This window comes from Rhinatrema bivittatum, chromosome 1 (genome assembly GCF_901001135.1).
Source record: "Rhinatrema bivittatum chromosome 1, aRhiBiv1.1, whole genome shotgun sequence".
In the NCBI taxonomy this organism is placed as follows: Eukaryota; Metazoa; Chordata; class Amphibia; order Gymnophiona; family Rhinatrematidae; genus Rhinatrema; species Rhinatrema bivittatum.
This window is the reverse complement of record NC_042615.1, coordinates 730,250,336-730,394,514: the sequence shown is the minus strand read 5'-3', so window position 1 is coordinate 730,394,514 and position 144,179 is coordinate 730,250,336.

Below are 144,179 nucleotides of genomic sequence, written 5' to 3'. Positions count from 1 at the left end.
GTAATGTTGCTCGCGCAGGTCCACTTACACGCACAAATACCGCTATACAAAATTCGGGTTGTGCGCGCCACTCCCGTTTACGCGCTTAAGTGCTCGTTTTTGCGCGCATACAGCTTTGAAAATCTACCCGTATGTACAGTCTGGATCAATACAATGGTGGTAACAAATAAAATTATTATAATGATAGCAAAAATAGCAACATAGATCTGTATAATAATGATACAAATAATGAAATAGGATTGCACTGATCTGGTTAGGAGGGTAGTGGGGGCAGGATAAGTAATTTCAATGCTCAGAGTAATTGTATCTTGGTTAGTTTCAGTACCTTCTGGGGTATTGAGTTAGGATTGGTCCAAGGCACTTTCCGGGTAAAGATCTTTAAGCTGATTAGGAAAAGTGTGAGTCACTAGAAGGTAGACTTAAATAGCCAAGCCTTTCAGTGTTGCCTGTATCTAAGTTTATCCTTGATGGCTATTTCTTCTTTTGGGACCACATTCCACAATTTGGATCTTAGACAGAATAATGTTTTGTTATTGCTTCCAAACAATTTGGCCTTGGCCATAGATGTAATGCAGATGTGAATCTCGTTAGGTGTAGAGCATTTTGGTTGGAGGTATATATTCAACCAATCTCTGGAGTATGATAGGCCTTGCCATTAAGTGCCTCTTATTAAAAGTACTTTGAATTCCGCCTTGCTGGTAATGGATAACCAGTGTAGATTGTGTAGGCCAGGGGTAATGTGATATGATAGTTTCATCTATTTATTTATTTAAACAATTTATATTGATCACCAAATCTCAGCAGATTTCAAGTACCAAACACAAATATTTGCGACAGCAATAATACATCATTAAACAACAATTTATTACAAAACAAAGGTGCGTCACCGCGTGCATGTTATAAAATTCGATACCCGCAGGCACATGACATGAATGGCCCTTTCCCAGTTCCCTAACCCCCTACATACTCTGCCTCCATTTTCCACTCTCCTCCTTGACCCCTAAAACCTACCTTTTTTTTTTTTTACTTTGGAACTTACTTCATCTTAAGAGATATAAGTTCTGTGCGCCTGCCGGCTGCCAGGCGCCAGCATGCGCTTCCATGGAACAGGGCCTAATAGCTACTATCCCAGCCGGCCCCCACCCTGCCCAGACTCTGCCCCTTATGACCAGCCCAGCACTTCTGCACTTACCAGGAAATACGTGCATGACCAAGCTGTTTTTAAAATGCACTAGGCGTACGCGTGGCCTGGCCACGCGCACATCTCCCAGTATTTGCATACACAGGGCTTTTAAAATTTAGCTGATGGTGAAAAACAATAAACAAAGTTATGAGAAGAAAGACAAATATTCATTAACCAGTGAACCTAAGTTACATCAAGAAAAGCTAGAGAGAAAAAATATGTTTTTAGATACTTTCTGAACCATAACTGGTCATTTCAAACCAAGCAGCAGGCATGCTGCAGTGTATTAATAAGCTGAACGTGGCAGGCTTGTGCATATTGTAAGCCTGTATATAGCAAGTCTAATCTTGTGATGACCAAAGCATGTTCTGTTGTTTGCCAGATCCTCTCTTGTTAAGTACTGTTTCAGATTTCAAATGATGCAAAACTGTAGGAAAGAAGGTTTGACTACTGTGGATATTTGGTGTGCATAGATGGGAGTCTACATCACACCTAGTATTTTGAGCTCTTTGCAGGTAGTTAGTGTCTTGCTGTCAACAATTAATTCAGGGTTGGGGAAGTAGGGAATTCAATAGTTGGTTTAGTAATCCATAGCAATTCTGTTTTGGTTGGGTTGAGATGCAGCTTGTTCTCAGTCATCCAGTTATTGACTGTTCATAGACATGTTGTTGGTTTGGGGCATATTGTGGACTCTTGGTTAAAGTGGTGATGACTCCTCCCATGGGGAGGGGCCCCGTGGGGAACCACAATGATTGGCTAGACTCTAGTAAGCAGACACTGAGGAAAGAAAGCTTTATTATACTGCAGTTGATAAGTAGAATCTTGCCCAAGGAACGGACAGTAATATAGTCCAGTGATTGTTGCGGAGCGCTCGGAGAGCGATCCCACTTCCTGAGAGAGAGGTGTGTCCATGGGCCGCGGCTCGACCCCAGAGGATTCCGAAGAGGGCCGTGGGAGGCGTGGCATGCCCGAGCATGGGTAGGATGGAAGCAAGACTGGAGTGATGACCAGGCGACAGGCCCTCCTCCGGACCTGCACGCTTCGGAAGACCCAACAACGCAATGTTGGTCTTGTGAACAGTCCTCTGACCGTTCCCAGCCCTTTCGGACCTGCCGCAGGGTACGGCACGAAGCGGCAGGCCGGATGGAGGCCAGGACAGCAAAGGCTGGAACATAGATTCAGACGAGACTCAGGAGCAGGGTACTGGAAGTGCAGACGTAGACTCTGAAGCAGTGTACTGGGAGTGCAGACGTAGACTCAGAAGCAAGGTACTGGGAGTGCATACGTAGACTCAGAAGCAAGGTACTGGGCGTGCAGACGTAGACTCAGAAGCAAGATACTGGAAGTGCAGACGAAGACTCAGAGACAAGATACTGGGCGTGCTGACGTAGACTTAGGAGCAAGGTACTGAAGGTGCTGAGGTAGATTCAGAAGCGAGGTACTGTAGATGCAGAGGTAGATTCAGAAGCGAGGTTCTGTAGATGCAGAGGTAGATTCAGAAGCGAGGTACTGTAGATGCAGAGGTAGGTTCTGAAGCGAGATACTGAAGATGCAGAGGTAGGTTCTGAAGCGAGATATTGAAGGTGCAGATGTAGACTCAGGAACAAGGACTGAAGGGAGACTTGAGCACAGTCCCTCAGGGTACCCTGCTCAGACCACTCCTGGGACTGAGTCAAGGGCCACCCTGTCCCACGCGTCCCCAACACTGCCTTGGAGGGCAGGTCATGGACCACGTAGAGAACGGGATAATGCAGGAGAGAACCAGGCGATGCGAACTCCGATGCTGGGATACTGACATCCGAAGCCCCGACGGCTGGCAGGACAGAAGCTCCAAAGCACAGGGACGAAACCACTCCTGTTGGCCACTCCAGGGCCCAACAGGCCAGAAGGCTCAGGAGCCAGACAGAGACGAAGGGCAGCACATATAGGACTGGATCAGGAACTGGATCTGGCACCGACATCAAGGAAACAGGATCAGGAACAAGGACTACTCAGGGATTTAGAAATGAGGTACATGGCTTGCATCACAGATGGCCCTAACCAGCCCGCCCCGAGGGTTGGTCACGGACCACGGCGTGGCTTGCCGCGAGGTACCAGGACATTGGAGAACACAGGATCAAGGTGCTAGCTTTAAGGAGATTCAAGACAAGGTATTTAGCTTTCAGGCAAGTTTCAGGATCAAGGTACAAGGACTTCTCAGAGACTTAGAAACGAGGTACATGGCTTGCATCACAGATGGCCCTAACCAGCCCGCCCCGAGGGTTGGTCACGGACCACGGCGTGGCTTGCCGCGAGGTACCAGGACATTGGAGAACACAGGATCAAGGTGCTAGCTTTCAGGAGATTCAAGGCAAGGTACTTAGCTTTCAGGCGGATTTCAGGAACAGGTGCAAGGCTTGAAATATCTGGACTGGATCATGGATACCGGATTAGGAATCGGACCTCAAGACAGGAACAGGAACAAGCGAACATCAGGACTGGAACAACTGAAGACATCAGGACTGGAACCACTAGAAACATCAGGACTGGAACACAGGACAGGAAGCTTCAACGGAAAACATGGAACACTTAGACCTTGCAGAAGGCTGGAACACAAGGCAGTTCCTGGAACGAGGATCTCAGGAGTGACCAACTCCTTGCGAAGGCAATGACAGACTGGACGCGGAATCCTTTTGAAGAGCTGAGGTGGACACCTCCCAGGGAGGAGCCAGCAGGGGCCACACCTGGCTGGCCCTTGAAGAATAGACGGGACACGCGCTCGCGCCCTAGGAAGCTGGAGAGAGCTGGGTCGTTGGTGGCGTTCCCAGCCACATGGAGGAGCCGTGGAGAACCAGAGGCAGGCCTGCCCTGCAGCTGGAGAATGGCAGGCTGCTGGGACGGCTCCCGGCCACAACAACTGAAGCAGGTAAGCAGAAACGGTGAGCTGGCTGCAGGCACTGGCAAGGACGGCCTCCCTGCCGGCCAAGGACCCGGACTGTGCAACGGGCACCGGCAGGGACGCCCTCCCTGCCGACTAAGGACCCCGGGAGCGGCTGAGCACGCCGGGGACGGCCTGGAGAGACAGCGGGGGTCCTGACCACGAGGGAGCGCTCGTGGCGGGTCGGCCCCGCTGCAAGCGGCAGAAGACAGCCGGAGAGGAGCCCAGACTGCAGCGAAGGACTGCCGCGGCAGCGTCAGCGTCAGCGGCCCGGCTGGCCGCGAAAAGGTGAGGGCCTGCCCGCGCTCCTCGCGGGCAGGACCGTAACAGTGATATCACAGTAGCTCAGACAGTCTCTGTAGATGATGGTCTCACCCAGATGTAGCAAAGGTCCGGTAGTGTTCCGCAGGGTGGGATAGGCCGTGAACCTGAAGAGTGGTATGAGGAGAACTGGATCATAGTGATACTCACAGAGTAGCAGTGCTGATAACTTCCTTCGGTAGTTGAAAGAAGAGAGATACCCGAGGTCTGAGGTGCAGGATACCCTGAGCAGAATAGGCCCTCGAGGAGCGAGTACCTAGGAGTGCCGAGGTTTCCTGAAAGAAAGCAGACAGGACCCCCGAGGGGCGGGTGTCATTTAGGTTAGGCAGATTAACCCCGGAGGTCGAATGGAAGTGAGAGCCCCCGAGGAGCAGGTATCTAGAGCTTCCGTAGTAGCAAGATACCCCAGAAGGTAGTGAGGAATCCAAGCGAGCAGCTTGGAAGCGGTCAAAGTAGAAAAACCGAAGTCCTTGCTAACTCGTTCAATTGGAGCGGAGCAGAGGTTTAAATACCCAAAGGTACTGATGTCAAGTGGTGGGATTGCCCCTGAGGTTCCCGCCATGACTTATTCAAAAACTTAGGCAGTATGTGCGCACATGCCCTAGGAGGCCTCAGGAAGAAGCATGGTGGACAGGGACGCCCATGCTGGCTCGGAGACACCAACGGTTTCGGCAACAGCAGCGGAGACAGCCATGCTTCCAATGGAGGAGGAAAAAGGTAAAAGAGAGGTGAGGCAGAGCGGTCGCAGCCATCTGCGACCGACAGACGCAACAGTACCCCCCTTCAAAGAGCCCCCTCCAGGACCTCTTCCTGGTGGTCTGGGTTTTCGTGGGTGTGTGAGATGAAATTGATGTACCATGTCTTTATCCATGATGTTGGCCAGAGGCTCCCATGAGTTTTCTTCTGGTCCATAACCCTCCCAGGAGATGAGGTATTCCCACGTCTTGCCTCTCTTACGGATATCCAAGATGTCATCTACAGCATTCTCAATATCATCCTCCGTGTCCAGGTTAGTGGGTTCTGGGGTCTTCTTAGAGAACTCTGAGAGCATCAAGGGTTTTAACAGTTAGACATGGAAGGCATTATGTATTCTCATTGATGGGGGTAATTTCAAACTGTATATTATACTCTGTTATACTGTGGACCCTTAACCCGGAGAAAGAGAGACACCCACCTGAGGAACCAGGTGCCTCACGACTCCGGAAGGTGGAAGTTTCGGTACTGCAACCCCTCAGTACCCTTCGCTGGGCCTTGGCAGAGCTGGGTACAGGCCGGAGATTATCAGAGGAATGTTCAAGTTCCAGGCAAGGGTTAGGTGCAGTATTCCGAGAGTGCAGTGCAACGTCCAATCCGAGGTCCGGGCAGGCAGCAGGCAAGGCAAAGTAAAGTCCAAATCCGAAGTCTGGGCAGGCAGCAGGCAAAGCAGGGTCAAAGGCAGTCCAAGGTTCAGGCAGGCGGCAGGCAAAGCAGGGTCAAAGGCAGTCCAAGGTTCAGGCAGGCAAAGCAGGGTCAAAGGCAGTCCAAGGTTCAGGCAGGCGGCAGGCAAAGCAGAACAGGAACAAGGCAGGAGTCAGCAGGGAAATCAGATGCAGCAACACACAAGACCTGTTGTGAAGGTGTCTGGTTCTTCGCGGAAGGAGTTTAAATCTCCCTCCTATTTGACGTCATCTCCGGGGCCGACCTCGTTTCCGCGGCCCGGCCCCTTTAAGGGCGGAGCCAGCCGCGGCTCTCCCGATGCTGTCCTCTGATGGCAGGACGCCATCACGCCGCAGCCCGTGCTCTGCCGACCCCCGGCAGAGGAGTACCGACTGGTCCGTGGGGAAAAGGTAGGGAGACCCGATCGCATGCGATCGCGATCGGGTCTCACAACACTATATGTCAGATTTCTCAAGCGCCGAAGGATAGCAAAGGGTCCTACATAGTGAGGTGCAAAATGTGCTGAAGGTAGTTTAAGACAAAGGAACTTGGTACTCAACCAGACTTTGTCTCCAGGCTGAAACTGAGGCGGCTCTCGATGGTGAGCATCGTAGATCTTTTATGCTTTCTGTCCTGTTTTAAGGAGTAGATCCTTCATTTGCTTCCAAAGCTGAGATAACTCTGCTGCAGTGGCCTGTGCAGCAGGAGAAGCCACTGATAAGGGAATTGGCAGAGGAGGAAGCGGTTGTTGTTCATAGATGAAGGGAGAAGACCCCATAGATGTAGCAGGATGCGAGTTGATAGCAAATTCTGCCCAAGGCAGCAGTTCCGCCCGGTCACTCTGTCTTGAATTCACGTAGGACCTTAGAAACGGTTTAAGTGTTCTGTTCATTCTTTCAGTCTGTCCATTAGACTGAGGGTGGTAAACGGAGGTCAAGTCCAATGAGATGTCAAACTTTTGACATAGGGCTCTCCAGAACTTAGCAGTGAATTGTACTCCTCTGTTGGACAGAATATGCTTAGGCGTTCCATGAAGGCAGAATATATGTTTGATGAAGAGTCTCGCTAACTCCACGACTGAAGGTAATCCTGGTAAGGCTACAAAATGTGCCATCTTGGAGAAGCAATCAATGGTGACCCAAATGGTATTGTTCCCATTGGAGAGTGGTAAGTCTACCACAAAATCGGTTGCTATATGTGTCCAGGGTTCATCCGGCGCTGGCAGGGGTTGAAGCAGACCCCAAGGATGTCCGGCTGGCGGCTTGTGCTTGGCCCAGACAGCGCAGGAACCCACATAAGCTTATACATCCTTTTTCATGGTTGGCCACCAGTAATACTACTGTAACATGGCCAAAGTTCGACTCTGTCCAGGATGGCCAGCCAGGAGGGAATCGTGCATCCACTTCAACAGTTTCTTCCTTTGATTTCTAGCCACAACCATCTTCCCAGTGGGTACAACATGAGTGGCTGCAAGAACTACTTTCCCAGGATCAATAATGTGATAGGGTTCATCAGGCACATCCAACGGGGAGAAGGATCATGACAGGGCATCAGCCCGGGTGTTCTTCTCTCCCGGACGGTATTTTAAAAAGAAATTGAATCTGTTAAAGAACAGTGACCATCTTGCTTGACGGTGATTGAGTCATTGTGCATGTCTGAGGTACTCTAAGTTCTTGTGCTCGGTGTACATTATTATCTGATGTTGTGCGCCTTCCAGCCATGGATGCCACTCCTCAAAGGCCAGCTTAATTGCGAGTAACTCTTTGTCTCTGATCCCATAATTTCTTCGGCAGGCGAGAGTCGCCTTGAGAAGAAGGAGCAGGGATGGAGCACATTGGATTCACTGTACTGGCTCAAAACTGCTCCCATGCCGACGTCCAATGCATCGACCTCGACGATGAGTGGGTGATGCGGGTCTGGATTTCAGAAGCACGGCTTCTTTTGAAAAGCCTCTTTGAGAGACAGGAAGGCTGATATTGCTTCAGGAGACCAGTTGGCAGGGTTGGCTCCCTTTCTGGTCATTGCAGTGAGAGGGACCATCAATGATGAATAGTTCTTGATAAAGGAACAGTAGTAGTTTGTGAAGCCCAAGAAGCGGCGCAGTGCCTTCAGGCCTGTAGGTTGGGGCCAATTTCAGATGCTTTCTAATTTCTTGGGGTCCATCTGAAACCCATTTCTTGAAACAATGTATCCCAATAAGGATACAGATTCCTTGTGGAAGTCACACTTCTCAAGTTTCGCATATAAGCAGTACTCCCATAGGCATATTAAAATCTTCTTGACATCCTCTTGATGTGTTTGTAGATCCTGGGAGAAGATCAGGATGTCATCAAGATACACTACTACACATTGATATAGTAAGTCCCGTAAGATGTCGTTCATCATATTTTGAAAGACTGCAGGTGCATTACTTAGTCCGGAGGGCATGACGAGATATTCGAAGTGTCCATCGCAGGTGTTAAAAGCTATCTTCCATTCGTCACCTTCACGAATGCGCACCAAGTTGTAAGCTCTTTTGAGATCCAGTTTAGAAAATATCTTGGCTCCCTGGAGTCTGTCAGATAGTTCAGAAATTAAGGGCAGGGGATACTGGTCCTTGATGGTAATTTCATTCAGACTCCTATAGTCGATGCAGGGACGTAAGGTGCCATCTTTTTTTCCCACAAAAAAGAATCCTGCACCAGCCGGGGATTTGGAGGGTTCCTGAAAGAAATCAGACAGGACCCCCGAGGGGCGGGAGTCCTTAAGGTTAGGCAGATTAAGTCCAGAGGGCGAGTAGAAGCGAGAGGCCCCCGAGGACGTATACCCAGAGCTTCTGTAGTAGCGAAATACCCCGGAGGGTAGTGAGGAATCCAAGCGAGCAGCTTAGAAGTGGTCAGAATAGCAAAACCGAAGTCCTTGCTATCTCGTTCAATTGGAGCGGAGCTGAGGTTTAAATACCCGGAGGTACTGACGTCATGCGGTGGGGACGCCCCCGAGGTTACCACCATGATGTATTCAAAAACGTTGGCAGCGTGCGCGCACGTGCCCTAGGAGGCCTCGAGAAGAAGTGTGGCGGATGGGGACTCCCATGCTGGCTCGGAGACGCCGAGGGTTTTGGCAAACAGCAGCGGAGGCAGCCATCCTTCCAATGGAGGAGAAAAACATAAGAACATAAGAAATTGCCATGCTGGGTCAGACCAAGGGTCCAACAAGCCCAGCATCCTGTTTCCAACAGAGGCCAAACTAGGCCACAAGAACCTAGCAATTACCCAAGCACTAAGAAGATCCCATGCTACTGATGCAATTAATAGCAGTGGCTATTCCATAGGGATGTGCAGAGGGACCGCATACATTACATTCGGTATTCGTATTCGTGGGGGGGGGGCAGATACTTTGCATTCGGCAAGGGGGGGCCCCATCCATCCATGCGTTCCATTCTTATTCATTTCCCGGTTAAAATTTAATTAACTATATCCCCCACCCTCCTGACCCCCGCAAGACTTGCAAAAACGCCCTGGTGGTCCAGCAGGGGTCCGGGAGCCATCTACTGTACTCACACCATCGGCTGCCGGTATTCAAAATGGCGCCGATAGCCCCTGTGACATAGTAAGGGCAAAGGCTATCGGCGCCATTTTGATTACTGGCAGCCAACGGCCCAAATGCAGGAGATTGCCCCCGGACCCCCGCTGGACCACCAGGGACTTTTGGCAAGTCTTGGGGGACCCTCCTGACCCACACAAGACTTGGGAAGACATTGTGAAGTTTTTGCTGTGAAATCTGAGAACATGTTAGCAGGTAGTTTTCTGGGTTCTCAGTAACTGAGGATGTGTGTATATTTGCCTAGTTTGTTCACTTTTTCAAAAGGGCCTTAGGTTTATTTGGGCTATTTTGTGTGAGGTTGTTTTTTTTTTTTTTTTTTTTTTTGGGGGGGGGAGGGTTGCAGTCTCTAATTGCATTGTTGTTTTAAGTGTTCCCTATAGGTTAAACTTTCTTCTTCACGAAGAGAGTGATGCCATTTCTTTTTTAGTTCCCTGCCATTTGTTTTAGTACAATAAATGTGAATTAAATTGCACATTATATTTTATAGATTTGAGAACTTTTACAAGAAAAGATCATTCTTAAGTTAAAACTGAATATATAAATTATTTCCCAGATAGATATGGAGAGGATGCGTCATTTCCACAGTTTTAAGCCTCCGTTTCTCAAACAGCAGCAGGTATTCTGGTTTTCCTTCCTGGACAATTTTGTAAAAGGGTCTATCTGGGAGCTATTCAGAGTTGACAGAAAGATATGCACCATGGCTTCAATAAAGATATTACATTTGTAAAAGATGTGCTGCCCCCATACAGATACCACCATACTCCATTAACCCTTTCTTGCTTTGTCTTGAACCATCTCATAAGGAATTATTCATCCATGCATCAATGCTGGTTTATTTAGCTCCAACCAAAATAAATGTATCCTCAAGACAGAAGTAAGTTTGCTTAGACATACCTTCTGCCTTCCATCTTCCATTGTATTATATGAAAGTTTGTAAAGATGATTTTCTTTTTCTGCCACAGAAAATTATGCCAGGTATCAGAACAGAGATTCCAAAAAGTCTCATTTCAATAGCTTTTTTCTGCACTTTTACGGAGTTAATACTGCTTTCTTTACTGGTAATTACAGCACTTGTCTTTTTAAAAGTGATTTAGTAGACTCTACCTACAACTATATCTCCAGTTGTACATGCTCCTCCCTTCTGGGCCCTGCGCTATTTTGTGGGGGGAGGGTTCCAGATTCCAAGGTTTCTGTTGGGGCATGAGTGGAATTGGAAGCCAATTTTTTTTTTTTTTGGGGGGGGGGGTGTTATTTTGTTTTAATTTTTTTCCATTCATTAAAAAAGCCCCAAACCAACAAAAAACATTAAACGACTCAAAAAAAAAAAAAAAAAAAAGGAAACAAAGAGATGAACCTTAATGAAACTCTTAGGCCTGCACATCTCTAATATCTATATCTATATCTCTATTTCTATCTATCTAAATACTGGACATGGAATTATATATTTAAAATAAGGGGAGTGTGATTTTCAAAGCAATGTACATGCTTAAATCTATTGTCTGAGATTGTTCTTCCTCAGTACTGCTGTCAGTATGAGCATTGCTCCACAGCACATTAAGGGGATGTGTTTCTTGAGGCATGTTGGACACTATTAGAAAATAACACACATAAATGGTAATGAAAATTCTATGCATTATTTTCCATACCAAACCCATGCAAAGAGCAGGAGGAAAAATCCACAGGTATGTTGTACCTGCAGGACGTTTCAAAGTGAAAATGTGTACATACTTTCTTTATGAAAACTGGTGCAAAGTCCTCGGCAGAAATTATCTGAAGACTTTGTCCTAAAGCAGGCAGTCTGAAAATTGTCCCTAAAAAGTTAGTCAATTCTAATTTCAATTTTCCCCTTTTTATACTTAAAACTGGTTCTGAATTACATAATGTATATAAGCTGTTGGAAATGATTTTGATTTCTTTGTACTTCATAGTCTCCTGTAGTAAATTTGACCCCAAGCATCCAATAACATTTGCAGTTTAAGTGCACGACACAAATATGAGACACAAAAACACCATTTTGAAACTTGCTATGACATTTGCTTAGTTACAGAACAGAAAAAATATAATTAGAAAACCAAAGTGCAGGGGTATAATTAAGAAGCCCAAATGACAGTAGGCATAACTGCTCTGTGTTAAAGAATTAAAGGAAAATACCAACTAAATACAACCATCAATGATTTTCCTCATAGGTCCACAAAAGAAATTTTAGTTTAAGGAATATATTAAAATTATACTGAAAATTGTTTCCATTACTTATAGAACACCCAGTACTTTCCCTATAACTAAGATAAATGCAGTTTAATTCATAACATCTTGCATCTCTAATTAAAATCACCTTTAATTATGCACTTCCTGCAGTCAACAGTAACTATGAATGTTTTATTTTGTAAAAACTATTCTTGATATGTTAGAGCTTGGTGAAGCTCAAATTAATTCTCCTTTGGCAAAGATGGCTTGCAGACTTTCATGACCTGGCATTCGCAGAGTGTAAACATGATTCAGAAATCATAAATGTGTCCTCTCCCCAGCTATAAACAGTGTCTCTGATCATCCAACTGCCCTGTAATCATGGAGCACCCAGAAGAACTGCTGGGCCACTGCTTACATGGGGTAAAATCCTTAACGTCTGTAGACTACACGGAATGCTTGAACACAGTAACAAAGTCTATTTTAGGAAGGAAGGTAGCAACTATTTGCAAATGTAAAAGATACTGCACATTAAAGCAAGTTGGGCTCAGTTTTCAAAAGGATTTCTGCATGTAAAACCTGGCTTTATTCACGCAAATGGTTTTGGAAAACTGCCGGTGGGTGGTGGGGTTGAGCACATAAAAGTGTGCATAGGACTGATTTTGCGCACACTTATACACCCTAGAAAAAGACATTTTAGAGCCTGAGTAGGGACACAGAGATCATTTACATGAAGGAAGGGTAATTTTCAAACAATTCCATGCAGCCCTATATGGACCCACAGAGATTTAATATTACAATTTTAGAATCTGTGCAGAATCATCCACGCAGTTTCTAAAATATGCATATCCATGCTCACAAACATATGCACGTAAATTACAGTATGCACAAATGTTCGCCCATATGGGAATTGCTGTACACGCATATGTTTTAATATGCACATGCTTGCATGCACTTCCAGCTATACTGGGGCGGGCTCTTTCTAGGATGGATCCTAGGGATATAGCCAGGCTGATATCCCTAGTAGTGAGGAATGAAGTGTGCCTCTAAACCATCTGGGGAGTCAGGAAGACATGCAGGCTTGGCAGGCCTTCCATTGGCAATTCGACCATGCAGTCTCAAACTCTCATGGGGGAAGTACTTACTGGGAAATATGATGGTGGATGAGTGAAAGGAAGGGTACAGTAGGGTCAAGGGTGGGGGGCGTACGGGATAGGGGATTGGAGATAGGGGATAGAGGTGGAGGTATAGGGAATAGGGAATAGGGTTGGGGGATGAGATAGGTTGAGGGTTCATAGGGGTTAGGGGGTGGGGGAGTAGGGGGTAGGCGGGGATGAGTGTTTAGGAGGCTGAAAAGCCAAATAACATATATTGATGCATAGATGGACATCATAGAGGCAAGAAAACAGTCAAGGTTTTTTATGGTTAAAAATTATAACAGCAATGAGAAGGTTACAGAATGGGCAATATTGAACCAATAGCATTTTATTCCACTTTGCATAGGGTAACCTGCACAGAGTGTCATTTACTACCCTTAACAGAAGGCATGGGAGTTATTTGCATGGAGTGGCAGTTACTACCCTTAACTACTTGCTGGGCAGACTGGATGGACCAGTCTTTTTCTACTACTTTAATTATAATAAAAAGCACTTTACTCATAATCAAAAATGTAACGCATCCTGGTTCACTTTGTATCTAAAAAAGTTAAAATGAGAACTAAGGCACAAATATTCATTACCTGAACATAAAAATGCTTATTTTGCTTGCCTAAGCAATTATAGGAAACAAATTGATACTACAAAAAAAAATCATTTTATTCAGATAAAATTCATTGCAAATAGTAACCATGTGATCCTATTTAACATCGTTAAATTCTTAACCTCTTTAAAACAGGACACCCTTAATAATGTGGATAACTCTTTTTGTAACAATATTGCTCAACACTTCAAGGAAAAAGTTACTAATATCTCAGCTGAATTCTCTCATCTCCCCAATTCTAAATCCAATCTACCTACAACTGCTAGTACTTGGTCTTCTTTTGAAGATACTGACTCTTCAACAATTACACATATAGGGCAGGATTTTAATATCTACGCGCGGGCATAGATTTGGGCGAACAACCCAGCGCACACAAATCTATGCCTGATTTTATAACATGCGTGTGCAGCTGCATGCATGTTATAAAATCCAGGGTCGGCGCACGGAATGGGGTGCACACTTGTGCACCTTGCACACGCCGAGCCCTAGGGGAGCCCTGATGGCTTTCCCTGTTCTCTCCGAGGCTGCTCTGAAACTTTCCTTCTGCCCCCCCCCACCTTCCCCTCCCTTCCCCTACCTAACCCACCCCCCAGCCCTACTTAAACCCCCCTAACCTTTATTTAGCAAGTTGTGCCTGCCTCCGGGCAGGTGTAGGTTGCGCACGCCGGCTGAGTGCCGGCACGCGATCCCTCGACCTAGTGGCCCTAAGGAGGCCTCTGGCCACACCCCCACCCCGTACCGCCCACGCCCCACCCCTTTTTTTCAAGCTCCGGGACATATGCACGTCCCGGGCCTTGCGCACGTTGCCGGGCCTATGCAAAATAGGCTTGGCGCACGTAACCCCCCTGTACGCTGGATTTCCGCATGTAGGGCTTTTAAAATTTGCCCCATACTATCCAAGATAAGAGTATCATCCAGTCCACTCAATCTATGTCCATGTTACCTCCTACAGGCCACACATGACCATATTTCTTTACCATTAGCTCTACTGGATAACCTTTCCCTCAATTCTGGTGTCTTTCCAGATATGTTAAAACAAGCATCTGTATTACACATTCCAAAAAGGAAAAATACAGATTTAACCTATTTCAACAGCTTCTGGCCTATAGCCTCTCTAACAACATTAGCAAAGATTGTTGAATCAGTGGTGTTGAATCAGTTGCCATTCTGTACCCGAACTAGCATGGTTTCAGAAAAAGTCATAGTATGGAGACACTGCTACTGTCATCATTTGACATGATAATTCAAGGGTTTGATTCAAACATTGATTACATTCTAATCTCACTAGATATATCTGCAGCATCTGACACTCTGGATCACAATATTCTACTCTCATGCTTACAATCTATTGGTATTACTGATATAGTTCTTAAATGGTTCACCCCATTCCTGTTCAATCAGCCCCAGCAAGTAAATATTGGTACATATAACTTTGAATGGTACACTATTCCATCAGGTGTATCTCAGGATCATCGCTTTCTGTTCAATATTTATTTACTTCCTCTCTGCCACCTCCTGGCAGACCTAGGTGTAGATTTTAAAATCGACGCCAATGATATTCAATTTTTTATTCATCGTGGTCCAATACATTGGGGTAGATTTTAAAAGGAGTGCGCACGGTGAACATGTGCGCACGCTACCCGGCGCATGCACATGTACACCTGATGTTATAACTTGCGTGTGCAGGCGCGCACAAGTTATAAAATCAGGGGTCGGCTCATCAAGGGGGTGCACAATTGTGCAACTTGTGTGCACCGAGCCGCGCTGCCTTCCCCTGTTCCCCCTAATTTGATCTTCCCACCCCTTCCCCTAACCTTTCCTCCCCCTAGCCTTACTCTAACCCCCCAAAATTTTTATTTTACCTTTTGCGCCTGCCTCTGGGCAGGCGCAAGTTGCGTGCACCGGCAGCCTGCCGGCACGCGATCCTCTGACCCAGTGGCAATGGCCGCTCTGTCAGAGGCCTCTGGCCCCTCCCCCTCCCCGCCCACAGACAGTCCCTTTTGTAAAGCCCTGGGACTTACATGTGTCCTGGGGCTTTACCTGCGTCACCGGGCCTTTTTAAAATAGGCCCAGTGCATGTAACCTTTTAAAAATCCGGCCCATTATCTATTGTCTCTCTCTGTATTAGAACAGTCAATACTTGGTTATCCCATAACCATTTAAAATTAAACACCTCCAAAACTGATATCCTATACCTATCCAGTAATCCAAATTCTTCACACTGTCCACCGAGTAACCTTATACTCGACAGTCATTCCATTCCCATAAAGTCCGTAATCTTCATGTCATATTGGACGCTGAATTATCTATGTCACAAAACATATAAACAGTAGTTAAAACCTCTTTTTACAAGATTGACTTGTTAAAATGACTAAAATCTCTTATATCCAAATGATTTTCATTTAGTCTTGCAGGCCTTAATTCTGACAAGTGTAGACTATTGCAACGCATTATATCTGGTTCTTCCAGCTAATTCCACACGTCCATTACAATTAATCTAAAATGCAGCGGCATGTATTTTTGTGAACATGAGTCATTGAGAACACATAACACCCATCCTCTGTTTTTTTAAATTTTTTATTTATTGAATTTTACCAATTACATTCAAGAAAAAAATACTTGAGTTGTAATCTCAGAGACAAAATTTACATAATTAGTTATAAAAGAAGGAAAAAAAGAAAAAGGAAATTATATAAAACATTTGACTCAAATCCAAGTCCACAAAGGGCGGGATCTTTTCACAACCTCAGGAAATTCAAATAGCATCCAATTGGCTAAACAGGGATCTTTCACATTTTCAGCAGAACCTATACCAGACCCTTTGCTCATTCCTTGGCAATAAGAGAGGAAGATAAAGTAATTGGTAATGTGACCTTGTCAGACAAAAATGCTGTAAATTGAGAAGCTAAGAAGAAAATATATGAGGTATTCTGGAACTTAATTAAACATTTACAGGGAAACTTTAGGAAAAATAATGCTCCTAATTCCAGCACCTGCAGCCTCAGAATCAAAAACTGTTTCCTTCTCTTTTGTGTCTGTCTTGCTAAATCTGGGTAGATACTTATCTTGAAATCAAGGAAGGTATCCAAACGATGGTGAAAAAATAATTTTAATATCCAGACCCGATCAGATTCCAATAAAAAAAAAGAACAATAAGTGTTGCCGGGGTAATCAATTCTTTCTGGGTTGTCTCCAATAGATTAGTAAGATCCATCAATGGTAACTCCACTGGGGATATAATGTCAAATCCCTTTTGGTCTGAAAAAACTCTTTTGGACTGTGGGATATAATGGACTCTGGACATTAAAGGCAGAGTTGGATCTGGAAACTTGAGAACCTCTAATAAATATTTTTTCTATATGTCTTTTGGAGTTGTTGTAGGATCTTTTGGAAAATTAATAACTCGAAGATATTTCCCTCACATCTGATTCTCCAGCTGTTCAAGTCTGTTAGTTAAAACTTGATTTCCTTTAACAATCATTTGCTGGGATTCAGAAAATTTCCCAATCTCCAATTTGAGATTTAAACAGTCATTTTTATTAATGGATATCCCACTTTCAGCCAACTTTAAACGGTGGTCTATCAGACCTAAAGAGGTAATTACAGGACTTATTTGCTTGCAGATATTTTATTCAGTTCCTGAATAGCTTCCCAGATCGATTCCAAGGTAAATAGCGCAGGCCTTACCAGTTCAGGAGTCTGTTCTGATATTTCCTAAAAGATTCCTCTCAAGTTGCCCCACTGCAGCGATACTGGCACATTCCCCGGGATCTCTAAGGGCTTTGTGGACCTCCACCTCTCCTCCCGAAGCCTCCCAAGCTGAGACTGCCGGTATTGAGTTTCCAAAGCGTTCAATGACGCCAGATCTCGAGTCATCGAGGCAGCTCCGGTCTCAGCGGAATTTCCCAGAGCGATCCGCTGTACTAGGGAAAAAGTTGTCATTAGCTCAGGGAGGATGCCGAGTTCCTCTTCCTCTTGGTGTTCCTCCAGTGAGCCTCCTCCCGGTGCCAAATATCCCTGCAGCACATGTGCGTCCATCAGGCCTGTAATCAATGGTTCCAAGGAGTCAGGTACTGAAGCAAGTTCCCTTGCCTGGCGTTTCCTGCCGAAATGGGGCATATTGAATCAGGGAAACATGCCCGATGAGAGCGTCTCAGCGCTGTCTGGTAAGTCAGCCATCTTGGTCCTGCCCACCCATCCTCTGTTCATTACATTGGCTCCCAGTGCCTCCTCGTATACAGTACAAAGTTCTTAATATTATTCATAATTTACTATATACAAATCTTCAGTCTGGTTATACTCTAGCCTGCACATTTACTAACTCGGTAGATACCTTTGTTCAATAAGCACAAATCTCCTTGAGGTTTGAATATTCAAATTAGCTAGGTTTGATCTTACTTGAAGGTACGCCTTTTCTGTCGCTGGACCTAGCCTCTGTAACGCCCTTTCTGACTCACATTAAGAAGTTCAAGAAAAACGTGAAAACTCATCTCTTTACCCTAGCTTTTTGATGATGCAGATCTGGCTTATGGTCATCTGTACAAAACATATGCTCACCTCTTATGAGGTAATGATTTTGCCTTATGTACTGTTTTTATTTTTGTACTGTGCTCTGTGTAGTATGTCTTATTTTTATGCATGTGATACTGTAAACCGCCTCGATCAAATCCCTTTGTAGAGTACGGTATATAAAACTTTTTAAATAAGTAAATGAATAAATACCATGATTTACTATCTTACTACGTTTCTGAGTAACCTGGTCAGTCCATTTCCTGCTCCCTCACAGATCCCACTATTGCTTATCACTCATCAAGTCCCTGTCTTTACCAGTACCTGCTAGAATCTCTCATAGAAACATAGAAACATAGAAATGACGGCAGAAGAAGACCAAATGGCCCATCGAGTCTGCCCAGCAAGCTATGCACTTAATCCATTTTTTTTCCCTTTTTCTCTCTCCCACCTGTTACTATTGGCTTCCAGTACCCTCCAGCCCTAATTCCCCTCCACCCAATTTAGAGAGCAGCTTTGAATCTGCATCCAAGTGACATCCAGCTCAATTGGGGGTAGCAACCGCTGCAACAAGCAGGCCACCCCCTTGCCCCATACTCTTACCCACCCCTGTTTTTATTTTTTGTTTTGTTTTTTTTTTTTGGAAATAGCAGCCCTCCATCCTTCCGCTCCGTGAAGGTGGAACACCAACTACTGGCCACTGGCATCCCGCTCCATGAACGCCTCTGTGGCTACTGCCGCTCCATGCAGTGTTTGAATGCCGCTGTGGCTACTGCCGCTCCGTGCAATGTTTGAATGTCTTCACTTTATTCACGCCCTCTAGACTTGATGGATCCACAGTGTTTATCCCACGCCCCTTTGAAGTCGTTCACAGTTTTAGACTTCACCACTTCCTCCGGAAGGGCATTCCAGGCATCCACCACCCTTTCCGTGAAGAAATACTTCCTGATATTGGTTCTTAGTCTTCCTCCCTGGAGCCTCAGCTCGTGACCTCTGGTTCTGCTGATTTTTTTCTGATGGAAAAGGTTTGTCGATGTTTTTGGATCACCTTCCTTATAAAATTCTTGGGTCATGCACTGTCCCGAAGCACTCCCTTGGGTCATGCTCTGTCCCGAAGCACACTTTTTAATGCACTCACAGGCATACTAACAAAGTAAGAAAAGTGTTAGAACCTACTTATTATACCCTTACTAGGGATTATCATTGCCTCCCTTCTAAAAGTGACCCATTGAGGCTGCATCATGGCCATTGATGGATTGGTATCCAAAGAACACTCCAACACATACCTCCCAGCCACTGGGGCTACCTCAGAACCTTTATCACTAACTAGGCAACATGTTGTAAAAGACCGCTGTTCAAAAAACAATGTATCTCAGAGAATCTATATATAGCCTTGCAATCCCCTTTAGCAAATGGATGTCCCACAGATAGGATCACTTCCCATTGCCTCCACCTCTTCCATATATGTAATGCACTCTAACAGCTTCTATGCACCAACAGTGTTTATGCTGAGTGTACCAACAGATGGTTTGACTTTGTTCATAGAGACCACCAGCTCAGAGGAGGAGGAGGAGAAAGAAAAAGAGGAATAGCACCCAGCCCCTCCTGCTAAAGCACCAGGTGTACCTTGTGCAAAAGTCTATTGACCATCAACACTAGCAGAGCCAGCATCAGCACAGCAGCCACATTCCCCCTAACTTTCAGTCATGGCCTCATCCCGAGGAAGTGGCACTTCCTTTCCCTTACCAGATAGGGTCTCTTCCCCTTTTGCCCTGGGATCTCTGGGCCATGGCCCTGAGGCTGCTCAGCCATTGCTGGGTGAGGGAAGCAAGCAACTCACTGGGCAGCTTCCCCCGGATAGAGGCCTGCACCCCATGGCTGAAAAGGTAGGCTCTGTGGCTGGAGCATCTGCTTGTTGTCCAGAGGCCTGAAGGTTAACAGCTATAGTGGAAACAATCCTGAAGATTGGGAGGATGTCAGTGGGCTGTATGCCTACTTTGGGAGGCTGGTAGAAGAGTAAAGCACCTTGCCCAGGCTCAAGAGGGCTTCACGACTGCTCTTTAGCTGGTAGGCATAATGTGACCACCACCACAACCCCCAGCTCCCTAGGCCAATTGGGACTGTGTCTCCAGAGATTCCTGAAGAGGGTTGTTTATACAGAGGTCAGTTGCAGAGAGTATAGTAGCAACAGCTGTAGAAGGAAAGTAGGTGGAAAGATTATTCAAACGTGAGAAGAGGTCAGCAGGACCTGTGATGCAGCAGAATCCAGTTCCGGGAAAGGTTGAAGGAACAGAGGAGATGGCGGTTGTTGGGTGGAGTGAATATAATGCAGGAAATGTGCTTGCCAAAGGGAGAAAGAGGTGGAGGGAGAGTCAATAGATGCTGAAATCAAGGGGTGTACAGCTGGTAAAAGGAGGAAGCAAAGAACTCATTTGTCCTCGACATCTGGCAGTAAAAGCCACTCTTTGGACTAGGATTTTTCTGTTCTTTCAAAGGGGAGAGGTACCTTGCATTATGGTTGTTGGGATAAGGACCTCACATCTAGTGACATTATTTGAACTTTGTGACAGAGTCCATAAGAAAAAAATATGCCAAAGGAAGTTCATAGCTATATTTCTCCTATTAGAAGAGAACAGAGAGGCTGGTAAAGACAAAAAAAAAAGAAGAAAAGTAATGAGGAAAGAGCAAGGAAGGTGCTCAACACAATCATCAATTGGATAAGGGATTTTCTGCATCTTGTAAATGTGGTAGGTCTTTATGATCCTTTTTAGTATGGTGTTCTCTTAGGAGTAAATTTTCATAAGAGTTTATTTATTTATTTATTTTAAAATATTAGTTATCTGCCCTTCCTTTATTCAGGGTGGGCTACAACCTTACATACACAATCAATGAGAACAAAATAACAATGTGACATAAAACACACAGTGTAAAAAAATAAATTATAGACCATCTGCCAGAAATAACTGAGTTAAAGGATAACACGGAGGATCAAACCATTTGATTAGGTTAATTAAAAAATGCCTCCTGGAAATGATGCGTTTTAAGACTTTTAAAAAAAAATGTGTTTCATGGAGTGTTCTCAATTCTTTCGGGAGGATGTTCCAGAGAGAAGGGCCAGTGGAGAAAAATGCATGCTTCCTTGTTTCATCTAGATGGATGGCTTTTGGGGACGGAGTATCCAGAAAAGCCTGATTGGAGGATCTTAGTGATCTTGAGGGGGTATGAATTTTAGTATTAAGGCAATCCAGGGGGATTGAGTATTGTGAATGACATTGTTGATGATTTTAACTAACATATTGTAAAGGATATGAAACTGGAAGCAAATGAAGAGATTCTAGAACCGAAATGATATGATTACGGATGGGGGTTCCTGTAAGGAGCCTGGCTGCGTAGATCTGAATGATTTGATGGGGGTGGATGGCATAAGCTGGCAGGCCAATGAAAAGAGAATTGCAATAGTCGATACCTAAAAAGAGGAGGGATTGCAAGACAGACTGAAAATCAATAGGGTCTAATAGGGGTTTAAGATGATGTAGTAAGCATAATGTTGCGGGAGCGCTAGGGAGCAATCCCGATTCCGGGGAGAGTTGTGTGCCCTTGGACAATGGTGCGACTGCAGAGAGCTCTTTAGAAGCATCGAGGCAGGTGAGACGTGTCCAAGCACAGGCGGACAGGCTGAAGACCTGGGACTCTGACCTCCGCCGAACCTAACGCATCAGTAGATACCCAACAACACAATGCTGGTCTCTGGCAGGCGTAACTTTTACAACAAAGGTACAGGCGGGGTTTCTTTAGGGCTGAGGGGTGGAACGGGTAGGGGAAGGGAGGGGAAGGTGGGGGGGGGGGGAACAGGGAAAGCCAGTTGGTCTCCCCTAAGGCTCGGCGCGTGCAAGTTGGCCTAGTGTGCACCCCGTTGCGCGCGCCGACCCCCAATTTTATAACGTGCATGGCTGCACGCGCATGTTATAAAATTGGGCGTACATTTGTGCACCCTGGGTAGCCTGCACAAATGTAGGCCGCACGCGTAGGTTTTAAAATCTGCCCCATGTCTCTCAAGTAAGCAGAAATCAAGACGTGTGTGGATGTAAAATGATAGTCTACTCAACAACAAGGGGCAGATTTTAAAAGCCCTACGCTCGCTGGGCCTATATTCAAAAGGCCCCAGGACTCGCATAAAGCCCCAGGACGCGCATATGTCCTGGGGCTTTTCTGAATGGGCAAGCATGGGGCAGGATGGGGTGGGACAAGGGTGGGACAGATGGTCCAGGGGCCTGTGTGGGGTGGTCCGGTGGTGGTCCAGAAGGCGTGGCCGAGGACTCCGGCACAATGGCCAAATGAACGCCCACGTGTATGTTATAAAATCTGCCCCTATAGATTTTGTGAGTCAATGCCAAGATGATATTAAAGAATCCTTACAACTTAATGATACTGGGGAAGTGTCCTCTCCTCTTTATGGAAATGCTTAAAAGTGGTAGTCAGGAGAAAGATTATATCTCAAGCTTCTTTTGTTAATCATGAAAAATAGAAGAATCGTTTAAGGGTCCTTTAGCAGATAGAGAGGTAAGATGTAAAAGAGCACTGGATTCAGGTGTGTTGGAGAAACTTTTATCTCTAAGATATGAATTGAATATGGTGGAACCAGAGACCATATCCTATCAAAGGAACTTGGTAATGTAAGAGTATTACGGATTTGGTACTAAAGCTAGTAGGCTTCTGACTGGAGGGCTGAAAGATAGAATAACACAAAATCATATTTTGAGGATTAAGGACCAACAAGGTAAAATGATTAGTGCAAACCAAAAATTAGCAACCTCTTTACACAATTTTATGAGGAACTTTACGAGACTGACATGCCTATCATAGAGGTGCAAATCACAGAGTATCTGGATTCTATTACTTTATCATCATGAAAAGTGAAGACTAGCAATTTTTAGATAAAGAATTTAAGAAATCACAGTGTTGCAAGTAGAGCAAGTGATAAAAGAACTTAAAGGGAGGAAGGCACCTGGGTTTAGATGGATTCACAAAACATTGTGACCATTTTATAACATGCGCGCATATATATGTGCATAGTACATAAGAACATGCCATGCTGGGTCAGACCAAGGGTCCATCAAGCACAGCATCCTGTTTCCAACAGAGGCCAAACCAGGTCACGAGAACCTGGCAATTACCCAAACACTAAGAAGATCCCATGCTACTGATGCAATTAATAGTAGTGACTATTCCCTAAGTAAACTTGATTAATAGCAGTTAATGGACTTCTCCAAGAACTTATCCAAACCTTTTTTGAACCCAGCTACACTAATTGCACTAACCACATCCTCTGGCAACAAATTCCAGAGCTTTATTGTGCATTGAGTGAAAAAGAATTTTCTCCAATTAGTCTTAAATGTGCTACTTGCTAGCTTCATGGAATGCCCCCTAGTCCTTCTATTATCCGAAAGTGTAAATAACCGAGCCACATCCACTCGTTCAAAATCTCTCATGATCTTACAGACCTCTATCATATCCCCCCCTCAGCCGTCTCTTCTCCAAGCTGAACAGCCCTAACCTCTTCAGCCTTTCCTCATAGGGGAGCTGTTTCATCCTCTTTATCATTTTGGTTGCCCTCCTCTGTACCTTCTCCATCGCAATTATATCTTTTTTGAGATGCGGCGACCAGAATTTTACACAGTATTCAAGGTGCGGTCTCACCATGGAGCGATATAGAGGCATTATGACATTTTCTGTTTTATTAACCATCCCCTTCCTAATAATTCTTAACATTCTGTTTGCTTTTTTGACTGCTGCAACACACTGAGCCGACAATTTTAAAGTATTATCCGCTATGATGTCTAGATCTTTTTCCTGGGTGGTAGCTCCTAATATGGAACCTAACATCGTGTAACTACAGCAAGGGGTTTTTTTCCCCTATATGCAGCACCTTGCACTTGTCCACATTAAGTTTCAATCAGCAGTACACATGTATATTTATGCACAATTTTAAATGGGAGTGCCTATGTGCATTCAAATGCCAGTTCTACCACATATGTGGGGGGATCTTATTGCATACATGCGCTGACACAATTACCAATTTCCCTAGTTCATTCCTAGTTCATCCAGGTAAAGTCTAGAACTTTCTAACTCCCCTAACAGATCTGCCTCCCATTTACCATTTTAACCCTAACCCTTTAATCCTCACTGACTTGTGTGATGAGTTGAGCCAGAGCGGAGTCTCTGTGCTGTAAAACTTTGAGGTGTTTTCCTCAATAGTATGGTTACTTTGCAGGAAGGAAACTACATTTCCCAGATGCCCTGGGAGTCAGCCTCAGGAAGGGTTGGGGGCAGGGAAACACAGGGGCGGTTTCTTCCTAGGGAGGGGCACTCTATCTGGACATAAAGAGAGTAGCCCTCCAAAGAGAGGAGAGAGGAGAGCTGGAGGGAAGGCAAGTAAGATCCAAAGCCTGAGGCTGGGGGATGGTGCCCAGGCAGACCTTTTCCACTAAAAAGCTAAGTCAGATCTAATAGAAAATGGTTTTTAGAACTGCACAGCAAGGGGAGCTTGTGGCAGTGAAAAGAGTTGTTTTACTTAATTAAGGCAGCTGGGGGAAAAGAGGTAATTAGGACCTGGCAGCTGGCCTAGGGAAACGTTCCTGCAGTGGGGGAGGTTTCAGTGCTATGTTATACTTGGGGGAAGTAGAATGTTCTGGGGGAAAAACCTACTTGGCCCACATGTTGTGCAGGGGAACGTATACTAGAAACTCAGAGGGGCGGATTTTAAAAAGCATTTACATGCGTAAATCTGGGTTTTACGCATGTAAATGCACTTTACTCGAGTAAGTGGGCTTTTGAAAATTGCTACAATATATGCCATTGAATCGTCCATAGGATTTATTCGCATAAGTGCACTTTATGTGAGTAAATGGCTTTTGAAAATTGCTACAATAGTAGTTACATTTATGCACATAACTCCTTTGAAAATTACCCCCAGAGTGAGAAGCTTGGTGCTTTGGGATTAATGAATCATGCAGGTCTGGTAATACTTGTTATGTTGAGTGTTTTTCCTTTCTGTGGAGTTTGGTTTAATTAATAAACTTCAATACATAAGAAGCTTCTGCCTGGATGTAATATGTTGTTTTAAAGGGCTGCCAGGGAGGTGACCCTTACTCTAGTGGAGAATGGGGGAAGTTTGGTCTCAGGGGCCTAGTTGTAAGAGGACCTTCCTTTACAAGTGGTGCTGACCCATAGCCTCCTTGTCTTATGGTTATCCTCTACTCCTGTCTCGCTGGAGAAACTTCAGGAAGGGATCTGCTATAAAGGACTTTGTGGAAGTAGTCCTTGATAATTAGCCCCAAGCTCGAAGTCACCGCTGAGGACCTGCCACTAGGGGCATCATCATCGCCACACTTGCCTCATATTTTTATTATACTAGTTACATGCCATCCATAGCAGAAGTAGAAATATGCAGATAGGGACCCCGGCAGGCACTTGTACGCATGGTTATGCACTATTTTAATACTAAAATCCGGGAATGTCCATGCCTCACCCAGATCATGCCCAAGCCCTGCCCCTTTTTTCCCAAAAAAATGTTTATGTGCATATTGGGAGATATGTGCATACTTATGTGTTTTAAAAAATCTATGTGGTGTGTACCAGTTCAAGAGACAAGCATATCTCCCAGATTTGGTGCGCATTGCACACCAAGCACTTGAAATTTACCCCAAAGGTTTTAGAAATATGCCTGGAGAATGTAGCGCCATGTTTGATTTTCTTTGATCAAACTGGATTAGTACCAAAGAGGTTAGCCTCCAATAATGTGTGAAGACTGCTGAATATGATATAGTGGGCTAGGTATATTCATAATCCCTCTGTTCTACTGGTGATTGATGCTGAAAAGGCAATTGATAGGGTTCACTGGGCATATTTATTTAGATAAGCAAATTTTTTGACCTGGACAAGAAAATTATATGAGAACCCTAAGGCATGCATTAAAATTAATGGGGAGTATTCTGTTTCTCAGTAGGTAGAGGCACCAGGAAAGGCTGTCCTTTGTCACCCCTGCTATTTGCCTTATCGCTGGAACCTTTGGCAGTTAAGATTAGGAATATTGAGGTGATACAGGGATTACTAATTGGACAGGAAACATATAAATTGTCACTATTCTGTTCTATTCACGCTGTCATATCCAATACCAACTTTGAGGAAATTAATGCAAGTGATGGGAAACTTTAGTATGATGTCTGGTTTCAAAATAAATGCTGATAAAACTGAACTCAGTATTAAGGTACCTGTGGAGACTGTGGGAGAGATGAAACATCTTTTTCCAATTAAATGGGCAAAGAAGAAGTCAAGTAACTGGGAGTCCAGATTGGGGCCTTAGGAGATCAATTTTTTAAGATTAATTATATACCACTGGAGTGGGCAATATCACATAATCGTAGATGCTAGAAAAGGCTTCATATATCTTGGTTGAGTAGGATTGCAGTGGTAAAAATGAATCTACTTATTTATTATTTATTTATTTAGCATTTTTCTATACCGACTTTCCAATAACAAAATTATTGATCAATTCGGTTTACATTTTAAACAATAACAACAATGACAAGTAAATGTCTTACAATGAACAGGTCGAATTAACTTGGATTAAGATATATGGGGGTAATAACATAATTAACATGAGCGGTGCCTAATATAGGCTAGAGGCTGGGTTTTAATGATAGACTGCCAAAGATAATAGACTGCCAAAGATCATGTGATTTCTAGAGAAGATCTATATAGTTCTCTAGCGTGTTACCACTGAGGGGATATTGGCAGGGATATTTCGCAGGTTGATGTTATGGGAAAGCTTGGTTGAATAACCAAGTCTTGAGCCTTTTTTTAAATGTAGTGGAGCATTGCAGTGATCTGAGCTCTGATGGGAGAGAGTTCCAGAGTTTAGGCCCAGCTGTGGAGAAAGCTCTTTTACTTAATGCTGACTTCATCGGTGGAATTTGAAGGTTGTTTTTGTAGGCTTGTCTCACTGGTCTGGAAGATGTGTGGAGTTGGAGAGGAATGTGAGCTCGAGTGGTGCCAGGTTGTGTATTGCCTTGTGGGTTACTGAGAGCACTTTGAATAGTATTCTGAATTTGACGGGAAGCCAGTGTAGGCTTTTTAAGATGGGTGAGATGTGGTCTCTTTTGTTGGACTTGGTTAGGATCCTCGCTGCAGCGTTCTGCAGCATCTGTAGCGGTTTTATGGCGTTGGCAGGGAGACCCAGTAGAAGAGAGTTGCAGTAATCTATTTTCGTGAGAATGATTGCTTGTAGAACTAATCGGAAGTCTTTGAAATGTAGGAGTGGTCTCAGTCTTTTTAAGACTTGTAATTTGAAGAATCCATCCTTTACAATGTTATTTATGAGTGATCTGTAATTCATTTGGTTATCCAATATAACTCCTAGATTTCTGACTTGTGGGGTTATTGTTAATTGAGTTGACAAGATGGTACTTGGAAGTGTGTAGGTTCCGTTTTGGGAAATGAGGAGATATTCTGTTTTGTTTTGATTAAGGATCAAGTTGAGGTTAGTGAGTAAGTTGTTGATGGCTTGTTGGCAAGAGTTCCAGAAGTCCAGAGTTTTTTGGAGAGATTCGGTAATTGGAATCAGTATCTGAACATCGTCTGCATATAAGTAGTGGACGAGATTCAGGTTGATGAGGAGCTGGCAGAGTGGCAGAAGGTAAATATTGAATAAGGTTGGAGAGAGTGATGATCCTTGTGGGACTCCTAAGTTGCAGGTGACTGGTTGAGATTCTTCCTTGTTGATCTTGACCTTATACTGTCTGTTCTGTAGGAACGATTTGAACCAGTTGAGGGCCTCATCTCTGATGCCAATTTCTGCCAGGCGATCTATTAATGTGTTGTGATTGACCGTGTCAAAGGCTGCTGTTAGATCTAGGAGGATGAGAAGACACGGTTGTTTGTTTTCAAGTTTAAGTAATATTGTGTCCGTTAATGAGATTAGGAGGGTTTCAGTGCTTCGAGATTGGCGGAAACCGAACTGCGATGGGGAAAGAATTTTGTGGTCGTTTAGGTATTCTGTTAGTTGTTTGTTTGCAACTCGTTCTAAGATTTTTGCGATGAATGGTAGATTAGCTATTGGGCGAAAATTGGCTGGGTTTTCAGGAGAAAGATTAGGTTTTTTTAAGAGTGGTTTTATGATTGCCATTTTTAGTGGGTCAGGTACAATCCCTTGAGAGAAGGAGCAATTTATGATTTGTGCGATGGGTTTGGATATGATTTTAGCACAAGAGATGAGGAGATTGGTGGGTATGGTATCCTGAGGGTGAGAAGAGGGTTTGAGCTTTTTTAGTATATTTTCGATCTCTAAGGATGAGGTCGGTTCGAACTCCTTAAGGCTAGCCTTTTGTGATGAGACTGCCGCTCCAGGTATTACTGGCGTAGTGTAATTATTATTGTTATTATTAATTGACTGAGTTAGTAGATTTGGTATCTTGTTTTTGAAGTATGTTGCCAGTTCTTCTGCTTTGCTTGCTGCTTTATCATCTGGTATGGATGTTGGTAGGGGTTTAGTGAGGGATGAGACCAAAGAAAAAAGCGCTCTAGGGTCGAAAATGAAGTGGTGGATTTTTTTGTGAGTAAAAGTCTTTTTTTGCTTGGAGGATGGATATTCTGTAATGGTGCATCATGGTTTTGAATGCTGTGATGTTGGTGTATGTTGGGTTTTTACGCCAGTGTTGTTCTTTTTTTCTGAGATCCTGTTTTAAGGATTTTAGTTTTGGTGTGTCTACACTTTTGGTGTGTCTACACTTTTGGTGTGTCTACACTTTAGCTATCTTTTTCAAACTCTGCCTATCCTAATATCAGTGGAGATGATTAATCACTGGCAGTAGAAAGTGTTTAGATTTATACGGAAACAGAGGCCTCCCAGGGTAGCTAGGCAAATATTATAACATCCAAGAGTTTGAGGAGGATTGGAAGTCCAGAATCTGTAGTGAAATTATATTGTCTCTCAACTACATGTGGTGATAGATTGGCATAGGAAGGTAGAATCTAAAAGATGGCTTAAATAGGAAAAGGATCTGGGTGAGGATGATGCTATTGGAGATCTATTCTGGACACCCCGTAAAGTGAGACCATCCCTATCGGGGATTTCTATCATTTCTAGATTTACCTTTGATCTTTGGGACAAATGAAAACATCTCTTAATGGATGACAGGATGTATTTTTTTTTTTTTTAAATCATCATTTCATTATATCAAAGATTTCTCTTCTGGATATGAATCTTGAGCTCTGTGCAATTGGAAAGGGATGGGTTTAATAAACTGGAACAGATGTGGGAAGGTAGAGAGGTTATTTCATTTACAAGATTGCAACAGAAACTTCTCACTTTCATCTAGAGAAATTTTTCCATATTTTACAAGTGACACATTATATACAGGGCAAAGGAATCGTGAGGTTTCTTCTTAAGGGGAAAACAGTTTTTAAGGGTCATTGTGATCAGGCGGCTAGAACCATTGGTTGCCTATCCAAATTATATAAGATATTGAATGAAGAGCTAACGAGGAAACCTGTTCATATTATGGCATGGGAAAAAGTTTTTAAAATGCATGATAGAAGAAGAAGAAGGGTGGGAGGAGTGTTTTCTAAGGGTGGGCAAGGGGACAGTGTCATCATTTAATATAGAAAATGGATATAAGGTTTTATAAGGTTGGCATTTAACCCCATACGTACTCACAAAATGTACCCTATGGTAAATAAGTCTTGCTGGAAGAAATGTGGAAATGAAGATTCTTGCTTTCACATATGTGGGAATGTTAAGTCACAAGAAATTTACCCTACGTTAATACAATTCTTTAAGAAGATAACAGCTCATTTGTTCCTCCTGATGCAGCTTCGGCTAAACACGGTCCCATGTCGGTGGACAGAGCTGCACTTTAATCTTCATTGTTGATGTTTGTGCACCTAATGTGTTTTGGATCTAAATTTACTTACCCCTAAAAAAATAAAAAATACAACAATACCCGGACACTACTGAAATTTATCAGACCACTTCACTCTCGCAGCACACACATTTGCCTTTCTACTTGATATATAAGTATGCCTTGCACTTCACTCCACAATTTGTGTAATGTCCTGTTGTTGCCATATTGGGATATGGTTTTCAAATTAATACAGAAAATTACAGCTTTAACAATTCCAAATGATCCGAACTTCGTTCTACTGAGCTTGGGGGATAGGGAGGCAGATTTACATTTGAGGTTACTAGCACCTCAAATCATAATTGTGACTAAGTGTGAAGTGCTAAATACTGGAGGTCAGTCCATAGTTTGTGAGGAGCAAGTAGGTTTCCATATTGAGAGAATCCATGCTATGGAAAAGCTGACTGCTCTTAGACATGAGAATGTCAAGAAATATGAAAAAGTATGGCATCCATGGATGATGATCTGGAGAAATTCACCAAGCTGATGTTCAGTATGCATATTCTATTCTATCATGATATACATAAGTTCCTACATCATTTTATTATCTTCCATTTTATTTTGCCTTATTGCTGTACTCTCACAATCGTTTCTCATGAATCATGTGATTTCTTTATATACATTTGTGGGGAGGGGAAGTGAGAGAGGTAGGGATGATGTGAGATAATCGCAAAGGTGAGGGTGTTCACAACTTACAGCTTGCTGGCAGATAAGTATTTGTATTAGGATATATGACTATATTGTCTTATCTATATAAGGCATTCTTTTATTGCTACTGTTATGACACATTTTGTAAAAATTAATAACATTTCAATTATAAAAAAAAGAAAATTCCAACCTGCTGACCTCGATACTTTGGAAGGCTTGTAGATTTTTAATAATGAACATATGCATATCAATGTCCCTTCACTTAAAGCACGATGGATCAATGCTAGTATCTTAAAATGAATTCTACAAGCTATATGCAACCAGCATAGTAATTGCAAGACCAGTGTGATATGATCATAGCAACTAAATCCAGTCACCACTTTTGCAGCTGCATTCTGCACAGCTTGTAAACATTTCAAAACAACAGTTGGTAAACCAACATAAAGTGAATTACAATAATCCAGTTTTGATAATATCAGGGCTTGCAAAACTGTACAGAAGTTCTCAGAGGACAAGTACAGTTTCAATCCTCGTAGCATAAATAATTTAAAAACTGATTTTGCCACTGTTTTTATTTGTTACTTTAACAACAGTTTTGGCTCTAATAACACACCTAAATTCCTCATCTGTTGAGTGAGGGCAATAAATAACATAAATAAATAAATAATTGCCATTCTTCAACTAGGAAAGAAGTAGGGGGATCATTCAGAAGAAATCAACTCTGAATCATCAGTTCCATTTTATTAATGTTGAGCATCAACCTATTCAACATCATCCATGCCTTATTTGCATATATATTTGCATTAGTACATATTAATAACACAATAAAAGACGCTTATTTTAAATTACATACGCTAAAAAAACTAAAACCATTACTTTATCAATGTGACTTCCATACCGTCCTTCAAGCTCTCATCCTTACAAAAGTAGATTACTGTAACTCCCTCCTTCTTGGCCTCCCCAAAGCTATCATCTTCCCTTTACAAATGCTGCAGAATGCTGCAGCATGTATACTTACCAACAGCCATAGATCAGATCACATTACACCCATCCTGAAAGATTTACATTGGCTCCCCATTGCTCAACAGATAAAATACAAAACACTGTTTTTAATACTTAAAACCCTACACACTGAAAATATGCACTGGCTCAATAATACTTTACACTTCCGAACACACTCCAGACCACCCAGAACGCAACACGCTGCCACTCTACACACGCCTTCTCCCAAAGCCACCCTTCTCAACTCAACCAGAGCACATGCCATGTCTTTAGCCGGGCCGACTAACTGGAACAATATGCCCTCTGACCTCCGTCAGGAATCATGCCCAAAAAAGTTTAAACAAAAACTTAAAACATGTCTCTTTTCACAAGCATTTACCTAATGTGCCTTCAACCTCATAATTGCAGTAGTCTTTTCCATTTTCTACCTCTCTGCAGCTTTCCATTCTCTAGCAATGCCGTTTTCCTCTTCTCCTTTCCTTTTAGCTTTCATCTTATGCTGCTCTTGTGGCTTTCTTTATCATTTGTATTTTTGTCTTTGTAACTATTTCATTTGCTCATTTGCTCTTTTGCTCTTTTAGCTTATATTACCATCCCACACTGTTCCATGATGTATTTTGCCTATACAACTATTTCATTTTTTACCAGAAGTTGGAAACATATGCTTCCCAATTATTTATTTATTTCTTTATTTAAAATTTTTTATATTACGACATTAGTAGGGTGACATCACATCGGTTTACATGGAACTGTAAAATTAGCAACAGGCTTTACATCAAACTCGGAACTGAATAGGAATAGCTTAATAAATAATAAACAGCTTAATTATGCTAAAAAATAGCAGGGGATGACATGAAGAACAATAGGGTCAACAAAGGATTATGCTATACTATAACAACATTGGAAGAAATCAACTGATATCTTTAAAATAACATGGTAGTAATCCAATTATGCAATTTATTGCACTTGTATTTTATATTATGTTATTTAATTGTGTTTTGTTCTCCTTTTTAAGCTTTGTCCTATATAGCATGTATCTTCAATTCCTTCATTCATTCCATAGTTTTTACCTGTTTTGTTTTTTGCTACTGTTATTGCTAACTAGTTTAATCGTTCATTTGTAAAGCACTATTGCTAGACCTTATGTTAATTGTAAACCGATCTGATGTGTCTAAACGAATGTTGGTATATAAAAGCAACAAATAAATAAAATAAATAAATAAAATATAAGCAATTTTTAAGAGTTTCCATTGGTTTATATCCAGCAGTTATGCAGCAGATTGGGTGATGGATGTCTGGGATTTTTACGCTTTGTCTGCTTAAGCACCAATGCTTCAGGTGGCAGTAGGCAACTTTATTATTTCCTTTTTAGATTTGGAGGCACAGGGAACACAGTAGAGAATATTCTGGGTCATGGGTCATTCCTTTCTGTATTGGGCACATTGGTAAACTCTGTCACAGCCTTTGGAACTCGCTTGTATTGTTCCCTCATGGAATGGTGTTATTTTGGTTTTGACTGTGAGGCATGAGATGGAATCTGTTTCTGCCACTTGTCAAATCACTGCTGGCTTCATGAGCCAGACCATAAATTGAGGTCCTAAATCTGGCAGGTAATGATCTGGGCACTTCGATGGGAAAGCAGTTTATGAAGGTGGTGCCTAAAGATTTTTCGAAAGTTTTGACAAGGATGCCTAGAGTGGTGATTTATTGTTCTGACACTAATCCAAGACTTAAATTTAGGGGTGTGCGTTTATAGGGTAAAGTTGACTGTGTAAGGTATACAGGCAAAAATGTTCCTGGCTTCAAGCAAAGGGTGGCATCTGGCTGTGCCATGAATGGGTGGAAAGCCAGATGGATGGTTTGTTTGAGATCTGATGAAGTTCATTTATCAGACATCAGTACTGTGTTGTGATTCCTGCTTCAGCATGACCCTTGCAGCCACATCCCGTGGTGATGAGATGCTGCTGCTGCTGCCTCTGGTCTTGCAGCAGTGAGATGCCATTGATGCCTCCTCTTCCTCTCGTGTGGCAAGGGAACACACCCTGTTCCTGACTCTGATGTTGTGGCCTGGAGGAACACTGCTGCATTACCTGATGCCACCTCTGCTTCCTTCGCAGCCTAAGGGCTGCCGATTTCTGCCACACCATTGCTTCTGACCTGGGTCTCTCCCTAGGCATGCATTCTTGCCTTTGCTTAGAATTTAAAGGGCCTGTGGCAGGAAATGCCACAGCGCCTCCTGATGATGTCATCCCTGCCAGTCCTGTAAAAGGGCTATCCAGTCTTTTCTCCTGGCCTTTGCAATGGTTTGCTAGCACCTTCAAGGTCTTCATTGTTCCCTGATCCTTATTAGATGTTCCTAGACTCTCTTGGGTTCATGGTTTCTGTCTTCAGCACCTTCATTCATGAGCCCAAGTCTTCATTCCTGAATCCAATTCCTCTTTCCTGAATTCCTCATCTTGTTCCTGATTCCAAGACTTCTTCCTGTTTGGAGTATTAAGAGTTTTCATTGTTGGTTCAAGTCTCTGGAAGTCCTTTGGTTTTAAAGCCTTGTTCCTGAGTTCCAGGGTCTCATCCCTGGTCCTGAGTTCCTGATTCTGAGTCCAAGTTCCTGAGTCCTGTTCTTGGTCTTTGGAGATTTTGTTCCAGCTTACACCTTGTTCCTGATGTCAAGTCTTCATCTTGTTCCAAGTCCAGAGCCTGTGCCACATTAAGCGTGGTCCGCAGCCAACCCAAGGGCTATACAGGGCATGCTGTGGCGCAGGGCTCACTTAGTCTTCAATAAGTTTCTAAGTCCTAATACCAAGTCCTCATTAAGTTCCAAGCCCAGAGTCTGCACCGCTATCGGCTTAGTCCAGAGCCAGCCCATGGTCTGTGCAGGGTGCACTGTGGCACAGCACTCTACCAGAGTTCCATCATTTTTCTAAGTCTTAAGTGCTTTCGTCAGGTTCACATCTTCAGAGTCATCTTTAGTCCTCGCCTTTGCTCTCCCGATGCACAAGTCGTTCCCAAGTGGCAAATCTGAAAGAGCTTTCGGCCTGAGACCAGCACTGCATTGCTGGGTCTCAGCTCCTATTTCAAGCTATATTCCTCTTTCAAGCTATGCCTTAGTTTTCAAGCCTTGTCTCAGTCTTCAAGCCATGCCCCTGTCATTAGCTGATCCTCCTGTAGTCAAGCCATGCTTCAGTTTTCAGCTGCCCCTGTCAATGCCCAGTCTGTGCCAGAATATGCTCGTCTGCCAGCAGCATAGTCCATGGCCAGTCCCGGGTTGTCTCAGTCGCAGCGCGGCACAAGGGCTCATGCACACCCTTCATTCACAGTGAATTGCGAGGGTCCTCGTGATTCCCAACAAGTAATGAGGCCCTCATGGACTGCAACATACTGAAACTTGTAACAATGTAAAGGCCATGTAAAGAATGTTGGGACTATAGAGTAAGGTGGGTGGACATGGACTAGCATAGCTGTCTATGTCTGTGGCAAGTTATCCAACCTGACTGTAGTTCAAAAGTGGGATTCAATGCCAAGACGCCAACATTCCCACTGTGAGGAAGAACTGTTGGTGGGGAGAAGAAGTGTCACACCGGAAGATGGTGGATTGGGTGTGGTAAGGACAGTCACACCTAATGATGTTCCTTGTTGGTATGTGGTGGTAGAACCAGGTCCAAAGGAGAAATGCCATTCTGGGGGGGATTGTGGCCTTGGTTGGGAATTTGGTAGGCCCAGTGAGCTGGGACATGGTTGATGGATTTTGCCAGTCTTTAGGCTTGGGGTGCCTAAAGGTAAAACTGCAGCTTATATTTATGGTAATGAATCATGAAAAAAAGGCATAAGGGCTCCTAGCCAACCAAGGAAAGGTGCAATCAAACCAAACAAAAATAGTGGTATCCCCACTATCTATCTATCTATCTATCGTGGTTGTAGGACCACCAATCATACAGCCTATCAATATTATTCTATAGACTGGAAACAGGAACTAGATCCAAATTATTATATATTTTTAAATATTTTTTAAAGACACAGTTTAGTAATTCAGATCAACAAAAGTTAGAACACAGGAGATTGTGAGTGTGACCGACTATCTTGTATTTAAATGTCTAGAGAGGAATAGGTAATGTGGATATGAAGAACACTCATGTGGACAAAACAAAAGCTAGGGAAGACTCAAAGTCCCACCAGTCATTCTTCACCCCAATGCCAGCTCATCCCAACAATTTAATCCCTGCTTCTCCCAAATCCCATCCACACTACTATTTCTCACCCCCCCCCCAACCTTCACTTATGACCACCACTCTCTCTCAACCTCCCCCACCTCTTTTGTCTCACTTTCCTAATCTCCTTTTCATATCTCCTCTTTTCCCCATTCCCATCTTACTCTCTCTGCTCTTTTAATTCTCTTCCTCCTGCCTGGGCATACATTGAATTGTAAATTTGGGGAAGGGGGATTAACATCCCTCTTCCAGCTTTGTGCCCCATTTCCCATTGATCTCTTCTCTGTTCTCCTCCAAGTTCCTCTTCCCATCCCTCCACTCCCCAGCGGGTTATTATTCACCCCTCCTTAGCATGTTGGCCTCCTTTGCAGGCTTGATTCACCTACCCCTCATCAACATGTTTCGTTTCATTGGCAGGCTCAGCTCACATTTCAGTTTGTGATTCCCCCTTCCTTCATAGGCTTGGATCACTTCCCTGCTCTGAACTCCCTAAGCCCAAGCACTTTTGATATTCTGCATCTGCTCCTGCCTCCCCAACCCCTGCAGCACTTCTCCCAGCACTCACAGATTCTAGGCAAGCGCCAGTCCCATGCCTGCAGAGTCCACATAAGACACTACCACCTGCATGTCCTGATCTAGCAGCTTTGTATTTCCCCAGCTCTAGGGCCAAAGTTCTATTTAGTGCTTCCTGCGCTCGATTTGGAAACCAATGAGAACTGCTTCCTCCTGTGGGACATAACAGAGGAATGCTTTATTTATTTTATGAACAAGGGAAACAAAATTCACTTCCATTCCCCCTTATTTCAAACCATGACTACAGTCCCTCTTCATGCTGGAGCTGCCACCTTTTAAGAGAGATTTTGAACCTATGATATCTCATGCCATTGCAATGTACTTCCCTACCCCATTTTGCCAAGAAAATACCTTATACTTCTTTTCCCCCAGCCTGGATCCAGCAAAAAAACACTTTTCCAACCTTTGTGTCTGTAGTTTGAATCAATCCACCCAGGGGGAAATGGGTACTCTGAGTGTACAAACTGAACACTCAAAACCTTCCTCTGGGCCTATGCCAATGAATGCCAGGATAATTAGGCTTCCCTTATGCCTTGGGCAGAATTTTCTCACAATTCTCAGTGCTGTAGTCCTACCAGGTATTCAGCTTTCCAAGTAGTCTATGGAAGCAACCCTTGTTCCTTTGCCTCTCCCCATGGCAGTGCCATCACCAGTGGCTCAGCTATCTGCCCAGGAGCTCCAGAATCTCTTGATCCACATCAATGACATGATCCAAAAGTCAACCGAAAAGGCTGAAAAGACCACCAATGTGCACAGAAGGCCCGCACCTCAATTTAAAGTAGGCAAGAAGGAGTGGTTAAGCATGCATCACATATGCCTCAGGGTGCCATCCATGTGCCATGCTCCACGATACATCGGACCTTTTACCATCCTTCACCAAAGAGGACCCGTGACATACCAGTTGAGGCTGCCATCTATGCTGGATATACCCATTTTCCACATCTCCCTAATAAAGCCTCTAGTATTCTCCTGGCCCTCTAGAGCACCACCTAAACCACAAGAAGTGAGCAGTGGGGACAGCATAAGAACATAAGAAATTGCCATACTGGATCAGACCAAGGGTCCATCAAACCCAGCATCCTGTTTCCAACAGTGGCCCATCCAGGCTACAAGTACCTGGCTAGTACCCAAAAACTAAGTCTATCCCATGCTACTGATGCTAGTAATAACAGTGGCTATTATCTAAGTCAACTTGATTAATAGCAGTTAATGGACTTCTTCTCCAAGAACTTATCCAAACATTTTTTAAACCCAGCTACACTAACTGCACTAACCACATCCCCTGGCAACAAATTCCAGAGTTTAATTGTGCATTAAGTGAAAAATAATTTTCTTCAATTAGTTTTACATCTGCTACATGCTAACTTCATGAAGTGCCCTAGTCCTTCTATTATCCAAAAGAGTAACATAGAAACATAGAAATGATGGCAGAAGAAGACCAAACGGCCCATCCAGTCTGCCCAGCAAGTTTTGCACTTTTTTTTTCTCATACTTATCTGTTACTCTTGGCTCTTAGTAATCTTTTGATTCTATTTCCCTTCCACCCCTACCATTAATGTAGAGAGCTGTGTTGGAAGTGCCTCTAAGTGAAATATCTAGCTTAATTAGTTAGGGGTAGTAACTGCCGTAATAAGCAAGCTATACCCATGCTTATTTGTTTACCCAGACTAAATAAATCAGACCTTGTTGGTTGTTGTCTGTATATAGATCTACTTTTCTTCATTCCCCCTGCCGTTGAAGCAGAGAGCTATGCTAGATATGTGTGAAGTATCAGTCTTTCTCCCCTGCCATTGAAGTTGAGTAAATAATCGATTCACATTTACCTTTTCTAGGCCTCTCATGATTTTAAACACCTCTATCATATCCCCCCTCAGCTTTCTCTTTTTCAAGCTGAACAGCCCTAACCTCTTTAATCTTTCCTCATAGGGGAACATGATTTATAAAGTAAAATAAATCCAGGACCCACGGTGAAGAGGCAAGAGATGAGAGTATCTCATCTCCTGGAAGGGATATGTTCTCAAAGAAAATACATGGGAACCCTACACCAACATTCTGGACACCAACCTACTACGAAAAATTTATACCCTACATTCCGAGAAACCAGGACCCTCAGGGAGGGAGTTTAAGAGGGAAGATACAGTTGCATTTGGCGTCCGTGGGGGAATGCTGCGAATTTCCACACTTACCTCCAGTCCCGAGCTGGGTCCTCACTCGCTAGATGCTGTCCCAGATGCCGTGAGCCATGGCACGGTGGACCGGCACACTCAGCTTGATGCCATGTGGCAGGATGCCGCCATCTTTCCTGCCTGGCCCTAGATGCACACAAGCCAAACTTCCCCCAATTTAAACAGCCTGTGGCAGGAAATCCCCTGTGGTGCCCACTGATGACATCACAGCTCCTGCCCTTTGAAAGGACCTTCATCACTTCAATCTATGCCTCGGCAATAGGCCATCTACCATGTATATTGCTAGTTACCACTTTGAGTCCTGGTCTTTGTTCCGGTGTTCCTGGTCTTCATTCCTGCATCACTGATCTTAGTCTTTACTGTTCCTGGTCGTCTCCTCTGAGTTTCTTGTCTTCATCTTGTGGTCAGTCTTCAGTTCTTTGTTTTCATCCTTCAGTGTATCCTTTGCCCTTCTGTGCTGCTCCTCTTCTCCCAGCCTACTTATCCATCAAGTCATCCCTTGGACGGATCTCTGGTTCTGACCTTGGCCTGCTTGCACTCGACTATGACTGAACTCCGCCTGCCACTGACCACCGCCTGATTCTTGATTATGACTGAACTTCACCTGCCTCTGACCACTGCCTGACTCATGACCATGTCTGAATGCCACCAGCCCTGACTACACCTGTGTTTAACCTGCCCCAGATCCTGGCTTGTGACTCATCTATTTCCATGGATCTCTACCTCATCCACAGAGGCCCATGCCTAAGTCCTGCTGGCCCCGGCACCCGAGGGTTCAACCTAAGGGAACGAAGGCTGGTATAGATGAATCTCCAATTGGGCCTCTGCCACAGTCTGCTCCACCAGTCGAAAGTGGGGACCTGCAGGGCTCCTCCCTGCAGATTGCACCAACTCCACCTTGGCCCAAGGAACCTTGTCTGCAATAATTTAAGAGTCAGGCCTATTTTTATTTATTTTTTTATTTTTATTTTTTAAGGTGAGCGTGTTATGTTATGTTATTTTTATTTGATGATTGTTTTTACCTATGTATTTCTGTTTATAAGATACTTAGAATGGCAGATAATGCAGCATATACATATTTTAATAAATAAATACCTTACAATACAATGCAACAATGTCTAAAAAGAATATCACTACTAGCAAATAATGAAAACCAAAAATGAAGTTTGTACTGAAATATTAGCAAACAATTGGGAGAGCAATTTTCAAAGGCATTTACTTTGGTAGGTAGGTATTTGGGTAAAATGTCCTGACCGAAAACTGCCATTCTCAAATGCAACTAAAAGAAGGTGTAGGTGCCATAGTGCATGCACTTTTACATGCAGGAAAAAGAGACATTCCTATTGATATGTTAAGTCATTGGAGGACATAAACACATCAATAGGATATATGTATTAGTTATTTTGCCAACCCTTACCCCTCCCACCCACCCCCAACACTGGCAGAAATATCAGGTGCAAAGTACATGGATGATTTCAGTGCACACACTTTGTACTTGCAAATGTTTAAAGAGAATCAACGTAGGTAGTTTCTCTTTGATAGTTTGCATAAATTACTGTGCATGAATTTAAATTGCCCATATAGTTTGAAATTTATACAGACTATTTGAAATGTTCTCTCAGAGAGCTGATGTTGCGGAATATATTATTGTTAGATTTTGCAATATTTCATGTTTATTTCTTCGTAGGGTTAAACTTTATACGATGTGACCAGGAACTTTCTTTTATATCTCATCTCATCAGTAATTATGGCTGTTTAGTTTACATGGTTTTGGTGCTGGGAAGCAATCTGTAATACAGCTGATCTCTAAGTGAAGAGATGCAATTACACCTAGTTGACCTTGTCTACTTAGGAATCTTCTGATATGCTTTTAAGAGCACAGGCTCTAAAGGGTGAATGAATTAGAGGACTCTGACAGACAGAGCAATTGTATAGGTCATAATGAATGTACCACTGAAACGACTTTGAAAGTATAAACTCTTGAACTGAGTCTAGAAATTCTTTTAACTGGGGGTTGTATAAACATTTCACATCCTGCTTCATTGTAAACCTGTGCTCCTACCAAGCAGAGATAAGAATAACTCATGCAGTTTTGACACATGCAGACATTTAATACATAGCTTCACAAGTTTTTTTTTACTCTTTTGGAAGAGAACACTAATTGTAAATATATTTTATCAGAACAAATAGTAATACCGTGTAGTAATAACTATGAAGAATTGTTGGAAATATTAATATAGCAAATAGCATTAAAGTATAGTCTTTCTTTATATAAAAAAAGAGTCCAAAAGATTCCAAGGTGTTACTCTTGGAGTGGAAAAGTGATCCTTTGTTTTCATATTAGCATGCCAGGTCTTCTGTAGGGAGTATGCATACTTTGCTCACTCTAATATACAAGTCATATCACATCTCACCTACCAAATCTATATAATTAAAAAAAATGAGGTGCCTATGGTAGTGATATAGTAGGCTAAAGTGTAACAGGATAATCAGGGCCCCTTATGGCTTCAGATGCTCCTCTGTTCCTTCAAAACCTAGAGTAACATTCACATCTTCTCCAATCAGCTGGTCTCCTATTTGCACTAGAGTTTTACAAAACTGCAATTTAGTCATAAGGGGCTATATTTTCAAAAGTGAGCAAAAGAAAACTTGCATGTTTATGTTCACAAATTGTACACTTATAAATTGGGGTTATTTATGCTCAATGCCCTGTTCAATACTATTTGGACTTCTGGGACCAAATTGTCAACATAGTATTTGTATGTGTTATGTGCTAATGTATTCCTAGACCAGGTTAGTATTACGCATGCCGTCCGCAGCAGACCCGCGGCACGGCTTCCTCACTTTTCTACTGTAACTCCAGCCACTGGTTCCTCCTCGCTGGCGGTGGTGGACCGTCAGCTTCATCCTCGGGCTTCTCCTGGTGCCTCCAGCTCTGCCACAATCCCCGGCGTTCCTGATCCTGCTTCCACTTCTTGTCAGGCCTCTCCATGTGGCTCGTGGAGAGACGCTGCTACTCATGTCGTGCCCCTCCCTAGACTCGTGCATCATTGACTCTTAAGTAGGGACTGTGGCGGGAACCTAGCTGCAGCCCCGGATGATGACGTCAACCCAATCTCAGTATTTAAGCTCAGAATCCATTCCCTAGCATTGCCTTTGCAACAGGTCCCCTCGCTGGTCGAGTACTCGTTGCTTCTAGAGATTTGTCTCTACTCTACGTTCTTGATCCTCGTTGTTCCTGGTTCCTGTCTCTTAATTCCTACCCTGCTTATGCTTCGGATTGACTACACGTACTTTGACCTCGCTTTGTCTGACGTTGCCACTGTCTATCTCCAAGTCCAGACCTCTGCTTCACTTGACACTGGTACTGCCTGTCTCCAGACCCAGACCTCCGCTTCACTTGACTACGCTACTACCTATCTCCAGACACAGACCTCCGCTTTGCCTGACTATGCTATTGACTACCTCCGTGATCTATCCCTTGCCTGGGTAAACTGGGAATGAACTGGGAAAACTGGTAATTGCACCGGTGCATGTGTCTATTAAAATGCCCCTATTTACACGTAGAAGCAGAATTTGCACACACAGGCATATATCCACTTAAAATTGTGCGCCCATTTGCATGCATTCAGCTTATTTTATAACATGCACACATATACGAGTGCATGTTATAAAATGTTCACGTACCTCGGTGAGAGCTGGGAAAGTGCCCATGCACCTGTTTAAAAGTTGCTGTCTTGGTGTGCAATTTATGATAGTATTTTATAACCCACGTGTATTATAAAATACATATATATCTACTTATGCGTGAATGCATGCAATGTCTTGAAAGCAAGTACTTTTCTTACTTACTTAAAAAATATATGTGCTTATCAGAACGTCACGTACTTGATATATAGTTTCGTCCACTGCTCTATGGTGCACTACTTCGGGAGGTTTCCGGCTAGGCCACTTGAGGACCAACAGCTTCAGAAGGGACACATGGAATGAGTTGTGAATTCTCAATGTGGCACGTAATCGAAGTTGGTAGGTCACAGGACCTAATTGTCGCAGCACCGGGAATGGTCCAATGTAGCGAGGAGACAATCTCATAGAAGGAACTCTCAATCAGATGTGCTGGGTGCTGAGGCACACCTTTTCCTCTGGATGGAACTGGGGAGCTCGTCGTCTATGTTGGTCAGCAAATCTCTTTGGGGAGTGAGCTGCTTTATGTAACATCTGTTGAGTATGGACCCAAAGCTGTTTCAGCTGTGTAGTCATTAGCTGAGCTGCCGGTGACGGGACAGGCAATGGTACCGGCAAGGGTGACCTGAGCTGACGACCAAAGACAATCTGAAAAAGAGATGCCCCCGTAGAGGTGCCAGCATGTGAATTGTGGGAGAATTCAACCCAGGAAAGAAGTGACGCCCAATCATCCTGTCGTGAGTTGACGTAAAGCCGTAGAAACTGTTTCAACGTACGGTTTGTACGTTCCGCCTGACCATTAGCCTGAGGATGGAATGCCGTAGTAAAGTCCAGAGAAATCCAGAATTTCTTGCAGAGGTTGAGACAGTATGGAGCCGTGAATTGAGGGCCCCGATCAGAGGTGATGTGCTGAGGTAGTCTGAGAAGGCGGAAAATGTGAAGCATGAATAATTGAGCCAGCCATGGAGCAGACAGGAGGGAGGGGAGTGGGATGAAATGGGCCATTTTTGAAACGCGATCTACCATTACCCATATCATAGTGTTGCCTTCAGATGGTGGAAGTTCTACTATAAAGTCTGTGGAGATATGTGTCCATGGTTTTGTGTGAATTGGTAATGGTTGTAAAAGGCCCCAGGTTTTCCCTGTAGGAACCTTATGTTGTGCGCAAGTTGGGCATGAGTCTACATAAGCTTGTATATCCTTATGCATCTCGGGCCACCAATAGTATTGTTGGAGGAGAGTTTGAGTTTGTACTCGTCCGGTATGACCAGCTAACTGGGAATCATGACTCCAAGCCAATACTTTATTACAGAGTCTTTTAGGCACCACTGTTTTTCCCGGTGGAACCGTGAATGTAGCAGAAAGAATAATGCGGGCTGGGTCAATGATATGCTGTACTGGCTCCTCAGTATCGTCCGTGGAGAATGATCGGGATAAGGCATCAGCCTTAATGTTCTTATTGGCTGGTCGGTAGCGTAGTTCAAAATTAAAACGTGTGAAAAAGAGAGCCCAACGAGCCTGACGGGGGTTCAGATGTTGAGCTTGTTGAAGATATGTCAAATTTTTATGGTCTGTGAAGATGGTTATGCGGTGTTGCGCTCCCTCCAACCACTGCTGCCACTCCTCCAATGCCAACTTAATGGCGAGAAGCTCCTTATCCACAATGGAGTAATTGTGTTCTGCCGGAGAAAATTTCTTGGAGAAGTACGAGCAAGGATGAGATGCTACCGATGTATTGGTCTAACTTAGGACGGCTCCAACTCCCTCTGCCGATGCATCCACTTCAACAATAAATGGAAGTCTGGGATCGGGATGTCGAAGACATGGTTGCTGTAGGAAAGAGTTCTTAAGTGCCTGGAAAGCTTCTTCAGCCTCTATGGGCCAAGCCTTGATGTTTGCTCCCTTACGAGTCAGAGCAGTAAGAGGTGCCGCTAAGTTAAAGTTCTGAATAAAGCTACGATAATAATTCGCAAATCCAAGAAAGCGTTGAAGTGCATGTAATCCATTAGGCTGGGACCATTCTTTGAGGCATTTCAACTTGGAGGGGTCCATTTGAAAACCCTGCTTAGAGATAATATACCCCAGGAAGGGTAGTGATTCTTTTTCAAAAATGCATTTTTCAATCTTGGCATACAGTCTGTTTTCTCTTAGGCGTTGTAAAACCTGAATGACATGTTGCCGGTGGGACTGAAGATTGGAAGAAAATATTAGAATGTCGTCCAAATAGACCACTACACAGACATAAAGTAGATCTCGAAAGATTTCATTGATGAGGTGTTGAAAAACTGCAGGGGCATTGGTCAATCCGAATGGCATAACGAGATATTCATAATGACCATCTCTAGTATTAAAAGCCATTTTCCATTCATCACTTTCATGAATCCTGATTAGGTTATCTGCTCCTCTGAGATCTGATTTAGAAAATACCCAGGCTCCTTGTAAACGATCAAAGAGTTCAGCAATTAAGGGCAATGGGTAGCGGTCTTTTATGGTGATGGCATTGAGGTACGGAAATCGATACATGGACGCAGAGTCCCATCTTTTTTCCCCATGAAGAAGAAACCGGCTCCGGCTGGAGACGTAGATCGTCGAATGAACCCCTTCTGTAGATTCTCTTGAATGTATTTTGTCATGGCTTGAGTCTCCGAGGCGGATAATGGGTAGACCCTACCTCGAGGAGGAAATACCCCCGGAACCAAATTAATGGCACAATCAAACTCCCGATGTGGAGGCAAGGTATCAGCAGCTGTTTTGGAGAAGATGTCAGCAAACTGACCATACTGAGCTGGTAAACCTTCAAGAAGAGTAGTACAGATATAACTGTCAGCTGGAGTAGTTCCTTTCAGGCAGGTTTCTTGACATGTGGAACTCCAGTGAAGATGTTTTAAAGACGTCCAGTTCAACTGAGGGTTATGACGTTGTAACCAGGGGATGCCCAAAACCACGGGATGTATGGCTCTCTGGATGACGTAAAATGATATCTGTTCTGAATGATTGGGAGCAACGTGACAAACCAGAGGGACAGTTTGATGAGTTATCCTCCCCGGCAGAGGATCTCCGTGCTTAGAAGATATGATCAATGGCCTAGGGCAAAGGCGAAGAGGAATGTGTAGCTGTTCCACTATATCTTGGAGGATGAAGCTCCCTCCTGCCCCTGAATCTACTAAAGCCAGTATAGAAAATCGGAGACCTCCAAGAACCAAGGAGACCTGTAAAGTGAGTGGGGGAGCTGAAGAAATGATGCCTAGGGTTACTCCCCTACAGGAGCCTAGGCTTGGGAGTTTCCCGGACGTGTTGGGCAACGAGCTATGAGATGACCCGCTCCTCCACAATACATACAGAGGCCCGCTCGGCAGCGTCTTTGCCGTTCCTCTGGAGAGAGGGGACCACATCCCAATTGCATAGGTTCTTCAACAGTTCCTTCAGTAGTGGTCATTGTTCGTGGAGTGGAAGCAACCGAACGAGAGGGGGTAACTGTCGTGGACCGTCTCGTGTTAGCTCCCTCGCGAGCTCTTTCTTGCAGTCGGTGATCGATCCAGGTTACCAAGTCCACAATAGAGTCCAATGATCGCGGTAACTCTCGGGCTGCCATCTCATCCTTTATTCTGGACTTTAGGCCCTCTAAATATATAGATCATAGACAATTCTCCTCCCAATGGAGTTTGGATGCCAGAGTTCTAAATTCAATGGTATAATCCGCCAGAGGTCGACTTCCTTGCCGAAGTTGCATAAACTTGGAGACAGTGACCACCTGTTCCCTGGGTTGTCAAATACGGCTTGGAACAATTCAAAAAATTTCTGAAGATCTTGTAAGACTGGATCCGACGTCGCCAAAAGGGAGAAGCCCAAGCCAGGGTTTTACCTTCTAACAGAGACAGGATATATGTAGTCTTAGTAAGGTCATCCGGGAACAGAGAGGCTTGCAGCTGAAAGTGCATGCTGCACTGGTCGAGGAATCCCTGGCACAGGCAAGGATCACCTGAGTAACGTGGAGGGATAGGAAGCGGAATAGTGGGCCGGATATTGCTCGGCATCACTAATGGCACTGGTGGGGAAATGGCCTGAGCAGCTGCCATCGAATCAAGACGTGCGTTGAGTCGTTCCAACAAAGATGCCATGGACTCCAGTATATGTTGTTGTTCCATGACCACCTGGGCTAGTCCTGGAATGGCTTGTCAAGCTGAGGCCTCCGCCGGGTCCATGGCCTTGGTATTCTGTTATGAACCTGAAGGTGGACCCCTGTTCTGAGGTAGAGTCAGTATCACCTGAAAGGGATGCTATCCCCTTAGGTCTCGACTGTCGAAGGGCGAGGCCGCAGGCTGTAGTTGTTGCTTGAAGACTTCACCCTGGAAGCTCGAGATCCCCCCCCCAGGAGAAGCCTGTAGGGATCCGGCCGCTGGGACTTTAGAAGACTCCTTTGAAGACTGAAGAAAGGTCTGGATGCAGGAGCCTCCTGCAGGTCGTGGGTTCCAGATGGCTGGCGCCTCCAGCAGGTCGTAGTAGTTTGAGGACTGAGTCACAGAATAGTCCGAAGCCGGTCTGAGGGTTCGGTACACAAGAGGGGTCGAAGTCCAGTCCAAGATCAAAACAGGAGAAGGGTCCGGAGCCAGTCCAGGAGCAACCAGGAGAAGGGTCCGAAGCCGTACCAGGGTCAAGCCAGGGAAACACGCACGCTGGTCAGAAATCAGAAGCCAAGAATCAATCCATGGAGCAGGGAAGCAGAGCAGGACGAAGAACCAAGAACAGGGAGCTCAGGAACCTTGATACCAAGGCAAGGTCTGAGTGTCAGACCTTGCCTTAAATACAGAATGTCCGGGGAGGAGACTCAGGAGGAGCCATGACTATTTCCTGTCATGGCTCCTTTAAGAATACAGCTCAGCCACGCGCGCGGCTTTAGAGCGACAGAGGGGGGAGGAGCCGACTTGACCGAGGAACCCAGCAGCCGAGCCCGACCGCAGAAGCCGTCGCCAGGAGAATCAAGGGACCGCCAGCAGTCCTCTGGAGGCTCGCACAACACCTGGCACCCCGGGTGAGTTATTTGCCCTGCAACCGCCAGGCTGACCCTGGTCTTGTCCCGCCGCGGCCAGCGGCCATGACACCCGGTCCCGGTCGTGGTGTGCAGCGGTCGACGGCGCTAACAAAGCTAATAAGATAATACTTGAAGAGTGTAAAGACTAGGTCTTTGATAAGCACTGCATAAGTTCCCCTGTGTGACTGTATGCCTTTTATAGAACATTGACTGAGAGCCCCTGTAAAGTGGGACCTCAAACTATAGGGATGATGTTCCATCACACTTATTTATTTATTTTATTTATTTAAAATTTTTATATACCGGCATTCATGTTGCAAACATATCATGCCGGTTTACATATAACAGGGGTGTACAGAGAACAGTTGAATAACCTAATAGTGAGGAAGGAAGCAGTTACATATAACAAGGTAATAGAACTGGGAGAAGAGAAGAGAAGGGAGAGGATAACATTAGATAGAGGTATTTACATTAGTAACAACATTTTTATATTTTTCTTTTGCTTGCTATCGTTAACCTTTTCAGAGATGCTCTTCTTTTAGTGGAAAAGTATGTTTTGCATTTCACTACATCTGATTGCTAAGGCTGCACATGTATTTGATGTATAGGAAGGACTCTTTGCGCTTTGTATTAGAGCCTGTGGTGGTAAATAGCCTTGATGTTCTATATGAAGGGGTATCACAGGCAATAAGAAATATTACGTTATTCTATTTTCGTTCTCAGGTAAACAATTAAAGACCTGTGATGGACCTAAACTGACATGATATACTTTTTTCTTGTTTACTGCATACTGTGGCCCTGGTCCATTCATGATAGCACAGGCTTGGATTCCATGCAATGTTAGTAGCTTCAGCGTTCTGTATGTGTGCATACGTCATACAAGGAAAAGGACTCACCTGACAACAGGTCTGAGACCATCATGAAAGGAACATTTTCTCTGCAGGTATATGGAGGAGCAGAAGGATTGTATAAAATGGTGAGGCTATATATACAATGCATAATATACTTGGCAGGTTATTTGAGCAGTTTATGGAAAGCAAGGTAATGTACATCTAAGTAATCTGTACATCTTTATGCCAGATATCGGTAATAATAGACAATGTGCTATATGTATTATAAGAGAAAAGATCATAAAATGCTGGCAATTGTATGAAGATAAGATGTATATGCTTGTAATGCACAGACAACATTTTCCAATAAAGAGATCAAACCACATACTATAGAAAAGGCTAGAATATTTTTATTTTCAATAGAAAAATTCAACTTCTATACTTCAGCTCCCGCCCCCTAAAAAAACCAACTACAATCCACCTATAACTGAGCCCACACTATAAAACAAGAACATGTCATGTCCCCTCCTCCCCCCCCAACACACATACACATAAGCACGCATATACCTTAACATATTTGGTCCTTTTTATAAAATCACCCAGCTACACAAACAATATATACAAATAAGCCCTGCTCCCCTCCTACCACACACACAAAAGACAACATAAGACTTGAAAAGGGATGGCCAGTATAGCACCCAATTTGTGTAGTCCAGCTGATATATCAGCTGTTACAAAGAGCCTAATCACTCAATGGTCCATTTCAGCATCTTTATATGAGCCTTCATTTCCTGCATTTATTTTATTTATTCGTTGATTAAAACATTTTTATACTGCCTATCAATTTATTCTAAGTTGTTTACCAATAAAACATTCATAATTTATAACAGGTAATCAAACAATAATGAGTATAAAATAATAAAAATGCATGAATAAAAGAATGACATTTAAAACAAATACAAAAAAATATAATAAAACAACAAAAAGTAAAATAATGAAATAACATATTGATTCCCCTGATAGCTTTCCTGTTGCTAATAATACTGTAAGATACCATAAGTTTATCTAGGCATGCAAGTATTAAGATATTCCCAGAATAAAACACAGAACAGTAAATGATGGTTCCATTATAGATAGCTTCTGTATGCAGTGTGAAGAAAAAAATGTCATAACATAAAAGATAGTAGGAATATGTACAAAAACTGAAAGTCAATTCTAAAAGGCCTATGCATGCCAAAGCTGGGAGATATGTGCATGTCTCGGATTGGCACACCACTGCGCAGATTTTAAGAAGCGCCCATGTATGAGAGTATCTCCCGTTATGCACACAAATCATAAAGGCAAAATAAAGGGTGGGGTATGGGTGGGACAATGGCAGGACATCGGCAGTCTGGGTCTGTAACATGAAGTCTGCACACAAGTATTTATGCGCACAAGCGCTGTCAGGATCCCCTATCACGTAACTGTACTTCTGCTATGTATGGTATGTATGTTTTAAAATAACAAAATCAAGGCTAGACAGCGGGGCTTGAAGAGTCTGGGCTAATGGGGTAAAAGGGAGGCAATCTAGCTGGGGGGGGTTAGGAAGTCCTATACTTTACTGGGGTCAACTGAGAACAATCTGAGGAAATGGGTAATTGCATCTGCACGTACACCTAGGAAAATCCCCTCACTTATGCAGTAGAGGTGGTATTTGCATGCACATGTATGTGTCCATATACATTGGTGCAGATACACGCATGTATTGTCGCTTTTATAACATACGCACATAAGGGCGGATTTTCAAAGCCCTGCTCGCATAAATCCGCCTGGATTTACGTGAGCAGGGCCTTGCGCGCCGGCGCGCCTATTTTCCATAGGCCGCTGGCGCGCGCAGAACCCCGGGACTCGTGTAAGTCCCGGGGTTTTCGGGGGGGCGTGCCGGGGGCGGGGCCGAACGACGCGGCGTTTTGGGGGCGGGGCGCAGCATTTTGGGGGCGGGCCCGGGGGCATGGTTTTGGGCTGGAGCATTCCGGGGGCGTGGCCGCGCCCTCCGGAACCGCCCCCGGGTCCGGTCTCGGCGTGCCAGCAGCCCGCTGGCGCGCGTGGATTTACGTCTCCCTCTGGGAGGTGTAAATCCATAGATAAAGGTAGGGGGGGGGGTTTAGATAGGGCCGGGGGGGTGGGTTAGGTAGGGGGAGGGAGGGGGAGGGCGAAAGAGAGTTCCCTCCGAGGCCGCGCGGCTCGGCGCGCGCCGGCTGCCCAAAATCGGCAGCCTTGCGCGCGCCGATCCAGGATTTTAGAAGATACGCGCGTATCTTATAAAATCCAGCGTACTTTTGTTTGTGCCTGCTGCGCAAACAAAAGTACGCGATCGCGCAGTTTTTCAAAATCTACCCCATATAAAATAACCACGTCTGGCATACGCACCTACATGTACGCCTGTATGACTGTTTAAAAATTACTGCCTTAATGATCTTGTTACATTTACAGTTTAACTGTTGGCCTTCATAACCATTGATTATATAGAGGAGAAGTCCATTACCTGCTATTAATCAAGTTAACTTAGAAAATAGCCACTACTATTACTAGCATCAGTAGTGTGGGATATACTTCATTTTTGGGTACTTGCCAGGTACTTGTAGCCTGGATTGGCCACTGCTGGAAACAGGATGCTGGGCTTGATGGACCCTTGGTATGATCCAGTATGGCAATTTCTTATGTTCTTAAGATGATTCTCTGTTAATATCTAGTTACGCAATATTCACCTTTGGCCTGCTCTGATACCTAAACTACAATGACCAAAACAATTCTATCTTCTCCATTCTATATCTTGCTCTATTTTTCTATCTCCTTCTTATTTCTCTTTCTTTTTTTTCACTCATTGGGGTAGATTTTAAAAAGCATTTACTCGAGCAAAACTGGTTTTTGCTCGAGTAAATACACTTTACTCAAGTAAGTGGGCTTTTCAAAATTGCTGCAATATATGCCATTGAATTGTCCATAGGATTTACTCAAGTAAGTGCACTTTACTCGAGTAAATAGCTTTTGAAAATTGCTACGATAGTATGTCACATTTACATGCGTAACTCCTTTGAAAATGACCCCCATTGTCTATATGTTGTGTTACTTGTAATTTTAAGTGTGTCTGTTATTGCCTATCAGTTCTGTTCATGTGCACATTAACTTATCTATTTTTCAATGACAGCTGTTAGTGAACACAGCTATGGTATGAGTCTATTGCTGAGGCTGTGTCTTTTCTTATAAGATGATATGCTTTACATGGTAACTTTCAAAGCTTGTGAGTGCTGTTGGCTAGCGATGGAAGAAACCTCTTGATCCCATAGACTTCTTTGATTTTAATTCCTACAAACCTCATTTTAAATAACTTTAAAAGGAAAGGCTATCTCCCTGTCCCCAACAAATCTTCCATCAGCTGGTGAAAATCGAGTTTCCTAGTGGATTCCACAACGTCTTGTTCTACTATGTCAGCCAGCTGATGAAATATTCCCTTATCTCAATTGTACATTGAAATGGGACTATGAAATGTAATTTGTGAAGGTGTGAGATATGGAGCATAATAATATGAGAATCTTTCTTTTGACTCTTTACTAAGATTACTACTTAGTCTTTAAAGGATAAGCTTTCCTGCCTCTAATATAATAACTCTTATTTTGCACTGTTTATAAGAGTTATGCTAATGTTCAAAGTTTTCCTTTTTCTTTTCAAATACTGAAAAGGATATTTAATCCTGAAAATAATTATCCCTCATATTATAAAATACAGTTTGGGATTTGTTATTCGCTATTCAGAATATGATTTTAATTCTCTGACATAAACTATCAAAGGTTTAAACTACTCTTGAGAAAATGGAAAGTTTACAATGAAACTGACTACAAAGAATAATTGTATTTAAAAATGAGCACAAGTGAATATGGTTATGTTAAGTACAGAGTCACCTTAGACTTCACTATCACAGATTCTCATGATTGTGATATGGCCATACCGGGCTATAACTTGTTAAGGAAGGACAGAAATGTCAGAAAAGGGGGAGGAGTAGCTCTTTACGTCAAAAACAATATCCAAGCAACTGATCTGCAAGGAATGTGGGGTAGAAAAGAAGCATTATGGACTGCCCTAAAAAAAGATGACGGTGCATCCATTTTTACTGGAGTGGTTTACAGACCTCCGACTCAAACGGAAGAACTAGACAGATCTAGAACTAGACAGGCAGAAATCCAAAAGGTGAGAAGAAGGGAGAAGTGTTGATTGTTGGAGATTTTAATCTGCTGGACATAGACTGGAGAAACACTTCTGCAGAATCAACCAGAAGTAGAGAGATAGTGGATGCCCTGCAAGGGGCTGTGTTCAAACAAATGATAATAGAACAAACGAGGAAGGGAGTTATACTCAACCTAGTGCTAACTAATGGAAATAATGTCTCTAATGTCTGGGTGGGTGCCAACTTCAGCACCAGTGATCATCAAACAGTATGGTTTGATATCGCAAATGGGATACAGAGAAGTCACATGAAGAACCAGGTTTTGAATTACAAAAATACGGACTTTATTGAAATGGGGATGTACCTAGAAGTAGAACTAGAAGACTAGGAGAAAATGAGAGAGGTGGAACAACATTGGGTTTACTAAAAAGAGAAATTACAAAGGCAACAAATCTATATGTTAGAAAAGTAAACAAAAGTAAGAGAATTAAGAAACTGATCTGGTTCTCAAAGGAGGTGGCTGATAAAATAAAAGCAAAAAGAACAGTATTCAAGAAATATAAAGGATCCCAAAATGAAGACCACAGGGAAGAATATTTGGTGAAACTGAGAGAGACAAAGAAAGAAATCAAGAAAGCTAAAAGTCAGGTGGAAGAAAAGATTGCCAAAAAGGTGAAGAGAGGTGACAAAACATTTTTCAGATATATCAAAGAAAGGAGAAAGGTCCGAAGTGGTATAGTGAAACTGAAAGGTAACACAGATCAATGTGTGGAAAGAGACAAAGAAATGGCTGAAATATTAACTACTTCAGTTCGGTGTTCACTAAAGAAGACCCTGGAGAAGGGCTGTCGCTAGTTAACAAGACTTTGAATGGGGGTGGAGTAGACGAAACTCCATTTATAGAAGAGAATGTATAAGAAGAGCTAGGAAAACTGAAAGTGGTCAAGGCCATGGGGCCAGATGAGGTACACTTCAGGATTCTGAGGGAGCTCTGAGATGTGCTGGTGGGTCCACTGAAGGACTAGTTCAATAGATCGCTGGAAACGGGAGTGGTGCTTCAAGATTGGAGAAGAGTGATGGTGGTCCCACTTCACAAGAGTAGGAGCAGAGAGGAGGCTGGAAACTACAGAGCGGTTAGTTTTTCCTCGGTGGTGGGAAAACTAATGGGGAATCTGCTGAAGGAAAGGATAGTGAACTATCTACAATCCAGTTGGTTGCTCAATCCAAGGCAGCATAGATTCACCAGGGGAAGGTCCTGTCAGACAAATCTGATTTGTTTTTTTTCATTGAGACACTAGAGAATTGGATCAGGGAAGAGCGTTCAATCTGATTTACTTGGATTTTAGTAAAGCTTTTGATACGGTTCCACAGAGAAGACTCATGAGCAAAATGAGAAGCTTGGGAGTGGAAGCCAAGGTAGTAGCATGGATTGCAAACTGGTTGACTGACAGAAGTCAGCATGTATTGGTAAATGGAACCTACTCTTGTTGCGAAAGTCTGCTGAATGGGACTGCAGCCAGACCCCCCCATTTACCAGCTCGGCAGACTCTGCCTCCTTGGACCCGGGAACCTCGCTTCAGCCAGTGGTCGCAGCCAGTGAGCCGCGTTGTGGCCCTCCCCCAGGACCGCCATGCCAACACCACATGCAGGACGGCACGCCGGCAGCTCCTGCTCTGGCCTTCATCCTGATCCCTGACTTCCCAGGCGTGCACATGCGCCACCTGACCCCTTTTCAGGGGTCACCATGGGAGGGGCCCGGACTCCTCCTCCCAAAAGTACAGAGTCATGCATCTGGGGTGAGGCAATCCAAAAGAGCTTTCTGTGATGGGAGGTGAATGACTAATGCGCACAGACTGGAAAAGGGACTTTGATGCAATAGTGTCTGATGATCTGAAGATGGCAAAACAATGGGAGAAAGTGATAGCTAAAGTCAGAAGAATGCTGGGCTGCAAAGTGAGAGGAATAACTAGTAAGAAAGAGGTGATAATGCCCTTGTACAGGTCCTTGGTGAGGCCCTGGAGTACTGCGTTCATTACTGGTACCCATATCTCAAAAGGGATGAAGTCAAGATAGAGGTAGTCCAAAGAAGTGCGACCAAAATGGTGAAGGGTCAGCATTGGAAGACTTATGAAAAGGGGCTGATAGATCTGAATATGTATACCCTGGAAGAAAGAAGGTGCAGGGGAGATATGATAAAGACCTTCAGATATCTGAAAGCTGTTAATGATGCACCATCATCAAACCTTTTCCATTGGAAAGAAATCAATAGAACTAGGGTGTTCCCTCCAACAGATTAATGGCTTAAATCACATCCTGGTTTATTCCATTATGTTAAACTATTTGGTTTATTATAGTTACAGTAGTTGTTTTTTGGTTTATGGAAACTTGATTAATGTAAAGCTTAAAGATGTGAATTGTTTTCATATTCTTTAAAACGGTTAATTGTAAAATCTGTTATTGATATATTCATGCTGTTTAATTTTGTATAAACTGTTTTATGTAAAGCCTGTTGCTAAAATTAATGTTGTCTGTAAACCGAGGTGATGTATCTTTATACGTACCGCGGTATATAAGAATCTTGAAATAAATAAATAAATAAATAAATGAAATGAAACTCCATGGAGGACGACTCAGAAACAATGTCAGGAAATATTTCTTCGCAGAGAGGGTGATGAATGCCTGGAATGTCCTTTCAGAAGAGGTGATGAAGATGAAAACAGTCAAGGATTTCAAAGGGGCATGGGATGAACACTGTACATCCCTAAAGGTTAGAGGTTAGAAATAAAGAAAAGAGTACATAGGGGTAAATGGGGGTAACTTGCAGGTGTGGCAGTTGCTACCCTTAAAAAATAATAACTCCATCACTGCTCTCTGTTTCAACAGCAGTGAATAGGAAAAGGGGAATTGGATTCAGACAAGGTCCCCAACTTTTATGGTTTGGGGAACAAATAAACATGGAGGTAACTAGCTGTTGAGACATTTACTACCCTTAATCACCAAGCCTGATACTTTTGATGTAACTCCAACATTGCTCTCTGCTTTCACAGCAACTGTAAAGGGAAATTGGATTCAAAAAGCACCCAAGGGCCCTGACTTTTACAATCTGGCACAGGGGTAACCTGCACAGTGCAGCAGGTACTGGCACAGAGCAGCACTTACTGGCATAAGCTTGCTGGGCAGACTGGGTGGATCATTTGTTTTTCTGCTGTCATTTCTATGTTTCTATATGTTAATAAACTAGTATAAACTCACATTTTTGACTCTGAATTTACTTTTCATTTTGTCCTTATTACACACTTTTCTTTCAGACAATAGCTAAATAAGCTGACAAACAACATGGGCCAGCAGATTTAATTTTACAATTAACTACTCTCAACCTTTCCTTTTCAGAAAAATATTTTACCCAAATCACACTCAATAGATATATTTTAATTCTAGCATGTATTACAAGACTTCCCTAACTAAAAGTGTGTTATTTTAAACTCTAAATGGTCTCTGAGGGAGCACAGAAGCAAGACTCATTTTTCAAACTACACCTCCTCTGCCACTTCAACCCCCAATTAGATCTAAATACTTTGAGAACCACCCTGCAATCACTCATTATTACATTACTCAATTACTGTAACACATTGTATTCTGGACTCCCTTACATCTCGCTCAGACCATTACATATTGTTCAGAATTCTACCGCTCAGCTCCTTACTGCACAAACAGCAAGGAGCCAAGCCACCATAAGATAGCCACCATAACATCTATTCTGCTATACAACATCACTTCCCCTGAGTTAGTAGTACCCTTAAGTTCCACACACTTGTTCAAACACTTAGATCCACTTCTCAGTCACTCCTAGAAGTTCTTCTCTTTGTTCCACTAGAATTTCAATGACACAAGAGGGCAATCTCCCTTACTAGCACTGCCCTTTGGAATTCTCTGTCGCAATAACTTTGCACCAAGAATGAAGTAAAATTATTTAAAGAGGCTTTAAAAACTCATCTGTTTACAATGGCTTTTACACAAGAGAATTAACTCTTAAAACATATGCCCTATATAATGCATTGTACTAAGATTGATCCAAAGCATTGCAGAACAGCTATTACATGCTTGTTTTTATGTATGATTTGTGGATTTTTACTGTGTATGAATTCCCCACCCTGAACCTGGAGGGCATGAGTTATAAATCATTTTAAATAAATTAATATAATATATAATATAATAAATATAATATATAATTTTTAATACAAGAAATCTTCCTAAACAAAGTTACCCCCTCATTTATCAAAATGTGCTAAGGTGTTTTTGCATGCATTAAGGGCTTATTGCATGCAAAAACCACTGTTAACACATGTGATAGAACCATATCGTATGGTGTGATGCAAATCTGAAAAAGAGGAGGAGTTAGGCTTATTGTTTTGTGAAGCCCTATCACATGGCTTTAACTACAACTTTTTCAGGAGTGTAATAGCCATGTTAAGCCATGTAATAGCTTGTATTATCTGTTGTGATTATGGTAGTTTGAAGCTCTTAGAGCATCTATCTAGCTACTAGAAAGAGAAAGAGAGAAAGAGAAAAAGAGAAACTAGCCGTGATGCCCTGATCCTAGATAGGTATTTATATCTCTATGGGAGGCCCACATAGTAACTCGAGGTGAGGTTTAGGTATTCGTGTAGGGGGTTAGGGGCCACTTTGACATTCAATGTGAGACGTACGAACAGAACAGTGCTCTCTTGTGAACATTTGTTGACCCTCGGAGTGAGGAAACTCACCCAAAGATGAGAATTGTGCAGTGTTCTCTCAACCTAGCTTGATGTTACCCAGGTAGAGCGTCCATCAGGCTAGGATAAGAGGACATTGCACAAATCTCATCTTTGGGTGAGTTTCCTCACTCCGAGGGTCATCAAATGTTCAAAAGAGAGCACTGTTCTGTTTGTACGTCTCATTGAATGTCAAAGTGGCCCCTAACCCCTACACTACTACCTAAACCTCACCTCGAGTTACTAGGTGGACCTCCCATAGAGATATAAATACCTATCTAGAGTCAGAGCACTATGGGCCTCATTTTCCAATATCGCATTGGTAATGCAGTAGGGGGCGTTACCAATGCAAATGAGGCTTCTTTCGTGCAGTGGGGAAACATCACGTGCGGCGATGTTTTCGCCATTCACGAAAACATTAGCACTGCACACAATGTTTTCCCAGTGTGTGATGATTCTTTCGGTGTTTCATCGCAGTGCATGATATTTGCCAGTTTTTGCACTTCAATCATCGCGGGCCACGATAGTCCCGGGCTCTGGAGAGAGGGGGAGAGGAGAGGAGGGGAGAGAGAGAGAGAGACTTACTATAGTGCCTATGCCCTAGACAGGTATTTTAACCCCTATGGGAGGGCCACCTACTAACTCGGGGTGGGGATTAGGTATGAGCATCGGGGGTTGGGGGCCACTTTCGCATTCCACATGAGACCTACAGACAGAACAGTGCTCTCTAGTGCAGATTTTCTGGCCGTCGGAGTGAGGACGCTCACTCCAAGAAGTGGTTTGGGCAACGTTCTCTCCACCTAGCTTGATGGACACTCTATCTGGGCAACAACAAGCTAGGTGGAGAGAATGTTGCCCAAACCACTTCTTGGAGTGAGCGTCCTCACTCCGGCCAGAAAATCTGCACTAGAGAGCACTGTTCTGTCTGTAGGTCTCATGTGGAATGCGAAAGTGGCCCCCAACCCCCGATGCTCATACCTAATCCCCACCCCGAGTTAGTAGGTGGCCCTCCCATAGGGGTTAAAATACCTGTCTAGGGCATAGGCACTATAGTAAGTCTCTCTCTCTCTCTCTCTCTCTCTCTCTCTCTCTCTCTCTCTCTCTCTCTCTCTCTCTCTCTCTCTCTCCCCCCCCCCCCCCCCCCCCCCCCCCCCCCCCCCCCCTGAGCCGGGCTGTCTGGAACTATTGTGGACTGCGATAATCCTTTACTTGCCTGTAGCGCAGTCCGTACCGCAAATTTGAGGGTTGTAGTTATTAGCCGTGCTAACACTGCGGCTGTTTCGCCGCACACGATAAACTGGTTCCCGCTTTGCATATGCTCCGCCCCCTGAATACCAAATTACTAATTCGCGTTAACGCGAATTTATCGCACGCGGTAAACTGCTTTGAAAATGAGGCCCTATGGCTAGTCTCTCTTTCTCTCTCTCTCTCCCTCTCCCTCCTTTCCCCCCCCCCAGTGGTTGTATTCTGGCAGTGATTGCAATATGAAGTAACTCAGCTCTTCACAGAAATTGCAAGAAACACCCTATTACCATAAAACACATCCCTTTTCCCATCACATGCAATATTTACCACATTTTGATAAATCCAGGCTAAAAGTCTGTGCTTTGACCAAAAATTGTATAAGTATGCTAAAGCTCTTTACATGTTGTTGGCATGTAAACATTCTGTTGCGATGGTGTTTCTATAGCAATGCTTTCAGAAGGTTGAAGTTTGTTTGTTTTTTTAACTCTGCTGAGCTGACAGACCTTATTTTACAAAGTTTAGCACAGAAAAACCCAAAATGGATTGAAAAATCTCACTGGAATGGAGCCAAAAAAAACACCAAAAACTCCAATTTTAAAATCCCAAACCACTCCCAATATGTTCTACATCAATCAAAATCCACAAAAAGATGTTTAGTGTCAATTTAAGGCCTTCAAAAACCTACAAAGAACCACAAAAATACCTTTTAAGTATGAATACCCATATTTAAAAATGTACCACATTTTACATAGAAACTTAGAAAGGATGGCAGCAAAAGACCATCCAGTCTGCCCATCAAGCTCCCATACTTATCAGTTTCACAGACCGCCAAGGTCAGGGCCCTTGTGGTTACTGTTTGATTCCAATTTCCCACCACCCCTGCCATTGAAGCAGAGAATAATGTTGGAGTTGCATCAAAAGTGAGGTACCAGGCTTATTGGTTAAGGGAAGTAACCAACGCATCAAGCAAGTTACCCCTATGCTTATGTATTTTCCCAGACTGTACAGTACATAAGAACATGTCATACTGGGTCAGACCAAGGGTCCGTCAAGCCCAGCATCCTGTTTTCAACAGTGGCCAATCCACGCCACAAGAACCCCCTGGCAAGTACCCAAAAACTAAGTCTATTTCATGTTACCGTTGCTAGTAATAGCAGTTAGGGATGTGAATCGTTTTTTGACGATTTAAAATATCGTCCGATATATTTTAAATCGTCAAAAATCGTTAGAGGCGATATTTAATAGGAATTTCCCTGATTTATCGTCAAAAATCGTAAATCGGGGGAAGGGGGAGGGCAGGAAAACCGGCACACTAAAACATCCCTAAAACCCACCCCGACCCTTTAAAATAAATCCCCCACCCTCCCGAAACCCCCCAAAATGTCTTAAATTACCTGGGGTCCAGTGGGGGGTCCCATTGTGATCTTCCACTCTCGGGTGTCGGGCACGTTGATAGAAAATGGCGCCGGCACTACCTTTGCCCTGTCATATGACAGGGCAAAGGTAGCACCGGCGCCATTTTGGTTCCTGTTCCCCGACGTCACAAGCGTAGGAGATCGCTCCCGGACCCCCGCTGGACCCCCAGTGACTTTTGGCCAGCTTGGGGGGGCCTCCTGACCCCCACAAGACTTGCCAAAAGTCCAGCGGGGGTCCGGGAACGACCTCCTGCACTCAAATCGTGTTGCCGTACGGCCGGCGCCATTTTGCTGTACGGCAATATGGCCAGCGCCATTTTGCAAAATGGCGCCGGCCGTACGGCAACACGATTCGAGTGCAGGAGATCGCTCCCGGACCCCCGCTGGACCCCCAGGGACTTTTGGCCAGCTTGGGGGGGCCTCCTGACCCCCACAAGACTTGCCAAAAGTCCAGCGGGGGTCCGGGAACGACCTCCTGCACTCGAATCGTGTTGCCGTACGGCCGGCGCCATTTTGCTGTACGGCAATATGGCCGGCACCATTTTGCTTAAAATGGCCGTGTTGCCGTACGGCCGGCGCCAATTTGCTGTACGGCAATATGGCCGGCGCCATTTTGCTTAAAATGGCGCCGGCCATATTGCCGTACAGCAAAATGGCGCCGGCCGTACGGCAACACGATTCGAGTGCAGGAGGTCGTTCCCGGACCCCCGCTGGACTTTTGGCAAGTCTTGTGGGGGTCAGGAGGCCCCCCCAAGCTGGCCAAAAGTCCCTGTGGATCCAGCGGGGGTCCGGGAGCGATCTCCTACGCTCGTGACGTCGGGGAACAGGAACCAAAATGGCGCCGGCGCTACCTTTGCCCTGTCATATGACAGGGCAAAGGTAGTGCCGGCGCCATTTTCTATCAACGCACCCGACGCCCGAGAGTGGAAGATCACAACTGGACCCCCCCCCACTGGACCCCAGGTAATTTAAGACATTTTTGGGGGGTTTGGGAGGATGGAGGATTTATTTTAAAGGGTCGGGGTGGGTTTTAGGGATGTTTTAGTGTGCCGGTTTTCCCGCCCTCCCCCGATTTACGATTTACACGATATTTAAAAACACAAAACCGCGACGATCCGATTCCCTCCCCCCCCAGCCGAAATCGATCGTTAAGACAATCGATCACACGATACACATCTCTAATAGCAGTGGCTATTTTCTAAGTCAACTTAATTAATAGCAGGTAATGAACTTCTCCTCCAAGAACTTATCCAATGCTTTTTTAAACACAGCTATACTAACTGCACTAACCACATCCTCTGGCAACAAATTCCATAGTTTAATTGTGCATTGAGTGAAGAAGAACTTTCTCCGATTAGTTTTAAATGTGCCACATGCTAACTTCATGGAGTGCCCCCTAGTCTTTCTCTTATCTGAAAGACTAAATAACCAATTCACATCTACCCGTTCTAGACCTCTCATGATTTTAAACACCTCTATCATATCCCTCCTCAGCCGTCTCTTCTCCAAGCTGAAAAGTCCTAACCTCTTTAGTCTTTCCTCATAGGGGAGCTGTTCCATTCAGCTTATCATTTTGGTCGCCCTTCTCTGTACCTTCTCCATTGCAATTATATCTTTTTTGAGATGCGGCAACCAGATTTGTACACAGTATTCAAGGTGGGGTCTCACCATGCAGCGATACAGAGGCATTATGACATTTTCTGTTTTATTCACCATTCCCTTCCTAATAATTCCCAACATTCTGTTTGCTTTTTTGACTGCCGCAGCACACTGAACCGACGATTTCAATGTGTTATCCACTATGACGCCTAGATCTCTTTCTTGGGTGGTAGCACCTAATATGGAACCTAACATTGTGTAACTATAGCATGGGTTATTTTTCCCTATATGCATCACCTTGCATTTATCCACATTAAATTTCATCTGCCATTTCGATACCCAATTTTCCAGTCCCACAAAGTCTTCCTGCAATTTATCACAATCTGCTTGTGATTTAACTACTCTGAACAATTTTGCATCATCTGCAAATTTGATTACCTCACTCATCATATTTCTTTCCAGATCATTTATAAATATATTGAAAAGTAAGGGTCCCAATACAGGTCCCTGAGGCACTCCACTGCCCACTCCCTTCCATTGAGAAAATTGTCCATTTAATCCTACTCTCTGTTTCTTGTCTTTTAGCCAGTTTGCAATCCATGAAAGGACATCGCCACCTATACCATGACTTTTTACTTTTCCTAGAAGCCTCTCATGAGGAACTTTATCAAACGCCTTCTGAAAATCCAAGTACACTATATCTACTGGTTCACCTTTATCCACATGTTTATTAACTCCTTCAAAAAAGTGAAGCAGATTTGTGAGGTAAGACTTTCCTTGGGTAAAGCCATGCTGACTTTGTCCCATTAAACCATGTCTTTCTATATGTTCTGTGATTTTGATGTTTAGAACACTTTCCACTATTTTGCCTGGCACTGAAGCCAGGCTAACCAGTCTGTAGTTTCCCGGATCTTCTCTGGAGCCCTTTTTTAAATATTGGGGTTACATTAGCTATCCTCCAGTCTTCAGGTACAATGGATGATTTTAGTGATAGGTTACAAATTTTTAGTAATAGGTCTGAAATTTAATTTTTGAATTCCTTCTGAACCCTGGGGTGTATACCATCTGGTCCAGGTGATTTACTACTTTTCAGTTTATCAATCAGGCCTACCACATCTTCTAGGTTCACCGTGATTTGGTTCAGTCCATCTGAATCATTGCCCATGAAAACCTTCTCCAGAACGGGTATCTCCCCAACATCCTCTTCAGTAAACACCAAAGCACCTCTTCAGTAAACACCAAATTACTCCTAGAGACCTAGGAGTAATAATAGACAACCGGCTAAACTTCAAGGCACACATCAACAAAACAACCAAAGACTGCTTCTATAAACTTCAGGTCCTGAAAAGGATAAGACCCCTTTTCCACGCTCAAGACTTCAGAACGATCATCCAAGCAGTCATTTTTTCGAAACTAGACTATTGCAATTCCCTATTGCTAGGTCTACCATCATCATACTCCAAACCCCTACAGATGGTTCAAAATTCAGCAGCCCGAATCTTGACAGGCGCAAGGAAAAGAGACCACATATCCCCCGTCCTGAAAGAGCTTCACTGGTTACCAGTCTAATTCCGCATCATGTACAAAGCCATAACCATCACCTACAAAACTATACATCAACTTACCACTCTCGATCTTCAATTCCCTCTCCAAACACATAATTCTACTAGAGATGCTTATAGAGGCTCCCTCCAAGTTCCCCCAGCGAAAACGACCAGACACATCACCATAAGAGATCGCGCCACCTCCACAGTTGGCCCTCTTTTGTGGAATTCCATTCCTACAGACCTCAGACAGGAGCCCTGCCTCCCAACTTTTAGGAAAAAACTTAAGACTTGGTTATTCAAACAAGCATTTCCGGACACAACCCAATGACACATTCCAATGACTCCTAAAACTCCACTCCTCTTGTATATAACATTTATTCTGTATACTATATTTAAATTGTATATTGTTTAACCATCTCTTTTCTCTCCTCTCTTCTTCCTTCTCCAAGTTCGGCTACCCTTGTTAAATGTAACTGTACTTTCGGACACCACAGTTCTAGTTTTTTGTTTATAATGCACTCCTGTTCGATGTAAACCAGCAAGATATGTTTTCATGATTGCCGGTATATAAAAACTCTAAATAAATAAATAAATAAATTTAATCTTTCCGTGATGGCCTTATCTTCTCTAAGTGCCCCTTTAACCTCTCGATCATCTAACAGTCCGTCTCCCTCACAGGCTTTCTGCTTCGGATATATTTTAAAAAGTTTTTACTGTGAGTTTTTGCCTCTATGGCCATCATCTTTTCAAATTCTCTCTTAGCCTGTCTTATCAATGTCTTATATTTAACTTGCAACGTTTATGCTTTATCCTATTTTCTTCTGTTGGATCCTTCTTCCAATTTTTGAATGAAGATCTTTTGGCTAAAATAACTTTTCACCTCCCCTTTTAACCGTGCCGGTAATAATTTTGCCTTCTTTACACCTTTTTTAATGTGTGGAATACATCTGGACTGTGCTTCTAGGATGGTATTTTTTAACAATGACTACGCCTCTTGTACACTTTTTACCTTTTTAGATGCTCCTTTCAGTTTTTTTTTTACAATTTTTCTCATTTTATCAAAGTTTCCCTTTTGGAAGTTTAGCATGAGAGCAGTTGATTTGCTTACTGTTCCCCTTCCAGTCATTAATTCAAATTTGATCATATTATGATCACTATCGCCAATTGGCCCCACCACCATTACCTCTCTCACCAAATGCTGTCCTCCACTGAGAATTAGATCTAAAATTGCTCCCTCTCTTGTCGGTTCCTGGACCAATTGTTCCATAAAAATGTCATTTATTCCATCCAGGAACTTTATATCTCTAGCATGTACCGATGATACATTTACCCACTCAATATTGGGGTAATTGAAGTCTCCAATAATCCACAGAAGCAAACCTTGCACATAAGCAAGTACTCAGATAAACTGGTGCAGGTAAGAATATAAAGTTCCATTCAGAAATTAAAGTGATTTTATTATAAATCCAAGAAGTTACAGTTCATTCAATACGGCAACTCCATTCAAAGTGAAATGAGGTAACTTGAAGTCCGACACGGTCCCGTGTTTCGTGGTGGCTGCATCGGGAGGGACCAGGGAATATTATAATCTACAATAAAATAACATCTATAAGAAATGGAACATAAGGGCTGCAAAACAGTGTGTACTTATAATGATTACATACCTTTGTAGAAAACCTCAGGAGCGCAAGCGTCCCTTAACACTGGCAACCATTTAAAGGTCAAAAAAGGCGCGAAAGGCAGACTCTCGCGAGATGCTGTAACAAGCAGAACCACACATATGCACTTAATGACAGGTTAGTAAAACAGGTGCCATTCTATCTCTTTATTGAGACCATTGGGGGAAACTGTATCTAAAGTAAAAATCCAGCGTTGCTCTCTTCGACAGAGTATGCCAGAGAAGTCTCCCCCCCGCAAGGGGCGTGAGACCACCTCCAGCACTAGGAAGGAGAGGGCAGCAATGGGGTGGCTAGCCTGGAGCCAATGTGACACTAAAGGCTCGTCAATTCTAGAGGATCTGATGTTAGAGCAATGCTCAATGATACGTGTCTTAATCATGCAGGAAGTTTTGCCCACATATAACAGTGGGCAGGGGCATTTCACCACATAAATGACTCCTCTAATGGTACAGTCTGATTGAGAAAGTAGTTTGAACACTCGTCCAGTCCTCGGATGTACAAACTCTGTCAGGGGTTCCGTATAGCGGCACGTAGTACAATGGCCGCAAGGGGAATGCTGACCCCTTACATGTGCTTGTTGAACAGTGGATGGGCCTGCTGTATGTACAAGCCGATCCCGTAAGTTAGTCCCTCTTTTGAAAGTAAAACGGAGCGGCCCATGCATGAGATCAGTGAGGGAGAGTGCTGACCAGTGTCTTTTAATCATGTTAACTATAGTCCTCCCTACAACAGAGAAAGGGAGGATACAGTTATGGGCCATTTCCTCGGTGGCTATAGAGGGGGTAAAAAGCCATTCCCGATGAGTGTACAGTGCCCTCTTAAATGCCTTTTTGATAACCCTCAGTGGGTAACCCCTCTCTGAAAACCGGATGGATAAACTCTGCGCTTGTGAAAGAAATTCTGCACGGTTAGAGCAAAGACGGCGGAGTCTCAAAAATTTCCCCGTAGGAATGTTATCTCTAAGTGCCCTCGGGTGACAACTGTTATAAAACAGTAAGGTGTTCCGATCCGTTTTTTTACGGAACAAAGAGGTCTCAAAGTGTTCCTCTGCCCAGGTGATGGAGACGTCCAAGAAAGAGACATGTGTAGGATGAATATTGAAATTAAATTGGATATGGGGGTTAATAGAATTTACCCAGTCAAGAAATACATAAAACTGCATATCCGAACCTGTCCGTATTATCAACACATCGTCTATGTAACGTAGCCATATCCGGATGAATTGGGACCACTCTGAAGGGTAAATATGGGATGTTTCATAGTCATCCATATATAGGCACGCGAGGCTGGGTGCCATCATCGCCCCCATAGCAGTCCCCTTGCTTTGTTGATAAATTCCATCCTGAAATTGGAAAAAAAAATTTGTCAATGCTATTTCCGCAAGTTGAATCAGAAAGGAAGTAGTAACCCGATGTGGCAGAGGACGAGCGTTCAAAGATTTCTCAATTACTATAAGGGCCTCATGTTGTGGGATGTTAGAGTAGAGTGAAATAATGTCTAAAGTTATAAGAAAAGGAGTAGACTGGGGAACCTCTAATTGGGCTAGAATAGACATAAAATGAGAGGAGTCCCTCACGTAAGACCTAATGTGAGGTACCAGCGGTTTAAGAAAAACGTCCACAAACTGTGACAACGGCTCCAGAAGGGATCCAATACCGGATACTATCGGGCGGCCGGGAGGGTTTTTCAGGGATTTATGGACCTTTGGGAGAGTGTAAAACAAAGGCATTATAGGATGTGTAGCGACCAAAAATCTCGCCTCTTTATTTGTGATGATGTGTGCGTCCAAGGCCATTTGTACCACAGATTTGATCTCCAGGAGTAGTGACTCCGTGGGATCAGAGGGCAGCGGGGTGTAAATGGAGGTGTCTCCCAGCTGTCTAAGAGCCTCAGCCTCGTAGTCAGATCTATTCAGGATGACTATCCCACCCCCTTTGTCCGCTGGCTTAATCACAATGGAGTGGTCATGAGACAGGTCCCCAATGGCTCGAGCCTCATCTTTAGATAGGTTATATCTAATATATTGTTTTTGTGCACAAATCAAATTGACATCTTTACAGACAAGACGCTCAAAAGCGCCTAAAGTCACATCACCTACTCCCGGAGGTGTCCATTTAGATTTTGGATGTACCACAGAGATATCAGATGCTGGTGGAAAATCTTCAAAAAACAATTTTAATTTCAATCTCCGAAAAAATCTGTGTAAATGTACCTGAAGGTCAAAAATATCTCCTTTATTGGTGGGGACAAAAGAGAGTCCTTTATGTAGTACTTGAAGTTCAAGGGGAGAAAGGCGACGTGAAGAGAGGTTGAACACAGTTTCCTCCATCATTGCCATAGGTCCGCCTGAGACCGGGGTAGACGAACTGGACGAGTCTGTGAACTGTTCTGGGAAGACACGACTCCTCGTGGACGAAGCTGTCGAGCATCTTGCTTCGGCTGCGGCTGGCCCGAGTCTAAAAAAGTCGCTGCTATGGATGAGTAGCGAGAGGAGGCAGATGATGTTGTAGCAGAAGAGGATTCACCCGGTGTGTGGGTACGAACGGGATGTACAGGATCTGCGGCAGCAGGGATGGCACGACCCCAGCGAGTCTGACCCCGAGTACGTTGCACCCGAGACTCCTCTCCGGATGAGTCGCCAGAAGAGGAGCTGTCCGCAAACGTAACTTTCTTTGCGGGTTTCTGTACCATCCATTTATAAACGTACCCTGTATTGTAATCGGCTGCGTCCCGTTGGGACTTACTGTATTTCACCGCTTTTAAATCAGATCTAAGTTTTTTCAGATTCTCCTGGAATTCCTCCAATTGCTGATCAAACAGTTCTACCGAACAAGAGTGTTTAATGAAATGTAGTTTCTGTGTCACTTCGTCCCGAAGTGAATCGTGAAGCTCCCGATTGGTCTCGATGATCAGGACCATAAGATCCAGAGAGCACTTATTGAGGATCTGATTCCACCGGTTCACAAAAGCGGAATTATCTGTATGGAGCCTCGGCTCTTTTTGGATGTGGAGCCCTCGCGGGATGCGGCGTACCCTGCAGTATTCAATAAGTGTAGCTGAGTGTAATTTAGCCTGAGTGAGGCGTTTTTGAGTATTTATAAGGTCTGTCCATGACACGGGAGGAACAGTCTCCAATGAATCCTCTGAAAAAAATAGTGTGTCTGTCAGAACTGCATTTACAGCATCTTCAGTGTAACTAAACGTGTAGTCATCAGAGGCAGCCATTAAAGCTTCAATCATACGGCAGTATCCAATAATCCACAGAAGCAAACCTTGCACATAAGCAAGTACTCAGATAAACTGGTGCAGGTAAGAATATAAAGTTCCATTCAGAAATTAAAGTGTACAGTGCCCTCTTAAATGCCTTTTTGATAACCCTCAGTGGGTAACCCCTCTCTGAAAACCGGATGGATAAGCTCTGCGCTTGTGAAAGAAATTCTGCACAGTTAGAGCAAAGATGGCGGAGTCTCAAAAATTGCCCCGTAGGAATGTTATCTCTAAGTGCCCTCGGGTGACAACTGTTATAAAACAGCAAGGTGTTCCGATCCGTTTTTTTACGGAACAAAGAGGTCTCAAAGTGGTCCTCTGCCCAGGTGATGGAGACGTCCAAGAAAGAGACATGTGTAGGGTGAATATTGAAATTAAATTGGATATGGGGGTTAATAGAATTTACCCAGTCAAGAAATACATAAAACTGCATATCCAGCTAGTGCTGGAGGTGGTCTCACGCCCCTTGCTGGGGGGAGACTTCTCTGGCATACTCGGTCGAAGAGAGCAACGCTGGATTTTTGCTTTAGATACAGTTTCCCCCAATGGTCTCAATAAAGAGATAGAATGGCACCTGTTTTACTAACCTGTCATTAAGTGCATATGTGTGGTTCTGCTTGTTACAGCATCTCGCGAGAGTCTGCCTTTCGCGCCTTTTTTGACCTTTAAATGGTTGCCAGTGTTAAGGGACGCTTGCGCTCCTGAGGTTTTCTACAAAGGTATGTAATCATTATAAGTACACACTGTTTTGCAGCCCTTATGTTCCATTTCTTATAGATGTTATTTTATTGTAGATTATAATATGCCCTGGTCCCTCCCGATGCAGCCACCGCGAAACACGGGACCGTGTCGGGGGACTTCAAGTTACCTCATTTCACTTTGAATGGAGTTGCCGTATTGAATGAACTGTAACTTCTTGGATTTATAATAAAATCACTTTAATTTCTGAATGGAACTTTATATTCTTACCTGCACCAGTTTATCTAGGTAATTGAAGTCTCCCATTATTACCACACTACCTAATTGGTTAGCTTCCCTAATTTCTCTTAGCATTTCACTATGTCTCACCATCTTGACCAGGTGGACGGTAGTATACTCCTATCACTATAGTCTTCCCCGTCACACAAGGGATTTCTATCCATAAAGATTCAATTGTGCATTTAGTGTCATGCAGGATGTTTATCCTGTTGTACTCTATGCCATCCAAGACATAAAGCACCGCACCGCCTCCCGGGTGCTCCTCTCTGCCATTGCGATATAGTTTGTATCCCGGTATAGCACTGTCCCATTTGTTGTCCTCCTTCCACCATGTCTCTGAGATGCCAATTAAGTCTATGTCATCATTCACTGCTATACATTCTAATTCTCCCATCTTACTTCTTAGACTTCTGGCATTAGCATACAAGCATTTCAAAGTTTGTTTTTTGTTTTCATTTTCATTCTGCTTTTTAATTGATAGGGATAAGTTAGAATGTTTAAGCTCAGCGGAGTTTTTAGCTACAGGCACTTGGACTGTTTTTCTTATAACTGGAACCTCTCTGTCAGGATGCCCTAATTCTAATGCATCATTAGTATCGTTTGAAGATACCTCTCTCCGAACCATGCGCTGCTGAGCGGCTGTCAGCTTTCCCTTTTGTTCTAGTTTAAAAGTTGCTCTATCTCCTTTTAAAAAGTTTGCGTCAGCAGTCTGGTTCCACCCTGGTTAAGGTGGAGCCCATCCCTTCGGAAGAGACTCCCCCTTCCCCAAAAAGTTCCCCAGTTCCTAACAAAACTGAATCCCTCTTCTTTGCACCATAATCTCATCCACGCATTGAGACTCTGGAGCTCTGCCTGCCTCTGGTGACCTGCGTGTGGAACAGGGAACATTTCATAGAATGCTACCCTGGAGGTTCTGGATTTAAACTTTCTACCTAAGAGCCTAAATTTTGCTTCCAGAACCTCCCTCCCACATTTTCCTATGTCGTTGATGCCCACATGTACCATGACAGCCGGCTCCTCCCCAGCACTATCTAAAATCTTATCTAGGTGACGCGTGAGGTCCGCCATCTTCGCACCAGGTAGGCATGTTACCAGGCGATCCTCACGCCCACCAGCCACCCAGCTGTCTACATTCCTAATAATCGAATCACCAACTATGATGGTCGACCTAACCCTTCCCTCCTGGGCAGTAGGCCTTGGGGAGATATCCTTGGTGCGAAAGGACAATGCATCACCTGGAGAGCAGGTCCTTGCTACAGGATCCTTTCCTGCTGCATCAGGTTGATGCTCTCCAGTCATGAGACCTTCTTCCTCCAAGGCAGCACCAGGGCTGCCACTCTTAAGTTGGGAATTGGCTACTATGTCCCTGAAGGTCTCATCTATATACCTTTCTGTCTGCCTCAGCTCCTCCAGGTCTGCATGCACATGTACAATTTCTCACCAGTGGGTAAAAAGTTATACATGTGACACTCGATGCAAAAGGCTGGGACGCCCCCCTCTTGCTGCTGGAGTGCTGCCTTCATCTCAAATTTGTTCAGTTCCTACTTAAGTTTTAGGTTGCTATGGGAATAGGAATGTGTCTAATGTCCTTTAAATGTATTAGTGAATTCACTATATGTCTGGTAGTGGCCTATACGGGAATGATCAAACTCTCAATAAGGTGTTGGTTTTTTTTTTAAAGTGGCACCTCCCTATAAATTAAAGGATGAGCTAGGGAGGGGTGGGAGGTTTGGGAAATACAGTCTAACTTCAGTTTGTCAGCCAGAGTGATTCACCGCTCTCTTGATTAACAAATGTTGGTACCTAATCAAACCAAATCACACTACCTCAACACTTTTCCAAGGTAAGTAACTGAATTGAACTTTTCAACCTTTTTACTTAGGTATACACTGATCCTAGCTTATTTCTAGCTTCTGGCTACTTTTTTTTTTTTTTTTTTTTAATATACAAACACACTAACTTCTGCTTACTAGCTGCTTTACTGACTGACTATTTAAAAATACAAACAGTCTAACTTCTGTTTATTTGCTGCCTTACTGACTATTAAAAGCACAAATACACAAACACACTAAATAATATTCACAAATAGTTAACTTTGCCGCAATACTTTTAAAAAAGACAATGTCCCAAGCAAAAACTTACTGATTTCTTTCATTCACCAGCAAGGTGATCCTCTCCTCTCAGTGCTCCCACTGGATTCAATAATGCTGCCTGTGATGTCCTTGTTGGTAGTTGTCTGAAAGTAAATCCTCTTTTCCACATTTCCCCTTGCCATTGAAGCAGAGAGCAATGTTGGAGTTGTATTAACCGTATGAAGGATAAGGGTAGTAACCACCATTCCAACAAGCTACCTCCATTCCTCTTTTCATTCATTCCCATCCTCTAGCCTTTAGGGATCCACAGTGTATATCCCATGCCCCTTTGAATTCCTTCACAGTTTTAGTCTTCACCACTTCCTCCGGAAAGGCATTCCAGGCATCCACCACCCTCTCTGTGAAAAAATATTTCCTGACATTGGTTCTAGGTTTTCCTCTCTGGAGTTTCAAATTGTGACCCCTAGTTCTACTGATTTCTTTCCAATGAAAAAGTTTTGTTGTTGACCATGGATCATTAAAACCTTTCAAGTATCTGAAGTTCTGTATCATATCACCCCTGCTCTTCCTCTCCTCCAGGGTATACATATTTAGGGGCGGATTTTCAGAGCCCTGCTCGCGTAAATCCGCCCAAAACCGGGCGGATTTACGCGAGCAGGGCCCTGCGCGCCGGGAAGCCTATTTTACATAGGCCTCCCGGCGCGCGCAGAGCCCCGGGACTCGCGTACGTCCCGGGGTTCTCGGAGGGGGGCGTGTCGGGGGGCGGGGCCGGAGCGCGCGGCGTTGCGGGGGCGTGTCGGCAGCGTTGCGGGGGCGGGTACGGGGCGTGGCTACGGCCCGGGGGCGTGGCCGCGCCCTCCGTACCCGCCCCCAGGTCGCGGCCCGGCGCGCAGCAGGCCCGCTGGCGCGCGGGGATTTACGTCTCCCTCCGGGAGGCGTAAATCCCCCGACAAAGGTAAGGGGGGGGTGTAGACAGGGCCGGGGGGGGGGGGTTAGGTAGGGGAAGGGAGGGTAAGGTGAGGGGAGGGCAAAGGAAAGTTCCCTCCGAGGCCGCTCCGATTTCGGAGCGGCCTTGGAGGGAACGGGGGGAGGCAGCGCGGCTCGGCGCGCGCAGGCTATACAAAATCGATAGCCTTGCGCGCGCCGATCCAGGATTTTAGTGGATACGCGCGGCTCCGCGCGTATCTACTAAAATCCAGCGTACTTTTGCTTGAGTCTGATGCGCAAGCAAAAGTAGGCTGATCGCGCTTCTTTTAAAATCTACCCCTTAGGTTCTTCAACCTCTCCTCTTAAGTCATTTGATGGAGACCACTCACCATTTTGATTACCCTTCTCTGGACCGCCTCCATCCTGTCTCTGTCCCTTTTGAGATGTCTCCAAAACTGAATACAGATCTCCAGGTGAGGCCTCACCAAGTAGCTGTACAAGGGGATTATTACTTCCCTTTTCTTACTCGATATTCCTCTCTCTGTGCAGGCCAGTATTCTTCTGGCTTTAGTTAACGCCTGTCATATTGCTTCACTGACTTCAGATCGTTATATACTATCACCCCAAGGTCTCTCTTCTGCTCCGTGCACATCAGCCCTTCACCCCCCAACACATACAGTTCTTTCGGATTTCCAGTCCCCATATGCATGATTCTGCACTTCTAGGCACTGAATCCCAGTTGCCATATCTTCAACCACTCTTCAAGCTTCCTTAAATTCCGTCTCATTCTTTCTACTTCTTCCGGCCTGTTCACTCTGTTGCAGATCTTAATATCATCTGCAAATAGACAAACTGTACCTAATAATCAAACAGGAGCTTTTAGTCTCTCCTCTTTTGTTCCCACCCTATGAACTTTTATGAGATATTTTGTATATTTTTAACTTCCAAAGCACACTGTGTAAAACGGGTCAAAATTATTTTTTTAAATTCAGTTTTAACACAAAGTAATCCAGGTCCATAATGTCTCCTGATATGCCTCCTACCTTTATTTTATTTTTGTAACTTTTCACAGTTCTTAAATTCTTCAGCGGCAGGATCACCAGAGTGCTTCTGGGTGATAAACTTCATGGGGAATCTCTTCTTGGCCTCCCATCTAAAATCAGGGCTTTAACACTTTTAATTTAATTTAGACTTAATTTAACTTTTAAAATTGCTTCAGGAGCAGGACTTCTGCTGACATGCTGATGGCCTACATCTTACAATGATTCCAGGGTTTTCCCAGGACACTCATGGTTTGCTCATTCCACAGGACACTCATGGTTATGCTACAACCCCACTTCACCACCGTGCACCTGCTCCAAGTACAAGGCTGGTGGCAGCAGCAGCGCAGAACCCAAGCATTTGTTCCTGCCCCAACCCAATTACCTTCACAATTACCATAGGTTGCTCCTGCAGCTCCTTTTCAATGCAGCACTCAGTCGCCTCAGCACTGCCCTCAAACATGGCCTGCAGCCTCCTATAAACCCATCACAGGCAGCCTTCTGCTGCTTCCCCATGGTGGCTTCCTAATTGCAGCCATGCTCCTCAACTTTTCAGGCCCCACAAAACCCCCACAGCAGCCACCGGACACCAGGGCCAGGCAAATAATTTTTTTTATACCCTATTCACAAACGCTTTTGAAAATTACCCCCAAGGTGAACTTATCTTTCAGCTGTTCATTCATTTACAGCTGAAAGATAAGCTCACATTATTATTGTTATAAAGTGTTGAAAAGACATTTAGGGTCTGATTTTCAAAAGCATTTGCATGCTTAAATTTGGGTTTTGCATATGTAAATGCACTTTACCCATGTAAGTGGGCTTTTAAAAATTGCTATTATATATGCCATTGAATTGTCAATAGGGCTTACCTGAATTAAGTGCACTTAATGAGGATAAATGACTTTTGAAAATTGCTTCAATAGTAATTTATAATTTTATGTATAACTCATTTGAAAATTCACCTCATAGTATATATATAGATATCAGCCTGGAGAGATTTTACTTGCAACAGATTATTGTTTATCGCCCCAGCTGATAAACAAAAAACCCACCCCGACCCTTTAAAACTAACCCCTTAGCTTCCCCCACCCTCCCGACCCCCTCAAAAACTTTTTACAGGTACCTGGGGGTCCCGGGAGCGATCTCCCGCTCTGAGCAGTCCTCCCGCTCCCGGGCCATCGGCTGCCACTAATCAAAATGGCACCGATGGCCCTTTGCCCTTACCATGTGACAGGGTATCCGTGCCATTGGCCGGATCCTGTCACATGGTAGGAGCACTGGATGGCCGGCGCCATCTTGTAAAAAGTTTTGGGGGGCTTCGGGAGGGTGGGGGAAGGTAAGGGTTTAGTTTTAAAGGGTCGGGGTGGGTTTAGGGGTTGTTTTGGTGTGCCGGTTTTCCCGCCCTCCCCCCAAATAACTCCTGTTAGTGGACACTAACCCATTAACGATTTTTCACGATAAATCGGGGGAATTTCTATTGTATCGGGCACTCTAACGATTTTTGACGATTTAAAAAATATCGGACAATTTTTTTAAATCGTCAAAAAACGATTCACATCCCTATTGGCAAATAAGACCTTACATTCCATTTTCTAGGTTTGAAAAATGTGTGTAATTTCCAGGAACTTCAATAACTCATAATGACGTAGAAGTTCAAAATTGAAAGGGAAGGGGAAAATGCTCAAATTTTATCTAAACCTTGCTGGAAGAAAGATTGATCTTCCATGTTCCTCAATTCATTTTCTAAATCCAGTGGTGGTCTGATGCTAATCCCAATCAGCTCACCCATTCTTATTTTCACTATGTGCCAGCGCTCTAAAATTACTTAGATGGGGACAGTTATTTCTGAAGACATAGAGGGAGGTCTATAATCTGTAGTTTAGTCATTAAGGACCAACATGCTTACTCTTCTATGCAGTTCATTTCTGCTTATGCTTTTTCTTTATGAACGGAAGTTATGGCTGAAATGTCATTTTTACATAATTGCAGTGTAAGGAATTTCTTTAGAAATAGGGCCTTAACTAAACTCCTCCTTACATCACACTGTCTGCCGGTCCAAATGTCAGTATTTTGTAACAAGCACTTAACAGTTTTTCATTAGCAAGCTGGAAAATTGACATCCACAGTTATCACCACTCATCAAGTCTTTGAACTTGGCTTCTGCATATCGAGTAGGTAATTTTAAGACTGTGTTCCACATGCTAAGCTCTTTAACCACAAGCCGTACTTCACTTTTCTACTTCTTTATCAACCAAAGCTGCCATGCTTTAATTTGGCATATGTTTTACAAGATTCTAAATAAATTATATGAGTCAGCTCATTTTGGTTTCCATAGATGACTTACTGAAAAAATCCTTGAGGTTTCATAATGATTTTTGTCATTTGCTTTCATCTCCTGTGGCATTTTCTCTCTCTCTTTTTTTTTTTTTTTTTTTTAAATTATTTGAATGAAAATGACACAAGTAGGTTAAAATAGAATTATTAAACAGATTCTTTTGTCTTACTGTTGGAAATTAGCCCTGATATAAAATTGAAGAAAATAATGTATTTGACATCCAGATTAGCGGCCTATTTACTAAGTAGTGATAATGTAGTCTTGAACCCCTTAGCCCGAATTGTCAAAGCAGATTTGGGCGCATAAGCCTGCTTTGAAAATTCCTGGGCTGTGCCAACATGTGTGAACATGTGAACAGAAAGTTGCAACTGCTACTGAGGAAGTAGAACTTTCTGCATGTATGTTGATGTGCGTGCTTTTGAAAGAATGGATTTAAATGCTTCCCCTATCCCAACCTCGCCTCTCTAATGCCTAATGCAAGTGTGGGAAAAGTGAGCACGGGCAAATTTCTCACATACTTTTCCCTATTCAACCCCCTGGATAATTTTCAAAAGCCAATGTGCATGCATAAACTGGGTTTCATGTGTGTAAATCGTTTTGAACATTACCCCCAAAATGGATGTTATTCAGCAGTTTTGGCAGCAGTTGTGACAACATTGCCAATATCGCAAAAACAAAGAATATAGCCCCAGTGATAGGAAAATATGAATGACCTTATTTACATGCAAATTCATGCAAATCAGCTCATTAATATTTACACTGGGTAACACGTATTGCGATAAAGCTCATGATCTGCTTTACTCCTTGGATGTTAAAACACCTGAAGAGGTATATTTAATTTTCTTTTAGATTATGGGCTGTTAACACACTTGCTAATGCTATCAGGACTACCTCCAAGATGCTTAAAGGAGCAGATAACGCCAAGTTGAATCTTCCAAAATCTCTCTTCTGCATACCACCTCCCTTAAATAACCTTCTTCCCACTAACAGAGCTATGTGGTACATAGCCCTGCACCTATTGACTTGCCAAAAAATCAGCCCTTCAGGCTTGCCCTGCACCCTACCATTTACCCAAGGGATCCCTGAAATCTTTTGGCCAGCAGCAGCAATGCCCATTGACGTCTACCCTGCCAGCATCAAAATTCAAAATGACAATAACTGACCCACTGCTCCTCTTTGCCACTCATGTGCAGGACAATAGGGAACTGTAGGCCAGTACCATTTTGAATTTTAGCAATGGTTAGGAAAGAGTAATTGGACATTACTCCTTTCCTGAAGAACTCAGGCAGCCCAGAGGAAACAGAACGTGGAGAGCTTGGAGGATTGCTTTTTTGGCAAGTTATGTTGGTGAGAGGATACTATGTCTACTTCTGTTGGAGAAGTGGGAAAGAAGAGGGGTTATGCCAGGGTAAAGGGCATGAAGGGAACCCTTGTTTTTTAGCGAAGGGGGGGGGATTTGATGCCAGGGAAGCCATCTTAGTGCCACCTGACCTTTGAAGTTTTATGGACTAAGGGGACTGGAAATGCACAGATGTTATATCTGCTGGTAATGTCTGTGCATTCTTAACTGCAGGAACAACAAATTTATTAAACTGTAGTTCTCATGTAGCACTATTTAGTAAATCCCAAAGGAAATAGCTAGCATTAAAATGGTTTTGGTAATGTGGTTTACTTACCAGTTCCCTTAGGCAATATTTTAGGAATGTTTTACCAGGGTTGGGCAACATAAACATTATTGGTTTGGTTAATTTTTTTGTAATTTTGGGGTGGGGGGGGTTGTATTTTTTTTGTTTAATTTTTCGGTTTGATTCATTTTTGGAGCTAGAAAAAAAGATTATGCCCCAAAATGTCCCTCCCCCCCCAAAAAAAAGCCAAACCAGGCCTGCCACAGTCTTCCAACCAGAAGAACAAGAAGATCGGTAACACCACGGAATTTATTAAGTGAAAAGCCCGACTCAGGCCGAGTTTCTCTCAATTCAGAGCTGCTTCAAGGTCTACATAAACAATAAGTAAAGCCAATATGAACATAAATAAACATGAATAAACATATTTATTTATTTTATTTATAGGTTTTTATATACCGATAGCCGTTTGCACATCGTATCGGTTTACAGATAACTAAAACTTTTTGACAGTGTCATTATACAGAACATATATAGACATACATATACAACCATGCTGCATAAAGAATTAAAATTATAAGAAATTATATAAAACATATAGGGGTAGATTTTAAAAGCCCTGCGCGCATAAATCCGGTATGCAGAGCACTCGCGCGCTGACGCACCTATTTTGCTTAGGCCACCGGCGCGTGCAAAGACCCGGGACGCGTGTAAGTCCCGGGGCTTGCTAAAATTGGGCGGTCCGGGGGGGGGGTGTCTGCAGTCCAGGAGCATGTCCAGGGGCATGTCTGTGGTCCGGGGCGGTCCGGGGGCGTGGCCGAGTGCCCCGACACAGCGGTCTGTGTCGGAGCCTGGCCAGCCGGCGCGCGGAAGTTACGCCTGCCAGTGGCAGGCGTAACTACATCAAACAAGGTGGGGGGGGGATTTAGGTAGGGCCGGGGGGTGGGTTAGATAGGGGAAGGGAGGGAAAGGTGGGTGGGGGACAAAAAAAAAGTTCCCTCCGAGACCGGAGGTTCTGCTGCCAGTATTCAAAATGGCGCCGATCGCCTTTGCCCTCACTATATCATAGGGGCCGACCGTCGGTACCTGTGACATAGTGAGGGCAAAGGAGATCGGTGCCATTTTGAGTACTGGCATCGGACGGATGGCGTGCAGGAGGTCGCTCATGGACCCCCGCTGGACTTTTGGCAAGTCTTGTGGGGGTCAGGAGGCCCCCCCAAGCTGGCCAAAAGTCCCTGGGGGTCCAATGGGGGTCCCAGAGCGACCTCCTGCACTCCGGCCGTCCGATGCCAGTACTCAAAATGGCGCCGATAGCATTTGCCCATATTATGTCACAGGGGCTACTGGTGCCATTGGTCAGCCCCTATCACATGGTAGGAGCACAAGATGGCGCCGATGGCCATGTGACAGGGGCTGACCAATGGCACCGGTAGCCTCTGTGACAAAGGCTATCGGCGCCATGATGAAACCGGTACCGAGGGTGTGAGTGCAGGGGATGGCTCCCGGCACCCCGCTGGACCACCAGGGAGTTTTGGTAAGCCTTGGGGGGGTTCAGGAGGGTGGGGGGTTTGTTTAAATTTTTATTTAGGTGGCCATATAATTCAGCGAAGATTCGTATATTCGTGGGGAATCGCGATACGTTTCGCTTCCCCACGAATACTACGAATAGTGCAATATACGTTGCGGATCGCCAATACGGAGAAAACGAATGCACACCCCTAGTGTATTGAACTCTCCCTCGGGCAGAAGTATGGTCACTGGAACAGTACATGGGGAGGCGGAAGTGGTGTTACTTAGAGTTAGCTCCTCAACTATCCCTAGGTCCAGGTGTTTCCTGGCCGCTCACCACACTGAGCAAGGAAGTGGCCCTTGCCACCACAATAGAGACACAGACCCTGGGACCGGCGTCTTCTTCTCTCCTCCTGAGAGATCAGGCCTCGGCCCAACTGTATAGGTTCTGTATCTTGATTTCCGGTAGAGGCCGAAGAACAGGGTACTGGTCGGGAAAATGGGGTTCCAAAGTGTCCGGACCTCCGACCAGGTCTCCCCCCCCGGAAGCGGTGTTGGATCTGGCAGTCTACGCGACCTGCCAGGTCAACGAGGCCGTTCAGATCATCCGGGATGTCCCTGCCCGCCAGCTCATCTTGGAGTCTTCGGGTGAGACCCTCCAGAAAAATTCCGTGAAGGCTTTCATTTCCCCAGTTCAGCTCGGCTGCCAGCGTCTGGAATTCTATGGCGTACTCAGACAGGGGCCGGCTGCCCTGACGTAGCTGCAGTAACTCCAAAGCGGTGGTGGGCTTGCGGGAAGGCTCAATGAATACCTGCTGGAAGGCTGCGACAAATTGCTCCAAGTTAGCCAGGCGGGAGTCCTGACGCTCCCATAGGGAGGAGGACCACGCCAGGGGTTTCCTGTCCAACAAGGTGATAATGTAGTTGGTTTTAATCCCATCCATGGGATACTGAGCTGGCAGTAGGTTGAACCGATGAAACATTGATTAAGAAATCCCCGGTATAGCTTGGTGTCCCCAGAGTACCGTGTGGACGCCAGTAGTTGTGTAGGAATGGCCGGTCCAGCGTCAGCCACAGCTACGGGAACCGAGGGGCTGAGTGCGGCGGCTCCATCAATCCGATTTGCTAATCTCTGCACCGTCGTCATCAGGGAGTCAATGCAAATTTGTTGTTGCAACCGCTGTGCAATACCTGGAATGGCTTTCATGCCGTGGCTTCCGCCGGGTCCATGGCCTTGCAAACTGTTAGGGTAGTGGACCCTTGGGCCAGCTGAGACTGCTGGTGTTGCACTGTGGGGACCCACAGAGGGCGTCGCAGCCGGGAGGTGGCGCTGAAGAGGTGTTCCAAAGAAGGCTTTACCACTGGAAGCCCGTCCCCCCCAGGAGGAGCCCGTAGGGACCAGTCCTCTTGGACTTAGGTGTGACCCTATGCGATCAAGGATCAAGGAAGCGATGGTCGATGGGTGTGGTTGGGCCCTGGAGGCCAGAAGAGTCTTCACCCTTGGAAGCCCGTGGCTCCCCCGGGAGGAGCCCGTGAGAGCCCGAGCCGCTGGGACTTAGGATAATCCTCCAGGCAAGCAAGAGCTGGATACCTATAGATGACGAGGGAGCTGAAGTCGGAGTCAATGGACGAAGCAGGGTCAGAAGCCAGAAGTCTGAAGCCAAAACCAGGGGCAGAAGCTGAAGTCGGTGTCAATGGACGAAGTAGGGTCAGAAGCTAGAAGTCAGAAGTCTGAAGCCAAAACCAGGGGTGGAAGCTACAGTCGGAGTCAATGGACGAAGCAGGATCAAAAGCCAGAAGTCAGAAATCCGAAGTCAAGATAGATGGGACAGCAACTAGCAACTCTGAAGAGTGAACCTCGTTGCAAGGCAAGGTCTAGAGGTGGCTGCAGGGTTTAAATAACCCGGCAGCGTCTGACGTCATCATTGGGGCTGTCCTCCGTCTCCCGTGCTGGCTCCTTTAAATACGGAGCTGAGACGCACGGAAAGGACGCCGCAGCAGGCTGGGTTTCGGGCCTGGACAGCCGGGGAAGGGTTCTCACGGCCCGGCCTGCTCGCGAGGTGAGTGAAAGTCCCGGGGCATGGCCCGGGACCGTAACAGTGCATTGGGGTAATTTTCAAAGCAATTACAGATGTAAATATAACTACTATTATAACTATTTTCAAAAGCCATTTATCTGCATAAAGTGCACCTATGCGGATAAATCCTATGGATAATTAAATGGCATATACTGTAGCAATTTTTAATAGCCCACTTACACAGGTAAAGTCCATTTACTTGTGTAAAACCCAATTATAAATGTGTAAATGCTTTTTAAAATCAGGCCCATAGTTTCTATTCCTGCTTTGGAATGCCCTCTTCCTCCACACATGCTTTTCCTTTCAGCAGTGAAAGCACACATGTATTTGTGGCTGTCTGAAAATTTGCTTGCCTGCGCAAAAGCTACTTACTGATTAGGCTTGCACAAATCTGCAATGTTAAAATTAACTATATTTACTGTTACTGAAGTCATTTGATATATATTTTTAGGTTAGTTGATGAGAAATTCATAACAAGAATCAAGATATTCATTTAGTACTACAGGAAAACAGATTTTTTTTGTTTGCTTATTTTCCTTTGCTTTGTTTTCTAGTTTTTTTTGAATCTATTAACAGGGACTTTGCAAAGGACAGAGAATCAAAAGTTTGTTAATGAAATACATGCAAGAAAAAAAGAATCTGATTCAAAGTGACATTTCACCATGGGGCCTCCTTTGCATTGTGAGAAAAGAGTACATGTTCCAGTATGGGATGCAAAATCAGTTTGCTTTTCTCGTTTTAGAGAGAATGAAAACCTGCTGGAATTTTTCATGAAACAGCGAGAATTAATAAATGCAATGCTTATGTGAGACTGATAACATCATTAAGTATGTTATTCCAAAATATGATATAAGCCTATTCTGTAACTTACAATATCTTGGATAAAAACAATCTGATATCATATGCATGGTGTAAAGTGAAAAAGTCATGAAAACAGATCATTCCTGGGTATGAAAGTGTTGTCCACCCGACAGAGATCTTTTTAAATGAAAGTAAACATTATGATATTTAAGAGATCTGAATGGCATACTTTCACATTATGTGCAGTTCTGTTAATCAAGTAACATGCCATTTTATTTTTAGAAGGTACTTCAACAGCTCACTTCTTAGACTCTGTATCCTAGGACTGATAATAATTACCAGCATAAAATAAATGAATGAACCTGGGCTGACATCCACTATTTCCTAAACACATCTGGTGATCTTCATTTGCCACATCTTGTTGACAAAAAACAATCAGTATCCAATATTGTGGTTACTAGAGTTGATTGTATATTTTTTTTAAATTCAGCCCTCTGGTCTATTTTTGTGATCAATAAATTATGTGGAACAAGTAAAATGCTGAACATCCACGAACATCTGTGCTCCTTCCACTGAAGGAATATTGAAGATGGAAAGAATAGTGTATAGACTGATTCATTTGCTATGGTCTTCCCTATAGGAGTGCCCACACCACAATGGTACAGTGTGGGGAGCTGGTCAGAGCCCAAGATGAATATTTGAATCAGAAGAAAGGAGAAGAGAGTTGTAGAGGGAGGAAATATGCTTCCTGTTAAGTTCCTGAAGAAAGTGAAGAAGGTTACACAATCAGTTCCTGTGGTGATGCTGCTGGGCATCGAACGAGGTAGTTGTTCTTGAGGGTATCAGCAGTGGAGTGGAGGAGAGTATCTCCATTCTGAGTGAATTCTACTGGTCAATGAGAGTCTTCACCAGAGTGGAGGCAAGAATGTGTCAGGTGCCTATCCAGAGGTTCCAAGTCATTGGGAAGGTTGACAAAGAGAGGAAAAAGGAGAAAGCTGCCCATCTTGTGGTCTAAAAAGTCAAAGGAGAGATTCAAGCATGGGGAAATGTTTTTCAAGAGCCCCTGGGAAGTCAGGAATTTAGTACCAGTTGAAAGGGAGTCTGAATTCCAGGAAAGGGAGAAAGGGAGTCCCTGGAGGATGTGCAAAAAAGGATCAGAAATCTTCTTTTTGCTAAATCTGTACCTACTTATGGATTTGCACATTGAAAGACTGTTACATATACATTCTGCTTGCTATGGAGAAGTCTTCAGTAAAGACATTTACTCCTTACAGTTCCCTCTGTCGCTACTGCCAGACTTACTTCTGGTCAGGGAAAGGGCCGTTTCATTAGCTGGTCCAGGATTATGGAACTCATTACCTACCGAATTAAGACTACAGAGTGATTTGAAAGAGTTTAAGAAAGTACTGAAAACTTGGTTGTATGTACAAGTATTTCAAGTAGAAGCCAGCTAATAATTTGTTACGTTATTTTTATTATTTTAGGTTAAGGACGTTTGCTTTTATATTTGAGTATTTTATTTGTTATGTAATTTTATTTTATTTTAAGTATTTATGTGATAGAAGTTTCTTTTATGATTGGTTTAAACTTTATTGTATTCTGTTTTATTATGAAAAATTGTATTTTATGTTTCATTTTATTTTAAAGAAATATTGTAAACAGGTATGAAGGTATATACCAACATCGGTATAGAAATTAAGAAATAAAATAAATAAGTAAATAAATAAATGGAACATGAAAACTAGTATGAAGTGTCTCCTTTGTACTATGCCTTGAACCCTGAGGCTAAATCCATCACATTCATTGGAGGATCCACACCAGGTTTTAAAGAAATGAGTCAGGAATAATCCCTGGATTTGAGTAGTGCCCCCCCCTATCAGTCTAAAGATGTACCTGGAGAGGGGAGGCTATAGGCTACATGTGCATGTAGTAAGAGTGAACAAGTCTCAGGCTAAGACAAATTTAGTAATTTGTCTTCAGGATTTTTACCCCTGCCTTTCTTCCTATCATTATTTAATCTACTGACTCTGCATACACATACATAGATAACACACATATGTGGTACATGTAAGTTTGGCAGCCCTCTGCTGGGAATCATTTAATACAAATAGAGGGGTGCAGCTGGCATTTATTGTGAGCAATTAGACAAAACAGTTTCAGTCAGTGTACTACTAGAAAAGCAACATACAGAAGGCAATTTTCACAGCCATTTACTCAGGTAAAACAGCATTTTATCTGTGGAAATAAATTAAGCACTGGAATTTGTTGCCAAAGGATGTGGTGGAAGCTAAGTGTAGCTCCATTTAAAAAAGATTTGGACAAGTTCTTAGAGGAAAAGTCCAGTAACCATTATTAAGGTAGAGTTGAAGAAATCCACTGCTTATTCTTGGGATAAGCAGCTTGGAATCTGTCTACCCCTTGGGATCCTGCCAGGTACTTGTGACTTGGCTTGGCCACTGTTGGAAACAGGATACTGAGCTTGATGGACCTTTGGTCTGACCCAGTTTGGTAAGTCTTATGTTCTTATAATCTTTCTAAATTTCCCACCCTGTACTATGCAAGTAAAAGTACACATGGAATTAGTTCAAGGGAGAATACTATGAGGTAGATTTTAAAACTTGCGCACATGGACAGGCGATCTAATAACATGCGTGCGCAGACATATTCATGTTATAAAATCGGGGGTCAGTGCGAGCAAGGGGGTGCACCTTGTGCATGCCGAGCCTGTGCCGAGCCATGCTGCCTTCCCCCATTCCCTACCCCCCCAGCCCACCTTCCCTTCCCCTACCTCCCCCGCTCTTTCCCCCCTACCTTTTTCTTCTATTTTTAAACTTACTTCAGCCCTGAAGTAAGTTGCACACGCCAGCCAAGTGCCGGCTCGTGATCCCCAGCACAGCAGCAAATGGCCACTGTGCCGGGAGACTCTGACCCGCCCCAGCCCGTACCACCCCACCCCGGACCATCCCTCCCCCCCCCCCCTTGCCACTTTTGGTAGAGATACTACATATAAGAGAATTTTATGCAGTGTGCTCAAAAAATTTCTCTTCCAGATCTCACCAGAAGTGTTTATGGCACCTGACATTGGAAACACATTCATTAGTAATGACTAGAGCCTTCTCAAAATGAGTGCAACCGCTACACATCATACCTTCACTAACTGTCTGTTGTACCTGTTCAGACCAGATTTATTAGAATTAAACATGGATAAAGACCCTGTGCACATACAGTAGTGTCAAGCATGTGCTGATATACAAGACCCTTGCAAATGACAGTAGGTTTTTTCTAAGCCTGATCATGGTTGCCCCTGCTCAGTAAGCATGCAACAGATACCTTGGGAGAACTTGGTTTAATCAGTGAAGCATCATTGTGTGCACATAAAAAGGGCATAGCCCCTGCTATGATGTAAACAATTGCTTTCTTGTATGTCATTGGATATTTGTCATTCAGCAATCGCAACTTTCATTGTTTTTTGTAACCCTCATGCAGCCATACCCCCAAAGGTGACAGAGGAGCAGGAAGAAGATGGTTAAGAGGAGGAACATGAAGAAGAGGAGGAGAACCTCACAGCAGTAGGGCCACCTCATTCAAAAGTGGACCTTCTATACAATTGTGTTCTGGTCTGTGCATGCTGCCCTTCCAACTCCAGATGGAATGAATCCACCTCACTGGATGTGCAGGCCTTGACCAATATAAACACCACCCTGATGATGAAGCAGCAGGAACTCGGGCAAAACATTGCAGCTCTCTCCAGGAAGATCAAAAATCTAAGGGTGCAATTAAACTCATTAATTGGCTCATTGAATGAGATGTTGTGTGACCTTCAGGGTGACTGGGCTGGCACCAATGAAAGTTTAAAGGGGGGCAAGAGGGATGGGTAGCTGTGGTTGAATTGTTGGGGTTTCTTTTGAGGGGTTTGTTGGGTAATGGACTGGGGGCATTGGACTGGAAATTTGTATTTGTGGGAATGGACAGGATAAGATGTTTTTGTAGAGCAAAATAAACAATTTGGATGTTTATTTTGTGTTGTCCCTTTATTTGGATGCTTTAACAAAACATTGTACACATATATACATCATCTCTAGAGGCATAGCACACTCTTCAGTGCAATGCTTTTCAAAGTATACTGACCATTTAGACATCACAAACCAACATCATACAGAAAGAAAAAGTAGATCTCAAGCAGAGAAATGTGGAGCCTTCCACAGAGAGCAGAAATGACAAACAAACAATTGGACTGCAGAAATCACAGCATCAGCAACCTATAACCAACTTTCACCTTTCTCTAGCTGCTCCTCAGCATAATTTGTATTATCTTGGCCTCATCTTTACTGACTCTTGGCAGTGAATAATGTTGAGGTCATATATACTAAATGTTCACACAAATGACAGCACTCCTACTGAGACTGCAGAGCATGGATTTCTGGAATGTCAAGTGAAAACTGTGCCTTGGCCTTTGGCTCCAATTATCTGGCACAGGACAAAAAAGAAGAAGCTTTAGTGATGAGGGTTTTGCCATCACTGTTATGGTTGAGTGTGTTTGGGTGGATCCTTGGGTGCTGTGGGAGATGACCACGCCCATGGAAAGGAGCCCCGTGAGGAGCCACAGCACTGGGCTAGTCTTGTAATGTACAAAACACAGTTAGTTCTTTATTAAACAGCTTGAAGAGAACCACCAGATGTGGCAGGAGTGAGGCAGTCTGGTAGTTGCAGTCTCAGGACCCTCAGCAGAGGGAGCCCTTCTCTCCTTCATGATGGTAGGAGGTTCTGCAGCAGGTTTCCCAGCTAGGAGATACTGTGAATGAGATAGACTGAGAGTTAGAGTACTCACTAGGTGTTTGTTGTTGGTATGCGATTCCACCAGATATGTTGAAGAAAGTACAGGTACCGAGGCAGGGAAAGCAAGCCCTCGAGGAGCGAGTGCCTGTTCCCTGTAAGGCACCTGAAATAAAGCAGAGGGCCCCCAAGGAGCAGTTACCCAGGTTAGCAGTTACCCCGAAGGGCAGAGAGAGAGAGCTTCCAGTGGCAGCATGGAAGCGGCAGAGTAACGTAGACAAGCACAAATTCAAGTCCTTGCTAACTCAATGAGCTAGCAAGCTAGTGAAACTCAATGAGCTAGCAAACCTCTGGTGTTCTCCCCTTTGACAACCATTAGAAGGCCTATATTTTGCACATAGTAACACTGGTAAATTGATGTTGCTGCCATTTTTCTAGCCAAAGGATTTAGGATGTTATAGCACAATCTTTTTATGTAGTCTTATTAATACTAATGAAGCAGGAGGGTAGGTGATCTAAGAGCGCCGTGTAGGCAAATGGTGGATTAGACACCAAATATAGTCCAAAATTTCTTTATTTTGATGGAGACACAGATTTTATACTTTGCCCGACTCAGGCCGAGTTTCGCCCCAACGGGGCTGCCTCAGGGGCTAAAAACAATTATAACATATCAATCAGCATACAAATCAAACATGACCACAGATCTATTGTTTTTAAGAAATCATATTCGTGTAAAAAATAATTATTACCTGTATGTAGATATTTATGAATTCAATATTCAATATATTTATATATCGGAATTCAAGTGTCTGAAACTTAAAATGTAAATAATGTAAACATATGAATCATAACACTTTTACATTCATGCAATATTTTTACAGTCCACATAGAAGTGAAATTAAAATAAAAGCAAACTTTAATGATGTTATACTAATCCTAAACTCTTAGCACTCATGAAGACATATTTTTGATACATTGTATCAAGGTGTGACCACCAGTGCTGTGTATATAACTATATGTATTGTGACAATACTTGATGAATTACAAAAAATATTACTGTTGGTTACTATGAAATGTGCAGTGAAGAAACTTAATGACTATTTCATATTTTGTAAGGAATTAATTAGATAAAGAATAAATTTAAGGTTGTATAAGCTGATATAACTTACTGCCAAAATCTTGATTTTTGCTCGTAGCAAGATTACTGCTCAAAATTCTACCTGAACCTAAAAATACCAGCAAAATGAATCATTTAGTGAAATTGACTTGTAACAATCCCTTACAATTAGAGGGACCTTAATCCCCAAAGGTGCAAAGTACTACAAACATGAGATGCCGATTTTAAAGAGACAGATAACAAAGTGCAAAGTACTACAACCACGTTGCCGATTTTAAGGGGCATAGATCGCTCCAAAAACATTTGTAAGCCACAAACCGTTATTCCTCAAACTTGCTGCAATGAATGCGTCATCCCTGCAAAATGTTACCGATTTTAAAAACACAAATCAATTTAGTGCAGAGTGCTGCAAAATCACGGCACCATTTTTAAGGGCATGAATTACACAGAAAAGACATTTAAGTCATGCAATGTTACTATAAACACTTACTACGATAGGAACATCATCCGTGCAAATTGCAGAATGTTGGCAAAAACGCTGCGCAGTCGTGGTGCTAATTTAAAGGGCTCAAACCGCGCCAAAACTATATGTCAATCAATGAGTTGGGAGTGGCTACTGTGAATGCCCGTATGTTAGTAAAGTGAACGGGGGATGAAGTAAATTGCAACTGAGCATATAATTATAATAAATTAATACAAAATGAGAGTATATGGCTTATAGATATTTACCGCAAACCAACAGACACCAATAAACTGCTGCATTACTCGAGTTGTCACAGTAAATCATTGCAGAGAAACCTACCTTTTGCTCAATTTCTTAGGTTAAAAAAACTATGTGGGAATGAGACGCTGTTTTTGACCAGATCAGAGGAAATGAAATCGAGATTTCTAGAGAAATCTTACCCGCAGAGATATATAGAGGCAGGTTTTAAGAAAGCTTCAGTGCAAGATAGGGACAGTTTGCTCAAAAAGAAGGACAAAAGAATTAATGACAAAGTAGTATGTCCCCTCACGTTTACAAACATGTCCTTTAAGATATCAAAAATTTTAAGAAAGCATTGGTCAGTCCTTCAATTGATGCCCTGCTTCAAGAACAAGAATATTCTAATTGCAAACAAAAGAGAAAGAAACATAAAGGAATTTGTTTCTCCATCAGCATTACCTCAGAAAAAATTGGTAGATAAAAGACCACCGGGACATCGCCCATGTGGCAATTGTTCGGTTTGTCCTGCAAATATGAAAACGACTAGTATACAAATACCGGGTACGAACAGAGAATTCAAATTGAAAACCTTTACAAATTGCAAGACAGCAGGAGTAATATATTTAGCGCTTTGTTCTTGTAACAAGGCTTATATAGGAAAAACCATTAGACCACTTAATAAGCGTATCATAGAACATAAGAGTAGCATAAAGAGGAAAATTGAATCAAAACCATTAGTACAACATGCTATTCAGATGAATCACACGTTCAGCGATTTTAAGTTCTGCGTTATTCAGCAGGTAGCTCCGAATTGGAGAGGGGGTAACTTTGATAATAAATTATTAAGATCTGAACAGAAATTTATTTTTGATTTTAAGACACTAGAACCATATGGACTTAATTTAGATATAGATTTTTCGGTGTTTTTATGATGTTTTCATCCCCTGGTCTGTTTGTTGATTTAATTTTCCCCTGTCTCTCTTAATTTATATGTTCTTTCTGTGTCACTTTTATGGTAGTTCTACTTTTTATGGTGTTCTATTTATTTTTTAATGTTGATTTGCATAGCTGGTTTTATTGATGCTGGAAATTCATGTTTATTTATTCATTTTCTATTCATTTTTTAATGTTGCTTGAGATTCATACTTTGTGGATTTATTATTTATTACTATTTATTCATTATGTATTTTTATGTGCATCATGGTTCATATTCATACTATTTATCATGGTTTGAAATTAATTCATTGTATTCTAATATACAGTTCACATGGAATATGGCAGTAAGTCACATAAAAGTTGGTTTACATTTTAGTTCACAGCACTTTTTGTATATAACAATACTGAATTTATACTGTTAGAAATGTGACAGTTTTAAACAATACACAATAATTGAAAAATAACACAATATAAAATAATTTATTTTCATTATGCAAAAATCATATATACATGTGCTTTCATTATTCAATTTTTATTTTCATTCATTTTTTTTCTCTGGTCCTATTCATCTTTCCCATTCACTATTTTGTCTGAGGTTATAACATTCTTTAGCACAATAAGCCATATACTCTCATTTTGTATTAATTTATTATAATTATATGCTCAGTTGCAATTTACTTCATCCCCCGTTCACTTTACTAACATACGGGCATTCACAGTAGCCACTCCCAACTCATTGATTGACATATAGTTTTGGCGCGGTTTGAGCCCTTTAAATTAGCACCACGACTGCGCAGCGTTTTTGCCAACATTCTGCAATTTGCACGGATGATGTTCCTATCGTAGTAAGTGTTTATAGTAACATTGCATGACTTAAATGTCTTTTCTGTGTAATTCATGCCCTTAAAAATGGTGCCGTGATTTTGCAGCACTCTGCACTAAATTGATTTGTGTTTTTAAAATCGGTAACATTTTGCAGGGATGACGCATTCATTGCAGCAAGTTTGAGGAATAACGGTTTGTGGCTTACAAATGTTTTTGGAGCGATCTATGCCCCTTAAAATCGGCAACGTGGTTTGTAGTACTTTGCACTTTGTTATCTGTCTCTTTAAAATCGGCATCTCATGTTTGTAGTACTTTGCACCTTTGGGGATTAAGGTCCCTCTAATTGTAAGGGATTGTTACAAGTCAATTTCACTAAATGATTCATTTTGCTGGTATTTTTAGGTTCAGGTAGAATTTTGAGCAGTAATCTTGCTACGAGCAAAAATCAAGATTTTGGCAGTAAGTTATATCAGCTTATACAAACCTTAAATTTATTCTTTATCTAATTAATTCCTTACAAAATATGAAAAAGTCATTAAGTTTCTTCACTGCACATTTCATAGTAACCAACAGTAATATTTTTGTAATTCATCAAGTATTGTCACAATACATATAGTTATATACACAGCACTGGTGGTCACACCTTGATACAATGTATCAAAAATATGTCTTCATGAGTGCTAAGAGTTTAGGATTAGTATAACATCATTAAAGTTTGCTTTTATTTTAATTTCACTTCTATGTGGACTGTAAAAATATTGCATGAATGTAAAAGTGTTATGATTCATATGTTTACATTATTTACATTTTAAGTTTCAGACACTTGAATTCCGATATATAAATATATTGAATATTGAATTCATAAATATCTACATACAGGTAATAATTATTTTTTACACGAATATGATTTCTTAAAAACAATAGATCTGTGGTCATGTTTGATTTGTATGCTGATTGATATGTTATAATTGTTTTTAGCCCCTGAGGCAGCCCCGTTGGGGCGAAACTCGGCCTGAGTCGGGCAAAGTATAAAATCTGTGTCTCCATCAAAATAAAGAAATTTTGGACTATATTTGGTGTCTAATCCACCATTTGCCTACACGGCGCTCTTAGATCACCTACCCTCCTGCTTCATCAGTCCTTCACTTTTGAGGATAATGTCCTATTCGCCTTGGAAGGACATTTTAAGTTTTAATGACCAACAGTTGAATGAGCTTTTACCTGATGAACCCTTCTTTAATGATAAAGATGAAGATCACGGTTTAGAAGACTTGTTAAAAAAATGGGAAGGGACTATCAATATCAGCAAAAGTCTAGTGAGAAGCACGCTCCATGCCTCGACACTTCTGGATTATTGCAGGTATAAAAGAATTCCTAGAGGACTGCGGATTAACAAACCGCCAAGCATGTACAAAGAAGATTCAGAGTTTATGACGGCATGGGAGGCGGTTCTGAATAAATGTTCATTGGACCTCATGATATTGATTATTAAAACATCGAAGAAACGAGAAGAGAATTTCAAGAGTAATTTGGACGAGCAATTGGAATATCTTAAGCAAAATGACCTTTGTTTCGATCTTATATATGAGGACTACAAAAAGAATTTAGCTGATTTCACCCGTGAGCTCAAAAATGTAAAGTATGAAAAGTTTAAACGCGACGAAAATGACTATAATGATCACAAGGTATATAATTGGCATATACAAAAAGGTAATAATGTAAATGGTTTTCAAAACAATAAGTTTAATCAGAGAAATAATTTAAGACCTAGAGAAAATATCATTAATAATGAGAAGAAAACTAGGTCCAGTCCTGAACAGGTGAGAAATGCGAAACGCAGTCGCAGTCATACAGAGGGAGATTTTGACCCTTCTGCGCCACTGTTTTCTGAAACTGACCATACTAATAAATCAAGACAGATAGTCGCAAACAGACCAATGACTCGAGCCCATGAGGTAAACAAGTTATGGAGGAAGGAATCAGTTAATGAAGATCAATTACAGAATAAGACTGATAGTCCTTTTTTAAGAGGTCGAGGTACATGGCGTGGCACATGGCGCGGAAGAGGGAGAGGGAGAGGGAGGGGGAGAGGGAGAGGATACAATCAGAACCAGTACCAGTACAATCAGTACAATCAATATTAACCCAATCAGAGAATACTATTGTCAATTTATCAGTACGACCTCTCACTCAACATGAAACCATGGCACTCCAGAAAGGATTTTCTTTTGTACCCACTCCCACATACGATGCATTTAAAACTCGCACAGAATTATTCAAATTCACTCGCAAACTCAAAATAATTGATATTTTTTCAGATAAAGAGAACGTTACAAATGATATTTCCATTGTCAAAAAACCAAGCAAATGGCTTCCAGATGGTAACACAAATCCAGTGATTCAGACCTTTGAGAGTTTAGTTTTAAGAGATGTTGAAGAGTTAGAGACAAAGACGGATCCAAAGAAGAAATTCTATAATATGAGTCGCTTAGAAAGAGATGCACTGACAACGTTAGGAAAAGATAGTGAAATCGTGATAAAAGCTGCAGACAAAGGTGGCAGCATTGTAATCATGGACAAGATTAATTATATTGGAGAAATAGAGCGACAATTGTCAGATATAAATTTCTACAAAAAATTAGAGAAGGATCCTACAGTTACTCTCAAAACAAACATTGATAATCTACTTCTAATTGCAAAAAATCAAGGATTTTTAACGAAAAAAGAATACGATTTTTTAACAGTAGAATTTCCTGTGTTACCAACCATTTATACTCTTCCAAAAATTCATAAATCCCTTTCCAACCCGCCAGGCAGACCAATTATATCTGCAAATGGATCTCTTTTAGAACCGCTTTCCGTTTTTATAGACAGTTTTTTGAAACCTGAAGTAAAAAATATTCCATCTTACATCAGGGATTCAGCTCATTTTATAACGATTTTAAAGGATTTTAAGTGTACCACAGAGAATATTGTTTTAGTTACATTGGACATTGAGTCATTATATACTAATATTCCGCAAGAAGATGCATTGAATATGATCATCTCACAATTAGCAGTATGCAACCAGCACAAAAGGATACCCAACCATTTTGTAATGGAATTAGCAGAAACAGCCTTGAAAAATAATTTTTTTACCTTTAACAAGAATTTTTTCCTACAAATCAAAGGTGTTGCCATGGGTTCTCCCATGGCACCATCAATCGCAAATCTGTACGTAGCACAATTTGAATGCAATTATTTAAAAGAACACCAGTACAAGGAAAATATTCTGCTATGGAAACGTTACATAGATGACGTTTTCATCATTTGGAAAGGATCAATAGACGATCTTCATAAATTTCATGATTGGTTGAATATTTTAGACATAAATTTAAAGTTCACTTTAAATTTTAATTGTTCTAGTATCCCGTTTTTAGACATTTTAATTACCTTTAGTAAGGGTAATTTTGAGACAGATATTTACCGCAAACCAACAGACACCAATAAACTGCTGCATTACTCGAGTTGTCACAGTAAATCATTGCAGAGAAACCTACCTTTTGCTCAATTTCTTAGGTTAAAAAAACTATGTGGGAATGAGACGCTGTTTTTGACCAGATCAGAGGAAATGAAATCGAGATTTCTAGAGAAATCTTACCCGCAGAGATATATAGAGGCAGGTTTTAAGAAAGCTTCAGTGCAAGATAGGGACAGTTTGCTCAAAAAGAAGGACAAAAGAATTAATGACAAAGTAGTATGTCCCCTCACGTTTACAAACATGTCCTTTAAGATATCAAAAATTTTAAGAAAGCATTGGTCAGTCCTTCAATTGATGCCCTGCTTCAAGAACAAGAATATTCTAATTGCAAACAAAAGAGAAAGAAACATAAAGGAATTTGTTTCTCCATCAGCATTACCTCAGAAAAAATTGGTAGATAAAAGACCACCGGGACATCGCCCATGTGGCAATTGTTCGGTTTGTCCTGCAAATATGAAAACGACTAGTATACAAATACCGGGTACGAACAGAGAATTCAAATTGAAAACCTTTACAAATTGCAAGACAGCAGGAGTAATATATTTAGCGCTTTGTTCTTGTAACAAGGCTTATATAGGAAAAACCATTAGACCACTTAATAAGCGTATCATAGAACATAAGAGTAGCATAAAGAGGAAAATTGAATCAAAACCATTAGTACAAACATGCTATTCAGATGAATCACACGTTCAGCGATTTTAAGTTCTGCGTTATTCAGCAGGTAGCTCCGAATTGGAGAGGGGGTAACTTTGATAATAAATTATTAAGATCTGAACAGAAATTTATTTTTGATTTTAAGACACTAGAACCATATGGACTTAATTTAGATATAGATTTTTCGGTGTTTTTATGATGTTTTCATCCCCTGGTCTGTTTGTTGATTTAATTTTCCCCTGTCTCTCTTAATTTATATGTTCTTTCTGTGTCACTTTTTATGGTAGTTCTACTTTTTATGGTGTTCTATTTATTTTTTAATGTTGATTTGCATAGCTGGTTTTATTGATGCTGGAAATTCATGTTTATTTATTCATTTTCTATTCATTTTTTAATGTTGCTTGAGATTCATACTTTGTGGATTTATTATTTATTACTATTTATTCATTATGTATTTTTATGTGCATCATGGTTCATATTCATACTATTTATCATGGTTTGAAATTAATTCATTGTATTCTAATATACAGTTCACATGGAATATGGCAGTAAGTCACATAAAAGTTGGTTTACATTTTAGTTCACAGCACTTTTTGTATATAACAATACTGAATTTATACTGTTAGAAATGTGACAGTTTTAAACAATACACAATAATTGAAAAATAACACAATATAAAATAATTTATTTTCATTATGCAAAAATCATATATACATGTGCTTCATTATTCAATTTTTATTTTCATTCATTTTTTTTCTCTGGTCCTATTCATCTTTCCCATTCACTATTTTGTCTGAGGTTATAACATTCTTTAGCACAATAAGCCATATACTCTCATTTTGTATTAATTTATTATAATTATATGCTCAGTTGCAATTTACTTCATCCCCCGTTCACTTTACTAACATACGGGCATTCACAGTAGCCACTCCCAACTCATTGATTGACATATAGTTTTGGCGCGGTTTGAGCCCTTTAAATTAGCACCACGACTGCGCAGCGTTTTTGCCAACATTCTGCAATTTGCACGGATGATGTTCCTATCGTAGTAAGTGTTTATAGTAACATTGCATGACTTAAATGTCTTTTCTGTGTAATTCATGCCCTTAAAAATGGTGCCGTGATTTTGCAGCACTCTGCACTAAATTGATTTGTGTTTTTAAAATCGGTAACATTTTGCAGGGATGACGCATTCATTGCAGCAAGTTTGAGGAATAACGGTTTGTGGCTTACAAATGTTTTTGGAGCGATCTATGCCCCTTAAAATCGGCAACGTGGTTTGTAGTACTTTGCACTTTGTTATCTGTCTCTTTAAAATCGGCATCTCATGTTTGTAGTACTTTGCACCTTTGGGGATTAAGGTCCCTCTAATTGTAAGGGATTGTTACAAGTCAATTTCACTAAATGATTCATTTTGCTGGTATTTTTAGGTTCAGGTAGAATTTTGAGCAGTAATCTTGCTACGAGCAAAAATCAAGATTTTGGCAGTAAGTTATATCAGCTTATACAAACCTTAAATTTATTCTTTATCTAATTAATTCCTTACAAAATATGAAAAAGTCATTAAGTTTCTTCACTGCACATTTCATAGTAACCAACAGTAATATTTTTTGTAATTCATCAAGTATTGTCACAATACATATAGTTATATACACAGCACTGGTGGTCACACCTTGATACAATGTATCAAAAATATGTCTTCATGAGTGCTAAGAGTTTAGGATTAGTATAACATCATTAAAGTTTGCTTTTATTTTAATTTCACTTCTATGTGGACTGTAAAAATATTGCATGAATGTAAAAGTGTTATGATTCATATGTTTACATTATTTACATTTTAAGTTTCAGACACTTGAATTCCGATATATAAATATATTGAATATTGAATTCATAAATATCTACATACAGGTAATAATTATTTTTTACACGAATATGATTTCTTAAAAACAATAGATCTGTGGTCATGTTTGATTTGTATGCTGATTGATATGTTATAATTGTTTTTAGCCCCTGAGGCAGCCCCGTTGGGGCGAAACTCGGCCTGAGTCGGGCAAAGTATAAAATCTGTGTCTCCATCAAAATAAAGAAATTTTGGACTATATTTGGTGTCTTATTAATACTATCCATACATTGTATACTTTGGCCACATTGTGCAAACCCAAATAAGATCTCTATCATACCCTAACACCAAGTATGGCTGGGTAACATACATTTATAGATTGCAGCCAAGTTACCAGATGACTCCATGTCATCAGGGACAGACTGAGCCTGTCCAGGTTTACACCCATTACATTCAATGGTACTAACACGAGAACTGACTCAGCCTGACCCTGATGACATGTAATCATCTGGTGACTCAGTGCTATATCTAGCATAGGCCTGGCAGCATGTAGTATTGGATATGTCCAAGCAGTTTCACACTGTTCATAAATAAATTATGATTTAATGATTTCAAAGTGCAAAGGCTTTATGTAGTCAAACTCACAGATCCCCGACATGGCTGTGTTTCGGAGATTGAGTTGAGAGGGACTAATCTACAAACAAAATAATAACAAACAATAAACAAGGACAATATATATACTCACGGGCGGATTTTAAAAGCCCTGCTCGCGTAAATCAGCTCGGATTTACGCAAGCAGGACCTTGCGCGCCGGCGCGCCTATTTTGCATAGGCTGCCGGCGCGTGCAGAGCCCCGGGACGCATGTAGGTCCCGGGGTTTTTTGAAGGGGGCGTGTCGGGGGCGTATTGGGGGGGGCGGTACCCGGATGATGCGGTGTTTCGGGGGTGGGACCGGGGGCGTGGTCCAGGCCTCCGGACCAGCCCCCGGGTCGGAAGACGGCGCGCCAGCAGTCCGCTGGCGCACGTAGATTTACGTCTACTTCTCGCAAGCATAAATCTAGGGACAAAGGTAAGGGGGGGTTTAGATAGGGCCGGGGGGGGGTGAGTTAGGTAGGGGAAGGTGAGGGGAGGGCGAAAGAAAGTTCCCTCCGAGGCCGCTGCGATTTTGGAGCGGCCTCGGAGGGAACTGAGGCAGGCTGCGCGGCTCGGCGCGCGCAGGCTGCCCAAAATCGGCAGCCTTGCGCGCGCCGATCCAGGATTTTAGAGGATACGCGCGGCTATGCGCGTATCTTATAAAATCCAGCGTACTTTTGTTTGCGCCTGCTGCGCAAGCAAAAGTACGCGATCGCGCTTTTTAAAAAAATCTACCCCTCACTGTAGAAACCCTGATGTACCTTTGTCTACCTATTAAGATTACTGTTAACCGTTATGATGGCGAAACCAAATGACGATATACAAAACATGTTAAATAAGAAAATATAATAAATAAATATAACACTTTTGCTTTGCTTTTCCTCGCAGACATAGCTTGCGTGATTTGCTTAGATTTTCTATATACTCAGTCCCAGCTGATTCCCCTAATTTACATTCTGGTCTCTCTCACATTAACAGTTTTCATTCACCCTTCTACAGGGCATGCTTATAATTTGAATTTGAGCATGATCTTAAGACTCTAATGTACTCCTTAGTATTTAGTCAGTTAGATTACTGCAATTTTCTTTATCATGGCATTTCTTCTTATTTACTTCATAAGCTTCAAATTGTTCATGACACTGCCGCTAAGCTGATCTATGGTAAAAAGAAATTTGATTATGTTTCTCCACTCTTGCAGTACCTACACTGGCTTCCAATTTCTAGTTGAATCATGTTCAAATTGGGCTGTCTCACTTTTAAAGCTTTTTGATGGGAAACTCCACCATAATTAGCAAAACACTTGGTTCCCTGTCAACCTGCTATATCCCTACGCTCATCGCAGCAAGAATTTCTTAGATTACTATAGCTTATAGAAATTCACTTGGAGCATACACAGGAAATGTTCTTCTCCTCCCTATCTCCTATCACATGAAATAGTATTTCATTAGAGTTGTATCTGGAAAGGGACCTTTCTAAATTTAGTAAAGGACTGAAACCTGACTCTTTTCAAGTATCTAGTATATCTGATGGTTCTTGGTATTTTTTATTGTTTGCACCAGCATTTTATTTTTACAATGATCAACAATTTTTTGATATTTTTTTATCCTTTTATTCTCTTAATTTGTTTATTTCATTTCCATTGCTTTTTGCTTTATCTGTATTGTAGTTTTTGTGTTAATTTTGCATTGTAAATTGTTCATTGTATTGACTATATTGTACATTGCCTTGATTTATTTTTTAGAAAGGTGATCTATCAAATATAACAAACTAAACTAAATTAAAGTACATTAAACTATAATTAACCTAAAACATTTTATTCTCCATTCTTATGCTTTAGCTTATTAGTCTGGGTTTCCATACATTGCATTTCTGTTTAGTTAGTTAGTTAGTAGCAAAAAATAATATTCTGCCCTATTGCCAGCACTTGTTTCTGGCAGATTACAAAATATATAAAACAAAAACACATATAAAACAATGAAACAGAAATTCTCAAATTATAAATACATGAAATAAAACAGCAATAAAACATATCAGTTAAAAGTCTGAGGAACTTTGCTTACAGTCATAGAAAGAGAAGGGCTGAATGACCAAGCCAGATAGAAACTTCTGGGCCACCTACTGATACACCTGGCCAGCACCCACTGAGTCACATCAGCTGCAATGAGAAGCTATTCTTGATGTTTTTAAAAAGTCAGTAGAGTATACCACACAGACAGGTTAGATTAGCCTGATTTGGTATTTAGCCAATCACACTACAATGCCTTGTTTGTTGTAGTAGAGGGAAGAAGAAACATTTTTGTTTAGTTTTTCATTTCATTACCAGGGGTTTGATTCCATGAATTTTGTTTTGTCAAATGTTTATTTTGTTTATTTTGTTAAAAAACAATAAAATAAAATTTTAAACAAAAACAAAAAACCTCAAACAAAAGAAAAGAAATGGAGACTCTTGAGGCCTCCCAAGCCCCCCACCCATCCCTCCTACCTGAAAATATGCCAGGGCCAGGATCCACCCCGGCTCCTACTTACCTGTCTGGGAGGATCTAACTCCGAGGCCTTGTATATGCTCCCGCCCAGGCAGAATTCTCGGCATTGTGTAAACATACACCATGGTAGGTGGCTATGCCTCAGCCTACACCCTATGCAAGGCCCAGGCTTTAAGGACGGGTCCCGATGCCTGAGACTTGACCTAGGCTGGGGCCAGGCCCAATGCCACGACCTGGTCCAGAGACCAGATCCTGATGCTGGAGCCTCAGCTCCGGCCCGATGCCATGGCTCAACCCAGAAGCTGAGTCCCAACACCAGGGCCTCAGCCTGAACCCTGGCCTGACGCCAAGGTCTTGACCCAGAGGCCAGGTTCAAAGCCTGGGAGCTCCTATTCTCTTTCTTTGGCAATTAAAATCCAAATAATGCCATCCTCTGGGGTTGTGCTAGAGTTAATTAACTCTAGTGCATTTACCCCAGCAGATGGTGCCATTTGGATATTTGGGCTGAGGCCCAGGCATTGGGACCCGGCCTCTGGATTGGGTTGTGGCATTGAGACTGGGTCCAGATTGAGGCCTCGGTGTCAGAACCTGGTCTTTGGACCTGGTCGCAGTGTCAGGCCCGGGCCCAGGCTGAGGCCCAGGCATCAGGTTTGGGCCTGGACTGCGATGCTGGATCCCCAGAGCAGATACGTTTTTTTTTATATTTTGGGGGTCTTGGTCAAGGCCCCAGCATTAGGCCTGGGCCTTGTATGAGACCCCAGCGTCTTTCATGTGTCTGGCCGTGGCTTATGCCCAGGTGAAGACCCAGTCTTGGGCCTGGGCCCAGGTCCTAGTGTCATGCTTTGCTCTAAGCCGAGGTCCTTGCTTTGGGTCTCAGCGTATTCCATAGCTGAGTTCCCAGCTTTGGGCCTTGGCCTTTGCCTGACGGATCAATTTTGTTTTCAAAATGAAACATGAAAACCAACAAAATTTCATCAGATTTTTCAATTGTTTCACTTTGAAAACGAAATGAAATGAAATAGGAAATTTTGCTTAATTTCCTAATTTGTTTCTCCCATATCCCATCCCTAGTTTGTTGGCAGTGTATATACTGTTAAACCATCAACATAAAGAGTTTGGTATAAATAAAAGTTGAATATATTTTAAGATATATGCCTAAGGAAAATAAAGGAATATTTAAAAATTGATAAGTTTTGATATTAGCATTTATAAATAGATGAGCATCAGTATATAGACTGTCTATATATAGGTTTACTGTTGAAGAAGACAGTTTGAAAGCGGTGTGCAGGATAGAAAGGGTGTGATGGCAGTGTATATATACAATTTTCAGTTTTACCATTATTTTTCAAAAACAGTAGTAGCAGCATTTACTTGCACTTTACATGTGTTTGTAATATTTATTGCTTTGTAGAAGGAGCAGATAACTACATGGTTTGGATAGAGAAGCAGAGCCTGAGTATCACCCCTTCCTACCCCTTCTCTAATTAATGTTTCTAATTATCCAAGGAAGAGACATAGAAGAGCTGGGCTATGTTTAAATGTGTTATCTTATCCTCCTTGGTAAGATTTTTACGAGAAGAAACTGCCTGTGAATTATTTTTCTTCCCTGCTTTGTATTGACTATATGAATACTTGTTCAGTGCAAAATAAGGATGACTTCATTGCTAGTCTGCTAGTAGAGGCTCAGTTTGATTTATTATGTGTTACGGATTCATATCATTCTGATGCAGTTATAGCCTTACTGCAGCAATTATGCCTCTCAGAATATAAGTTTTCCATCAAGCAAGAAGTGGGAAGTAGATGGAAAAGTATTGCTTTTTTGTAAGGCTAGTTTATATATTACTATCATTTAAAAACATTAACATAAGAATTGCCATTCTGGGTCAGACTAAGGGTCCATAAAGCCCAGTATCCTGTTTCCAACAGTGGCCAATCTAGGTCACAAGTATCTGGCAGGATTCCAAACAGTAGAGTTCATGCTGCTAATACCCAAGGATAAGTAATGGCTTTTCCCAAGACTATGTGGTTAATAACAGTTTATGGACTTTTCCTCCAACAACTTGTCCAAAACATTTTTAAGCCCAGCTATGCGAGCTGCCTTTACCATAGCCTTGAGCAATGAATTTGAGGGTTTAATTGTGAGTTGAGTGAAAAACAATTTTATCTGATTTGTTTAAAAATGCTAGTTAATGACTTCATGGACTGTCCCCTAGTTTTTGTATTTTTGAAAGAGAAATTACAAATTTACAATAACCTGTTCTATTCCACTCCTCTATCAAATCTCCCATCAGCCATCTCTTCTCCAAGTTGAATAACCCTAACCTCCTTATCCTTTCCTGAAAGGAGAACTGTTCCATCCCTTTATCATTTTGCTCAACCTTCTTTGTACCTTTTCCAGTTCAGCTATATCTTTTCTGAGATACAGCTATGAGGAATGAAGACATTAGGGATGTGAATCGTTTTTTAACAATTTAAATTATTGTCTGATATTTTTAATATCGTCATTAATCATTAAAGAGTGCGATACAATAGAAATTCCCCCGATGTATCGTAAAAAAATCGTTAATCGGGTTAGTGCACACTAACAGGAAGTTAGTGCGCACTAACAGAAAATGATACAATTTGACACTTTTCAGGTCAGTTAAGGTCAGTTAGGAATGAATATGTATTCCTATTGGCTGCCCTCTTATTTATTGATGTTACCAAGTTTCCCACTGAGGTGATGGTTTAATATATGGGGGATGGGAAATGGAAACGGTTGGTAGCTTGACAAAGGGAAGGGAAAGGGGCAGATGAAGGGCCAAACAGTCCCACTCCCTGGTCTCTGAAGGACAGATCTCTTCAGAAAATCAGAGCTGCTGAATTCAGGGGCTGTCTCCCCCTTCACATCCCTCTCCCCACCCCCCACCCCCCCCCCCCCCCCCCCCCCCATTCACTGTGCTCGTTTGCAGTTCCTGTGTTAAACTAAACTTCTTTTTTTTTCACTAGAGTAGAATAAAATAAAATGAAGTACTTTGTGTATTAAACTAAAGAAACTTTACATAATATGAAATTAAGTACTTCTCTATATTCTACTTTAGTGAAACAAAACATTTAATAAAGAAACTTGCAACCTGAGCTTCAAAACATTAACATACTACAGAAAATCTAAACAAAAAACTTTATTATTAATCTATTATATTTACAGTGGTTAAATTTAAAGAGCAGGCTGAGGCTAGACTGGCTACTGGCTAGTGGCTACTGCTGGCACTGTCACTGCTGCAGCCTGCTGGCACTTTTTTTCCCTTTCTGGCTAGTGCGTGCTATATCTGGTAGCAAAATGGCCACAGGGGACAGCACCAAGCATGCGCGGCTTAGTGTGCACCTCTAGCTAACGAACATTTCCTCAAATATTACTTTTAAACCATTAACAATTTTTTGATCGTGCGCACTAACTCGAGTTAGTGCGCACTATTCAGAAAAAAGATGTTTTTGCAAAAAAATCATGCCAATCAGATTTTTTTCTCCCCCCAGCCGATCCAGATCATTAAAACAACCGGGCACATGATTCACATCCCTAGAAGACATCAGTCTAGGTGTGGTCTCACCATGGAGCAATACAGATTTATTATGACATTCTCCATTCCTTTCCTAATAATTCCTAAAATTCTGTTTGTTTGTGTTTTTTTACTGCTGCTGCATACTGAGCCAAGGATTTCAAAGTATGATGATGATGATGTCCAGATCCTTTTTGTTAGTGGTCATTCCTAATATGGAAACTAGCATAGTATAACTACAGTGTGGATTACTTTTCTGTATGTGCATCACTTTGCACTTGTCCACATTGCATTTCATCTGCCATTTGGATATCCACTCTTCCAGTCTCACAAGGTCTTCCTGCAATTTCTCACAATCCACTTGTGATTTCACTAATCAGAATAATTTTGTGTTACCTGAAAATGTGATCCCCTCACTCATCAGTCCCATTTTCTAGTGTTAAATGTGATCCCCTCACTCATCAGTCCCATTTTCAGACAGACTCCAGCTCCTGGCTCGGGTTCCCTCTGGTGCCTCCAGCCCTGCCACGCTACCCAGTGTTGCTAGCCAAGATGACCCTGTTCGTCGGGCATCTCCGTGTGGCCCACGGAGAGGCGCCGCCATCAGTGCTACGCCCCTTCGTAGGCGTATGCGTGCGCATTATTGATTCTTATAAAGGGCCCGTGGCGGGAACCTGACCGCGGACCCGGATGCTGACATCAGACTCTTCAGCGTATAAAAGCTCAGACCTCGCACCATAGTGTTGCCTTTGAAACAGGTCTCCTTGTACTCCTCGTACTCGTTGCTGATCCCAGAATCATCTCATCATTGTGTTCCTGTTTTCCTGTGGTTCCCAGTTCCTGTTCTCCTAGTTTCTGTTTCATCTATGTGTTGAACTGACTCTCTGGATTTGACCTCCGCTACGCCTGACTGTTCTTCAGATTCTCTCCAGCCCCAGACCTCTGCTACGCCTGACTACTCATCAGCTTCTCTCCAGCCCTGGACCTCCACTACGCCTAACTACTCTTCAGCTTCTCTCCAGCCCCGGACCTCAGCTATGCCTGACCAAGCCTGCCTTCTCCATGCTCTGACCACTGCCTTGATTGACTACACCTGCCTTCTCCATGTCCAGACCACTGCCTTGATTGACTACGCCTGCCTTCTCCATGCCCTGACCCATGCTTTGAACGACTACTCTACAGACTTTCCTGTATCCAGAGTTCTACGTTGCTTGCCACAACTTCTACTCGCCACCAGCTCTGATCCTAGCCTATCAGTGACGCCTCTCCTCGCCTATCCTCCTTGCCAACTCCTCTTCCCTGAAAGAGTTGAGCCATAACAGATTGCTACCTCCTTTCCTTCAGGAGCATCTAACAGCAGTTCGCTAACAGATCTACAGATTGCTACTCCTCCCCCTTTCAGGAGTAAAGCAGAACAGATTGCTAACTCTGCCCTCCTGGCGGGGTGAGTGATAACTGATTGCTAACTCCTCCCCTCTGGAGGAGGAGAGCGTAACATAACTCCGGCACATTCAATTCAGCGGGCGACATCATTTTGAAGAACGTCATTGCCATACAATGGTAATGACGTAATGGTAAAACTGGTAAAGTTCAATGGGGTGAATATGCTGGAGTTAATTAACTCCAGCACCTCCCCAGTGCACAGTGTCAGAAGAAAGAAGACATAGAAGTCAGCAACCACGGAGCTGCGAAGCCTGGTCTCCGGACCTGGTGTGGACCCTAGGCCAAGTCCCAGGTATCAGGTTTGGGTCTGGGCTTTGGCCCAGGCCCAGGCCCAGGCATTGGTATCCGGCTTCTGAACTATGCCACAGGTAGGGCACAGGTCCAATGTTGGGACCTGGCCTCCATGTAGGGTAGCAGCTTTGGGCATGGACCTAGGCCCTTGCCTAGGCCTAGGACCAGGTGTTGGGACATGCATCTGGGCTGGGCCCCAGCATCAGGCCTGGGTCTAGGTTGAGGCCCTGCATTGCAATCCTGCCTCTGAGTTCAGGCTGTGGCATTGGGCCTGGGGCTGGACTCTGGCCTAGACCAAAGCCCAGGCATTGGGATCAAGCCTCCAGTCCAGGCCATGGTCTGGGTTGAGGCCCTGGCATCGGGTTCAAGCCATGACGTCAAACTTGGGTCAAGGCCCAAGCTTTGGAACCCAGCCTCTGGGCAAGTCCTTGGTGTCAGACATGGGTCCAGGTTGAAGCCTAGATGTCAGGCCTGGGCCCGGGCCCTGGCTTAGGCCAAGTCCCAGACATCAGTACCCAGCCTCTGAGCACATCCCTACTAAGTCCCCATGTGATATATTTAGGGGGAGTACTAATGGTAAGGACAATCCCACCCTTAGGGCAACAAACTATTTGGCTTCATTAATTTACTTTAACGTGACCTTTGAAAATATGCATTATGTACCATGTTTACATTACAAATCGCAGACAAATAAATAGTAGAATTGTATGAAAGGCACATGGTTTTACTAAAAAATATTCATTCATGTGCTAGGTAGCACCTACTCTATAACTACTCATTTTGGCAAGCTGCCTATAAACTCTACTTAGGTCAACTTGATAATTGTTACAGATCACTAAAGAAATGCTGTTCCAGGTTGGGCTTCATGCAATTCTGTAAAATGAGTGCCGCCACTTATCTTATGCTTTCTTCAAATGTTCTAATACGTAACTGTTCATTCCATCTTTATTATTACCTTTTGGTGCATTTCCCTCCATGAATCATAGGTCTAGCCTGAGTAGGTTTCCAAATGCAGGCTTGTCTTTCCTTGTTCCCAGAATGGCACCATGTGTGTGCTACTTTATAGTTGTTTCATTTTATGGGATCTCCTTCCCCCAAAGTGCCCGTTTTATAATGCCACTGCTTTCAGACCTCATGTAATTAGTGACAGCAGAGGCCAATACACGGACACCTCTTTTTATACTCTTTCCTACTTTCAGGTCCCCAGCCATAATAATGACGATGACGATAATGCCCAGCTAGGTTGTTCACATTAGGTATCAGTGCAGCAACAGCTGCAGCCTGAGATGATCCTTATGTGTTCCAAGCTCACACCCATGAGGAAGAAGGCAATGAGATGACAAGGGATGTGTCATCACCATTCATCTATGAGGGGGAGGAAGAGGAGCAATGAATAGAGGAGGCGCAGACTCCAGGCCAACCAAATGCTGGCATACATACACTTCATTATGAATGTTGTGGAAGGTATGAGGGTCGTGCAGGTGCAACAGACAACAGTACTGGCTTTACAACTGAGTAACATCATTTCTACCCTCCAGCTGCTTACCCAGCAGCTAATTCCTAATGCTGCTGTAGCTTCTGCACATCTACAGGTGTTCCTGGTCTCTCACTTAGCTGCAGAGTCTGCATGCCTTCTACCTCCCAACCTACAAAGGAGGCAGAAGAGCTGCATGAAGGGAGCACCATCCCAGATACCTCTAAGATGGGAAATGGAAGGACTTGGATGGAGGGAATGAGAGGGAGGAAAGAACTTGCTAAGCACTATCTCTATGTATCACATTCCTTGCTTTGTAATTCAATTTTCACTTTTTACCTTCAAAACACCTCTTGAATGAATCTATTTCCATGGACCAGGATAGGAGCTGGAGTGTGTGTCTGTAAGCTTGGTACATCATACTCTGAATCAGACTCTGCATCCCTTTCCTCTCTGTTCTTCTCAGTCACAGATACTCCTTGTTAGGTAGTTAAAGCTATGTTGTAGAGAATACAATAGGCAGTAAAAATGTGACAGTCTGCCCAATATAGTAACACACCTTTTTCCTTTTCAACACATCTAAAACAGTTCTTCAAAATGCCAAAAGATCGATCTGTGAATGACCAAGTTCACTGTAGAGTCTTACTGTATTTTTCTTCTGTCAGTGTTGTTGGAAGTCTAATAGGTGTTAAAAGCCAGGTTTCCAATGGATAGCCTCAATCACTTGTGGGAAAGGAAAAGAGATGGGAGCCACAGAGGCAGTGTTCACCTTTAAAGCCAAGAAGCAGGAATAGCACAGCAACATACCTGAGAACCCAAAGCGAGATATGTCTCATTCCACAGCTACCTATGTCCCCTTTCTGAGTATTAGTGTTATGATATGCTATGGTTGTACTACTGGGAAGCACTCCTTTTGGCCCTGACCCAACAATCATGCAAAGACCTTAAGTGTTGGGAAAAGATTTCAATGCCAGAATCAAAGGGGCGGATTTTCAGAGCCCTGCTCGCGTAAATCCGCCCAAAACCGGGCGGATTTACGCGAGCAGGGCCCTGCGCGCCGGTAAGCCTATTTTACATAGGCCTACCGGCGCGCGCAGAGCCCCGGGACTCGCGTAAGTCCCGGGGTTTTCGGAGGGGGCGTGTCGGGGGGCATGTCGGGGGGCGGGCCCGAACCGCGCGTATCTACTAAAATCCAGCGTACTTTTGTTTGCGCCTGGAGCGCAAACAAAAGTAGGCTATTCGCGCTCCTTTTAAAATCCGCCCCTTAGGATTTTAGTAGATACGCACGGAGCCGCTAAAAACCTGGATCGGCGCGCAAGGCTATGGATTTTGTATAGCCGGCGCGCGCCAAGCCGCGCAGCCTACCCCCGTTCCCTCCAAGGCCGCTCCGAAATCGAAGCGACCTCGGAGGGAACTTTCCTTTGCTCTCCCCTCACCTTCCCCTCCCTTCCCCTACCTAACCCACCCGCCCGGCCCTGTCTAAACCCCCCCCCTTACCTTTGTCGGGGGATTTACGCCTCCCGGAGGGAGGCGTAAATCCCCGCGCGTCAGCGGGCCTCCTGCGCGCCGGGACGTGACCTGGGGGCGGGTCCGGAGGGCGTGGCTACGCCCCCGGGCCCGCCCCCGGGACGCTCCCGACACGCCCCGAAAACGCCGCGCGGTTCGGGCCCGCCCCCGACATGCCCCCTCCGAAAACCCCGGGACTTACGCGAGTCCCGGGGCTCTGCGCGCGCCGGTAGGCCTATGTAAAATAGGCTTACCGGCGCACAGGGCCCTGCTCGCGTAAATCCGCCCGGTTTTGGGCGGATTTACGCGAGCAGGGCTCTGAAAATCCACCCCAAAGTGAGAAGGAGTGAGTGTGAGAAACATGCTGTGGAATGTGCGCTAATGACTTAAATCTCCCAACTATAAGAATATTAATCATGCATTGAGGTGTGTGAGGAATAGGAGAAGAAGCAGTTACTTACCTAGAAGCCACCCATTTTCCACTCAGTTGTTCTTAAATTCCTCAGCCAGTCCAGACTGGGAGAAAACAGATGCATTGTGACAGAACCCTGGATATTTGGCTAGAACATCTGTGATAATGCTCGTAGCATTACGGACTATGGATGTGCAGAGAAAAAAGATTTGTTTTTGTTTGAGTGTTTTTTTGCCACTAATTTTGGTTCGTGGAGTGTTCGATTAGTTTCATTCGTGTGAAAAAAACAATTCAAACATTTAAAAAAAAAAAAATTGGCCAAAAAAACAAAAATGAGGCCTCTTGCGAGCCTCTAACCCATGCACCTAGAAAAATGCCGGGGCCAGGATCCATCCCGGCCCCTACTTACCGGGTCTGGTGCTGATTCACCAGTGAGATCTAGGCCCAGGCCAAAGCCTCAACCTTACATAGGCCTCGGCCTCAGTAGTAGGGTTGCCAACTAGCTCCAGATTTTCAGGACAGGTTGATCCAGTCCTGGTTTTACCCCATTGCAAGCTGGGACTTGTTTTCATTTCTCTATTGCATTCTCTAATCAAAGCAAGACTATAAGTACCTGCACGCAGGAGAGTAAAATGAGGAATTGGTCAACCTGTCCTGAAAATCTGGAGCCAATTGGTAACCCTACACAGTAGGTTGCCATGAACTTGCCCTCGGCCCACTCAAGGTTGACACCTCAGCCATGGTCAAGGCCAGATCCAGACCTGATACCAGGGCCTCAGCCTAGGGTCAGACACAGGCCCTGAGCCCAAGCAACAAAGCATGTCTGTCATCCTCTTCTTCCTTCTTCTATTGATGCTGTCTTCTGGGGTTGCGCTGAAATTAATTAACTCTGGTGCATTCACCCCAGTGGATGGCGTCATATTGATGAATTCATTTACAACAAATGCAACAAATAAGGTTTGTTTCATTTGGGGGAGCCCACAAATGAAACAAAATGGCCTTATTTGTTACATTTTGCACATTCATTTTAAGTTAATGCACATCCCTATTGCAGACTACCTACATGTTTAAGGACATGTTTAAGGACTCTTCTCCTGTTCCTATAAATCCTTTCATTCAGAGATTGTGGTCTGAATGCTACATGTGTATATAGCATCCAGAAATGTGGGAAAGCTAACTATGTCATATAAGTCACTCATTGTTTGCCTTTTCTGGTCTCTGGAGAGAGGAAATGAAATATGGTCCTACAGAAATATTTTTATACAATGTGATGTGGCAGACTAGGTAATTCTAGTGGTGTCTCCTACTGTTGTCTGGAAACTGCCTGTGGCTAACAAAGTCAAGGCGGTAGTCACTTTGATGTTCACAGGTAAAGGCAAGGCTTCTGTTCGTAGGGCTCTCCAGATCTTCTTTTAATAGATTACATATACCCAAGATTGTTTGTTTAACCTATACCTAAGGAAGACTTGTTTTTCAGTGAGGTCAAAATAATTCTGGCCCTGCAGACCCGCTCTGCCCACCCAGTACCTCCTTCTCCTCTGTGGCTACCCATGTCTCCTTCATTGCCAGTGACACAAAAATCAACAAATTGGAAGCAATCAGCCTCTTTACCTGTCACCAACCAGCTGTAATGAAGAAAAAGCAGTGCAAATCTCTGTGCAGGCAAAGTTATCTGCCTATTCTGAAAGGCCCATTCTTCCATCTGACTAAATAGCTACAGGCCTGGATTTGCCAATAGGTACACTAGGCCTGTACATAGGGTGGCAAAAATTGGGGGGGGGGGGGCAACAAACCATTTGAAGATTTGCTACCTACCATCTGTGCTTAATCTCACTCAGCAGAGAACTGCCTTTTGCTTCCTGTTCCAGTCCCTCCACTCCCAGTGCAGAGAACAGGAGTGGAAGGATGAGGCTGGAAAGGATGGAGCAAAGAAAAACTGCTCTACTGTATTCCAGCCCTGTCCTTTCCCTCCTGTCGTGTGCAGGGAAAAGGAGGAGACACCAAAGCACACAGGGAGTAAAGAAAAGTCACTCTGCTTCCTAATCCAGCCCCAGTCCTTCTGTCATTCAGGGACTTGAGGGGAGAAGGTGAGTCTGGAGGAAAGAAGGTTATGCCTTAGACCTTCTGCTCTTTTGTCACTTGTCTGAGAGGGAGGGAGGAGGGTGGCTGCATCAATAGTGCCTAGGGGCAGTGCAAACCTAAATCTGTTACTGTGTAGCTGGATACATGTCATCCACTTTACAGCAATATGGTATTCAATATTTGACTTAGAGTAAGTGGCTATTTTTTGTCCATGACCTGGACACACCCTGAAATACCTTTTTCTCCAGCTAAAGAATAGACCTCCCTGATATCCAACTGTAATGCCACAGAGAGAGAGAGAGAGAGAGAGAGAGAGAGAGAGAGAGAGAGACTTGCAATAATGTCCTCATCCTAGGTAGGTATTTAACTATTTATATCCCTATAGGAGGCCCACCTAGTAACTCGAGGTGAGGTTTAGGTAGTAGTGTAGGGGTTAGGGGCCACTTTGACATTCAAAGTGAGATGTACGAACAGAACAGTGCTCTCTTGTGAAGATTTGATGACCCTCGGAGTGAGGAAACTCACCCAAAGATGAGATTTGTACAATGTTCTCTCAACTTAGCTTGATGTTACCCAGGTAGAGAGTCCATCAAGCTAGGTTGAGAGAACATTGCACAAATCTCATCACAATCATGGATCTCAATGTGTTGATCCATTTCTAAATTGGAATGCAGTTTCTTCTCAAGATTCAGCCACTGCCCTCCTCCTCCTTTAGTATTCCTTCTATCCCAACCCAAATACATTATCACATTTATCAAAAGCCCTGGAAGTCTGATATACTGTTGAGATACCCAGTTCTCTTTTGCTATACCCACTGATGATATGTATTAGTGGGTAGAAGTCATGTATTTTTTTGTGTTTGTGCTGTATATGTATGTTATTTTGAATGTAGAGGAATTGTGCTGTTTTTAAGTGGGCACTGCCCTCTTGTGATCTTTAGAAAATGGCGCCTATGATCTGTAGATGTGAGTGCATTTTCTCCACATCCTTCATGGCCTTACAAGCACCCAAGCTGGATTTCTGGGACAGTGTACACAAAATTAAATAAATAGTGATGATTACTCTTTGCAATGTTTTATAAATTGTGCTTAGACATATCTCTCTTTTGCACCACAGTTATACATACTATCTGCACATAAATTGTAAAAAGCATGCAAAGCAATCATAGAACTCTCATTTTGAGGAAATAATCATGCCTTCTTGAACTCCAGATGCTTATGATGTTATAAAAGGAAGTTACCTTCCAAATATTGTAATTTTCAAGGGAAGAGTTAGTCTGATTCAAAAAGAAAAGAAATCTATGAAAGACATAATTGTTTGTACAACTAGTATAGAAATGTCTGTGAAACATTTGGAGTTAAAATGTGGTTAGTATTATGCAACACAATTTATGCATAGCTGACATAATTATTAATTTATTACTTGGATTTATTTCCTGCCTTTTTGAATATGAGATTCACTGAAAGCAGCTTACAGCATATTAGAGAACTTGCTTACAGACAAGATGTTTATAGCTTCATGTTCAGTAGCAACAATAATAACAATATAATTTGATAAATGTTAGATGAGCCTCAGGTCTAACTCTAAATAGATCAACAATCATGCCCAAGCTCTATAGTAGTTCCAAATTGCTAAAACTCTGTTTATAGCATTATGTTTAAAGCAATTCACAGTGAAATTCAAATACTATTTTCTATAATCAATTTAGCAACTTTGGGTTTTGATTTTAAAATTAAAGACATGATAGAAAAGTCAGGTTTTTATGTTTCCTTAAGTAAGAATTTTCATGTACCTGTCTAAGCTCTTCTTGGAGGGAATCCCAAGGAGCAGGATTGATTTCAGTATCTGTTCTTTTGAATTCTTTTGTCAATGGGGTTTTTATGGATGCTCTGTATTAAAATCTTAGTGGTCTGGAAGGCATGTATGATGAGAGCCTTCACCTAAGTAGACAGGTCTTTTTTTCTCTTAGAGACATGGAAATCAGTGTCAGAGTTTTGAATGTTGTTCTGTAAGTCATCAGCCAGTGTAGCTTGTGTAGTACAAGTGTCACGTGGTCATGCAGTTTGCATCCTTCTATGAGTTGTGCAACAGAGTTTTGTATTATCTGGAGTTTGTGTGTGTAGAGCTTTATCTGCAGAACCTTGTGCAACAGGGGTGTGCGGATAAAAAAATTGCATGTTGCTTTGTATATCACCACTATTCAGTTCATTAGTTTAAACAATAAAAAATAATCTTTATTTCTTTATTTGTTTACCAGTACAGACTATTTTGGCTCCAAAATTGGGGTTTTCTCATTATGTTTAATAAAGCTGATGGGTAGACATCATCAGAAGGGTAAAGCCATGCCAATACATCAAGACTAGGTCTTCATGGCACTAAAAGTGGTATCAATAGTTTAAGGCATCATAAAGGGACAAAAAGGTACCAGCAGTGACAAGAGTTTTCCAAGCAAAGCAGCAGCAAGAAGGGGAAGAAAATTCCAAAGTTTCAAAAGAGAGCACCAACAACAGTGAGATGAACCCTCGAAAGCAGCATGAGAGGAAAAGTGGCACCAAGAGAGCCACCAACATCCTAAGGCTATTAGCCAGATCATTGGCTGAATATATCTTGTCTGCTATTTAGATGGATTACTTTTGAGTTATCCATCTAATTGGTTTTTTAATATTGACCTCATAGTCTTTCTAAGTTAAGAAGTTAAAAGCGGTAGATTTTTACTTTTGCTTGGATTTATGACAGAATGGTGAATTCTGATTCTAATAGGACTCCAAAGCTTTTTACCTGAGTTTTTACAGGGAGGCTGAGAGTTCATAAGTTTTGAATGGGGTTTTAGATCACTGATTTGTTTGTGATTGTTCCTTATGCATAATAGCTCTGTTTTGTAGAGATGTGAATCGTGTCCTCGATCGTCTTAACGATCGATTTCGGCTGGGAGGGGGAGGGAATCGTATTGTTGCCGTTTGGGTGTGTAAACTATCGTGAAAAATCGTTAAAATCGTGAGCTGGCACACTAAACCCCCCTAAAACCCACCCCGACCCTTTAAATTAAATCCCCCACCCTCCCGAACCCCCCCCCCCATGCTTTAAATTACCTGGGGATCCGGCGGTGGTCCAGAACGGCGGCGGTCCGGAACGGCCCCCTCAATAGAATCGTGTTGTCTTCAGCCGGTGCCATTTTTCAAAATGGCCGCCGCAAAATGGCGGCAGCCATAGACAAAAACGATTTGACGCAGGAGGTCGTTCCGGACCCCCGCTGGACTTTTGGCAAGTGTTGTGGGGGTCAGGAGGCCCCCCCAAGCTAGCTAAAATTTCCCTGGGAGTCCAGCGGGGTTCCGGGAGCGATTTCTTGCCGCAAATCGTTTTCGTACGGAAAATGGCGCCGGCAGGAGATCGACTGCAGGAGGTCGTTCAGCGGGGGTTCCGGAACGCCGCTGAACGACCTCCTGCAGTCGATCTCCTGCCGGCGCCATTTTCCGTACGAAAACGATTTGCGGCAAGAAATTGCTCCCGGAACCCCGCTGGACTCCCAGGAAAATTTTGGCCAGCTTGGGGGGGCCTCCTGACCCCCACAAGACTTGCCAAAAGTCCAGCGGGGGTCCGGAACGACCTCCTGCGTCAAATCGTTTTTGTCTATGGTCGCCGCCATTTTGCTGCGGCCATTTTGAAAAATGGCGCCGGCTGAAGACAACACGATTCTATTGAGGGGGCCGTTCCGGACCGCCGCCGTTCTGGACCACCGCCGGATCCCCAGGTAATTTAAAGCATTGGGGGGGGGGTTCGGGAGGGGGGGGGATTTAATTTAAAGGGTCGGGGGTGGGTTTTAGGGGGTTTTAGTGTGCCAGGTTTTCCTGCCCTCCCCCTTCCCCTTCCCCGATTTACGATTTTTTAACGATAAATCGGGGGAATTGGTATTGTATCGTGGCCCTAACGATTTTTTGACGATTTAAAATATATCGGACGATATTTTAAATCGTCAAAAACCGATTCACATCCCTACTGTTTTGTTGAAGTTAAGATGGATAGTCTGAAGCTTTTGTACTGGTTTCTTAGTATTTATTTATTTATTGATTAAAACAGAAACAACTGTACTAAAATCTGTACATGGACCAAGTTTCAGATTACATCAAAGTTCAGTTTTCTTAGTCAATGTTTTTAACATTGATTTCAATATTTTCAAACAGTCCACCAGGCATAAGGCTTCTGGGACAGAATTCCAAATGGAAAATTTTAACATAGTAACATAATAATGATGGCAGAAAAGGACCAGATGGCCCATCCAATCTGCACAGCAAGCTTCTTATGGTAGTATCTGCCACACCGTGCAGGATATCCCCATGGTTCTCTCAAATGTAGTAACTGCCACTCCATGCAGTTGTCCCCAAATCAAAGCCAAACAACTGTCAAACCCATAAATTACCACTTGCAAACTTTTTACTGGGTGAGGAGCCTTCTTGATAATTCAGATAATGCTACTTGATTTTTTTTGCTTTGGGACTTGGCTATAGAAGATGTCCTGTGCTTTTTCTCTTATGTCTTCTTGATAATTTTAGACAATGCTGCTTGACATTCTTTGCTTTGGGACTTGGCCGTAGAAGCCATCCTGTGCATTTTCCCTTATGTCTGCGTGTCAGTACCCCAGACTGTAAAGTCAGGGCCATGTTGGTTGATGTCTGTATCCAGTTCCCCTTCCCCCTCCCCCTCCCCTCAAAACGGGGAGTGATGTTGCAGTTGCATCATAAGTATCAAGGCTATTGATTGAGGGTAGTGTTCCCCATGCCTTCTGTTAAGGGTAGTAACAGCCACTCCATGTAGGATACCCCCATGCACCCATTTCTTCATTTCCATCTTCTAGCCTTTAGGGATCCCACAGTGATTATACCATACCCCTTTGAATTCATTTGACTGTTTTCTTCTTCATTACCTCCTCTGGAAGGGCATTCCAAGCATCTATCACCCTCTCTGAGAAGAATTAATTCCTGACATTGTTCTGAGTCGTCCCTACTTGAGCTTAATTTTTTGACCCCTAGTTCTACTGTTTCCTTTCTGATTGAAAAGGTTCAAAGTTTGTGCATCATTAAAAACTTTCATGTCTGTATCATATCTCCCCTGCACCTCCTCTCTTCCAGGGTATACATATTTAGATCCTTTATCCTCTCTTTACACGATGGCAGTCAGCCAATGAAGGTTGGCCAAAACAGGAGTTATATGATTCCTCCTGCTTTTTACCAATATCAAGTGGGCCACTGAGTTCTGTAGAAGCTGTATAGCTCTGATGATGGTTCTGGAGGGCCTACATAAATAGCACTGCAATAATCCAAAAATGGTAGAATAGATGCCTGGACCACTGTTCTGAAGTGGCTTCAAGCCATGTGAAACATGTAATTTAAGAAATCCTGACTTAGTGACAGAAGCAATCTGGTATCGCAAAGAAGGTGTTAAGTCAATACAGATCATACAGATCCTTAAACTCTTAACACAAGGTAGTATGGGGAACACAACACCCTCAATGGTTAAGGATTCTGGAAAGGGATTATCAATATGGTGATGGATTATAGTAAACTCTGACATGGAGACATTCAGAGCCAGTTTATTATGTTCCAGCATTGTTTGATAGAGGACATGCAAATCTGAACCAGTGCAATTGATTGGACCAATCAGGAAGTATGTGGACAAAAAATTGTATAATCATCTGCATAAATTCAATATCAATCACAAACACCTGCAAGAACCTTGCTGATTAATGCAAGATATATAATGAAAAATATGGCTAAAAGGTATGACCCCTGCGGTACACCAGTAGCTACAGGTGATCATCGTGAGTGTTTTTGCCCAATCCTCACTTGGTACAATCTGTTGGATAGGTATGAGTGGAACCAAGAGAGGACAACGCCAGAAACACCACATTCTTTCAGCTGAACTAGCAGAATGTCATGATCTAGTGTGTCAAATGCAGATGAGATGTCCAGTAATACAAGAATGTGGCTGTTCCTACTGTCTAGTCCTCTTTTAAATGTATCTATTAGTGGCACTAACGGTCTCTGTGCTCAGAGACTTCCTGAAGCTGAACTGGCAAGCATCTAATATCTGATGTTCTTCAACAAACCTAGGCCTAGATTCATCAATCTGCAGTAAATATTGCATGTGATAGGAAAAGGGGTATATTTTAAGGTAATAGCCTATTTATTGCAATGTGCATTATCTTAGCGCTTCACATAGGTATTATTGCAAAGTGTGTTAACTTTTCACACTTTGTGGTAATACCTTCATAAATGCATTTTCCTACCTGCTAATTTCACCACTGGGGGGGGGGGGGGGGGGAGAGAGAGAGAGAAAGCCTATCTACAAGGCCCTTGTAGTAGTAAGCTAGGGAAGGAGCAATTGTTTCTCTGCATGCTATCAAAATGAGAACTCAGCATGGATTTAATGCACATAAAGAGGGTCTGACATTATGAACAGCTTCATTCACATCCTCAATAGAGACAGGTTCATAAGATTCCTAACTGTCTAATAGAGATGTGAATCATGTGATCGATCGTCTTAACGATCGATTTTGGCTGGGGGGGGGAGGGAATCGGATCGTCGCGGTTTTGTTTTTGGAAATATCGTGTAAATCGTAAATCGGGGGAGGGCGGGAAAACCGGCACACTAAAACAACCCTAAAACTCACCCGACCCTTTAAAATAAATCCCCAACCCTCCCGAACCCCCCCAAAATGTCTTAAATTACCTGGGGTCCAGTGGGGGGTCCCAGTGTGATTTTCCACTCTCGGGCCATGGGTGCATTGATAGAAATGGCGCCGGCGCTACCTTTGCCCTGTCATATGCAATACTCGGGCTGTATTGAAAAATGGCGCCGGCCGTATGGCCATATTGCCGTATTGCAAAATGGCGCCGGCCATATGGCCGTATGGCCGGCGCTATTTTGCAATACGGCAACACGATTCGAGCGCAGGAGGTCATTCCCGGACCCCCGCTGGACTTTTGGCAAGTCTTGTGGGGGTCAGGAGGCCCCCCCAAGCTGGCCAAAAGTCCCTGGGGGTCCAGCGGGGGTCCGGGAGCGATCTCCTATGCTCGTGACGTCGGGGAACAGGAACCAAAATGGCGCCGGCGCCATTTCTATCAACGCACCCGTGGCCCGAGAGTGGAAGATCACACCAGGACCCCCCCCCCCCACTGGACCCCAGGTAATTTAAGACATTTTGGGGGGGTTCGGGAGGGTGGGGGATTTATTTTAAAGGGTCAGGGTGGGTTTTAGGGTTGTTTTAGTGTGCCGGTTTTCCTGCCCTCCCCCTTCCCCTCCCCCTTCCCCCGATTTACGATTTTTGACGATAAATCGGGGGAATTCCTACTATATATCGCCTCTAATGATTTTTGACAATTTAAAATATATCGGACGATATTTTAAATCGTCAAAAAACGATTCACATCCCTACTGTCTAATGATTTTCAAATGAGTCCTTGAACCAAGGGGGCACTGATGAAAAGGAAACAATAATTTTTGAAATTTTGGATAAGAAAAATATCAAAAAATCATCCCATCTGGACAAGAAAGATATCTTCCTGAAACTATCAGAGTATACCCAAAGCTATCAAAATGTATATTGTGAAATTTTAGTCTAAAACCTCTCATAGGCTTGTGCAGAGGCAAACAATTCATTTTGGTTTATTCATTTTGCAGATTTGAGTCATGCATTCATATTCATTTCAAACCAAAAAGAAAATGTGTTTATTCATATTATTTATTTGTTTCCCATTATAGCCAATTGGGGAAGCAATGCATCCTATTTTGGGCTCCCAAATTGAGGTTTTCTAGTCATTCTAATGAAACTGGTGGGTAGACATCATCAGAAATGTGAAAGCATGTCAATGCATCAAGACTATGTCAACATGGCACTTAAAGAAACAAGAAGAAGTCATAGGCCCACAATGGCGCAAAACAATACCAGCAGTGACAGGGATTACCCAGGGCTCAATCACAGTGTTAAAGCAGCAACAAGAGTGAGCAGAACACCTGATGAAATCTCCAAAATTGAGGCAAAGGACACTAACAACCTAAGGCTGCACAAGAAGGGCAAAGTAGAGCTAAAGTAGTGTCAACTGTGGGCAAAAAATTGTATATCTGCATAAATTCAATATCAATCTCAAACACCTGCAAGAACCTTGCTGATTAATGCTTTGCTCCCTCTTCATTGAGTTCAAGGCTCCATGAAGGGGGAACAAAGCACCAATAGAGGCAGAAAAACACCAAGTCAGTAATAGAGGGTCAAAAGAACATAAAGAGTGGCATGAAGATCTCTGAGCATTATGAGAGGTATAAAACAGCTATCCAGAGTGTCAAGAACACCCTAATAATTCAAATGAGCAGTGGGCACCTAACAAATTGGTACCAAACCCTTGGCAAGGAAAAGCCAGAGGAAATCCCTGAGGAGGCCTGTTGTTTCCATACTGTTGCGACCGTTGCTGCCCGACGTCTCCACTACGCTCACCTTACCTCTTTGGCGACTCCCTCTTTGCCTGTCCCTGGCTGCCGTGGCGACATCTTGCCGTTCCCCTCCGGAGTCCCCGGACCGGCTGGATGCTGCACACTGCCATGTTTCCCAGTAGCCTAAGGGTGCACACGCGGCGCGGCCCCGACTCAAGTACCAGCAGTGGCTCGAACCTCAGGGGCGTCCCCCTGAGGTGACATCATCCTCACCGGATATTTAAGGTCTCTGAAATCGCTAACAAATCGAGTTAGCAAGGACTTTCCTCCAGGTATCGGCGGATGGGATTCGCTCTCCACAGACCTTGCTACTCTGCCTCCTCGGACTTACCAGGGCTACCTGCTCCTCGGGGGCTTCACTTTCTCTTTTGCTTTTCAGATCGCAGTCTGGAACCGGTACTCGCTCCTCGTGCATGTTATAAAGTCTGGGTCGGCGCGCTAGGGGTGCACACTTGTGCACCTTGCATGTGCTGAGCCCTAGGGGAGCCACGATGGCTTTCCCTGTTCTGGTAGAGACCCCCACAAAATATTTGTCACACTTCTCTGGACCAACTCTAACCTGTCTCTATCCTTTTTTAGATATGGGCTCCAGAATTGAACATAGTACTCCAGGTGAGGCCTCACCAAGGTCCTGTACAAGGACACTATCACCCCTTTTTTCTTACTGGTTATTCCTCTCTCTATGCAGACCAGCATTCTCCTAGGTTTATCTATTGCCTTGTCACATTGCTTAGCCATCTTCAGGTTGTCCAATAATATTAGCCCAAGTTTCCTCTCTTGGTCTGTGCACATCAGTCTTTCACCCCTGAACATATATAGGGCTGGAGTTTTAAACATACACGCGCGGGGAACATTTGTGCGCGCTACCCGGCACGCACAAATGTACACCTGATTTTATAACATGCACACGCAGCCGTGCCCATGTTATAAAATCCGGGGTTGGCGCACACAAGGGGGTGAACACTAGTGCACCTTGGCACCAAGTCCTAGGGGAGACCAAATGGCTTTCCCCGTTCCCTCCGAGGCCGCTCTGAAATCGGAGTGGCCTTGGAGGGAACTTTCCTTCTGCCCCCCCCCACCTTCCCTTCCCCTCCCCTAACCTGCCCCCCAGCCCTACCTAACCCCCCCTAACCTTTATTTAGCAAGTTGTGCCTGCCGGCCGAGTGCCGGCACGTGATCCCTCAGCCTAGCGGCCCTAGGGAGGGCTCTGGCCCCACCCCTTTTTTCAAGCCCCGGGACATATGCGCATCCCTGGACTTGCGCACATCACCGGGCCTATGCAAAATAGGCTCGGCGCGCATAACCCCCATGCGCTCGTAAATCCAGCTGGATTTACGTGCATAGGGCTTTTCAAATTTGCCCCATAGTATATTATAGTTACATATTATAATACTACACCCAATAAGTAGATTTACTCAAGTAAAATCCAATTTTACATAAGTAAATGCTTTTTAAAATTAGGCCCTTAGTGTATAGAAAATTATTTAGCATACACTAAACATTCTTATGTGAACACCAGGAATGTGCATTCATTTCAAATAAATACAAAAAATATAACAAATTAAGCTATTTTTGGTTCATTCCACTCTGAATGAGCAAAAAATGGCCCCCTACTAAACTGCCCTAACATTTTATAGTATTATTATATATATATATATATATATTTATTTAGAGTTTTTCTATACCGCATTCATGATACAATCACATCATGCTGGTTTACAAATAACAGGGGGTGTATGATTGGGTCACTATGCCAGTCCGGGTAGGTAGAATAAAAACAAAAACTCCCTGGAACCAAAGTCCTAGAAGGAGGGGGAAGAAAACCCAGGCGACACAGAGTCAAGGATATATACTGGTGGCTTCCCCTGTAACCATAGAGACAAACTCACAGGTGTGGGAGGTTAAGGGTGGGACTTCCCCAGAACCAATCAGCTGGCAGAGGAGGAGGAGTTTGCCAGATATAAAAGAGACTCCCTAACCCAGCAGAGTCAGTCTCCTGCTGGGGACTGAAGGACCAGGACCAGGACCAGGACCAGGACCAGGACCAGGACCAGGACCAGGACCAGGACCAGGACCAGGACCAGGACCAGGACCAGGACCAGGACCAGGACCAGGACCAGGACCAGGACCAGGACCAGGACCAGGACCAGGACCAGGACCAGGACCAGGACCAGGACCACTCTTCAAGACTGGAACTTTGGTGCTCCTGCTTAGATGGAAGATGGATGAATGGTGTGACTTCCAGGAAGGTGAGCAGGGAGTTAAAGACTGTTTTAATATCTGGATATACCTACTTAAGGATATTGGTTGAGAGACTGCCAGTGGGTGGTTGTATCTAAGGGACAAGAAAAATATCCCAAGAGATACTGTGGGAGGTGGCAGTTAGGCCTATTGTGTCAGACTTTTGAACTTTGGACTTGATGTTGGTTGGTTATGAACTTTTGAAGCCAGCCTTTGCAGGGTGAGTTGCTGGCTCAGTGGGGAGGGCATCTGCCTTCCAGCCAGGCTGGGATGGTTCAAATCCTGCCTGGGGAGTTGTGAGGATAAATTACAAAGAACTTCTATTTGAGTTTTCAAGGGACCAGGAAAGCTCTCTCAGGGGCTGGACCTTGGAAACAACACAGTTAGGAGTGCATGGACCGGAGGAAGCATGACAGGGTGTAATAACCTTGAACAAGAGAAGAGAATCAATGCAGTTATAATAAAACAAGGCTGTTCAACTGGGGGAAGAAGATACAAAGCTAGAGTAACTTAACAGACAGCGGTATAATTATTTACAGTATTCTGAAATGTTTTTCTATAGTTGATGTTCAAAATCAGTAAGGGTCTGGAAAGGCTTGTTTAAACAACCAAGTCTTAAGCCTTTTTCTAAAGGTTAGAAGGCATGATTCTTGTCTCAGATCGGGGGGGAATGGAGTTCCATATCGAAGGTCCTGCTGTAGAGAAAGCCAGGTCTCTAAAAGCTCGATAATGTGTGGATTTGGTTTGTGGTACAAGTAGTGATCCTCTCTAAGCTTCTTTAATGGGTCTGGAGGAGGTAAGTTGTTTAAGTGGGATTTGTAGGTTGAGAGAAGCATGATGATGAATGGCTTTATAGATAATGGTGATGAACTTATGAATAATTTTAAAATGAATTGGCAGCCAGTATGTATATTTTAAAACTGGCCTCCTACAGCACTCGACCACCTTCCTGCCTTGCACAATTTAACCTGGGGCCCAGACTTTGACACAATTCAAATCCAGCAGGGGCCCTAAGTCTACCCAGATGGGCCTCCCCAGTCTCCTCCCACCCCCATTCATATTTGCTGGGGCTGGGAAACTCTCTCATCCAAGCCACCATTTTACCCTTTTCTGGATCCTTGAAAAATCCTAAAGGACAGGACCAGAGTCCTCATGTTCCTACCCTGGTTCCAGAATTTTAAAAAATTATACTTTCTTCTTGAAGGATAGCACCAAAGTGATGTAATTTCAACACCTTCTTCTGGTGCAGCTGGCATCATTTTGTTGTATGGCTATATGTTTGCATGAATAAGACGGCCTATGACAAAAATGTGACATCTACACCAGAGGAAAGTTCCGACTAATGTTGGGAGAATGGCTGTGGACCACAGGAGGCCTGGTTTGTTTGTTTTTCTTTAAATTGGTTCAAAGTTTTGTTGTTCCATGGGGTTCTTTTTTGTTATTTTCTAATGTTTTTTTTATTTGGCAAATGAACCAAATTAAAAATACATTAAACAAACCAATAAAATGAATCCTCCTGAAAACGAAAAATGAATTGAACTGAAAATTTTGTGGATGTACATTCCTAGTGAACAATGAATATGCATAAGGTATATTTGCATCCATTGCCTCCATTGTATACAAATATCTCATGCATATTCATTGTGGATATCCTGAAAACAGGCCTTTTTGTGGCACTTGAGTTGGCCATCCCTGCTTTTATACATATGCCTGATTTCTTAGAGTTATTGTAATTCTAACAGCACACAACTAAAAGAATATTATCAGGAAGTGCTTCAGTATTACATTATAACATGTGCTTATGCACATTTTGTATTATTGTGACTATCAAGATGTCTTTAATATTTAGTGTATGCAGTACCAGTCACTGAAAGAAACTAGCAGTGCTATATGACAACTTGGACTTATTTAACTGGCCTATGCAGAAAGCTAAGCGTTAAAACTTTGCGCTGAAATTCAGCACACAGTTACCTAATGTACAACTTTTTTTTTTTTTAATTCCCAATGCAGTAAGCTCATGTTATACTAATGCATCGGGAGATAAAATGTACACATACTGAGTTAAAATGTGCATTCAACACAGGCTGAACACATGTTTTAACTTGGGGTGGGGTAGTGGGCTGGATCTATCTGCATTTTTCAGTAATGCTGGAGACAGGAATGAGGCCCCCCATAAACACAAGCTGGGACACCACTGGAATCCTCCCACATGCCACTATCTTTGGAGGACAGAGGGATGAGTTTATTGCTTTAGGAATGAGCAGCCAAAGATGCTGGGAACCCACAACCATGCTAGTGCTTGGATTTTGGAGTGCTGTCAAACTGAATCTCTTGAACATGATCTTAACCTCCTTGGGGTCAGGTAACTTTCAATAAGTTATTTGCTGGACCCATGGGTGGTCTTCTTCTGACGTTTGAACCAATCTATGCAGTTCCAAAACTGCAGTTTGTTTTAAGAATACATCTTGCCAAGGAGCATAAGAGGTACCACAAATCACAGTTATGTAGGCCGATGCACTGGACCATACGGGGTTCCTCTACCTACTAGCAATGTGAAGCAAAATATCAGTACAGAGATGCACTTTGCACACATTGCGCCTCTGACCAGGAGTAAATGTTGCACTCGGGGGTGGACCCTTGTCCTGGAGCAGTGGAGAACGGCTCCCTTGTAGGGACCAGGAAGCACCTGCTCCCAGGGGGCGGAGCACTGGAGGAGATGAGCTTCACCACTGGAAGCCCACGGTCCCCCCCGGGTGGAGCCCGTAGGAACCTGAGCCGCTTGGACTTAGGTGGGCCTCGCAGGGTCTCCTGGAGAGGTAGTAGACAGGCATGCCCATGGACAGCAAGGGAGCATGGTCAGACTCGAGGCTGTAGGTCTGATGGACCAAGGAAGACCAGAACAGCGTAGGCGATGACAAGGCAAGGGACAGAGCCAGAATCAAGAGACGTGGTTAATGGCAGCCGAGGTCAGAATCCGAGGAGTAGTCAACAAGGCAGGGGTCAGGATCCAGGCAGCAGACAGAATGGTCAAGGAACAGGCCGAGGTCAGTACCAGAGAGACAGTCCGAGGGTACTACCTAGGGAGACTGGACAGACAGACACTGGAACAGAACGAGGCTGGAACAAGACTATGAACGTGGAGGCAAACTAATACACTTACAGTGCCAACCCGATTGCCAAGGCAAGGAAGTGCAGGCAGGAACTTCCTTATATTTACAATTCAATCAGGGTGCGCCATGGAGCTAGGACCCACCCCTGGCCCTACAAGAGACCGGGCGGAGCGCGCGTGCATGCGTTGGGGTGTGGCCAATGCCACTGGAGACGCCAAACTCCGGGGTGAGGCCTGATGCATAGTGGAAGGCCCGGTGACTGCCGCTGCAGGACACAGAGGCCTGGAGGAGCTTGCGGCTGCTGCTAGGGAGGCCAACTCGTGACCTGCAAAGGAGCCAACAAAGTGCGCAGGCCGGGCGTGGATGGGGCATGTAACAGTAAAGTTTCCAGTGCTAAGAAAACCGGGGCTGGCCAGGGCTATGGAAGACTTCATGCCTCTATTTTTTGTTATTACCATTACTACAATCATGTTGATAAATCTATTGTGTTCAAAAGACAAATATGAAAATAAGACTGATCTGGAAGATGAAATACTATTTATTTTCTGAAATGTTCTCTTTTCATTCGGAGGGTAATATTTGGCATGCTACGGAAGTCTAATGTTTGTGTAATCAAAGTGCACGCAGACTTTAGCCTGAATTTTCAAAGTGGACTTATACGTATAAGTTTGCTTTCAAAATTAGTGAATATGTGAAGAACTCGGTGCAACATTCATACGTACATTGAGATTTGCTCTCTAGCAGATGTATATGTCTGTGAGTAGATTTACATGAATATTTTTCAAAATCAAATATTATAAACACGATAATATGACAGGCAGATATGTGCGTGTGTTCGTTGGCCTACACCCAGGGACACGGCTATTTTATAACATACACACCTTTAAGCGTGCATGTGTGCTCAGTTTTAAGTGGGCACGTGCTTGTGTGTGCAAATGCTGCTTCTACTGTATAAGCAGGGAGATTTTAAAAGGCATGCGTACAGAAGGCATTGCCAGTTGTCCCAGTTTGTTCCCAGTTCACCCAGTTAAGGATTAGGACTTCCAAACCCCCCTAGTTTATAGCCTTTCTCCCCCATTCCCCCCCCCCCCCCACACACACACACACTATTAGCCCCAACCTTTAAAAACCTGCTGATCTGCCGAGATTTTTTTGTTTTGTAACTTACACGTCATCCATAGCAGAAGTTACACGACAGGAGACCCCAGCACATGCCAGATAGTGTAAACTTCAGGTTGACATCCTGGAACGCCCATGTCTTGCTCAGACTATGCCACGCCCTGCCCCATTTTGGATACTTTTCATTTGTGTGTGCAGCGGCATATAGGCGCGTATCTGGGCAATTTTTTAAAATCCGCTCGGCATGCACCAGCCCGACATATTCACACATCCCCTAATTGATGCACGTGTCGGGCTTTTAAAACTGCATAAGTGCTTTCCCTACCTCAACACTGTCCCCAGAATGTCTCTTTGACGTGTGCTTAAAAATATGTGCAGCACTGCTTCCTCGTGTACTTTTATATGAACAACCCCCAGGCAATTTTCAAAGGCCCATTTATATGCACAAAATCACATTTTAAGTGTGTAAATGCTTTTGAAAATTCTGCCCACTAAATTCAACATTGCATTCCCAGTAAAATCAGAGCAATTCCATCCCTAAGTGCAAAATTAGTGTGAGAAGGAGATCTTTAAAAAAAAAAAAACAATGACATTTATGGAATAGTTTAGCATACATTTCAAACTTATATGAAGTAGTGTGATAACACACTTTAGATTGACTCATTTAAGAAAGACAGATTAATGTCTAGGGAGTAGAATTTAGTGGCTTTCCCCATCTGCCACCAGTCACTTGGAGGAAGGAGAACATCTGCTTCTTGTCAGCCCGCAATAGGAAGCACAGCAGGATTTAGGCACTGCTGAAGTACCAAAGGAAAAGGGCATACCACACACCATTTATGTGATCCAGGCTCCCTTATCCAGTGCATCTGGTAAGTAAACATTCTACATATTGCTTAGTATCAGGTAGTGCCTAGCTTACTGAGTCAGGGGACATACATTGATTCACTAATGATGGAGCCAGTTTACCGTTTTGCCCTTTGTTGTAGGAAAATGTAGTTGAGTTTATTTTACCCCATTAAAGGCTGGTGTCTTTCCTGTACAAAAGAATGAAGTATTCATTGTATAGACATTTTACAATCAAATGACCGAGCAATATAGTTTTATCTACTTTTTTGCAAGTTCAGACCTTGAATAACCACTGCTAATCAAGTTTTGTGATGATTTTAGCCTGGTTGTGAATTTTAGGAAATAAAACACAAAGAAGGAAAACTGTAAAATGAAGACAATGACGGTCATTTTAAAAGACCTGCTTAGTACGTAAAATATGCACAGAGTTTTATCTGGGTAACTTTGCCTTATCCAGGTAAAAGTGTTGCACATGGGCAGCTAAAGTTACTTGGATCAAGTTACCTGGGAAACTTTAAAATAGTGATTTATTTAACCAGAGTTACTCTGCTCACTTTACCTGGGTAGCGCTGAATATCAGGCGGAATGGCTAAAGTTTAACCCTGCCCTAGGAATACATCCAGATCCACCGCTTTCTATGGGGGTGAGGAATAATGTATACAAAAAAGAAAAAAAAACCCAACCTCTGTGTTAGAAGTCCCATTATTTCAATTAATAGAGACTACCTGAATACGTGGTCTTGCGTTTGTTCCAGTTAATTATCCACTAGTTCTCACCCACTGACTTACCACTCTAAGGGTATTAGCTTCTTCCCACCACTGGCATACTCTGGGTTGGTTACTTCTCTTCTCAACTAGAAAGATAACTGACTAAAAAGAAACATGCCATCCTACTTGCAGTTTGTGTACAGCATACTGCTGGTAGGGATGTGCATTCATTTAAAACGAAAGTGCAAAACACGGCAAATAAGGCTAATTTGTTTCACTGGGGGGCCTCGAACTGAATCTGGGGCTCCCAAATGAAACAAATGTTTGTTCATTTTGTTCTAAACAAATGCATCAGGCCTAGGTCTAGGCCCAAAGCTGAGCCTTGCCTATGGCATAGGCCAAGGCCCAAAGCAGGGGCTGCGGTTTATGCCCTAGGCAAGGCTCTGGCTTCAGACCTAGGCCGGGCACTGGTATCATGCTTGGGCCTAGGCCAAGGCCTAAAGCAAGGACCATGGACTAGGCCCAAGCACAATGCTGGTGTCTCTGTGGAGACCTGAAGTCAAAGCTTTGTCCAAGACCTCCAAAAATTAAAACAAAACCTTACCTGATCTGTTAGGTATCCATCGAAGGCTGGGTCTCGATGCCAGGGTCTCAGTTTAGGCCAGGACCAGGACCCAGGTCTGTTACTGCGACCCAACACAGAGGTTGGGTCCTGATGCTGGGGCCTTGGCCCAAGATAAGTCCCAGGCCTTGGAGCTCATGCCTGGGAGTTTCTTTTCACGCATCCTCTTCTTTCTTTGCTCGCAAGCACAATGTCGGAATCTGCTGGGTCGCCTTGGAGTTAATTAACTCCGGTGCATTCACCCAGTAGTCAGCGCCATTTTTATATATGGTTGCCATGAAATCATCTTCTTCTTTCTCCATAGAAGTTCTACCTTTTTCAATTAGGGCAATTCCTATAAAGGACCTATTTCCCATCCTAGCTTACATTATCAATTCTAGTCTGCAGCAAGACACTGTTTTGGATTTACTGAAAAATGCTAAATTGTACCCTGTGCTTAAACGTAATATGGACCCTCAAACTGCCAATAATTACAGACCTACTTCAAATCTACTAGTCCTCTTTAAGAGGTCTATTTTAACACGAGCATGCATGTGCCCATACATGCATGTATCAGTGTGTGAGCGAGGATATGCTGGAATTTTTAATTGTGTGCATATTTGCACACGTATCTTTTAAAATGTACCAACCACTCATAAGTGTGCTTCTAATTGTAAAAGGTTACTCGAGCACAGTTAGCACCCTTGAGTCTTCCATAAAACTTTGGCTTTTGCTCGCGTATGTCAGTGAATTTTAAAACATGCTCATGCGAGGCACATTCCCAGTTTTGCAATTAGTCCACCAGTTTGTCCAGTTAATAGAGACCTCTCTAGCTTTTCTTCCTATATGCACCCCCCCCCCCCCCCCCACAGTTGACATGTACCCTTATAATCCCTAAAACATAAGATCTACAGACTTGATCCTCTTTAGGAGCAGCAGTAAAGTAACATGCATACCTAGCAGGGATGTGAATAATTTTTCTAACGAATTGAAATATTGTACGATATTTCTAAATTCATTAATATATCGGGTAAAAAAAAGAAACAATCACTTTTCCCCACAAATTTTCGTAAAAATTGTTTTTTTCGGGTTAGCGCGCGCTAACAAAAAACTGTTTTATTTTTGTTACTTTTGCTATTTTTGTTAGCGCGCGCTAATATGACTTAGTGCGCACTAACCCAAAAAAATGATTTTTCACTAAAAAAAAAATTGGGATACGTGGGAAAATGAGATTTTCCCACGGCCAGATGATCCCAAAAGCGGGAACGATCGGGCACCCGATTCACATCCCTAATATCTAGCATATGCGTGATGCAGTTTTCAGTTTTAAAATTTGGTGTTACACAAATAAGTCTTGGCCCCAACCCAGAATGCCCATGCCCACTCCTTTCCCACCCCCATAGTCCTTTTGAGCGCACAGATAAATAAGCGCATAATTTGTGGCTTTTTAAAATCCGCGTTGCTTGCATGTGATCCACATACGTGTGTATGTGTGCATTTTTGCATGAGCAATGCTTTTAAGATTGACCTGTAAGGTTTTAGAAAAAGTGCTTCTTTTTCAACCTTCATTGTTTGTTTCTTAAAAGGACTTTAGTATTCCATCCCAAAGAGTCTGGATTTAGAAAGGGCTTCAGCATAGAATCAGTGCTTATTGCATTATTAAATAAGTTTAAATCTAGATAGAGGAAAAGCAGTGCTCATTATCTTTATAGATATGAGCACTGCATTTGATATTGTTATGTTGACCATCACTTTTTAATTCATAATCTTCTAGAAACTGGGATTAGACACACTTCTGAATTGTTTTACTTAATATCTCACAAATCATTCTTTTAAAGTAGTATGACAATCTGCATTTTCTTGAACACTTCATCTTTCTCATGGGATTCCACATTTACTTGGCTCTGTTGGCTACAGTTTTATACAGAGACTAGGTTTTGGATGTAATTTTATACAGATGGCTTACAAATTGTGGCATTTATAGACTTGGAATGCCCAGATTATATGGCAGATCTTAACAACTTTCTTTCCCAACTTCCTCCTTAGTTTCATTCTACCAAGTTAAAAGTTAACCCAGAAAAATCTGAGGCAAAATGATTACCTAGGCATCTGGACACCCAGATTCTTCCTCTTCTGGTGATTGTCTGGTTTGTTAATTCCACTAAAGGAGGTTATTATTGATATTACAACACTGTGTGTAAATTTTGACTCATGACTTAACTTTTCCCCTTAAATATATCAGCCTTAGCTCAGTGGAGGAAAATCATATTTGGATATTGGTTATCTTAAATCTCTTGTTTATTATTTGATTTTAAATCAATTAGATTATTGCAATGTTCTTTCTCATAGTCTTTCTTCGTATGGGATTTACATACTTCAATTAATTCAAAATATAACTGCTAAAGTATTTTTCTTTCCAAAAATAAGTTTATCACATTACTGCATTGTAAATCCAATTGCATTAACTGCCTTTTTCATACTGTATACATTTCAAACTATGGTGCCTGACTTTTAAAGCATTCCAGGATGGTTTTTCCCTATATTTAGTAAATGTATTAATTCCATACAATCCTAGTTGTTTACTAAAATACTCTCCGAATGAATTACCTAGAATTCCTTCACTTAATAATTTTTATGTTATAACATTCTATATCTATACATCTATATTTGTACCTATGATTGTGTGCATATATATATATAAACCCAAATACATTCATAGAAACATAGAAATGATGGCAGAAGAAGACCAAACAGCCCATCCAGTCTTCCCAGCAAGCTTTCACAGTTATTTTTCTCATACTTATCTGTTACTCTGACCGCTGAGGTCATGGCCCTTATTGGTAACTTTTTGGTTCCAATTTCCTTCCACCCCTGCCATTGACGTGGAAAGCAGTGCTGGAGCTGCATAAAAGTGAAGTATCAAGCCTAATTGGTTAGGGGTAGTAACTGCCACAATAAGCAAGCTACTCCCACCCTTATTTGTTTACCCAGCCTGAATGTAAATCCTCTTATCTTCATTCCCCCTGCCATTGAAGCAGTGAGCTGTGCTATATATGTATTCAAAGTGAAGTATCAGGTTTAATTGGTTTGGGGTAGTAACTGCTGCAACAAGCAAGCTACTCCCACGTTTATATTTCTGAATGCAAATCCTTTGTCCCATACTTCCTCTTGCCGTTGAATCATAGAGCAATCTTGGAGTCTCATTAACCATGTGTATGTTTATTGAATAAGGGTATTAATTACCAGGTAGTAGCCATCATTCCCACAAGCCACCCCCATGCCTCTTCTCTTCATTCACATCCTCAAAACTTTATGGATCCACAGTGTTTGTCTCACACCCCTTTGAAATCCACAGTTTTAGTCTTCACCACTTCCTACAGAAGGGCATTTCAGGCATCCACCACCCTCTCCATGAAGAAATACTTTCTGACATTGGTTCTGAGTCTTCCTCCCTGGAGTTTTAAATCGTGACCCCTGGTTCTGCTGATTTTTTTGCAATGGAAAAGGTTTGTGGTTGACTTTGGATCATTAAAACCTTTCAAGTATCTGAAAGTCTGTATCATATCAACTTTGCTCCTCCTTTCCTCCAGGGTGTACATATTTAGATTCTTCAATCTCTCCTCATAAATCATTTGATGAAGACCATCCACCTTTTTGGTCGCCCTTCTCTGGACCGCCTCCATCCTGTCTCTGACCCTTCGGAGATACGGTCTCCAGAACTGAGCACAGTACTCCAGGTGAGGCCTCACCAAGGACCTGTACAAGGGGATAATCACTTCCCTTTTCTTACTCTATAATATTCCTTTCTCTATGCAGCCCAGCATTCTTCTGGCTTTAGCTATTGCCATGTCACATTGTTTCGCCGACTTCAGATTGTTAGACACTATCACCCCAAGGTCTCTCTCCTGCTCTATGCACATCAGCCCTTCACCCCCCATCGAATATATTTCTTTTGGATTTGCACACTCCATATGCATGATTCTGCACTTCTTGGCATTGAATCTCAGCTGCCATATCTTCGACCAGTCTTCTGGCTTCCTTATATCCAGTCTCATTCTTTCCACTTCTTCTGGTGTGTCCACTCTGTTGCAGATCTTAGTATCATCCACAAAAAGACAAACCTTACCTCTATCCCATCCGCGATGTCACTCATAAAGATATTGAACAGGACTGGTCCCAACACCGACCCTTGCAGCACTCCACTCATCACCGCTCTCTCTTCTAAGTAAGTTCCATTTACTATCAAACATTGTCTTCTGTCCTTCAACCAGTTTGCAATCCAGGCCACCACCTTGGCACTCACTCCCTAGCTTCTCGTTTTATTCACTAGCCTCCTGTGCGGGACCGTATCAAAAGCTTTGCTAAAATCCAAGTAGATGACATCTAGTGCTCTTCCACGATCCAATTCCTTAGTCACCCAATCAAAAATGTCTATCAGATTTATCTGACAGAACCTTCCCTTGGTGAAATCATGCTGCCTCTGGTCCAGCAATTCTGCTGCTTGTAGATAGTTCACTATTCTTTCCTTCAGCAGCAACACCAATACTTTTCCCACCACCGAGGGGAGGCTAACCAGCCTGTAGTTTCCAGCCTCCTCTCTGCTCCCACTCTTGTGAAGAGGGACCACCACAACTCTTCTCCAATCACTTGGCACCACTCCCGTTTCTATTGGGATGTATAGAACAGGTCACTCAGCGGAGCCGCCAGCACATCTCTGAGCTCTTTCAGTATCCTGGGATGAACCTCATCAGGCCCCATGGCTTTTTCCACTTTCAGTTTTCCTAGCTCTTCCCATACATTCTCTTCCGTAAACAGAGTTTCATCCATTCCACTCCCCTCCAGTTTCTTGTTAACTAGCGTCGGTCCTTCTCCGGGATCTTCTTTAGTGAATACCAAACTGAAGTATTTGTTTAATATTTCTGCCATTTCTTCATCTGTCTCCACCCATTGATCCTTTTCACCTTTCAATTTCACTATACCACTTTGGACTTTTCTCCTTTCACTGATGTATCTGAAAAATGTTTGTCACCTCGCTTTAGCTCTTTGGCAATCCTTTCTTCCACTTGACTTTTCACTTTCTTCATTACTTTCTTCGTCTCCCTCAGTTTTACCAGATATTCTTCCTTGTGATCCTCCCTTTGGGATCTTTTATATTTTTTAAACTCTGTTCTTTTAACTTTTTATTTTATCAACCACCTCCTTTGTGAACCAGATAGGTTTCATTCTTTTACTTGCTTTTCTTTACTTTTCTAACATATATATTAGTTGCTTCAGTAATTGCTCCTTTTAGTTTGGCCCACTTTTGTTCCACATCTTTTGTTTTCTCCCAGCCTTCTAGTTCTTCCTCCATGTAGTTCCCCATTTCAACAAACTCCGTGTTTTTGAAACACAAAACCCTGGTCTTTCTGCACTTCTCTGTATCGTATTAGTGATATGAAACCATACCATTTGTTAATCACTGGTGCTGAGGTGGGCACCCACCCGGACATTAGAGACATTATCTCCATTAGTGAGCATTAAATTGAGTATAGCTCTCTCCCTCGTAGGCTCCATTACCATTTGTTTGAACAGAGCCACTTGCAGGGCATCCACTATCTCTCTACTACTGTTAGATTCCGCAGAAGGGATTCTCCAGTTTACATCCGGTAGATTAAAATCTCCAACAATCACCACTTCTCCCTTCTTACTCATCTTTTGGATGTCTTCAATCAGATCTCTGTCTAGTACTTCCATTTGATTTGGAGGCCTGAAAACCATGCCAATAAAAATGGATGTCCCATCTTTTTTTAGGATGGCCCATAAAGCTTCTTCTTTGCCCCATGTTCCCTGCAGCTCGGATGTTTGGATATTGTTTTTGACATAAAGAGCCACTCCTCCCCCGTTTATGTCCTCTCTGTCCTTTCTTAATAAGTTATATTCCGGTATGGTAGTATCCCAGTCATGTGAGTCCGTGAACCACGTCTCCATGACAGCAACAATATCTAAGTCCGCCTCCAACATTAGGGCTTGCAGGTCTGAGATTTTATTGCCCAAACTATGAGCATTTGTGCACATAGTTTTCCAGCTGTTCTGGTACAGGTTAATTCCAAAATGATTGATAATATGAATAGATGTGATAATAAAGATAAAAATATGTTTTAATTGTTAACATTTACACAAAAACCAGTAAAATACTTGAACACCTTAACCTTCCAAATATGTTGCATTAAATACCCAAACTCAAATCCTTATGTGAATGGGTAAATTTAGCAATAAAATGAAACATGAATGTCTCCCTACTGCAACTCAATCAGTACAAAAGCATGTATCACAATATTATCACAATGTGAATAAACACATCACCATGTTAATGTAATGGTATTAATGTTCAAAAGTGGCAACTTATTACAGGTACTATCTGAAAAGCACTAATTTCAGTTCAAATTACAACAAAAAGACTGCTACATTCATACAGGTAAACAATAGTGCGTTTATTCGAAGATCAGCTAGAAAATGCCACGTAAGCATGGTGTGCCTCCTGGGCTAGATGTCAAATGGCCCGACAAGGCCCTTGTTTTGCCAGATATGGCTTCCTCAGGGGCGAACCCTGACAAATCAGACATAGTGGGAGCACTGAGGGGAGAAGATCACCTTGCTGCTGGCTGAATGGAATCAGTAACTTTTGCTTATGAAATTTTTTTTAAGTAGTGGGGAGAAGTAAACTATTGGAGTATATTATTTAGTGTGTGCTTTTAATTGTCAGTAAGGCAGCCAATAAATAGAAGTTAGTGTGTTTGTTTCCCAACCCTCCCACCTTTCTCCCACCCATCCCGTAATTCATAGGCAGGTGCCACTTTCACACTAAAAAAAAAAAAAATTAGCCTTTTAACTTCACGTCACGAATTCCCCACACCTTATTGAGAGTTTGATCAAGGCAGCAGTCCAGCAGTTTGATCAAAGCAGCAGTCCAGCAGCAAGAATTCTCAGTGGGAAAAGTAAAAGGGATCACATCACAGATACTCTCGCCACTCTACATTGGCTACCCATTGAACAAAGAATTCAGTTCAAAGCACTCTGCAGAATACACAAACTTATCCATGACGAAAAAGAAGAATGGCTGAACACAGCACTTCGAGTCCACGTTCCACACAGAAATCTAAGATCAGCAAACAGAGCACTTTTAACCATTCCATCCGTGAAAACAGCAAGACTTACCCAAGTCAGAGAACGTGCACTGTCTCTGGTCGGTCCCATTTTATGGAACTCCATGCCCCTTGAACTTAGACTTCAGAGCAACCATAAATTTTTCAAAACACAACTCAAAACCTGGCTTTTCAACAAAGAGAGTGATGCAAGCAGGTAAACAAGAATAAGCGGACATGTAGCAACAAGCTCACAAAATCCAGTTACTACTGGAAATTAGCTCACCACTAATTTTAACTGTAGTCAAACCACAGGATACATCGCTATAAAACAGACAATCCCCCAATTGATTTTCTTCATATGCATAATCATAATATAATAGTAAATTATATTAGTCCATATTGTTTGTTACCGAATAGTACTGGCACCACCTATGTAAATTATGATCCATATTCACTTGGATATTGGTGCACTATTGTAAACCGTTATGATGGTAAATAACTTAATGACGGTATATAAAAACTCTTAAACAAGAGGGGGGCCTCTTAGTCTTTTGCATCGAGTGTCACATGTATAATTTTCTACCCGCTGGTGAGAAGTTGTACGTATTCATCCGATGCAAAGAGCTCCTTTCTCTCAGAGAACGAGTCCTATCTGAAGGCTAGAATGGCAGACTGGAGGAGCTGAGGCAGACAGAGAGGAATATAAATGAGACCTTCAGGTACATAGTAGCCAAGTCCCAACTTCAGACTGGCAGCCATGGTGCTGCCTTGGAGGAAGAAGGTCTCATGAACCAAGAGCATCAACCTGGTATAGGAGGAAATGATCCTGTAGCAAGGACCTGCTCTCCAGGTGGTGCACTATCCTCTTGCACTGAGGATGTGTCTCCCAGGGCTACTGCTCAGGAGGGAAGGGTTAGGTCGGCTATCATAGCTGGTGATTTGATTATTAGGGATGTGAATAATTTATCTGACGATTGAAAATATTGTACGATATTGTCAATCTCGTCAGATATCAGGGGGTCCCCGATAGCGATAAGAGAACCCACAAAATTAATTCTGGGGTTTCCTATCATTATGGGGGGGGGGGGGCAGGAAGAAAGGGCACTTAAAAGTAACCCAAAAACACAGCCCGACCCTTTAAAATTAGTTCTTTGGTATTCCCCCCCCCCCCCCCCCAATTTTTAAGTACCTGGTGGTCTAGTGGGGGTCCCGGAAGTGTTCTTCCGTTCTTGGGCCATCGGCTGCCAGTAAACAAAATGGTGCCAATGGCCCTTTGCCCTTAGCATGTGACAGGGTATCCGTGCCATTGGCTGGCCCCTGTCACATGGTAGGAGCACTGGATGGCCCGCGCCATTTTTAAAGGTGGAAAGAAGGCAAAATGATTACAGACATGGTTAAAAGGAGAGGTGAAAGAGGCTATTTTATCCAAAAGATCTTCATTCAAAAATTGGAAGAAGGATCGAACAGAAGAAAATAGAATAAAGCATAAGCATTGGCAAGTTAAATGTAAGACATTGAAGACAAGCTAAGAGAGAATTTGAAAAGAAGTTGGCCATAGAGGCAAAATCTCACAGTAAAATCTTAAAATATATCCAAAACGGAAAGCCTGCGAGGGAGTCAATTGGACCGTTAGATGATTGAGGGGTTAAAAGGGCACTTAGAGAAGATAAGGCCATCGTGGAAAGATTAATTGATTTTTGTGCTTCGGTGTTTACTGAAGAGGATGTTGGGGAGAGATCCATTCCGAAGAGGTTTTTCATGCGTAATGATTCAGATGGACTGAACCAAATCACGGTAAACCTAGAAGATGTGGTAGGCCTGATTGAGAAACTGAAGAGTAGTAAATCATTTGGACTGGATGGTAAACACTAGGGGTGTGCATTCGGATTGACCGCATTAGTAAAACGCAACTCATATTTTTTTTTTACTTAAAAAATTGATTCGACATAAACGATCGGATTTCCCACATATCGAACATAGATATGTTCGATATGTGGGAAATCGCGATTGTTGAGCCAAAATAAAAATATAAACCCCCTCACCCTCCTTAATCCCCCCCCCCGACTTACCACAACTCCCTGGTGATGGAGCGAGGAGTGAGGACGCCATTTCTGCAATCCTTGGCGAGAAGCATATGACGTCGGCGGCACGTCGAGTGACGCCGGCGTCACGTGATTCCCGGCAAGTTCGCGCCGGACGGCTCGTTCGGCGCGAACAAGTCGGGAATCACGTGACGCCGACGTCACATGATTCCCGGCAAGTTCGCGCCGGACGGCTCGTTCGGCCCAAAAAGAACTTTTGGCCAGCTTGAGGGGGTCAGGAGGCCCCCCCAAGCTGGCCAAAAGTTCTTTTTGGGCCGAACGAGCCGTCCGGCGCGAACTTGCCGGGAATCACGTGACATCGCATCTGAGTGACGCGGCGCCACGTGATTCCCGGCTCGTTCGCGCCGGACGGCTCGTTCGGCCCAAAAAGAACTTTTGGCCAGCTTGGGGGGGTCAGGAGGCCCCCCCAAGCTGGCCAAAAGTTCTTTTTGGGCCGAACGAGCCGGGAATCACGTGACGCCGCGTCACTCGACGTGCCCCCGACGTCACATGCTTCTCGCCAAGGATTGCAGAAATGACGTCCTCACTCCTCGCTCGATCACCAGGGAGTTGTGGTAAGTCTGGGGGGGGGGATTAAGGAGGGTGAGGGGGTTTAATTTTTTTTTTTGCACATATGTACATATACCCAACTCATTGGATTTTTTTTATGTCCATATTGGCCGCAAGTGGGACCCCCCTTTCGGACATAAAAAATATGAACATAAAATTTTGCTCTGCACATCCCTAGTAAACACCCCAGGGTTCTGAAGGAACTAAAAAATGAAATTTCAGATCTATTAGTAAAAATTTGTAACTATCATTAAAATCATCCATTGCACCTGAAGACTGGAGGGTGGCTAATGTAGCCCCAATATTTAAAAAGGGCTCCAGGGGTGATCCAGGGAAACTACAGCCCAGTTAGCCTGACTTCAGTGGAAGGAAAAATAGTGGAAAGTGTTCTAAATATCATAATCACAGATCATATAGAAAGACATGGTTTAATGGAACAAAGTCAGCATTTAACAAAGTTCCTCATGAGAGGCTTCTAGGAAAATTAAAAAGTCATGGGGTAGATGGCAATATCCTTTTGTGGATTACAAACTGGTTAAAAGACAGGAAACAGAGAGTAGGATTAAATGGACAGTTTTCTCAGTGGAGGAGGGTGGGCAGTGGAGTGCCTCAGGGGTCTGTACAGGGACCCATACTGGAAAGGAATATGAGTGAGGTAACCAAATTTGCAGAGGATACAAAATTATTCAGAGTAGTTAAATCACAAGTAGATTGTGATACATTTCAAGAGGACCTTGTGAGACTGGAAAATTGGGCATCCAAATGGCAGATGAAATTTTATGTGGATAAGTACAAGGTGATGCATATAGGGAAAAATAACCTATGCTATAGTTACACAATGTTAGGGTCCATATTAGGAACTACCACCCAAGAAAGAAATCTAGGCGTCATAGTGGATAACACAATGAAATCATCAGTTCAGTGTGCTGTGGCAGTCAAAAAAGCAAACAGAATGTTGGGAATTATTAGAAAGGGAATGGTGAATAAAATGGAAAATGTCATAATACCTGTGTATCGCTCCATGGTGAGATTGCACCTTGAATACTGTGTACAATTCTGGTCGCCACATCTCAAAAAAGATATAGTTGTGATGCAGAAGGTACAGAGAAGGGAGTCCAAAATGATAAAGGGGATGGAACAGCTCTCCTATGAGGAAAGACTAAAGAGGTTAGGACTTTTCAGCTTGGAGAAGAGACGGCTGAAGGGGGATATGATAGAGGTGTTTAAAATCATGAGAGGTCTAGAACAGGTAAATATGAATCGGTTATTTACTCTTTTGGATAAAAGGACTGGGGGCACTCCATGAAGTTGGCATGTGGCACATTTAAAACTAATCGGAGAAAGTTCTTTTTCACTCAGCACACAATTAAATTCTGGAATTTGTTGCCAGGGGATGTGGTTAGTGAAGTTAGTGTAGCTGGATTTAAAAAAGGATTGGATAAGTTCTTGGAGGAGAAGTCCATTACCTGCTATTAATTAAGTTGATTTAGAAAATAGCCACTGCTAACATGGGAGAGACCTAGTTTTTGGGAACTTGCCAGGTTCTTATGGCCACTGTTGGAGACAGGTTGCTGGGCTTGATGGACCCTTGGTCTGACCCAATATGGCATGTTCTTATAAGAAGAGCTAGGGAAACTGAAAGTGGACAAGGACATGAGGTACATCCCAGGATACTAAGAGAGCTCAGAGATGTCCTGGTGTGTCCACTGAAAGATCTGTTCAATAGATCCCTGGAAACAGGAGTGGTACCACAGGATTGAAGAAGAGCGGTGGTGGTCTCGCTTCAGAAAGGAAGCTGGTTAGTATCACCTCAGTGGTGGGAAAATTAATGGAAACTCTGCTGAAGGAAAGGATAGTGAACTATCTTCAATCATGTAGGTTGCTGATCCTGAGGCAACAAAACAGAGTTAGAAGCCAAATGTCCTATCTGGATTCTTTATTGGACAGAGACAAATATCTTTTAATAAGTCAGACTCAGGCCGAGTTTCGCCCTCTTACAATGGGGCTGCATCTGGGGCTACAACATATAAATAAATAAAGACATACTAATAAAGAAAATAGAAATCATAATAAACCATATAAAATGGTAACATATGTGTGGTGTAACATGTAAACCTGAAAAGTGATTGATATATATGAAACTGTGAATTTGGGAAAATACTGGATGTTTGTTAATAAAAATGTATTGCCTTTACCTCAGCTTAATCATTTTGGAATTTCTGAGTGTCTAGGTTGAAAGTTATGATTATGCATCAAATGGTCTGTAAATATGTTAAAAGAAACAAAGTTTAAAAATAAACAAACTATCTTTGAACCCTTTGTGTGATCATAAAATATACCTCTGGTGAATTGTAATATCTTGTGCCGCAATGTTGTTTGAAAAACAACGCTCTCCAATGCTGTGAAAAATATGAAAAAAACTAAAAATAAACAACTAATTAAAATCACTTAAAAACAAAACCACTATTCTTATCAGTCACACAAAAAAACTATACTGGACAATATAAAAACATATTTTATGAAAAAGAAAATACACATAAGGGGCACTTTCTAGACGGACAGGTGGTTTACATGTAAATGAAAAAACAAAGCCTAGCTATCGTAAAAAATTCTACTCTGGCAAATTTTTTGGATGACTGAGTACATTATTAGAATGCACAATTCTGATAATATTAGTCTGTCTTATTTGTTTACATGTTGTAGCCCCTGATGCAGCCCCATTGTAAGAGGGCGAAACTCGGCCTGAGTCGGGTCTATTAAAAGATATTTGTCTCTGTCCAATAAAGAATCCAGATCGGACATTTGGCTTCTAACTCTGTTTTGTTGCTTCCATGGCTTGGTTAGACAGCCTCCCTAGCTGCTTCATCAGTCCATGGTTCTGATCCTGAGGCAGCATTCATTCACCATGTGAATGTCCTGACAGATAAATCTATTAATTATTTTGAATGGGTGACTATAACATTGGTTTGAAGAAGAGCATTCGATGTGATCTATTTGTATTTCAGCAAAGCATTTGATATAATCCCGCATAGGAGGCTTGTAAATAAAATGAAAATTTTGGGAGTGAGTGCCAAGGTGGTGACATGGATAACAAACTCGTTGTCTGATAGGAGACTGTATATAATGGCAAATGGAACCAACTCTGAAGAGAGAACTGTGTTAAGTGGAATGTCACAAGGCTTGATTTTGGAACCAATTCTTTTCAATATTTTTGTCAGCGATATTGCAGAAGTGATAAAAACAAAGTTTACCTATTTGATGATACTAAGATCTACAACAGAGTGGACATGCCTGAAAGAGTAGAGAGAATGAAAAGTGATTTAAGAAAGCTTGAAGAATGGTCAAAGATTTGACAGCTGGGATTCAATGCCAGGAAGTGCAGATTCATTGTTGCAACCATCGCTGCCCAACATCTCCAATACGCCCACCTTACCTCTTTGGCTACTCCCTCTTTGCTTGTTGGAAGTTTGGCTACCGTGGCGTCATCGTGCCATTTCCGTCCGGCATTCCCGGACCGGCTAGATGCTGCAATCCGCCATGTTTCCCAGCAGCCTAAGGGCGAGCACGCGCAGCGCGGCCCCGACTCAAGTACCAGCAATGGCGTGAACCTCAGGGGCGTCCCCTGAGGTGATGTCATCTTCACCGGATATTAAAGGTCTCTAAAATCGCTAATGAATCGAGTTAGCAAGGGTATACACTCATAGCTACTCTGCCTCCTTGGACTTACCAGGGGTACCCGCTCTTGGGGGGCCTCACTTTCTCTTTTGCTTTTCAGATCACAGTCTGGAACCGGTACTCGCTCCTCGAGGGCCCACGTTCCCTGACTTGCTCTTCTGAATACCACTTCTGCCAGGAAGTCATCACTGCCTACAACACCAGTGTGTTACCATCTCTCTCTCTCAGAGCTTTCCCTGGAACCAGGTACTCGCTCTTCGAGGGCCTATTTCATTCCAGCTCCTGGGCTGCTTCTAAGAGACTATTGTGTGAGTGTTACCATCAAGGTTCTGTTCCTGAACTCTGCATACCCTGCCTACTCACTATATTCAGTTTCTCTATAGCTTAGTTATCCAGGATCGCTATTCCAGTATCTGAGGTACTACAGCCCAGCCGGGCACTTCCAGCTCACTACTGCCACCTCTGGTGGTTCAATATACTGTTTAATAAAAGAACTAGTGTGTGTTTGTCTCCATACTCTGAGCCTGACCGGTGGTCCCTCTCGGGATCTTCCCCCGGGGACGTGGTCATCTGCCACCGGCCCAAGGATCCATCCACAACTACCACGAACACTAACATTCATGCATCTGGGATCCAGTAATCCAAAAGAGCTATGGGGTGGATTTTAAAAGGGTTACGCTTAGGCCCGGCGACGTGCACAAAGCCCCAGGACGCGTGTATGTCACAAGTTGGCAGGCATAACTTACAAAATAATGGTAGGGGGGATTTAGGTAGGGCTGGGTAGCCTTGCTTCCAGGCCCAGACCTTACACCTTGACGTTCCCTTTAAGAACATAAAAACATGCCATACTGGGTCAGCCCACGGGTCCATCAAGCCCAGCATACTATTTCCAACAGTGGCCAATCACTGTTCCTTGCTGTTGTACCACAGAGCTAACACATTGCCAATGTGAGGGAGCTGCTTTGCCCCTCTTGTGCTGCTCTAGGACCTTGAAGCCACTTTTGTACTGCTTAGCCCCTTGCCTTTATCAGTGCCTGCCTTGGAGGTTTTTCAGCTTTTGTTACTTCTTCATGTTGGTTTTGGATGCTAATGACATTTTCAGTGCCAGTTTGCTACATAAGATGCCCTAAAGGATTCATCACACTGGACTAGTAACATCTTTTGGAGCCTTGAGGTGTTCTTTCCACACTTGATCTCTTTTTGGTTTGTTATACTGGGGTGTTTTGTCCCAAAAACAAACATTTGAAAGAAGTAAAAAAAAAAAAAAAATAAAAAATTTTTATTACCAGAGCCCGAAACATGTTCTATGGTACGCTTGATTAAACAGGGATGGTTTGTACAAAAAAGCCTTCATTCAAAGGAAGAACTGCTAGTACAAGCAAAAGATGCTCAAGATAAACCATTTACTGAATTGAATGCCAAACAAGGCTAAAGTAGTAAGCGTGAACTCATGCAAAACCAACAAATGAGGAAGTGCAACAACCAAAATTCAGGTGCAGGATATGGTAAGTATTTGCCCCAAAAAAGACCCCATTCTGGAACAAGAGAAAATATATTCATGCATAATCATTTCAATGTTCTGAATGTGATTAAACTTAGAGTAGTGTCAGATTTCATGCAAAACCAGAAAATCAGGAAATGGAACAGGATGAGGGCAGCTCAATGATATGGGAAATGATCTCTAAATAAAGTTCTCACTACTTCCCTGGAAAACCACCCCACATTCACTAGAGAAACCTTTGTGATGTATTAATTGTGATAATAACCTTTACATTTCACAAACCCGTTCTACAAGACAATCTAAATTCCACCCTGTACCTTGAGTGTCTTTGTGCCACTCAGCCTTGTTTCCATGCTCAGACCATGCACCTTGCAGCTTTGCCACTGCTCTTTGCTGCTGTTCCCCAGAGCTGAGGGTGCTGCTTTCACCTCTCATAGTGCTCTGGGGCCTTACAGCTACTCTTTGCGCTGTTTGGCCCCTTTATCAGTGCCTGTCTTGGAGGTTTTACAGCCACCATTTCTGCTTTGTCCCCCTTCATGCTGCCTTAGGATGCACTGATGTCACTTTTGGTACCAGTTTGCCACTTGAGATGCCATCAAGAGTTTATGGCATTGTTGCTGGTGCCCTCTTTTGGAGCCTTGGGGTGTTCGTCCCACTTTTTCTGCTTCTTTGCCCCTCTTACAGTGACTTGGTAAAATCCTGCCCATGCTGGTAGCCCCTTTGCCCTTTTATAGAATCATAGGCTATTCATGCCACTTTTGGTGCCACTTTCTAGTCTTCTCAGTCTTTCTAGATAATTTGAAGTTCATTCCCCCTTCTATTGATTTTTTTTTTCACAGGTTTGAAGATGATTAATTAGAAAACCCTTATTCTGAAGTCCAGTATAAACTGAAAATTACCTGCAATGCTTCCCACATTGACTTTAAAGGCAAATGAGAACAAAACAAATATAAAAAATGATTTATTTTTTTTTTTGCTGTGAAACTAAAGAAACAAATTAGGGTCCCCATGAAACACATTTTCTCCTGCTGCCCATGCCTTGTAAATATTACTACCCTTATAATAAGGCTTTGGTATAACTGCACAGAGTGGCAGTTATTATCCATAAGAGAAACATGGGGGTAGCCTGCACGGCATGGCAGATACTACCATAAGATTTGAAGGACCATTTGATAATTGTATGCCATCATTACTATGTTACTATGTTCATTCATGTTTGTGCTAATGTTTTTTTCTGATCATTTCAGGGTGCACTATAAGCCACTTATGCACAGCACACTATTTTAGCATGCACACGACAGCCTTTGCAAGCACACATTGTTTAGAGAGAAGACAGATGGCATGGGGAAACAAGGATGGATAAAATAAATGGGATATCTTGGTGATGAGCTATTGAAGGAATCTTAGACTTTGGTGCTAATTTACCTGAAATGGTAGAGTAACGAAAGGAGAAACAACAGAACTGACTTGAAGAGGCATAATTTCTTTCAGGTAGATATTCTTTATACTGTTGTTGGTGGTAACAGCAAGGAAGGGTGATGACCAGAGTTAAAGCAGTATAAATAGTCAAGCTTGGACTGCTGGTAGCTACAAAATATAATTAACCAGAACAGTGGACATGATCACATAGACAGGATTGGCCAAGTCCTTATCTGCCCATATCTACTATGTTACTATTTTAGAAAATTACAGCTGGAGTATTCTATGACTGATCTTGAAAATATTTTTGTACATATGAGATCAGAGAAAGTATGTAGAAAGAGGTCTGGCTAGTGAGAGAATTTTACCGCTACCTCTGGCAAGGTTCATGACAGCTCAAAGGCAGATGTGCTGGGCATGTCTTTGAGGTCTGCCCAGGGCTCTTTCTGAAGCCTAAATGAACTGCAGATGTCACTGCCCCAAATGCAAAATAAACACGGAGCTGTAATTTTAAACTAAATGTTTTCTTAAAACTGTTTTAAGATATTGAGCAAGGTACACTTTAAAGAAATGAGAGGTGCAGTGAGTGGAAAATTACCCAGAAAAGGTATCCAGTTTACATTTTCTTTGATATTCATCCAGACTTACCTGTGATTTTCAAGACTAACCTTTCTAAATTTATCTGGATAGTACTGCATATTGAGCTACCTGGATAAATTTAGGGCATATCCTTAAACACTCTCGATGTTGCATCTTTTTATTCAGCTAGATTTTACCCAGATACAATCATACAGATAAAATTCTTCCAGATGGCAGAGTAGGAAATTAAAATCCTGAGGTTTAGCCAGATAAATTTTAAGTTACCCAGAAAACCCATTCCAATATTGGCTTCCTTGAAATCCATATTCAAAGGGTTTTTTTTTTTTAAAGCTTTATTTATTATTTGCGAGAAAAAGTTCAACATATAAAATTGCAAAGTGAGAACAAGATACATTAAGAAATGTTTCAGTAACCTGGACAAAAAGCTCTAATGGATGATATCCCCAACCTCACCAGTTAAATTTTGCCCACTTAACTTTTTGCCTGGGTAAAATGCCTGAATTTCTTACCTAAAGTTACCCAGGTAAACTTTCCCAGGTAACTCACCACTCCCTGTGATGCTGAATATTAAACTTTGTGTTTATAAGCCTTTGTGAAAGGTGAGATAATTAATTTCTGATCTGAGTTCAATAACAGGCTCCAGAACTATGGACATTCATTCTCCTCCCACCACTATATATACACACACACAATACTGAAAGCTCCATCTCTCATTTTCACAACTCTTCAGTCCTTTGCCATAGGACATGTTAGCTGCTGTGGCTTGACTAAATAGTAGTAGTGAAGATAGCTTGTATTATCTAAATTG